This window comes from Pecten maximus, chromosome 4, assembly GCF_902652985.1.
Source record: "Pecten maximus chromosome 4, xPecMax1.1, whole genome shotgun sequence".
Taxonomy (NCBI): domain Eukaryota; kingdom Metazoa; phylum Mollusca; class Bivalvia; order Pectinida; family Pectinidae; genus Pecten; species Pecten maximus.
This window is the reverse complement of record NC_047018.1, coordinates 42791385-42896036: the sequence shown is the minus strand read 5'-3', so window position 1 is coordinate 42896036 and position 104652 is coordinate 42791385. Positions and strand designations below refer to the sequence as shown.

The window sequence follows — 104652 nt, the reverse complement described above, 5'->3', positions numbered from 1 at the left end:
TGTAAAGCTAGTCTTTTTTTTTCGCTGAACGATGTATTGAGGGAAGTAAGTAAAGTATGTTGTCCCTACAATTGTGTTTTCGTTAGATTATTATCTGATTTCCTTGAATTTGATTCAATTTTTCTCACAACCATCTCCTTTTTGTACGGGATTGCTTAAAAGTTAACCGGGATTAAAGTAACATTATCGTTAATATAGTTAGAAGTTTGACGTGTAGCACTATTAATCGGCAATAGTTCTGAACTATCACAAGAGACTTCACACAAACATACCGCAGCCTCCCAAAACATGCATACGCACGCACAACACGCATGCATGTCGCACGTACGGGAGGTCGTCCATAAAGGACATTTGCTGTTGATAGCTGTTGATAGGACATTAAACGATAATAAACCAAACCAAAATGTTGGTTATATAAACTTCATTTCTGTATCTGATTATCACGCAAGTTTACAAACTTTTTACATCTCATATGTGTTTGCTTGTTTGTTTGTTGTTTGTTGTTTGTTGTTTGTTCGTTTGTCTTCTGGGTTTGTCGCCCCGTGAACAGCCAGTGTCATTTTGAGGCGACGTCTCCGTGTTGTAGTTAGTGAATACCTCACTTAACAACATACGGGAGGCCCATTGCATGCCATCCAGAGCAATTGGGGTAAAGTTTCTTTTACTAAAGACACAAGCACAACATTCAGACCGGCCCGTTTGTCAGCTTTCCGAGAACCACAACCGACACGGGTAGTAAGCGTCGAACTACGCACCTCGAATCTTCACCTCAGGTAACGCGGCCCCCTCCTCTCGATTGTATAATTTGATTTCATGTAACAAACAAGATGGCTTGCACACTAAGCTGTATGATAAACGTGATCATTTTCAGTTTCCCAATCGTTAAATTTCCTATTTCTAGATAGTAGCATCCCTGCTTCATCTACTACTACGGTGTTTACGTCTCAGCTGATTCGATAGCAACCTGTAATTATATGTAACTAGATTTCTGTGCCAGACATTGACAACAAAACTAGCAACACAAGCTTTCGAGAGTTATAGGCTGACGAACACCATATTTTATGGTCGACAATATGATTTAACTGGAACATTTCATATTCTCTTGAGGATATTATTTTACCTAGATTATCGTGACGGGTGTAATCGATGAAGCATACGACGCTTCCCCTCATAGAACACTCAAACTGTACAAATAGAAATGGACATATTGAGGCGAAATCTATTCTATGCATGTTTTTTTGTTTTTTGTTTGTTTTCTTTTTGGGGGGGGGGGGGGTTACAGTTTTCCGATATTTTATTAGGCTTGGAGAATACCTTTAACAAAGAAATTATTTATGCAAGACGAGATATATAGTATACTTAATCGACGATACCCACCATATAAATCTAAGCTTGGGGTAATTAATAAATTTAAATTTCTCAAAATAAGAGCCGGGGTGGCATATTCAATTTCAATCATGAAAATAAATAATTTCAATCATGAAATCGACTTAATCGACGATACCCACCATATAAATCTAAGCTTGGGGTAATTAATAAATGTAACTTTCTCAAAATAAGAGCCGGGGTGGCATTTTCAATTTCAATCATGAAAATACTTGTAGATTCGTGGGTTCCATGTTCGAATCCAACGCCTGACATGTAAATGTTTTATGACACGGAAATGCTACTGAATAAAGTGTAAGTTGTATATGGATTGACAGATGTGGATACCTACAAACTAACATTATCAACCTTATATAGAGGCCAGGGGAGCCAACACAAAAACTAAATGTCTAATACTTCTTGTATTGGGGTATCCTGAGATTTGTTTTGTTTGCTGGGTTTACCACCACGTGAACAGTCTGTGTCGTTTTTAGGCGGGGTTAACTTTTCATGTAGTAGTCGGTGACTACCTCAATGAACAACATACGGGAGGCCCGTCGCATGCTATCCAGAGCAATTAGGGTAGAGTGGGTTTTATCCAAGGGCACAACCGCGACAGGACAAAGCGGTTCGTTTCTCAGCTTTCCGAGAAACACCCGACACGGGTAGGGAGAGTCGAACCACAAACCTCAGATCTTCACCTGAGGTTACGTGACCGGCGCTCTAACCGGCTTAGCTATTGCGGCTACCTTGTCGTGATAATGTGGTTATTAAACCACAAAAGAAAGCTGCAAAATGGTTGCACTGTCAGCTTAACGACCATGAATAGTACATGAGACCTATGTCACTTGCAGCTATTGTTGTAATCAAGACTATTATTAATTATGCACGATTACTTAGGCTGGCTAAGCAGCGGCACGTTCCGGGGATTGCACACATCAAACACTAAGCCCGTATATATAGCTTATAACATTGATTATTGGAAAACTACGTGCATAGTCATCAATAAATAATTGTACAGAAAGCCAGAAAATCTTATCACTGTAATATCGTTCATCAGGACTTTCAATACATTTTGTTAACATTCTAAATGTGTTGTATTGAGCAATTCCAATTAGCAAGATTGGAAACAGTAAAGAAACCTCACCTCACCAAAGTGTAAAAATGTAAAGAAACCTCACCTCACCAAAGTGTAAAAATGTAAAGAAACCTCACCTCACCAAAGTGTAAAAATGTAAAGAAACCTCACCTCACCAAAGTGTAAAAATGTAAAGAAACCTCACCTCACCAAAGTGTAAAAATGTAAAGAAACCTCACCTCACCAAAGTGTAAAAATGTAAAGAAACCTCACCTCACCAAAGTGTAAAAATGTAAAGAAACCTCACCTCACCAAAGTGTAAAAATGTAAAGAAACCTCACCTCACCAAAGTGTAAAAATGTAAAGAAACCTCACCTTACCAAAGTGTAAAAATGTAAAGAAACCTCACCTCACCAAAGTGTAAAAATGTAAAGAAACCTCACCTCACCAAAGTGTAAAAATGTAAAGAAACCTCACCTCACCAAAGTGTAAAAATGTATAAGGATCTGCTCATCATGTATCTCATAGCGCTAATGAAAGTCATTACGGTCTAAAAACAAAAAGGGTCTCGATAAAGAACATATACAATAAGACCAGGGGTTTCGGAAGAGTAAGTGTCTTCTGTTTTATCGCCCACACACACCATGCAATTCTAAGCATTGCCACATTTTCAAAAGAGGGCCATTGTGTTAACAGCGGGACACATATTAATGAGAATCGAACGCTCCAAATTTCATATTACACAGGGAAATGGCGATATCTCTCTCGAAACCTAATTCTGAGCTGAATGTACAAAAATGTTATTGAGAAGGAAATATATACAAACAATACCCACTTCATCCTGATTTATTCAATTTCAACAAGTTCTTTTAATTGACATAGAGAAAAGTCAATACGTGTAGACATCAGATATAGCATGTCTAAGTCTTCTCCTTCGGAACAACAGGTGGTGGTAAGAAATACAGACAAATATATACATGTACACATTGATATGACAGATTGATTTAAGGGGAAGTAACTCCTTGAAGTAGACTTCTTCAATGTTGTTTAAGAGAGTAACCCTTTGGCCGATTTGTTTTCATTTTCAGAATGTATTTTTATGTAGATTTTGCTTACATTTACATATCGAACGTCATCAATGAAGCAGAAGACGCTGACCCTTCCGGAGCATCATGTGTTGGGTTGTATTTAATTTCATTAACGATAATGCATTTTCAAAATGGCCGCCGACTTCTGATTGGTTGAGGCTTGTCCAGACAACTCCTACTAAAGTTCTCTTCTGAATTCAACAAAAGTTGGCATGTATAATCAGTTCAACATGTAGTTGTGTATCCCGACTTTTTTTTAATTATAATGCATTTTTCGAAATGGCCGCCGACTTCTGATTGGTTGAGGCTTGTCCAGACAACTCCTACTAAAGTACTCTTCTGATTTCAACAAAACTTGGCATGTATACTCAGTACAGCATGTAGTTGTGCATCCTGACTTTTTTTACGAGTGGTTCAGGTGTCCCGACACTTTAACACTAGCCCTCCACCTCTGGGTTGCGAGTTCGAAACCTACGTGGAGCAGTTGCCAGGTACTGACTGTAGGCCGGTGGTTTTTCTCCGGGTACTCCGGCTTTCCTCGACCTCATAAACATGACACGTCCTTAAATGACCCTGGCTGTTAATAGGACGTTAAACAAAAACAAACCAAAGTGTTGTATCCTTGAACAAGATACTTTACACTGTTTTGTTTCAGTCGACTCAGCTGTAAATGAGAGCGCATGAAGAGCAGCACGAGCAATGTTGCGTGTAAGCTGTTTGCGCCAAAATGGCAGCTCCGGCTGTGTGCTCCCTAGGGAATAACAAATGGCTGGTTGTTATAGAGACCAACCAACCATTTGTTTTCCCATAGACTTTAGTGTTAACGTTTTGGAGTATTTCATTCAAATTCTTGAATTCAATATGACAATTATGGTTTATAACAAAAGTTTAGGGTCTGATATAACACCTAATCAAAAAAAAAGTTGGGTCCTTCAGCTCAAATTTTCTCCATGGTAGCCATTTTGAAAATAGGTGAATTTCGCAGTAAAAATTCTCAAAAATCTTAAATGTTTACCTGTTTATTATTATTACCTGAACTTTTGGGGGGAAAATCAATCGGACTTACGAAATTTATATCAACATTTCTGATTGATAGTTACCTATCAGGCTACATATCTATTTTCTCACTTCATAACATACTGGCCAATCGGTGGCTGCCAGATATTTTATCCTTGGCTCAACGTTCTATACACAGGGGCTGTTTCAAAAATAAAATATATTTTTTCAATTGGTTGTTTGTTCCCTAAAGGCCCAATAACCAAGGATAATAATTTGTGAATCTCTTTGAGACCGCTATACTGCTGAAATATAGCGGTATATAAAACTCTAAATTATTATCAATAATTGTAATAGCACCATTACCAACTGATCTAAATACTTATTTATTAATTCTAATGAAAACTAACCTTTCATTCTCGTTTGCCAACATTCCAAAATTTAAATCTAACTATATTATAATTTATTATAGTTTGACGTTCTCATTTTAAAATATATATATATATAAAGAATACATACTTATGTTCACCATTAAAAGTACTGTATCATTTTAAATTACTAATATTTATGTAACATGTACATATACTGATGTTGGTTTGTTTGTTTTTGTTTAACGTCCTATTAACAGCCAGGGTCATTTAAGGACGTGCCAGGTTTTGGAGGTGGAGGAAAGCCGGAGTACCCGGAGTAAAACTAATGTCGGTATGTGTAGTACACGGGAGTACAATTAAAGAATACCGTAACTGTCTCTGAAGATCTTGATTATTACACTGTACTTAATTATGTGGACATGTCCTAATGTAATGGTAGTTTCATCATTATCAAAACATCCTCGAGTAATAAGACAGGACTACTGAAGATACATATATAAGTAAAAGTATCGCCTGTAAGGACATACATCTACAACATTTAAATACAATGTGGATTATATTTACCCCATATAACTCTAAACGTATCTCATAAAAACATTTATCCGTAAGGAAAAGAACACCAATCATCTCCGATGACTCTATATAAGCTTACACAATTTTACACTCTTAGATTTTAGCGCAATTCGAAATTCAACAGATTAATAACAATGGTGAATGCATGGGCCTAATGGAAGTATGTTCAATAGAAACTGTGGATAGAAATCACAATTAGCGTAATCATATTTCAGCTTCCAACGTGAAAAACGGTAGCGTGACTGGATGAGACACTTTGTTTGTTTGTGTGTTTGTTTGTTTGTGTGTTTGTTTGTGTGCTTGTATGTTTGTTTGTTTGTTTGTTTGTTTGCTTGTTTGTTTGTATGTTTGTTTGTTTGTTTGTTTGTTTGTTTGTTTGTTTGCTTGTTTGCTTGTATGTTTGTTTGTTTGCTTGTTTGTATGGGTTTTTTTGTTTTCTGTTTTTGTTTTGTTTTGTTTTTGTTTTTTTTTGTATGTTTGTATGTTTGTTTGTTTGTTGAGTTTATCGCCCCGTGAACAGCGCCATGTCATTTTGAGGCAGGGTCTCTTTGTAGTAGTCGGTGACTACCTCAATGAACAACAAATATGAGAGTCCCGTCAAATGCTACCAGATCAATAATGGAAAAGTGTCTTGCTCAAGGACATGACTAGACAACATAAACCGTGACTGATGGGACGCGCAGAACCACGCGGGCAAATTTTCGTGACAGGCGCTCTAACCGCCTGATCTATTAATAGAGCAAAACTCTTTCAAACATTGATAAATTGACTTGCAGTACACAATCAAATTCTTCTGGTATTGAATGATTGAGTTTATACTTAGATAATTAGGTTTTTTTATATAAAAAGGGGTCCCACTAATTGACGAACAAGTATTTTAATACCAAACTGTTTGCATTGCATAGCCTTATTTGACAATTATATTTAAACAACTGAATATAGAGTTTACGACCCATCCTGTTTAGTGTTAAACAAACAAGAACTGGGAGTGGTGGTAAAAATGATTGTAAAACATGAGTTTAAGATACGGGTCAGGAAAAAAAGAACATGGAATACTCTCTGAAAATTGTAATTAATAATAATTTTAGAGATATATAAGACAATTGGAAGTTAGAAAGACATTGCGAAATAGTTAGCGCCTTTCATGTTCAGGAATAACCGGGTTAAAGCATATTTTTAAACTATTAATTCCAGCCTAATTGTATACGATAAAGAATAGTATAATTGTAAACTTGTATATCAAACCCTATGCTTAGAATTCTATTGATAAACACGGGACATGTCCGATATTTGAGATATACATGAAATGAAAGCTAAGCAAATAAATAGAGGATATCTAACAGTGTCTTCAGTAATACAAAATATGTTTCACGAGTGGGGCTAACATTTTGATATTTTTCACGAGTGCATATCACGAGTGAAAATATCAAAATGTTAGCCACACTTGTGAAATATATTTGATATTGCTTAAGATACTTTTGGATATTCTGTTTGTTTCATTTTATAGCAAAATCTACCGGAACAGCATTAAGGTTCTCTCATTGTCGTTTGTAAGCAGTGCTTTGATTGGAGGGATATTTTTCACTAGTAAAAAAAAAAAATATTAATAAACCCATTTATTGTTTCATTATAATAAGAAATAAAATGATTCATACCAATGCCACTTGGCAAGACGTCATTACTTTTATGTTTAAAGTGAAATGGGTCTGAGGTTCAATAACTGCTAGTGAAAAACCGTCATAATTTCTTACGTGAAGGGCAGAAAGGTATAGCTCTGAAACGCACTGTGTATCTAATGTCCAAACATTGAACCAAATACGCTCAAGTGAAGATCGCTTTGGACTATGAATTCAGCAATGAATATATATCACATCCCGCTCTACAGTTGTTTCGTCCTTCGTCAGTGATGTTATGGACATAATACAGCTTATTTGTCCTGCTAGGACTCGAGAGTGATGTTAGGAACATCATACAGCTGTTTGGTCCTTCTAGGACTCGTCAGTAATGTTAGGGACATCATAAAGCTGATTTGTCCTGCTAGGACTCGTCAGTAATGTTATGGACATAATACAGCTGATTTGTCCTGCTAGGACTCGAGAGTGATGTTAGGAACATCATACAGCTGTTTGGTCCTTCTAGGACTCGTCAGTAATTTTAGGGACATCATACAGCTGATTTGTCCTGCTAGGACGGACTCGTCAGTAATGTTATGGACATAATACAGCTGATTTGTCCTGCTAGGACTCGATAGTGATGTTAGGGACATCATACAGCTGTTTGGTCCTTCATGGACTCGTCAGTGATGTTAGGGACATCATACAGCTGATTTGTACTTCTAGATCTCGTCAGTGATGATAGGGACATCATACAGCTGTTTGGTCCTTCTATGACTCGTTAGTGATGTTAGGGACATCATACAGCTGATTTGTCCTGCTAGGACTCGTCAGTAATGTTAGGGACATCATACAGCTGTTTGGTCCTTCATGGACTCGTCAGTGATGTTAGGGACATCATACAGCTGATTGGTCCTTCTATGACTCGTCAGTGATGATAGGGACATCATACAGCTGTTTGGTCCTTCTATGACTCGTCAGTGATGATAGGGACATCATACAGCTGTTTGGTCCTTCTATGACTCGTCAGTGATGATAGGGACATCATACAGCTGTTTGGTCCTTCTATGACTCGTCAGTGATGATAGGGACATCATACAGCTGTTTGGTCCTTCTATGACTCGTCAGTGATGTTAGGGACATCATACAGCTGATTTGTCATTCTAGGACTCGTCAGTAATGTTAGGGACATCATACAGCTGATTTGTTGCTAGGACTCGTCAATAAAGTGCAGCAAAGTATTTAAAACCGGTTTTCATTGATAGACAGTCTTAATGACAGAGACACCCCTACCTCGAACACTTAAAACGATGGAAATGTATACTTGTTTCTTTCTTTTGTACACCGGGTAAATTTCCAGATTAGCTCACACAAACACACAGACGAATAGCTTATTTTTTTTTTTTTTATCTTTTTTATCTTTTACATATATGCTGTCTCGGTGTCGGAAAGAATGCCTATTAAAGCACAGAAACATACTAGGAATACATTATAATGAGTTTATAGGTGCAATGCCATATCTTACATATGTTACGACAGGAAAACCCTTACGTTCCGTATCAATTCTCCGGTAAACAATTTTTTGTTATACTTACGTGCAAACTGACACAAAAGTACTGTCGTGTAATACAACTTCACTGCATTTTATATAATTATCAAGACCAACAGAATATAATGTTGTACCATACAAATATTGCAAAGTTTTATTGTTGAATTGCGAGGGCACTCCATAGAGAAATTCTTATGCGTTGAATTATGTATTAATATAAAGCAGTTGGACTATTACAGACAAGTTTTTTGGTAATATAGGGGTGACCTCTATAGACAGTTTTTTGGTCTACAGAGGTAGCCTTATATACAGATTGACCGCCATAGTTTTTTTTATTCTACAGAGGTGGCCTTTATAGAGAGGTTTTTGTTACATAGAAGTGACCTTCATAGACAGTTTTTTTGTCTACAGACGTAGACTTATAGACAGGTTTTTGTTACATAGAGGTGACCTTCATAGACAGGTTTTTTTTGTTCTACAGAGATAGCCTTTATAGATAGGTTTTGGGTTATATAGAGGTGACCTCCTTATACAGTTTTTTGGTCTACAGAGTAGCCTTATAGACAGGTTTAGATTATATAGAGGTAACCTCCATAGTTTTTTTTTTTGTTCTACAGAGGTAGCCTTTATAGAGAGGTTTTGGGTTATATAGAGGTGACCTCCTTATACAGTTTTTTGGTCTACAGTGTAGCCTTATAGACAGGTTTAGATTATATAGAGGTGACCTCCATAGATAGTTTTTGTTCTACAGAGGTAGTCTTTATAGACAGGTTTGGGTTTTATAGAGGTGACCTCCATAGACAGTTTTTGTTCTACAGAGGTAGTCTTTATAGACAGGTTTGGGTTTTATAGAGGTGACCTCCATAGACAGTTTTTGTTCTACAGAGGTAGTCTTTATAAACAGGTTTGGGTTTTATAGAGGTGACCTCCATAGACAGTTTTTGTTCTACAGAGGTAGCCTTTATAGACAGGTTTAGATTATATAGAGGTAACCTCCATAGACAGTTTTTGTTGTACAGAAATAGCCTTTATAGACAGATTTGGGTTTTATAGAGGTGACCTCCATAGGCAGTTTTTGTTTAACAGAGGTAGTCTTTATAGACAGGTTTGGGTTTTATAGAGGTGACCTCCATAGGCAGTTTTTGTTTAACAGAGGTAGTCTTTATAGACAGGTTTGGGTTTTATAGAGGTGACCTCCATAGGCAGTTTTTGTTTAACAGAGGTAGTCTTTATAGACAGGTTTAGGTTTTATATAGAAGTGACCTCAATAGACATTTTTTGTTGTATAGAGGTGGTCTTTATAGACAGGTTTTCGTTATATAAAAGTGACCTCAATAGACAGTTTTTTGTTCTACAGAGGTGGTCTTTATAGGCAGTTTATAATGAAGGTAACCCTTGTGGCAAGTTCGACTGTGATTCTTTACCAGACATTTAACATAATTGTTTCCTCTCAATAGTAAACTCATTGTTGTTTTTACCTTGGTACCTGTGTAGCTTTATACACATGATAATGTTCATTTGATTACAATAGCGGCCGGTATTGAAAAAGTTGTGCTCTCAACTGTGCAGTTATTCACTTGTTAGTTACTGTGTAGAATTTCAACCATTTTGAGGAGGTATATAATTATGTTAACGTCGCGAAATGTCGGATGTGTTGTTGTTGTTGTTATTATTGTTGTTGTTGTTGTTGTTGTTGTTGTTGTTGTTGTTGTTGTTGTTGTTGTTGTTGTTGTTCCACTGTAGAGTTTCAACGACAGCGCGACAATCTGTTGTTTAACCTCGTGAAAATCCTTACTACTTGTGAATTATCTCGAAAATCTAGAAATAAAATTATCACCAAAAATGTCAATAATTGCCGTCTGGATCTTAGATATTATTGATACAATGGAACGAGAACTACACATTTCAAACTAAGTAGGGTGTTATTTATTCAGCAAAACTCCATTCTCCTGTTTCAGGCTAAATCTCTGAGCAACGGACAAACTCATGAATACTTGACCTAGAAATACCATGACCCCAGATATACTGTTATTGGTTCATTGTCTTCATTCTCTAGTCTGGACACTGTCTGGTTTGCCCCAGAGGAAGAATCACAACACCTTTATCTTCAGGTACAATCAAATCGCCTAAATCCAGAATACTATATCGCTTCTCGTTGACCTACGATTTTTTCATTTTAGGGCCAACTCCCATGCGTCTTCCTTAGTCGATCATCTATTAGGGACCTGTTCGAATCATCGAAATATTTGACAAGATGGCACATTCCATCCGCTGATAGATACGTGTAAAGTCAGTTTGTCGTTGAAACTCCTATTGAAGAGTTTTGTATCCAGAGAATTTTTACAATTTAGCGAAAAAGATAAGCAAGAATTTTATTATGTGATCATCAAATGTAATGAGATTTTCATCAATGGGACTTGTTGTGGTTTGTGGGATGATGATAGACAACCAATACCATGACATAATGGCAACGAGTGGATGTGCTCTTTCTGAATTCCATCTACGACTCGTCTAGTATAGAATAGGATATATCCATGTCACAAAGCCGCTTAGAATTCAGTATTCATTTTGTTTTCAAGGAACTATCACTAATATTGTCCTGAATTATGACTTACTACTTCTCCCGGGCATAACCTATTCAAACGTGTCGTCTCGTGGCAATGTCAAAGATCGTAAGCACTCATGCGTACCCGGAAGTATGTGACGATATATTTTAACTGTAACATCTGCTGGACATTGTTTTACAACTGTTCATCAATATTTTTATTTTTATCTATTTGTTATACCTTTAATAACCCACAGTGTCCATTCTAACAAAGTTACACAGTACATATTAACCAAGTTTCCAGACTAGCAAGGCTCTACTCTACACATAAACCAAAGTGTCCAGACTAACAATGTTCCATTGTACATGTACACACAAACCAAAGTTTCCAGACTAACAAGGTTCTACTGTACACACAAACCAAAGTGTCCTGACTAACAAGGTTCTACTGTACACACAAACCAAAGTGTCCAGACTAACAAGGTTCTACTGTACACACAAACCAAAGTGTCCTGACTAACAAGGTTCTACTGTACACACAAACCAAAGTGTCCAGACTAACAAGGTTCTACTGTACACACAAACCAAATTGTCCAGACTAATAAGGTTCTACTGTACACCCAAGCCCAAGTGTCCAGACTAACAAGGTTCTACTGTACACCCAAACCAAAGTGTCCAGACTAACAAGGTTCTACTGTACACCCAAACCAAAGTGTCCAGACTAACAAGGTTCTACTGTACACACAAACCAAAGTGTCCAGACTAACAAGTTTCTACTGTACACCCAAGCCCAAGTGTCCAGACTAACAAGGTTCTACTGTACACCCAAACCAAAGTGTCCAGACTAACAAGGTTCTACTGTACACCCAAACCAAAGTGTCCAGACTAACAAGGTTCTACTGTACACACAAACCAAAGTGTCCAGACTAACAAGGTTCTACTGTACACAGAAACCAAAGTGCCTAGACTAAGAAGGTTCTCCTGTACATACAATCCCAAGTGTCCAGACTAACAAGGTTCTACTGTACACACATACCAAAGTGTCCAGATTAACAAGGTTCTACTGTACACACAAACAAAACTGTCCATACTAACAAGGTTCTACTATACACACAAACCAAAGTGTCCAGATTAACAAGGTTCTACTGTAAACACAAACCAAAGTGTCCAGACTAACAAGGTTCTACTCTACACACAAACCAAAGTGTCCAGACTAACAAGGTTCTACTGTAAACACAAACCAAAGTGTCCAGACTAACAAGGTTCCTCTATACACACAAGCCTAAATCCACAGACGAGCATGGTTGCACTGTACACACAAGCTGAACACACAAGCTAAAGGGTTCTGACTGTCAATGTTCTACTGTTCATGTAAACAAATGGGTCGGGACTGCCAAGATCTCACTATAAATACTAGTGTAATGAACAACAATTATACACAAAAAAATATTTCAGACAACCGAGTTTCAGTGATAAATTCAAACCTTAGCCTCAGGTCTGAGACTTGAGCCAGCCTGCCGTGGACAAGAAATATGTGTATTTCGTCATTTCTGTCAGCCTGATGGAAATACACACGTGTTTTCTTTAAAGCTAAATGTTCAATATTTACACTACATGAAAGCCGGTCGGTGTTTTCGATGTGAGTATATATACCACGGTGTGACACTATCTGTGATCATTGTGTCGATAAGAAACTGACATTCGTTTCAATTTTTAAATACACATCTATTTTTTTTTTTTTTTTTTTTCCCCCTCGCTATGGACCAATGATTGAAGTTTACCAAATTCCTGTGTTTTACACATGTTACCTGGTGAGAGGCGACTTCCTTGTTCATGTTTAATCGGTAACATTAGCCTCGGGTGAGACGGGTATATATCACTGGATCACTCTGCCTGTTCAGATCTCATGAGTGGGGTGTACCGTGGTCTACCTGTGTTTTGTTTTTCTCCGTATTGTAGGATATTTCTGCACCAGAAATCACGGTGTATTCACATCCAATCAGTGGTTACTGTATTCTGCAGACGACATGGTGTTATAAAACCCCATTTTTGTGAATATTCATTGCATATATATATATATGAAATACATACCGAATTGTGTACACTGCATACATCCATCGAATACTTACCATGGGATTTTGGAGAAGAGTATTTTGGACGCGAAATACCAAATGGCAGGAAAAAGTATTTATACTCACAGTCATAATGGTGGTTTTCGTTACAAGCATGATCAATCTGAGGCCACAGATGTTCGTGTCGCAATTGGAACCCAAGTTAACCATGCAAAACCACAGGTTGGATAAGATATTTGTCTCCATTCAACCTCAGTTGGATTTTCAATACAATGATCGTTTTTATTCGCCAGAATTCAATGAAACAAGTTATTGTTTAGACTACTCGAATCCGAGGACAAGGACAGATTTTAAAGTTGGTTTTGACAGGACAGCAAACCCACTTCACCCTATTATGTTCTTTCCACCGGAAGTTAACATCAGTGAAGTAGAAAAGAAACGGATATTACGTCTTCTTCCGGACAGTTTTCTCCACACAAAATCTCAATCTGATCGAGTTTATGAACAACTAGAACATGTACCGCGGACGTATTCAAATAATTCAAAAATAAAAGTTGTGTATATTTGGTATTTGGAACAATGGAAAAACGTCCCAACGGGTTTAGAATTCTTCAAACATTGCAAAGTTAACCGTTGTAGTTTGACCCACGACAGGAAAGCGGAGGCAACAGCGGACGCCGTGGTGTTTGCAAATTCTGGCCATCTACCACGATCGCCACCATTTCAGAAATCGTCTTCAAAACAAATCGCGATTTTAAACATTAATGAAAGCCCTGATAGATCGTGGTCAATGGAAAAATATAAAAACTATTTCAACTGGACAAACACATATCGGGTAGACTCCACCATTTACGATCCATATTTCAAAATCGGACGGGATTGTTGGAAGCCCCCAGTTATTCCAAAGCCTGGTCGAAATTACGCTGAAGGCCGGACTAAGAAGGTAGCTTGGATGGTTTCTAACTGTCACATTGTAAAGAGTGGTCGCATGGATTATGCAAAAGCTTTAGGTAAGCACGTGCAAGTGGACATCTACGGTGGCTGTGGTACATTGTCATGTCCAGCATCTAAGCATCGAGAATGTGTGGAGATGACCAGGAGAGATTACAAGTTCTACCTTTCATTTGAAAACCACAAGTGCCACGACTATTTTACGGAGAAAGTGATGAACGCCTACGAGTAAGTTAATATTACACAATTCAATATTTGATTTTCTGCAATTTATGTTATTCAAACAATTTTAACTCGTTAAATAAATTTATATGAAACATAAAAACATCGCCCAAAGCTTCTAGCCATGTCAGTTTATTGAGTTGGTTTAATAATCATGTGTGATCTTCTATGGCATTAATTATGATACAAACATCAGAATTATTTATACGATCGAGATGTACCTGGTGTCATTATCATTATTACGTCATAATTGATCCACACGATATGGTTCACATTCGCAACATATATAACACAACTCTGTATAAATAACACAACTCTGTATAAATAACACAACTCTGTATAAATAACACAACTCTGTATAGATAACATAACTCTGTATAGATAACACAACTCTGTATAAATAACACAACATATATAACACAACTCTGTATAGATAACATAACTCTGTATAGATAACATAACTCTGTTTAGATAACATAACTCTGTATAAATAACACAACATATATAACACAACTCTGTATAAATAACACAACTCTGTATAGATAACACAACTCTGTATAAATAACACAACATATATAACACAACTCTGTATAGATAACACAACATATATAACACAACTCTGTATAGATAACACAACTCTGTATAGATAACACAACTCTGTATAAATAACACAACATATATAACACAACTCTGTATATATAACACAACATATATAACACAACTCTGTATAAATAACACAACATATATAACACAACTCTGTATAAATAACACAACATATATAACACAACTCTGTATAGATAACACAACTCTGTATAAATAACACAACTCTGTATAAATAACACAACTCTGTATAAATAACACAACATATATAACACAACTCTGTATAAATAACACAACTCTGTATAGATAACACAACTCTGTATAGATAACACAACATATATTACACAACTCTGTATAGATAACACAACTCTGTATAAATAACACAACTCTGTATAAATAACACAACATATATAACACAACTCTGTATAAATAACACAACTCTGTATAGATAACACAACTCTGTATAGATAACACAACATATATTACACAACTCTGTATAGATAACACAACTCTGTATAGATAACACAACTCTGTATAGATAACATAACTCTGTATAAATAACACAACTCTGTATAGATAACATAACTCTGTATAAATAACACAACTCTGTATAGATAACATAACTCTGTATAGATAACACAACTCTGTATAAATAACACAACATATATAACACAACTCTGTATAGATAACATAACTCTGTATAGATAACACAACTCTGTATAAATAACAACATATATAACACAACTCTGTATAGATAACACAACATAAATTACACAACTCTGTATAGATAACACAGCATATATAACACAACTCTGTATAAATAACACAACATATATAACACAACTCTGTATAAATAACACAACATATATAACACAACTCTGTATAGATAACATAACTCTGTATAGATAACACAACATAGATAACACAACTCTGTATAAATAACACAACATATATAACACAACTCTGTATAGATAACATAACTCTGTATAGATAACACAACATATATAACACAACTCTGTATAGATAACATAACTCTGTATAGATAACACAACATATATAACACAACTCTGTATAAATAACACAACTCTGTATATATAACACAACTCTGTATAAATAACACAACATATATAACACAACTCTGTATAGATAACATAACTCTGTATAGATAACACAACATATATAACACAACTCTGTATAAATAACACAACTCTGTATATATAACACAACTCTGTATAAATAACACAACATATATAACACAACTCTGTATAAATAACACAACATAAATTACACAACTCTGTATATATAACACAACTCTGTATAGATAACACAACACTGTATAGATAACACAACACTGTATAGATAACACAACTCTGTATAGATAACACAACTCTGTATAGATAACACAACTCTGTATAAATAACACAACATATATAACACAACTCTGTATAGATAACACAACTCTGTATAGATAACACAACACTGTATAGATAACACAACTCTGTATAGATAACACAACTCTGTATATATAACACAACTCTGTATAGATAACACAACACTGTATAGATAACACAACACAGCATAAATCACACAGCTCTGTATAGATAACACAACATATATAACACAACTCTGTATAAATAACACAACATATATAACACAACTCTGTATAGATAACACAACTCTGCATAGATAACACAACATGTATAACACAACTCTGTATAGATAACAAAACATGTATAACACAACTCTGTATAGATAACACAACATATATAACACAACTCTGTATAGATAACACAACATATATAACACAACATAGATAACACAACTCTGTATATATAACACAACTCTGTATAGATAACACAACTCTGTATATATAACACAAATCTGTATAGATAACACAACATATATAACACAACTCTGTATAGATAATACAACTCTGTATAGATAACACAACTCTGTATAGATAACACAACTCTGTATAGATAACACAACTCTGTATATATAACACAACTCTGTATAGATAACACAACACTGTATAGATAACACAACACAACATAAATCACACAGCTCTGTATAGATAACACAACATATATAACACAACTCTGTATATATAACACAGCTTTGTATAGATAACACAACACAACATATATAACACAACTCTGTATAGATAACACAACATAAATAACACATACTCTGTATAGATAACACAACATATATAACACAAATCTGTATAAATAACACAACATATATAACACAACATATATAACACAACATATATAACACAACTCTGTATAGATAACACAACATAAATAACACATACTCTGTATAAATAACACAACATATATAACATAACTCTGTATAGATAACACAACTCTGTATAGATAACACAACATATATAACACAACTCTGTATAGATAGCACAACATAAATAACACATACTCTGTATAGATAACACAACTCTGTATAGACAACACAACATAAATAACACATACTCTGTATAGATAACACAACTCTGTATAGACAACACAACATATAACACATACTCTGTATAGATAACATAAGATGTAACACAAATCTGTATAGATAACACAACATAGATAACGCAATGTCATTATAAAAGTAAAACAACATAAATTACACAAGACAACAAAATAACTCATCATGACATGAGTATTTAACACATTACAAAGACTGTCAAACACAAAGCGCACACGAAGTGTATAATCTTGTAATCGACACTGTCCTTGGGAACGCCGAAAAACATATTGACATAAATGCGTCTGTAGATGTTTTTTTTATCTTTATCTAATCATGATGCCTACAGTTTAACGAGCTTCCCCTGTCTTTACCTGTAATCAGACAGGTATAAATCAGGTGGCGCAGTGTTTACGTACTCGCCTATCATACTGACCGGAGTTCCGGTTACCTGACCAAGCGTGACTAGGTCCGAGCGTCAATGAACCGAACAGGTGGGCTTTCTCCGGGTTTTTTTTAGTTTAAACATATTTTATTGTATCATAAATATACAAAGGGGTCGAGCACAAGTTTTCCAACTTATATAAAGCCCTTTCCCAAAACAGTGTACAATACAAATCATCTTCGCTAGCCAAGGCTTCTGATTACGTTACACTCCACGAGTGTAACGCAATCAGAAGCCTTGGCTAGCGAAGATGAATACAAATATACATAAATTGATTTTATTTTTGAAGAAGAGTAGAGATATGGTGATAAGTAGAGGGAAACGGAGGAAGAGAATTAAGAAGTCTCCTTCATTTACAATTTAATTTACAACTTTTTAAGAATAATTCAAGAAAGTTTTAAATATTCATTTTTAGACAGAGTGAGTGATCTTTCTCGACTCAGCTGACATTTGTTGACATTACACTATTCCATACTTTCAGCTGCTCAATGTTCATCACATCTCATGCCATGTTTTGCTTTCATCGTTGTCTTTCCTTTCCTTCTGATATATCCGTTTCGCAAATGCCATATGGATCGAGAAAGATCAAAGACACTGTCGTAAGTAATATATACATATATATCATTGAAGGTACTCCGGTTTCCTTCCACATTGAAATTCCTTTCATCCAGGCAATCAGGGGTTACTTATATTAGTTTAAATAACTAGTTTCGCAACCATTGTAAAATAGATAGTTTATCATTTCGTACAGGCAATATACCGAACACGGAATATGAGACCATTTTTCTTTTCCCGTATTTCTTTTTTTTTCTTTCTTTCTTTTCTTTCTTTCTTTTCTTTATACTGTATTAAACTTTTACATTTCTGAAATCACAAGCATATCACATCTTGCAACAGCAGTTTGTATATCCATATTTGCATTACTACATTATCTAATTCTCTTAACAAGAATAAATTTGATGTACAGAGAAAACATGCTATTTACAACATTTAAACAAATTAGTACACAGTGTATTGGCGGACAAATTATAAGACTTTTTAAACAAAACTTTCAAAGATTAAGATTACAATTAAACATATTATGGTTATGTCTCCAAAACTCGACATCGCCAGCCACCACTGGACTACACGTGGTTGTATAACCACTATATTTGAATCCGCATGTTAGTTTTTCACCGGAAAAAAAACGAGGGTTGGGGGGGGGGGGGGGGGGGGGTATATTCGAGACACCGGTACTTCACCCGAAGAAAACTTTAACGGCTATCTACGGTTAATGTGTGTATACACAAAGGTCATTTAAATATACATAGGTATATTTATAAGTGCTATTTTCTGTATGAAACCTTATATTAGCCTAATTTCTTATTTGAGAAAACAAACGTTTCGGGGACGAACCAACATTTCGATGACTTGGACAATAGTACAGTATATATTGCATTATGGTTACGGCTCACAGGATAACCAACATTCAGGTTTGAAATTGTAATTTAACAGTGGATTTTATAAGCTCAGTATTGTGATACTTAATTGGTGCACAACAAAGAAATTATTACCGTGGTCAGGATCATGTCCGAATGAGTGTGCCCAGCCCGTCTCTATGTCAACAGCTAATATTGGGTTCATGAACTAGTATAATTCTACACGACGATCTTATCACAAAATACAAACATGAGTAAGACATTTTTCGATGAACCCTGTAACCTATTAATCTTTTGTATTTGAAAAGGCACCATTTGAAAAAGTGACAATATATAGTATCACCTAAATGTTTGTTCTTTATGGTGGTCTCACGTTACACGATATATTGTATTTGTTGAATGTTGTGAATATGTTTCTCTATACATTGAACTTTTGTAAAGAGATTGAATGAAGAAAGTTGAAAGTTAAAGTAAAAAGGCGAGAGGGGAAGCGTCAAACTGTCACTGATTTCATTATTTTCGACGCTCAATAGCCTTACAGTTATAGAATTTTTGTGGTTTTTGTTGTTATTGATGAGCCCGTTTTACACGAAATTATACTACCATGACAGGTGATCTTGGAGTAAAATAACACGTGATGTCTGGGGAGCAGACTATATCGGTTAGGTGTTATTATAACGTTGTTTATCGATTTGAATAGACCAGTGTCTCTCCAGGCATTTTTTGTTTGTCCGTTGTCGAGATAAATTAATGGAGTGGCTTGTCGTGTGTAATTCCGGGTCCATGACGTGAAGAGCTAGTTAGAAACCGTCCCATCATTTATAGACAACGTCCTTGTATTAACACAGCTGTTACCAGGTCGCATAAACTTTAAAAATCTTAAAGAGTATCTTTGACATGATCATGAAACTTGAAAATAACACATAACTATATATATCGATTTGTTATTTCTTATTTCCAATCAATAAAGCTTAAACTGTTTTGAAACAAATATTTAATCAATATTTATCAACTTTTTAAAGTACCTCTGTTTCGATCGTGCACGAACAGTTGACAATAGCATGATACAAACTTTACAAGTCAGCGGAATCTTCGTTTGGGGATAGATCTAGTTAAAAAGTGAACTTCGTATTAAATGTACCAGAGGGAAATGTATTGGGGGGGGGGGGGGGGGGGGGGGGGGGGGTCATGATTACTTAATTTAGCATTAAATAGACTTAAATATATCTGAGAATAGTACTTTTCTAGCAAATTAAGCAAGCAGTGGAAATAATGAATGTGATTCCTCCTCCTATGAATTGCAGATTTTGTAAAGTCTAAATATCTTGATTGATGCTTTCCCAGTTGAATTCGAATATGATCTTCCAATGTGACTCGGTACGCTGTTTTTTAAAGCAAGTCCATCATGACTAGCTGAAACGGTATAGGGGACAAACTAGAACAGAACATTTCATCAAGATGAAAACTGAGTGCCACTGAATAAATAGGTTATATTGAGTACCTACCGATTAATAGCTCTGTAGCCCTTGTGACCTCTACTGAAGCGTGACGAGGGTTTACTTATATCTACTTATATCTAATATAACGCGCGAATCTGACGGTCCATACGTATTCAAATAACTGCTCAAAACATGCATTTCATTTCAGCTAACTCTTAGCACGCATAACACGTAATTGTTTTATTTTATCACTAGTAAAAATTATAATTTCATATTATAAACTATATAAAAACTATTTAATACTTGCTGGATTTTGACAGCAAATTGTCTTTACACTGCGTTTTGTAATTTTGAGGATAAAAAAGTACGTAAATAAATTATTTACATTATGTCTATGTTTCGACATACGTTAATGACTTTATATTGTATAAATAATGGAGAGTTTGCCTTCTACAAAATCAAGAAAGTGAGAGGAAATCAATTTGCAAGTCCAATTAACATAAGCAAAACAACAGACTAAATAGTATGGTATAATGTGATTTATTACATTTTTACCAGTGAAATATCAAAAATTATTCATTCTATAAAAGTGATATTTTTCACTAGTGAAGAATATCATATTTTTCACTAGTGAAAAATATCACTTTTGCTGATTTGACCAATCAAATTAATGATTAGAAAATACCAAAATAATTGACCAATCAGAAAGCCCGACATATATGTCAGCACCTGGACAGGGGAAACTACTTTTTTTGTTTACAAATTATCGCTGTAGTCCTAGTTAGCATACGGGGTAGGGTTTTCGTTGATAAAAAATGTAATAAACAGAATATCTAACAGTGTCTTCAGTAAAACCAAATATATTTCACTCGTGTGGCTAATATTTTGATATTTTTCAAAAAAAAATATCAAAATATTAGCCCCACTCGTGAAAGATATTTGGTATTACTGAAGACACTGTTAGATACCCTCTATATATTGACAGAAATTAGCAGTCACCAGATTCGGGGTTACTGAGGAACAGTTGTTGTTAAACTATATGAAACTGAAATGTCAGATAAAAAAATATTGGATAACGCTAAAGACACAAAAAGGTTTTAAAGAAATCTGATGAAAATTGACAGATATAGATAATTCCTTTGAACTAAATTATGTCTTCCGGTCGATCTTAACATATATATAAACTGAACGAACAAATAATTCTGACGACAAGCTCTGAAACAGCGGCTATGCTTCCGATGATCGGATTAAGCAGTTTCGGCCATAGTGTGGAATTAGCACACGGATTTTGAGTGATTTTAAAGTTAAAATTTGTTTTAAAGCTTTATTTTATGAACTTTATACAGTTAACTGTTGACAGTAATCCCCTGTTTATTTTTATTTTCCACAACAGCTGTTCTGTGTCCACTACATGAGACAAATATGTTGCTTTTTTATTTCGTCCCGGCGCCGTATAATCAACTAAATTCTGAAATATTTCTAATATACTGTATTTACTTCGATATTATATGACGTATTTTAAACAAACCCGAAATAGCATTTCATTGTGCCGCTTTCTTTTTTTGTTCAACAATAATTAATTTTACTAAATAAACACACCAGCAAAAACATCTTAATATGTAAACAAGAGCAACATCATATTTTTTATTTATATTATTGTTATATATATATGTATCAATTGTTCTAGAATTTATTTCATTGCACGGAAGAGAAGGTGTCGGGCGATAAGCATGTTTCAGGGTTAGATGAAGATACATGTATAAACCAATTCGTCTTCACGAAAATATTTATTTGTATATCATCGTTAAAGGGGCATTCCTTCGTTCGGACATCAGAATCTATGTCCGAACGATGATCATATGAGTGTTTCTGCCTACATGTAATGAAATAAACCCCGAAATAAACAGGAAAAGGCATATCGTATAAAAAATACATTATGTCTTTGCGGCAATTAGTGATACTTCGGGTCGAATTAAGAATGTTCAGGACTTAATACTCGAAGAACTTTGGTTTATCTTGAGAGTAAAACGGACGCATTAGTGTAAAGATTATAGCTGTTACTACTTGGAAAAAATACATCTTTTCCAGTAAGTTTAATTTTGACGACCTAAACTTTATTCAAACGAATTAATGCCCCTTTAATATTTAACTACGGTATATAATAATTGTGTCGTAATTTGACGTTTAATTGTAGACTAATAATATATAATTTTTTTGTTTTCAGCGCGGAGCTGGTACCAATAGTATTAGGAGCAAGAAAGGAAGATTATGCTCAAGTACTTCCTAAACATTCCTATATCCACATAGAAGATTTCGAATCACCAGAAAAATTAGGAGAATATCTCAACCTTCTAGACAAAAATGATACACTTTATAATGAATATTTCAAATGGAAAGAGACAGGAGATAAAATTATGGACGATTTAAATTGGTGCCGGGTCTGTACACTTTTACATGAAACGTCACTTCCTGTCATGTGGTATGAAGACATTCAAAGATGGTGGAAGCCTGACGGGGTCTGCAATGGTGCTAAAACCTGGGCATGACATTTATATTATTGATTATAAAAATAGGGAAATAGAATATTTTAAAACTTGACAATGAGTGAAAAAGGGGGATTTAATATACATTTGTCTAAAATATTGTTGCATAAATTTATCGTCATGCCGTTCAATTGCATAAACTGGGTCGATAAATTGTCATTGAGGTAGCGGAAGGTACTCTTCAAGATTGATTAATGCCTGGAGCGGTTGGCATACCCGGATGTATCCATATCTGTTCAAGTAACTAAGGTCAGTGGAGCCTTAGGCAGTACTGACTGGAGAGAAGAAATATCGAGTGTTAGGTAGAGCCGAGCTATTTTCCCGTGGGCAAGTTCGACCCAAGGCTGAATAATTGTTGCAAAAACACCAGGAAGTATGGGGTATACTATTTTACGCCTCACACGACTGAACCATTTTTCCGGATTTAGCCGAATATGAAACGAGTGTCTGTGTCGTGTGTTAGATGGTTACCAACACTCCTACCTGTAATTGTGGGTGTTTGGTTTTTAATTCTCATTTGCATTGTCTATAGAACAAATTTTTCACACAGACACATATCTTTACAAAAAAGGATTTCGGAAACGTACATTTTCGATATTGAATACGATTCAACAAAACATACTGAAAATACTATTTTTCACGTGGAACCGTGGAATTATGATTATGACTCGGACGATGAAACATTTACAACTCCATTGCCGCAAAGTGCTGTGTCAACTCCATCATCTCCGTCGACATCTAATAAAATAACAACGCAACCTTCTCCGGAAATATCAAGCACAATGCCAGTTCGGAAACTTGTGCAAACCACTAATTCCCCAGGAAGGACGTTCAAGAAAATGGTGACATCTGATTTGTTTTATTCAAAGTTCGCCGACGAATTTGATCATGATAAACCTCATGACATAATGGATCTTCTACCTGATCGGACAAACATCTTAGACATTTCAACTCCTGGTAAAGAATTCAGAAAATATAACGCCGGACGAATTGTACATCAATTAAACCACATGTCAAGCGAGTATAACTCCACCAATGTCAAGGTCATATATCTCTCTGGTAACAAAGGTTATTGGCACCATACTCCAGGAATGTCAGCGTTTGAGCAGTGTCATATAAACGCTTGTACGATAACATACGATGCAAAGCAGGGACCAAACGCTGACGCGTTGGTGTTTAGCAATCCAGGACAACTTCCACGGAAACCCCCATTTCGGAGGAAGTCTCCGAAACAAATATGGGTGATATCTATGATTGAAAGCCCAATGAATACGAAGATGCTGAAAAATTATAACGGATTGTTTAATTGGACCATGACATACCGAACGAATTCAGTGATAGAAACACCGTATTTTAAATATCAGAAATATAAAAACAGTTTTATCAAGCCAAATGCGGAGATAAATTATGCCAAAGGAAAGACTAAAAAGGTTGCATGGATGGTTTCCAACTGTATAATGTCAAGAAGTGGCAGGATAAGCTATGCTAAAAATCTTGCAAAACATATTGAAGTAGATATCTATGGCGCATGCGGAACAAAAAGTTGTCCCAAGAAAGAGGATAAAAAGTGTTTACACATGCTTGAGACTGATTACAAATTTTACCTGGCGTTCGAAAACACCAAATGTCTGGATTACGTCACAGAAAAGGCCGTTAAAGCACTAGAGTAAGTGATTTGTATACATAATAGTAACTCGAAATTAAACTTTGACCTTCGTTAGGAAATACACTACAGTTTAATTGTTATAAACAAAAGCTAGCACTATTTACGTTACATGTACTTAATATTTCATAATTACTCTATATATTTCTTATCTCGTATTTACGATAGTTTTAGTTACACCATAGTTGCAATATACTACGTAATTACCACGGTTATCTCCTAGTGAACCGTAATCATATAGTTACCACATAGATACCACAAAGTTACCACATAGTTACCACATGGTAACGACGTAGTATTACATAGTTACCACATAGTTACCACATGGTAACGACGTAGTATTACATAGTTACCACATAGTTACCACATGGTAACGACGTAGTATTACATAGTTACCACATAGTTACCACATGGTAACGACGTAGTATTATATAGTTACCACATGGTAACGACGTAGTTATAACAAAGTTACGACGTAGTTATCGCATAGTAACCACCTAGTTACGACGTAGTTATTATAGTTACCACAAAAATACGACATAGCTACCACGTTATATCGCATAGTTGCGACGTAGTTACCAAGTAATCATCCCGATGTACTGGCATATTACCCAATATTTTTGTTCTATACCTATTTATAATTTCAAATATCGTCTATGGACAAAATAACAAAATAATATAATAGCCAATAGACTAAGTAACAGTATTTCACGCTTAACGTTTAATATTCTACGTCTATTTAAGTATCATCTGTTATTTTGAATTAATATGAATTATTTTCAACGCTTTAGAAGGTGCAAGAAATTCTTGTGTGACATATTTCTCCATCCAACCTCCATTCCAACAACAATACTGAATTCCTTCATTACTTACCTTAGTGTCGGTACCAAAATGTCACCTGTAAATTATCAGCGAAATGTTCAAAGATATATTTTGTATGTATGACTACAAAAAATTCGAATTAACGTGTTTTATTGCAAGCGTCATTATGACTTTGCTGTGATAGACTATTTAAACATTTATTGATTTATTTGTTTGCTTTATAAACTTATGCAGTTTTAATTACCATGAATAACGATATTCTTTTGGGTTGTTTTTTTTCAGAAATAAGGTGATACCAGTGGTGTTAGGTGCTTCGAAGGCCACGTATCAGTCAATTCTTCCAACCGGATCTTTCATTCATGTGGAGGACTTCCGCTCTCCAGAGGAACTTGCGCAACATTTACACCGATTGGATAAAAATGATACCATGTACAATGAGTACTTCCGGTGGCGTGAGCAAGGAGAGTTCATAGAAACAAAACCATGGTGTCGCTTATGTGGACTTCTCCATGAACCTCTCCTACCGCCCGTGTGGTATGATAACATCGAAAACTGGTGGCGGCCAAAGAATGTTTGTATCGACAAATCTGATTGGACAGATAAGAAAGCGTCCTAACATTAAAGTTCGTTGATCTTGAATGTCAATGGTGTGTATCTGGGAAAGGAACACACTTGCAATTGTATCTTAATCAAACTTAATCAGAAAAAAAATTAAAAGTTAGGTTAACAGTGCGCCAGTTATAAGCTTATAAAGTTATCTTTTATTCTCGAAAATGAATAAGTATCGATCATATCATTCAATATACAATGTATTTCTTCTTCACAAATGTTGATAATATAATAACCTAAATATCGTTATTTGTAAAGATGCTTAACTCCATCGACATAATTACAGACAAAAAGAGTCAGAGAATACGTTGACAATAGAGGAATGTGTTCCGACGTCTACCAACATAACCTCGCTTAACATCTCGGACATCTTTAGCTATGCAATTTCTAATGCTGTTTTAGAATCTATCAAAGTTCTGCCTTGTCTCTGCTTTTATCAACGTCCATTAACTAAGGAAATTCCTTTAATTTTCCATGGAAAAAGCACCATTGGACTTAAGAGGATCACAAACTTCGCAATGCAATGAAAATTGTTAGTGAAGGAGTTAAGGTTATTGATGAAACTGGGTCCCATTTTTTTTTTTTTTTTTCAGTCATTTTCTTTATGATTGTGCGTTCTGTGTGAGTTTGGATTTTGTGATGTTACTGTACGTAATGAAATTATGCAAAGACAAGTGAAGAGCCTATATTTTCATAAATTAAATGCTTAATTGTTTATATTGATAGGTGTTTTGGGTGCTATTTTGCTCGTTGAAGTTGCGAAAACTTCAGTATGTATAATGTCAGTTACGTGTTGATGTGCAATAGAAGAGACAGAACGTTATGGACATACTTGATCAGGGATAAGTCATAAATCATTCCCTTAACGGTGTGATGAAATAATTGAAATTTCAGCACTTGTAGTTGTTATCAGAGTGCCAAAATCTAAATTTGGCAATATTTTGTTGGATATTTTGTCTTCGCCGAAGCCCCATCCGTGTTTGAGAAAGTATCTGCATCATTTCTGATCAATCTTGAAATATTTAATTGGGATTACTGCTATAGTTCCGATATAGGTTTGGCAGTTGGTCCTTATAAAACGACAATCTTTGGGAATACAAATGTATCGAAAATACATATGTTGTGGATGCCTTAAAACGACAATATTTGGGAATACAAATGAATCTTAAATACATACATTATATGTATGTTGTGGGTGTCTTTTATTGTTGTGTTCATTTTGAAATATTTATGCATATTTAAGGTTACCAATTCTGATCTCATTTCTTTTGTTATATTTCACTCTCTATTGTTATATGTGACAAGTTGACCAGGATTTCAGGACCAACTGGGCTCATATAGGTGTCATAATATAGTTTGTGTTGTCGTTAATTTAAAAAAGTTATAGTTTTTAATTTATACCTTTGTGAAATTTAATAAAACTCTCGATTGATATAGTTGTTGTGTGCTTCTTGTGTTTTTTTTTGTTTTTTTGTTTTTGTTTTTGTTGTTGTTGTTTGTTTTCTGAGTTTGTAACATCTGGACTTACAAATATAGAAAATTAACAAATGGCTTGTGAAATAAGCTTATTTTGAGAACCCAGAAGTTTATCTAAGTCATTATCATCCATTATCCGAAAACAATATTGAATATTATCTTAAACTTTCGATTGACACTTTTCGGAATGCAAGCCGTGGTGATAACATTATGGCATATAAAATAATTTATGCCATTCTGAGTTTTCACCTGTTCGGTTACCATGGTGATGAAAGTTCACATAGCAGACAAAAATATTTCTGTTACCAGAATTGAATTAATGTTCCCTGACATAATGACAATAACGGAGAAAGTAATATATTTACTTCTAATCAGAGTGGTACAGTACCTTTTTTAAGTTTTGATGTAGTGTGGTTTAATCATAGGACGGATATCCAAAATGGCGCTCCTCCATGAATTTTATTTCAAATCCTTCAATCAATCAACCCGTTGTGTCTGTTGTGTTCCTATTTGACTGGCAGCACTACAGATTTTTACATTGATATCTTAGTCATATGTTATGAAGCAAAACATTCCAAATACAATCATTTCGTTAAGCTAATGGTATAATATGCATTGTGAAACACTTGTATTCAAATAACATCATTGGTATAACTTTCCTATGACTGGCCGATATTGAACAAGATCCGTCTCCTAACTCTTACACCGAGGAAAACTATCAGTAAGTAGATAGATATATGTAACAAATGCATCTCTGTGAGCTTTCAAATATTTAATTCTTAAACCTTTGTACTTTCAAACAAGATGTCTATATCCTGGCTTCATCCTGACCCTTCGGGTCAGATGACCTAAAAATCAAATTCTGGAGATTATATATAAAAAAATGTTTTAAAAGCCTCAGCGCGGGAAGCCGAGAGGCTTTTATCTGTTTTTGCCCCTCTAAAACGGAAGTAACTGTATACCGGAAATCGCAGTTTTCAAGATCTCGCGGGTTTTATGAATAAAAAATGAATAAACTGATTTCAAGTGCTAAAATCGAGAGAATTGTCATACAATAGATATTTCATAATAAAAGTGAATGCGTAGTTGAATTTCTTTAGTATTTTAGTAGAAATATCTGTCGGACAGCTGGTTCGAGATTAGGTCGGAAATCGACAAGGGGTCATTGTTGCCAAGTGGAAGCACACGCTCTGCGGTAGAGAGGAGAGCGTTTGTTTTGCAACAATTTGAAAGGTACGTTCGTTTATAAGTGATTTTGGTTTTCTCATGCAACTTACATCTTTAAATAATGATATCATGGACTATTTAGGTAAGATAGAAGACTATTTGTGCTGACTTAAACGTTCATTGATAAAGTTTATTGAATGAAGTGATACTGAACCAATCATATTTATGTTTACATATACTGTTCGGGAGGCTCAGTTGCGGTAATTTTGAAATAAATTACTAGGACCTCGAATATTTAATGAAATAATAAACAGCAAGAAAGTGCGTAGAAAAATGTTCATCCAGACTCTTTGTTATTCTTTGTTAGATACAATTATTGCTTAAAATTTCTAACACTGGCAATTCTTTTTTCATTAAAAATTATCTTGTGTGCATCACAGAATATTACTACTGGAGGTAGCAGACGACACTTTCATTGTTCCAGAAATTCTTCACTGTTGTTAATGGATATCTGAATCAGGGTATATGGCTACTTGTGTATTTGCTGCTGATTCTAGAGCAAATAACTTCAATTTATATCAGCAACCAGAAGATTTAAATATTGATTTTATTATACGTAGGGGTGCATCAATTGAAGAATTGACAGCTTCCACAATATCACATTTACAAAAGTTGACTGATGTTAACTCGCATAGTATTTTTGTAAAGATTGCTGCAGGCATTAACAATTGTTTATATAAATATCCAGTTGATTCCTTTCTGGTGGAAGGTTTTTCAGTTAATTTTATTTTAGATAAATTGTATGCCTTTAAATCATCCATCAAATCTGTGTGTCCAAATGCTTTAGTAGGAATAGCTACAATCCCAACCGCAAACTTGTCATATCTGAACACAGCAAAAAAAACTTAATCTTCCTGAAGATCAGGTAACGAAAGAACAATCTTTATTGAACAACACATTAGTTATTATTAACAAGAAATTAAGATCTGTGAACTCTGAGACTCAACCTCCCCACCCTCGTGGTTGCTGGACACTTTCTTATCATAGTGACATCTTGGATCATCACTTCAAAAGGAGGAACAGAACATCAAAACCCAAGAAAGTGATTAGAACAAAATATTACAATTTGTATGATGGCATTCATGCTGTTTCTGCTATAAAACAAAAATGGTTTCAAACCCTAGTAAGTGCTTTTAAAGCAGAAATTGTGTATACTACTACTAATTCTGAATTGGAATATGAGGACATACTCTCCAGTGAATCAGAAAATGATTTTGTTGACTGTGTTAACGCTCCTGTATTGACCTACGAAGACATTTCTGACTCTGGGTCATCTGAATCATCAGCTCAGTGTGGTTTTGAAAGTTGTGTCAGTTCTATCAGCGAAGAGACATGTAGCAGTGTTTATATCCCATGGAAAAGACAAAAAATTCATTGAAATGCAGGTAAAACATCTGTATATAATGTATTGTTCACATAATTTGCTTCTTCCTTGATACATGTACATGTTCGTAGTTGGTGACCTGTGTTCGCTAACATGTACTTTGATAAACTTTATTGATATGCTTTCATTACTCATATATATATACATATATACATTGTATATATATATTGAATATTGTTGGTGACCTGTGTTCGCTAACATATGTTTTGAACATAGAAGTGTTGGCAACATTTATTGTGATTTCAGTTATTGTTCATATATATATCATGGTCTGAGCTGTCAAGGTTTACTAGCGGTTTTCAGAGTTTGAGAGTCAGTATATTTTAAGATTGCCCATATCCTTGCCCAACAATATGGATGTTTGTTATGATGATGCTGAAGCAGTGGAGTTTTTCTTTCATGAGGAAGCTTGTGACAAATTTTCAGTTTCGGAAGGTTAAGACTTTTCTACTTCACCAAAGGTGTCATTGTAAGATCATAATTATTGTTTTCAAACACATTTGGCAGACTGTACAGGACCTATATGCTACTGTGATCGTTCTGCTGATAGTGAATATTTTGGTCTCGAAGAATATTTAGATTTGAACAAGTGTGATTTGAATGATCATAGAGCAATTTCTCCCTTTGATGATACATTAGAGAAGTGTGCAAGATTTGCGCAGAACTCATTTGGAGATGATAACTGTTACTTCAGATGCTTATGTTGACAATTCGGAATTCAAGATTTCCATGCAAGTTTAGGAAGTTATGTCATTCATTGTTGAAAATGTGAACACTTTTCATAATGATATTGTTAGCAATAATGAATTGAATCAATATGTCTCTAACATGCTAAGTACAGCTGGACAAACTTCCTCGTGGGCATCTGAAATTGGAATTGAAGCTATAGATGCTACAGATCCCTATATATGTTTTGAGTAAATTTGGAAACCATGTTTGCTGTCAGAAGTTTGTTCCAAAATGTTTTCACGGATTATTGTGTTTTGGATGTAACAATTCGTATTGAGTGGCACGGTAGGTTAAAGATGAATGTTTTCTGATGACGGTCGCATATAGTGTGCGCCGTGTCAGTTTGAATAAATGTGTTTTTTAGTCGGTTGAAGTGAGATGGGGTGCCGTTTCGCTCGTGGCGTTGTTGCCAACCTTCAGCTTAACAGATTACACATACCACTGTAAAAAAAATGAAAATAACATTTTCTATGCAAGCGCCTGTGCACTGCACTTGTATCCAACTCTAAAGAAGTGTGAAACTCACAATGAAAACAGATTGAATACATTTGGTAACAAAACCACAATCTACAGGATTTCTGCTCAGCATGCATCATTCCAATCATAATAGTTTGAAGAGATCTTTTTCTATACCTGGCAATCTTATTCCTGAGGATAACAGAGAATGTGCGGGTCTATCTAAAGAAATAAGATTGTGTGTAGGAACATGTGAATAGATTATCAATTATCCAGTTATATTCATCTACAATAAATCAACGCTTCCTATAGTTGGTGTCTTGTGTTCGCCAACAATTACACATTTTATATAGATACACAAATAATTGATCAAGATGAAATTGTCAAAAGATGTTACCAAATGTATTCAATAAAGAAACCGTTAAATTGAAGTGTCAGTTTACTAAAATGTTTTCTATTACACCAGAAGTTTATTTTGTGACTTTAAACCTCTATTCAAATCGGTGTTACAAACAAGCATAAATATGGAAGTTGGTGTCTTGCTTACGCTGACTCCTTAATCAAGTGCGTCAGATGAGTGAAGAACCACATCTACTAACACCTTTTTCTATTCAGTGCTAGATATATCTTTCATGACGTTGAACCTGTTTATTTAATTGTGCATTTGATATCAAGCATTTATATCCTAGTTGGTGTCTTGTGTTCGCCAACTCCTAATATAAGTGCAGAAGATGCGTGAAGAACCACATCTACTAACACGTTTGCTATTTCAAACAAGTTTATACACAGTCTGTGTCCTGTGCTTTCCAACTGCAAAGCTAGATTTTGTGGTTTATGAATATGGTTTTTTTTCTTTCTGTAAATAGCTCAAATAGTTTCAATATAATGTGGCTTATGAAAATGTATCTCTGCGGTTTCTGTAAATAGTTTTTATGGATCATTTCTGATATAACACTTTCACGAGTAGGCCTTGCTTATGAAAATGGATTTGCACATTTGCTGTTTAGGATATATATTGTTGATAATAAAAAATTGGCTGAAGTCCATTCTGTAAATAGTTATGATGGATTATACCTTATACATTTTTTGCCAGTGGGTGTAACTATTTGGACTTGATTTCTGTATGCAAATAGTAATAGTGCCTTATGAAATGGATTTGTGCTGATAAGTGTATATATAATATTGTTTCTAGTGGAAATTTGCTTTAATCCATTCTGTATGTAGTTATGATGGATTATACCTTATAGACTTTTTGCCAGTGGGTGCAGCTATTTGGACTTGATTTCTGTATGCAAATAGTGATAGTGCCTTATAAAATGGATTTGTGCATATGCTGTTAAGGGATATGTAATACATGTATTGATAAATATTGTTGCTTATGAAAATTTGCCTTATACTAGTCCATGCTTAAATATATAGTTTTGATGGATCGTTATACATTTAGCTAGTTAAATTTTTATGATTGTAGAAATGAATTTTCATTAGTTTTAATTAAATAGATTGATTCAATGGCTTAATGGTTGTGCTGATGAAATTAGTTTGTGAGGAAAGGAGGAATTATTTATATCTACTTGTGAGAATCGCTTTCCCTGAACCACAGCAAGAATCCTTGATATTTAGTAAATGAAGGTAATACACAGTTTAGAACTTAAATACTTCTAAAGAGAGATAATTTGATGATTGACTACTTTCACTATTGATTAGTCATTTTAAAAGGATAATGAATCCAATGAGAAATTTTGTATCATTTGAAATTAATATTTTTATCTTTAAACTATAACACACTTATATGCATGCAACATTAAACATTTTAATACTTTATATTTTGCAGATTCAACAAAAAAGAAAAGTAATTAATTACAGGATGGACATGCACTTAAGGAAGTCAGAGTATACGTAGGACACTAAAATTTTGAACTGTAAATGGCAACTATCTCGTGAGATTAGTCATTAGTGAAACATAAAACAACTACATGATTTACATGTCTTTGAAGTTGTTTTTTAACGAATCTCTGCTGCCTTTTCTTGTTTTTTTTTTTTTTTTTTTTATATAAAAACAATTGGGAATAAATAGTAAAACGGTACATCGGTGTATTTCACAGAAAAAAACACACGGTTATGTTCAGCAGTAAAAAAGTGTGTGGATGGAAAATTCTGTACAAATATGTGTACGGGATCTCCATCCATAAACAACATTAAGTGCTGGATAACTATAGTGCCTCCTGTGTGAGGACAACGTTTTTAAGGAGGTGAAATCCAGGGCTCCTACCATCCTGGCCGTCATCACAGGCGTCTGCATCTGGTAATTATTTATAGAAAAAATATTAGCCCCTACTCATAATTATTTTTTCTATTTTTCTATAAATACCTTCCAAATGCAGGCACATGTGATGTCATTCAACGGAGGTAATTATTGAATATTAAAATGAAAAGAATTGCACCTTTAAAAGCTATCACACACACACACACACACACACACACACCCACACACACACACACTCACACACACACACACGTAAATCGACATATCTTTATTTATAGAAGTATCTTGTTGCATATTAGTCACCAACGATAGCGCAGAATATACAATTTGAATGTTTTATTTTAACTTCCTGTTACAAAATGGTGTTATAAATATCTTCCCGTCGTGATAAAATTGGAGCCAGCTGTAACAGATACGAGGCTCTTTCCGGTACAATAGGCACGACAAGCGTTATTACATAATAGAATGATCTGCAGTTATAATATGTCAAGCGACCATGCACATGAGCAAGCAACCAGACACTATCCCGTGAGCAATATGTTTCTTATCAATGACAACAATTGCTGGAATTGAAATCCTGATGAAAAAGTAGACTTGTAAAATTTCGTATAAAATTAACAGAATTAGCAGAAATGTATATATTTGATGTATGGAGTTTTAGGGTAGGTGTATTATTAAACTCAAAGAATGAACTGTAGCCATCATGTTTCTTCCTTCGTCCGTTAGACCCTTTATTGAAAGGTCTTGTAGCTTATTATAATTATTTATTGCTATAAATAGAAAATCAGTTTATGCACAGTATCTAGAGTTCTTCCGGGCAGAGTCTACAGATTTAGTCCAGTGTTTCCTCAAAGATAGCACTTGCATAGGATAGCTTTTCATGCTTGGATCGCAAATGTCAAGGTCAAGGTTGTTGAAAAACCTATGAACAATATCTTGATTCTGTAGTGACAGTGTAATATAAGCGCGGGGTCAGAGGCACACATATCGCATGGTCCTGTCTGGTTTACACACCTGAAAAGGCAACTTCTATATTGTTAATTACAAAAGTAGGATTATGTAAATCTACATGTTATATACAAACATGTTCACAACCAATGAAAGCTTTATACTTTATGGGCTTAGCACGCTTAAGTATCGACATGCTCAAATTTCCATAAAAGTTTATTCTTTACGGATATAACGCAATATAGGAAATATAGTTTTTGAATAAACTGGCTACACATGTATATATATATATTAAAACAGACACTCTTGTTAGTCTGTTTTTGCGTGAACTTAAAATTAGCCATGCCTCTCAAAAAGTCATATTAACGATCAGACAAATGCTAAAATAGAGGAATATCTCTCATAGGTCTATGTAAATCTATTTTAAGTGTACCTAAATTTGGTCCTTGTTCTTAAACTTCACAGTCTCGACAAAACAGATTCAAGTTACAAGCTTCTCATTGAATTTAAAACAGCAAATCACCTTCTCACGTAAAACTCATTGAAATTATTTTTTTCACAATTTACTTTCATCTCACTAGAGCGATCCGATACACACGCTAAGTTCTACCACATTATGTAATTGCTTTCGTTTTACTCGTCAGCTGTCTATATAAAACTTCCAATTTATATATAGGCCTAGGTTTCTCAAGACGACAAGATTGGTATCTCAAACATATTATATTGTATAACGTTACCAGTGAAAAGATTTAGTGGGCGTTTGGATGAATGCTACAATATTTGTATTCTTTTTCCTTCATTTGATAAATGACTAGTATAATATATAGCGAATTAGTGCATTGATTTCGTATTATACGCATTGTTATGTTAAAATACCAACTGACTGTTAATATGTGTATCTATATTTGGAAGTTGTGTTTGGTTTGTATTGTTTAACGTCCTAACAACCTCTGTAGTAATTTACGGGTGGACTCTCCTGTGTGCGAGCTGCGTGGGGTGACTGTGTGCTTTGGAGACTGTGGTATGTTCATGTTTGTCTCCTATTTAAATGCCCAATTTCCCTTGCATGTCTTTTTGCATAAACCTTAATTAGTTTGCAAGATTAAAAGGGGTCGCGACTGAGTAGCTCAGTCGATTAGAGCACAAGCCACGTAGGTTTCTGTTTCTCGGTAAGCTGAGAAGCGGGACGCGGTCTGTACTGTCGTGCTTGTGCCCTCGAGCAAGACCATAATTACTCTGGATGGCATGCGACGGGCCCAGTATATGTTGTTCGGTGAGGTAGCCACCAACTACTACAAGGAGACCCAGCCTCAAAATTACTCTGGCTGTTCACGGGGCGATAAACCAAACATACAAGATCATGCATAGCTTTTGAAATATTAATTTAGTATCTGTTGTAGCAGATTTCGAAGGATGAACCAATCTTCATCATACAGCTCTTTCGTCTTGCTAGGACTCGCCACTTCCGACCCGGGAACCAAAAGAATGGAAGTCAGGAAAATATGAAACATACCAAACATAACATCCGGGGATTCCTTCAACACATATTTTGTCATAAGAACCCTTTTTATTAATCTTTGATCTCCAATCCACTGTTTAACTAAATCAGTCAGTTTTCGCGGACTCGAGTTGAAGAATTATGTGTTTAGGAGAGGTAGACATGATAGTTTATGTCCAAATACAAAACCATGGATGAAAACGACAGGTCATCGTCTTAAGAAGTAGATTTACTGATAATATGTTTAAGTTAATATGTACTATATATGTGTATATTACTTCTTATAGGTACGAGAAATATTCCTAAATTGATTTCTATAAATGTTTTAAAATATGATGATTAAGAAATATTTATAATTTATTTGTCGGTAAAGATACTCACACCTGTTTGAAATTTAAATATGATTATAATATTAATATGCAATCGATTTTGTCAGGTGTACATGTAATTGATATCACTGCATTAGTATAAAATTTAATGAATAAAATGAGAAACATTTGAACATTTACATCTTAATTTTCTTTCAAATGGTGGAGGGAAGTATGGATTAATTCATTGTTTTATTTGATATCGTTGTGTAGTATGACTTATTTTCCTCGTTATCAGGTTTAAAAATCACGGTCAGCCCCTCTCCAGTACTATATACTGTTGGTTGTTACTAATCGGATTTTTCTTTGGTGTAAGTTTTAAAACAAGAATTATATACCAGGTTCATACGCCGACATCACACCCATACTTATTCTAATCGAATGATATTTAACTCAGTTGCGCATGAAAACAGGACCCCTCCCAAACACCCTACCTTTCATGTACCTTTCTCTCCACACGCACAACGTGCAGACCGAATTAAGGGTCGGGACAATCTAATTAATATCTAGATGGTCATTCTCTCTACGTTACATACAGTATTTCCTGTGTTAGTATACTTTACATATCGCAGTGCTATACTACTACCGAGTATATATATACATTGTACTACAATATAGTACTACTGTCAGTTGATGTCAGATGACCGTTAAGGCCCATGTGCATTTTGTTTAACATATGAGAAAGTATGAGAAAACTTTATTAAAAAAATGGTACATAATTGCAAAAGTTGTTTTATCTTAATGGATATAAATGGGGGGGGGGGGGGGGGGGGGGGGGTTGCTTTTTTTTTTTTTTGCCATTACTTACATTTTTTTCCCCTTCCCCCTTAGGGTCAAAAAACGTTTTACTTATAGGACAACACAGGATGCTTGCAGGATTAACACCGGACACGACGAATAGACAAACGGATTGAAAACGGATAACACGCACAGAACGGATGAATACAGAATACCTACAGGATACCTACAGGGGGAGGAACTGACTACCGACAACCGTAAACCCTTCCACTTCACCTGCATTACAAGTATCAACTTCTACTTCTACTTCTACTTCGCCACCTTCAACTGGAATATCATCACCACCTTTATCATGCTCTGTTTCAGTTTCAGTTTTGGTTTCCTATGCAACAGCATCAACAGCATCGACAGACACTTCTTTTGTGTCTTGCGCTTTTGCAGGAACGTTTTTTTTTTATTTTTCTACCGCGAGGCATTTTGGCGAGGCAGTCAGCACTGTAACTTTTTGACAACTGATCGCCGGAGAAATGCATATATCTTGTTTTTTTCTGCACGCGCGCGTTAATGTCCGTTAGGTGTTCGGTTTGTCCGGAATGCATCCTGTACACGTCCTGACTACACAAGAAATACTATTTTCCCAAAACAGACAAAAGCCTTACCTCGGCAAAGAAAACTTTTGACATTACAAAGTTTTCTTTACCGAGGGAATATTTTTTGGTTTTTGTTGCTGTTTTTTTTGCCATTATGTGCATTTTATTTACCTTGCGGTAAAAAAGAAATCTTGCCCATATGTACACAATGCAAAAGTTTTTTTTTTTTTTTTTAAGTAAACATTGTGTGATCCTATCATATCAATCTTACGACGGCCCATATACGCCTGGACAATATACACATAAGCAATTGATGTTTGTCCGAGGTTTCCAGAAAAATGTGGTCAAAAACCTGCATATGCAGTTGTTTTTTGCCAAGTGTCGGACACATTTCATCGTCAGATTTTGTTTTGCTTTTTGTTTATTTCGACAACGCAGTGTTGGCCCGTAACCGCCTTGGCACATTTCGAGCTTTGCTCAGGTAATTTACATACCATTTTATAACTCCCGACTGCCTGATGAAGCACAGGTGGCTCCTTGAGACAGCCCTCTTGACCTTGTAAGCTTAGGTGTAATGTGTGGGTAAAACCATAAGGTACAAAGGTTAAGGGAGGAGACATGCATATAGCCGGATGATATGAACGGATTGTTACACATATATGTAATCCTGTCTTCTGAAATCGCAATTGATATACATAATATAGAACATTAACACAGTTAACGTTTGAATTAAAATATTATTTCAGAATTTTAGTCTACATACATAAATAGTTTTGTTTGTTGTGTAAGAACAAGTTTAACAAACATTTTAGCATAAGCTATATATTCAAAATGTGGTCAAAAAGAACTATACATGTACATACATTTTGAATGTTTGTCACGCCAGAAGGGCCTTTCACAAAATAATAAAATACCGAGAAAAAAACGCGCGTCTTTTGTTCGGACTCAAAGCTCAGAAAGGTAATATATCTAATATATGGGAGGGGCGAAACAATTACAAATTGAATTCATGATCTCAATGGGCCACCTGTGCTTCATCAGGCAGTCGGGAGTTACAGTAGTTTAAACTTTCTTTTATTCAGACATTTCAAAACATGTATAGTTACACAATTGAATGTACAGAATAGGAAACAGAAACAAGTGTCTCGGACACTTATGTAAATCTATCACATTATCATAAACAGCAAATATATAGAGGATGGACAACATATTATTGGCATATAAGACCATATATTAACAATGAATAACAAAAGTTTAAGCAAGGAGAAGAAAAGGAAAATGGTGAATACTTGGTGTAGAGTTTAGATTGTTGAGACAGACAACTTGACTTTAAGTACAAAAACATGCTTTTGGAATAAATAAAATTTTATGAAAACCTGTTTGTTTTAAGTATATAATCTTGAACAGCTAAGACGATGACCTTATTTTCTTGTGGTGAAAGTGTTTGGTTCCCAAATAGTAAGATATCTGTTGTAATATTAAAAGGTAAGGAATATAAATACTGTCGTCTTATGTCGTCGTACCTGGCACATTCTAAAATGAAATGGGTAGCGTTTTCAACTTGGCCGCACAGACAAAGCGGAGATTGAACAATGTTTTTATTATATAAATAACTGTTTAGGGAACTACATTCCATTCGTAGCGTAGACGAGCATAATAAATTTGACCCTTTCGGGTTCCAAATGTGTAGTGGATAGGTATGTTCCTGCTTAACTGTTGATCGAGGTAAGATTTTAGAGCAGAAACAGACGGGTTTGATCGAACGTGAGGTGCAAGTTTATTCCATTGATCTATTGTAGAGGGTAAAAACGATTGTTTATAAAAAGCAGTTTTGCACAATATTGGAGTGACAAATGTTTGGTCCGAGTTTCTTGTATCATAGTTATGTCCCTCCGAAACTGTGTTAGGTATAAGACCATATAAATATTGAGGAGTATATTGATAGAACATTTTATGAAATTGAAGAATTTTTCGATTTTGTCTACGATCAAATAAACTAGTCCATCCTACCTCATTGAACAATTTATCAGTACTGGTTAGCTTTGTTGCGCCAGTTACTATACGTGCAGCTTCAATATTAAAATTTTCAAGTTTTTTTCCCAATTCTTTAGGAATATTTCCCCATACAATATCGGCATATTCAAGTAGTGGTCTTATAAAAGAGAAATAAATAGTTTGCAAAGTTTTTCTGTCTAGCTGAAATTTCAACGATCTCATTATATTGATTTTAGATGAAGTTTTGGCAATTAAGTAATTTACTTGATCTATCCAACGACCATCTCCTGAGAAGAACACACCCAGGTGTTTATGAGAAGATACATTATTTATAGGAGTATTGTTCATATATATAGAGGGATGGTTAATGGGATTTCTTTTTCGACTTATTAGCATAGTTTCAGTTTTTTGGGGATTGAAGTCTACAAGCCACTGACGGGACCATATATGAATTTTGTTGATATCTGACTCTAGAGTGGCATGTGCCGGGATGGGATTTTCAACTATTATGTACAGCGACGTATCATCGGCAAATAACTTAATTATAGAATTGATATCATAAACAATGTCATTTATATACACAAGAAATAGAAGAGGACCAAGGATCGAGCCCTGAGGTACCCCAGCCTTGATGGAGGCCCAATCCGATACACAATTATTTAAAATCACCTGCTGTTTCCTTCCATTGAGATAATTTTCAAACCAGTTAATTAAGCTCCCAGAAATACCAAATTTGGAAAGTTTGAAAAGGAGACCTCGATGCCAGACTCGATCGAATGCTTTACTTACGTCGCAGAAGACAACTAGAATTTCTTTGCCTACTTCTAAGGCTTTACCAACATCATCAGCTATACTAACAAGTTGGTTTATAGTTGAATCTCCAGGGGTAAACCCTGATTGACGACTAGTTGTCAGATTGTTATCACAGAAGAAGTTATGTATATATTTAAAAACACAGCGTTCAAAGACCTTACCAATAACACTCAATAAAGATATTGGACGATAATTTTTAACATCAGCACGATTTTCTTTCTTGTGAATTGGAATTACGTTCGCTTCCTTCCATTGCGATGGTATTTTTGACAGAGAAAGTGATTTGTTAAACAAGAAGGCAAGAGGAACACATAAGGCTGACGCCGTCTCTTTAAGAATTCTAGGACTAATCAAGTCGGGTCCCACGGCCTTAGAAACATCAAGGTTAACCAATAAATCTTTTACGTCATTGATTGTTAAAGTTATTTCATTAAGGTTGTTTGGTGTTATGCTGGAATTATCTTCTGGAAGAAGTGAAGCAGAATCGTCCACTGACGATTGACTAGAAAAGTAAGTATTTAACACGTTGGCTTTGTCAGCGTCATCATCATAATATCTCCCATCAAACACTACAGGAGGAATTTGATGATTTTCAGGGTCTGGTTTAATGAAATTATGATCAGCTTTCCACCATGACTTATTTCTATTATTTTCCGTTAATTTGAAAGTAAGTTTGTTGAAATACCTATCCTTCGCTTGTCTTATCATGTTAACACATTTATTACGTACACGTTTAAATTCTAACCAATCTATTTCTCTATTACTTAGTTTTGCCTTATTATGCAGTTTTTTACGTTTAGTAATTTTCTTTCTAATATCATAACACATCCACGGAAGATCTCTACTTTTAACTGTAACAGATTTATTTGGAATACAGATACTCCTTATTTCGTTAATTTTATCAGTTAACAAATTGCATGAATGATCTATATCATTAGTGTCAAGACATGGAGTCGGGAGTTATCAAATGGTATGTAAATTACCTGAGCAAAGCACGAAATGTGCCAAGGCGGTTACGGGCCAACACTGCGTTGTCGAAATAAACAAAAAGCAAAGCAAAATCTGACGATGAAATGTGTCCGACACTTGGCACAAAACAACTGCATATGCAGGTTTTTGACCACATTTTTCTGGAAACCTCGGACAAACATCAATTGCTTATGTGTATATTGTCAAGGCGTATATGGGCCGTCGTACAATCTACACTTGATGTTAAAAAATTAACCTTAACGTAAAACATTTTTTATTTACACTTCAGGTCAAATTATTTGACGTTAAGGTAAAAACTCATAATGACAAAACAGACAGTTGCCCTTAAGGTCAAATATTGTCCTCTTATGTATTTTATGCATTATTTGGAACTCTGGCAAGGAATATACATTAATCTCTGGGTCGACGCAATTGTCAGCATTATGTTAAAATATTTAAAGATGTTATTCTACATCTTAAAAAAAGAGTAAAAATTTTGATTGATTGAAAACAAGTATATAGAATGCTGTACTTCTTTATACAATTAATGCCAAAAGTACTGATTTTTCTTGAATAGGCCTGGAGTGAAAAAATAATGGCATGTCATTGCATCCTGTAGATCTTTGGTATGACTTTCGTCCGAATGTGTTAATTAGATAGGTTTTCACACCGGAGGTGCCATTTTATGTATTTTGTAACGAGTAATCAGAACAGATGAATGAGGGGAGATAACTGTAGCAGTTATTGAAGTGAAAATTTTAGAATTCCACAAAGCTTTGCAAAATAGTGCTTATCAAACCATGAACCAATTAAATTTAATTAAATTGTTTATTTATTCCCAATGACAAGTCAAAGTGAACGAATGTTAACAAACATACCGAGAACGATGACATCCGGCTCCGGTTTCCAAAAACAATTATGAATCCGTAATCCGTTTCGAAAAATACGCTTCACAGTCAATATGGCCGCAATGGATTCTAAAAACGCATTGAAGACATGGGAGTTCAGCAATAACATGGAAAGTGTCAACTCACATGACGAAATATACAGATATGACAAGCAACAACAACAGGACATTTTAACAGCAAAACCATGGGAGAAGGAGTGAGTTATTTATGTTGCACATTGACGATTTAGCACCGAGTCAAAGGGGCTCGATTTCGAGATTTTGAGCAATCGAGGGTATCGATATGCCAAACACTTTTTATACATCATACCTTCGATTTTTATAAGGTTTTAGAATGTGTATGAAATATTTTGGGTTTTAAATGTTGTGGTTATATAAATATAACTGGTGTCATACTGTTAAACTATTGTGTGAAAGAACAGGGAAAAACTCATTCCTGACAAGTGCCCCGACAGGAATCGAACCCGGGTCTCCGACGTGATAAGCCACGACTCTACCGCCCGAGCCAAAGAATCATGCTCCGTCTGTTGAATGACAGAGACTGTATTTAAAACTATGTATAAGCCACACCAACCCATTCCTTTTACACTACTCCTGTTTATCTTGAGATTTACCCAAATCTCAGCCAGAAACTCTAAATATCACCACGTGCACCGTGGGATTTTAGTTGAGTGCCAATGTGAAAGGACTGATCGAGTGCCCCGACAGGAATCAAATTGGGGTCCCCGGCATGATAAGCCACGTCTCTACCTCCTGAGCCAAAGAACTATGCTCCGTCAGCTGAGTGACAGTGACCGTATTTAACACTATTTACAAGCCACACCAACCGCTTTGCAACAAAAATCTTGAAAGGAAGCCCCTGTGGTGTTCTGTACTGTGCCGTATTTATTTTACTGTATTACAGCCTCTACTTAATGGCTAAGTAAATACATTGTCTCATACATCAGGTTAGACAAAATTTTATTCCATCCTACTTTATGAACATAGCACCTCCACTGGGGATCAAACCTGTGACCCTCGGCTTACCGGTCCACTGCACTACCGACTAAATAATTAAGCTAAAGGGAAATTCCTGTTAGCTCGAGCTCGAAAGTAGAAAGCAACTGTATCATCAGTAACCCACAGTCCTGATACTCACTTTCTATGGGCGTCTGGAGTCTGGACCATATATATATATAGGTATCAAATGATGCTGTATCGCTATGTACACAGTTTACAATCAAAACCTGCCACATATATAACCTGATGCAGGTAACTGTGGACAGTGTAAAGTGTAAGAATAATGCAATGACCAGACCAGGACATCAATCTAGGACCTACAAGTTCTACTACCTACGTACCTAGTCACAGTTCTAGTCCAGTTCCAGAAGTCTCCTTCCCTGGGTCCAGTTTTATCAAAAGGCAATTCTTAATCTTTTGATTGGTAAAAATCTCACATATTCTTTACTTCAAAATCAGAGTGTTTGTATTCATTAGAATAGGCAGGTAAGAAGATACTGACAAGTGTTAAAGTTTCATAAAATTTTGTCGAGTTAATTTTAGATTTTGTCATGATTTCAAAATTGTTGTTTACCTTTGATTAGCTAAAATTAACTTTTGAACAACTGGGCCCTGGCCCTCTGTACAGTGTCAGTCTAGATCTGTTAGAGATGCTGTGATGATGAATATATAAACCTAAGATAATTTCTATTTTCAGTCCTCACTACTTCAAACATATAAAGATCTCTGCCCTTGCCCTTCTGAAGATGGTTATGCATGCAAGGTCAGGGGGCAACCTAGAGGTCATGGGTCTTCTGTTGGGAAAGGTTGATGGTAACACTATGATTGTAATGGATAGTTTTGCTCTGCCGGTCGAGGGAACAGAGACACGAGTCAACGCCCAGGCACAGGCTTATGAATATATGGCTGCTTACACAGAGTCAGCTAAACAGGTCTGTATGCCAACTAGATCACTTTATCTCAATCTGATAATCAAGAGCTACTGCTAACTTATTAGGTTATGGTTATAGTCTATGTTTCTTACAATGTTCTTCAAAATATTGATGTTGTGTATGTATGAAGGCAAGAACAATTTTGTATTGTTAGGACAAATTATCTCCCCTCTTAGAACAAGTTATCTCCCCTCTTAGAACAAGTTATCTCCCCTCTTAGAACAAGTTATCTCCCTTTGAATAAAAGGATTTGTTACCTCTCACACATGGAGTATCCAAATGCTGTGACCACACAGCTTAAGTTCCTCCAGAGTTAATTTTGAAACTAAAGTCACTATATATTATGATAGTTCTTACGTTAATAAGGCATGAATGAAGAATGCTGTTAAAATCATACATTGCCTGCTTGCATTGGAGAAAATGATAATTCTGATATTAGGAACTCAAAATTAGATCCAAAGTCGGACACCTTTTTCAGGAACGGTATCAAACTCCATGTTTCTGAATTACTGAGATATCAGGTGATAAGTCAGAATTACTGTGTACCACATAATAAAAAAACATGCTGAAATAAAGTCTTTGACAAAAGATAAGAAAATATCTCTCAAACTTTGGTCAAAGAATATTTGTCTATCAAGGATCAGCAAAATCATATTCCACATCTTTTGACATTGATCATTTTGCACAAGGCCTTGAACTTAATACCATCATCCAAACAAAAACTTATTAATTTTACCTTATTTGACAGGTTGGAAGATTGGAGAATGCCATTGGCTGGTACCACAGTCACCCTGGATACGGATGCTGGTTGTCAGGGATAGACGTCAGTACACAGATGTTGAATCAGCAGTTCCAGGAACCGTTTGTTGCCATTGTGGTAAGTTGGGGTTACATATGAGATGTGGTTGGTTATATGGGAGCCTACTGTCTTTAAAGATTCATCATGCATGTACAGTTAAACCTGTATTAAGCGGCCACTCAAGGGACCGACAGATATTGGCTGCTTAAGACAAGTGGCTGTTTAAACCAGGTTGGCCAGAAACGGCCTGTTGCCGATTTCTTTTTTCGACAGTTTATTGAATTGATCATATTATAATGCACTCATTGATATTGATAACAATATACCAAGTACAGTGTATTTTGAAATGAAAACCAACAAAGATAAAAGTTTTGATGAATTTGATAAAAAATACCTGGTCATGTGATCATCGCGGATGTCTACTTTCGGACAAAATGGCCGCTTAATACAGGATGATACAACGACTCGGTGTAGATTTTTGTGGCCGTTGGCTGTGTTAGACAGGTGACCGCTTATGTAAGGTTCATTATAGTGTTTTCCATCAGGCGGACCACAGACTGGCCGCTTAAGGGAGGTGGCTGCTTATTCAAGGTAGCCGTTAGAGCAGGTTTGACTGTACATTGTATAAACCAGTGAGTCCTAGTCCAGTATCCATTTGACCCTTGAAAGTATGCTTTCGACTCTCCGAAATGAGATTTGACTTTTACTGACCATATTGGACTTCAAATGATGAATGAATGGCAGTGTTAACTTAAGTTTCCTTGGGTTGAAAGGGTTAAGATTGAAGGAACATGTCTATTGGACCCTTCAGATTTCTAAGAAATAGTACATTGCTAAACTTGAAGGGTCAACTGGCCTCCCAGTAGTCCTTCATACAGGGGTGACCACACATGGCACTAAGTCCTGATTCACGATATAAATCTTTCACTTCTTTTATTGGGGACTTCTTGAGATTGATGAAAAAATGTTTCACATATTATACAGAACATCAAATGTAAAGCAATGAATTATTTGTTGGTCCAACTTTGTAGTCAATAAGTATATGGGTTTTGTTAGAATGAATATTCATACCCTGCCTACACTGCTTTCCTTCAGGATATGAAACCGGTTCCATTACCAATAGTGTAGCAAGCCCGATTTGATTCACACCAGGCGATATTAATCATATTACGTCTATGATTATAGTTTTCTCGGATAAAAAACACATCAAAAGTAATGATTCTGGTGTCTTTTATCAGTATTCCATCCACAAACCTGCACATTGCATCATTCATTCGACAATAAATGGTTAAATCCAAAACAAACACAACGCACATAAAAATAAATTCAGATACTGTCATCTTTGATACAAATGTATGTGTCATGTCCTTATAAGGCAATCAAAATAAATTGATATCCTGCAAGATTTCAACAGATAAACATGCTGACACTTTCTTAAAGCTGCAATCAATCTTTGATATTTAACTGGAAGTTTAGGTAAAAACCAAGTGTATTTTCTGTTATAATAGGTGGACCCTGTAAGAACTATATCAGCCGGCAAGGTCAATATAGGAGCCTTCAGAACCTATCCTAAAGTAAGTATATAAGTATATATCCCTGAATACCAACCAGTATTCAGTAAGTATGGATGAATACCTTCCCCATTACAGATCTGATGATGTATTTTGTGAAAAAGAAGAAAAAAAATGCTCTGACTGGTTCTCTGACTTGCATTGCAATCTACGGCCCCCCCATCCTGGAAGGCCTGTCAATGTTGCAACCCCAGAAATGGTCAATAAAGTGCACCTGTACTAATTCACCTAGCTAGAAATATAGGCAATTGCTACCACTGTGACAAATTGAATTTTAATTTCCTTTTGTAATTGTACTATGTCACATATTCTAGTACATACACACAAATTATATATGAATTTTAATGTATAATTTGTGACAATGTTAAATGTGTTTCTACTAACTGAAAAAACAACCAATAAAATTTACAGGGCATCAAATTCACATTAAACTTCTCATTTTCTAAAGTTGAATTCCTACAATGAAATTAACTTAAAAGCTTCTATAACTTGAAAGAGAATGTAAGAATTATTCTGTTTCTACAAAGCATCTGAATGATAGGGAAACAATATTTCATAATAAAAATATTTTTTGCAGGGATATAAGCCTCCGGATGAAAGTCCCTCTGAATACCAGTCCATTCCATTAAACAAGATAGAAGACTTTGGTGTCCATTGTAAACAGTAAGTAGTAGCTTATAGACAGGTACTTTTCTTATCAATATTCAACATATAAGTGAAACAGCTTTGTGGATGAAGGGAGGTAACTCGAGATAAAGTGTCATAATAATAATATAACTTCTAATCCTTTATCTTTATTCTTTCAGGTACTATGCCCTAGATGTTTCCTATTTCAAGTCTGCCCTAGATAGAAAACTCCTTGAATCTCTCTGGAATAAGTACTGGGTGAATACTCTAAGCTCATCCAGTCTACTCACAGTAAGTAAAGATGCCTGGAGCTATTCCAGTAAAGTATCTTACAAACTCTATGATGTCAAACTGGGACCGCACATATAATTGATCTTATTCAAACACTAACAATAATGAACTGATTTTTCTCCAACACCCACCATGCATAGAATTTCTTTGTTTCTGGATCCAAGGCCAACCAATATGATATTATACATTTTACTGGAATAGCCCCTATTCTGCAGTGAAAAAAATAAATAATAAAAAATATTATGAATTAAGAAAAAAAAGTATCCCTTTCACCAATGAAAAAACATCTAATTTGCATAGAGATTTGATCCTTATTTACATTTATTTGCTGTTTTTCTGAACCCGTCAGAGTAACAAACAAACATAAAAAAGGCACGAGATAAATTATAATGTTATTGTGTTCAGCATTCAGAAAGTTTGGGTAGGTATGTACGTGTAGATAGGTAAGCAAAAGTTTTGTTTCACAAAATATTTTTATGTCTTTTCTTTTAGACTTGAATAGTGTCAGTATTTGTATGTATTTTATTTATCTGCCCCATAATATATATGCTATTTTTTTATTTGATTTTTTTTTTTTTAAACTTCATTTTGCTAAGAAATTCACACTAAATACAAAAATTTAAAACAGTATATGAAATAGGAAAATTTTATTGGAAACATTTTGGATGTACCGAGTACTGTATTTTATGAAGTATCACTGTCAATACTCTCAAAACAGTTTGTTTTGTCATATTTGACATTATAAGACACATCAAATTGATTATTCTTTAGTGGACAATACATTCTTTATTCCCTCACTATTATTTAAGGTTTTAAGAACTTTATAACGAAAAAATTCATTTCCAGAATGTGCTGACCCAAGACACTTATCATGTCACAGATGAATCTCAATTGATTGCGTTATTAATGAACTTATGGATTATTTTACAGAATGCAGATTACACGACTGGTCAAATTTTTGACCTAGCTGACAAGCTAGAACAGTCCGAGGTCCAGCTTGGTCGTGGAGGATTCATGCTTGGTATGGACTCGCACGAGAAAAAGTCGGAGGATAAATTAATGAAAGCAACGAAAGATGGGTATGTAGCTTAACCTCGGAGAAGGGATTCAATCAAACATGTATCAGACTGTGTATCTCAGTTCAGTTATCTCCGGTCAAATAGGATTTATATTTGTTTCCCGTTTTCTTACAAAACATTATTATGTTTTTTGTGTCTTCTCGAAATTTTCTGTGAGAATTATCCAGGAAGTCAAGTCTCCTAGTTTATAAGTATTATTGAAAATGTTAAAAACAACAACCTAGCCTTATTATAACTTTTTAATTGATAGTCAACATTTGATTAAAGTTGCATCAAATATAGGGGCATCTGCACGACCACGGTGGTTTTCTCTGGGTACTCCGTTTCCACCCACAGTAAGATCCCCTTCCATCTGGGCCAACAAGAATGATTTATATAAGTTGTTATAACTTAAATCTTTATCCTTATCATGATTTGATGAAAGCGAAAGTGCATTTCTCATGAAATGATTTTCTATTTTTTGAATAGATAGGTCATTACATAAATATTGCTTTCAATGGAAATTATTATTCTTTAGTTGACTCTAACTTTTTTCGATTTTACAGGTGTAAACCCACGATGGAGTCTATCCATGGTCTGATGTCTCAGGTGATCAAAGACAGACTTTTCAACAGGGTTCACCTCGCTAAATGATGCTGGGATTCTTTAATAGAGAATATCTGGTCAATTTATCATGTGACTATTTAGCCGAGATAAACCTGACCAAGTGGTCATGTGATAGTTTTCTGGAGTATACCAGACCAAGTTGATGGTCATGTGAAATTTTTCTGGAGTATAACTGGACAACTGGTCATGTGACAATTTTCTCGAGTTTACCTGAACATATTGTCATGTGACAGTTTTCTGGGGAATATGTCTGGCCAAGTGATCTGGTCATGTTGTCATGTGACAGTTAATTGGAGAACACCAGGCTGAATGATATGTGATTTTGTACTAAAGAAACAAAAAATGACGACATGGTCATGTGACAGTTTTCTGGAGTATACCTGGCTAAATGAGAATGTGACTGTTTACTAGAGAAAGCATTTGGCCAAACAGTCACGTGACTTTGTATTTGAATGTATGGTGATCATTTTAGGATTTAAGCAAAGCCATCATACTAATGCAGGATTGAAGCATTTAGGGTCTCACAGCACAGCTGTCAGTGCAATTTTGTCAACAGCTACAATTCAATGCTTTAAAGAATGGGACTGCAGAAAATGGGAGAGTTTGTGTTCAAATGGAGCATATTTGCCAGAGAGGAACTTTAGAGTTTAGTATGAATGATTGATGGAATCAGTATGTTAAGTGCTACTTGTAGATTATTTATACTTTCTGCCTAATGTGTATAATTCTACTGTGAAATATCACCAGAGATTTACTTATAATGTTAAAAATAACTAGTGCTGGAAGTCCAATAAATTATGTGCTATGATATTAATCGAAAAAAAATCAGTAAAATCATATTTGCATCAATCAAGTGTTCATTCTTTTATGAAAACATTGCCATAAGAAGTGCTTAAATGAAAATATATATATTTCAGCCTACTAATTATCATGTTCGAATTTCAATGGAAAATATTTCTTACCGTTACTGCTACCACAATGTTGGGTAAGTCGACCCTCTTAATGAACTTAGAACTAGAACTGTGGCCAGGATGGCTGACTGATACCCCCGCAATCTGCATGAGTCAATGGTGAATTGGAACTGTTAGAGGCTAATTAAGATAACCCAGTAATATAGTGACCAGTTGCCATAGCAACCATAATTTTGAGAAAAAGAAAGTGGCGTGCACATCTACACATGGTCCTCTATATTTGTGTGAAGTTTCATTGAAATCGGCCCTTCAGTTTAGGAGTTGTCTGTACAAACTTAAAGTTATGGTTCTTATCAGAAAACCTGTTTATAGTGACCAGTTGCCATAGCAACCATAATTTTGAGGAAAAGAAAGTGAGATGCACATCTATACATGGTCCTTTATATTTGTGTGAAGTTTCATTGAAATCGGCCCTTCGGTTTAGGAGGAGTTGTCTGGACAACCTTAAAGTTATGGTTCTTATTGGAAAACCTGTTTATAGTGACCAGTTACCATAGCAACCATAATTTTGAGAAAAAGAAAGTGGCATGCACATCTACACATGATCATTAATAGGTGTGTGAAGTTTCATTGGAATTGGCCCATCGGTTTAGGAGGAGTTCTCCGGACAAAATGTGTCTACAGACAGACGGACCGACAACCTGATTCCAGCAGTATATACACCCCCCGCCCCCCTAACTTCGTTACGGGGGTATAATAAAACACAATCAGGATCGACACAAACTCGAAAAAAAAAAAAATTAAGATGATACTGGGCTAGTGACAACCGAAAATGGAAGAGACACATGCATCAAAATGGTACAAATATTGTCATGAAAATTCATCAAACCCTGAGTAGGGGGAAAAACACATGGATAAGGATCTAAATAGTTATTCTCGACACCACATGTGGCACCTGTTTCCTGAGAAATTCGGTGAGGGCAGAATGGCATACAATGTACATGTATGTATAGTTAATTCTACCAAATATCAAAGGAAAACATGAAAGATGGAGAAATATTTGGGGAGGGGGCGGATGGAGCTCAGCAACATAATGATCATTAAAATCTGAAACTGAGAGGAAATCATTGTTTGTTGTGGTGGGGAGTTTACGACAGATGGAAGAACAACATCGAGTCATAATACTTCTATAAAATTTTGATGGGCAACTACTGGAAATATCTGTATAGAAGTCTAGATAACCACAAGTTTATGTATATGCATCATCATTATCTTACCAGTATTAATGTAACCCATATCCATCAGGAAATAACCCCAGTCTATTGACAGCAAATCTTCAAATTTGTTCACACTGTTTTTAATTCTTTTAAAGCATAGTACAATCCTTCTCACAACCGTAATCGTCATTTTTGACGGAGGTTAGTCAACCAAAGAAGAAGAAGAAGACGTACAATATTCGAGTTCGGTTTTGAAAAAAATGTTGTTTTTTTTAAACTTCCAGTTCCACGGGCCACTAGCCACTAATATAACAACCGTGATACAGAATAGTAGAATTAATGCAATTTCTGATACAATGTACTGAGTCTGCCGAATGATAGTTTTAAAGACGAACTCGTGTGTATCGACTCTTTCCCGAGTCGTTTAATTGCTGTCGAACATCTGTGAAATTGTAGCATTTTGCTTTTGAAATATATTTGTCTTCTGCACAAAAAGGCAGCCATGTTTGAAACATTTGAATTATAGCAGGATAAGTTTGAATAGACATGAATGTAAGACGTGGTAACTGAAGATATCCTAACTTCTAAAGATATGGTGATTATCTTATCATCGATATATACAACTGATTTGAAATACAAACACGTTCGTCATAATTTTCAAACTACCCTTCGTGAGAGCGAAGCTGGAATATAAGAAATAAATCTAAACAGGGACCTACGTGAATGTATAATAGCTGGTGACCGCCTTAGTCCCATTAGTATAAGACCCAATAGTCAAAAGGTCCGATAGTCCGAAGGCCCGATAGTCCGAAAATATGTAATATTGTAACGTGGATAAATGGTTATATACGTTATATGTTTAAATGGTTTCCCATTGAATATAACACGTGTATCATGAGTATGACAGAATATATATGCGAAAAAAGTGAAATTAAAAACCGAAAAAAACAACATTTGTGCTAAAAAGCGTAGGGATCAGTCGCAACGTTACGCTTCACATTTTGAATGGACTAGTCAACGCGTTTTCTGACAAAAAAAACCTTTCCAAGTGAGCATTGTATGAACAAAATTAATATTGATATTTAATCAAAATAACCACTTTTCTATCATCTCTTAGATTTGGAATGTTGCTTCGTCTAGTTGTCGAGCTACAGAAGCAGTTGTTAACATGATATTGTTAAAATTGACATCCGATCCAAATCTTTATCTGTGCAAGTTTCTTTTGAACCATTTGACAATAAGGTTAAAAAGATTCAGTAATCATTTCTAGTAATGCTAACATAAAACTATCTACATAACATGTATCAACATTATAACGTGTATTAATATTTACCTATTTTCGGACTATCGGGCATTCGGACTGTTGGGCCTTCGGACTGTTGGGCCTTCGGACTAAAGGGTATTCGGAATATAATAAGGGTGTCACCGATTAGCTATACATGACACCAAATGAGTACTTCACAAGGCCTGTATTCGGCCACCATCCCGCATGTCGGCATGTTGATATTCATAAGTCAATGACGATTCGTTTTACAATAAACTATTATGCTTTTTGACTCGAACTCCATTTAAAGATCTCTACGTTTGTAATGTTAAACCAGGGTGAAGATATTTTCTTCTTCTTCTTCTCTTCTTCTTTTCTTTTTCTTCTCTACTTCTTTTTCTTCTTCTATTTCTTATAATTCACCCGGAAAAGGGGTGGGAGAGAGAGAAAAGAAGGAAGAAAAAAAAAACATCGCGCGCTCGGCAAAAATATTTGATGAGGAAAAATTGAAAAATTGAGAGATATCTGTCGCTGTTAAAATGTACTTGATTATAATCAATCTATTGGTTCTATTGTGGATATTTTACCACGGGCACTTAGCCTCGTCTGTCAATACACCTAATTTACAATGTATAATTAACACTGGTGGATTAAGGGGGGCGTGGGCCCCCCCCCCCCCCCCCCCCCCCCCCCCTAAAATTGTATGAATCTATCGTGAAATACTAGAATGCAGGGTTTTGCATTTACGTGTTAAAATTTTCCCCGGGGGAATATCCCCGGACCCACCGTAGTTTGGTGTTGATAGAGCGTGGTGATTTACACACAGTTACAATTACAAAGTTAAAAAGCATCCAGCATTGTCATGTCATCTTTGGTAATGTACTAGTGAAAAGAGCTCAAATACAATATTAAATTTGGTCGAACCACTTTCAAAAGGATCTTCTGATATCATCAGGGATACCTAAAATGCGACTGAGGGAACTCAAAATCGGCCAAAAAATGTCATAATCTTCATGGGGATGTGCAACAATTACCCCTTATTCGATATAAGTTTTTTAAAAAAATCAATGATGGATTTCAAAATACCATACATGTATATAATGCTGGCATGAATACTTTTTTTGATGACCCAATCAAATGATGTCTAGTTTCGTATTTGAATGAAGGACTATGAAGTTTGTTTAAATGAATGGCCTTGAGCTTCTAAAATACCGCATGGGTAATATTGGAATCTTCTAATAAATAAGAAACAAAGGGATTATTATAGGTATGACCTTAGTTCAATGAGATGAAGGATATTAAAATGGATGAACTTGACCGTCTTTCAAGACCCCAAGGTTAGAATATCTTGAACTTGAAACTATACGTCAATTGCTTAGTTACTTTTAAATTTTTATGAAGGATTTTTTCTTTCCATCGCTTATTTTCAATGCCATAATCATATATTAAAACTTTGAAAAACTTGGATCCACATGATAAAATTATTCCAATTAACCAGCGTTTAAAGTCATAGGCATAAAATGTGTTTCGCTTTAATTCAAAATCGCGGAATTGGCTCGCAGTAACGATTCTAATATCCTGCTGCTCGATCGTTGGAAAAATTCCACGGACTTCCCTTAAAAAACAAGATCTTGACCCGCTTTCATGGTCGCGTGATCAAAATTTAAAAAAAAACACTGACCATTTTCTCAAGTATGCGTGAAACTTTAATTTCGTATCATCCAATATATATATAAATATAAGTATGACAGAATATAGATATTTTCACGAGTGCGAAGCACGAATGAAAATATCGAAATATTCTGTCATACGAGTGAAATATATGTTATATTAAACGGGAAACCATTCAATATCCTCTATATCATAATGATTTGCATTTTTGTCAAAAATGGAAAACTTATATTTTCACTGCTCATCGCTGCAGTGAAAATATAAGTTTTATTAGTTTGATTTTCTTTATTGCATTTTTGCCTGTGAAAAATAGAAATTTATCAAAAATTTAGCGCTTCATGTTGAATTTGCCTTTGTCCAGTTGGCATTCATCAGCCCATAACTTTCAACTGAAAGCAGTTCAATACTTATATTTACATTTGACAACAATTTTGAAGAATATGTCCAGGAATTTGGCTTCTACGATGAATGAACACATTATTATCGTCAAAGACGGAACAGCCTTTTCAACAGCCATCTTTCGTTATCGCCGACGTTACAATTATGACGTCACTATAACAATGACGTTATAATAGAGATTTGGAATTTATGGACTCGTAACCTTCAAGTGGGCTTGGTAAAGTTATATTGTGGGGCTGCAGTGTAAATGTAAATATGTTGAATTTGCCTTTGTCCAGTTGGCATTCATCAGCCCATAACTTCCAACTAAAAGCAGCTCAATGCTTATATTTACATTTGACCACGATTTTTAAAGACTATATCCAGGAATTTTGCTCCGACGATGAATGAACAAATTATTATCATCAAAGACGGAACAGCCTTTTCAACAGCCATCTTTCGTTATCACCGATGTGACAATTATGACGTCACTATATTAATGACGTCATAATAAAGATTTGGAAGTTATGGACTCATAACTTCCAAGTGAGCTTGGTAAAGTTATATAGTGGGGCTGCAGTGTAAATGTAAATATTTAAGCATTGAACGGCTTTCAGTTGGCATTCATAGTCAATATGAATGCCAACTGGACAGAGGCAAATTCCATGAAGCGCTATATTTACATTTGACCACGATTTTTAAAGACTATATACAGGAATTTTGCTCCAACTCTGTTAATTGAAAAATAGAAGACGTGCGAGCCAAATATCTACTGCATGCTCGAGGGAGCTTCCGCAATTCTCTTGGTCGTTCGATCCGTGATCCGCACTGGGAAGATTTTTTTTATTTTGCATTACAGCGCCACCTATCTGTCACCTTTAAGCCTCGGACAGAATGCAGGTGCGCATATAATATTTCAACATTTATCAATTTTTAAATTCAACGAATGATACAAAATAATGTAAATTAGGTTACTTATATGTTTTGGATTAATGATTTAAAATACAGTTACCTTAACATTAATTAACACGTCGTTTTCGATTTATTTACAGTGGTGATGCAGGAGGTCACGTGACTGATTGGAAATAATATGGCGGACGACAAGGTGGTGATACCGGACGAAATCTGCTAGAAACGACAATTTGCTTCTGTATTGATGTAATGTTGGATATTCATTGATAATGCAACAAGGCACACGGCCACAAGATATGTTTCTAACACGTGCGCTTGAGAAAATCTTGAGCGATAAAGAAATTAAGAAGGCACATCACTCTCAACTAAAACGAGCTTGTGAGGTGGCACTCGGTAAGACAATTTGTCATATGAAACGTTATACACACTTTACCGGTCTGTATGTTTACCTTACTATTAGTTCGGCAATCTGCATTTTATTTCTGAATGGCAATCCTTAGTGACGTTCATTAACTTTATTGTTGAAGCTATACAAATTCATATGCCGGCTGTGTATTTTGACAACCACACAAGCCCCTCCCACCTAGTCAGTGTTTTATTTCTGAATGGCAATCCTTAGTGACGTTCATTAACTTTATTGTTGAAGCTATACAAATTCATATGCCGGCTGTGTATTTTGACAACCACACAAGCCCCTCCCACCTAGTCAGTGTACCCCCCCCCCCCCCCCCCGTCCCCCCCATTCCTTTCTCCACTTTCTATTATTAGTATAAGTTCACAGGCCATAGCACCTACCATCCGCGCTCGCCACAATTTCATCAACTTAAAGAAATTACTTAACCTAAAATTTCCCATGCAGAACATATATATAATTAAGAAAATTGAAGTATTTTCCTGAAATCAATAATGCATTTCAGTGAAGAACTTTCAGTTATGGAATATATTGATGAAACAGGGGCCAGGTTGTGAAGCGCTGAATGTGTCAGTCTGGCCTTCTAAATATGTTTGATATGGTTTTAATGCCATGTTGTATTGTAACTGGACTGCATTCTTTATAAACTAATATTAAAATAAAAAAATGACTGAATACTCAGGAATAAACTTACCAGGTATATCTGTAAATATGGAAATCTAGATACGCTGGAGATGTTGAAAAAGATATTTTTAAATGTATATACTTTGTACAATCATTCATTACAGAGCTCCCGCTCACTTTGCTTTTATTATAAAACACACCTTTACCAGTATAATTTTATGAAAATCATTATTAAAATGCATACATGTCATACCTCCCGGTGTGAGACAAAATCTCCCTTATTTTCAAGTCATTTATTTCCTCCCGGGAGGAGAGCCCCAATTCCCATATTTTGTAATTCCCTCCGGTATTTTGGCCAACGCCATTTTTGTTTACAATCGGTAGTTTTTTCCACAAGATTTAATGAGATTTGGCTAAATTAAGCGATCACATGATCCACCAAAATTAGCACATCTGTTAGTCAATCATGATGTTTACAATGACTGTACCGTCCATGACAATATACAAAATCTGGAGTGATCATGATAAGATTTACTGCAGTCTCCTAACATGAACATCTTCAGTTCTAATGACTTCATGTATAGATACACTTGCACACTTGAAATATTTTTATATCTAAATGCATGGTCCAACATTAGGGATCCCACAGGACATTTCATGGTGATTTTTACAACTGATGTGTTCTCTCAGAGTGGATCAAGCTTTCTCATTTTAAGAAAATCCGAACTGATGAATGATTAACTTGCTTGTCTTAATCTTTAGCTACATGTAATTATAATCTACCCTTTTAAAATACTGTTATGTAATATGCATAAAGCTGTGAAACTTTTTGTGTTACATAAAAAATCAAAAAATCATTTCATATCATCAGAATCTGAATGTATACTTATTGCATTTTTTACCTTATACAACTTTTGTTGTTTGCATATACAGTATGATTAATATCCCAAATAAATATAAATATTCTTTATCACTTAGTTTATTGCTTTAAAATTGAGTAAAAATGTTGATATTCATGTCGCACACAAATCTCCCTTATTTTAGGCAAAACTCCCTTAAAATAATCATCAATCTCCCTTATTGGTCTCCTGAAAGTATGGCATGTATGAAAATGATATTTCAGATGGTATAATATAATTACTATTGATCACATGACTTATTTGTCTGCATGGGATCATGCTGGAGGACGGTACCTATTGGTCACTATATGGCAAAATGTTTCAATGTATATATATTCTATATGTACACTATAGTCTAGTACTGCCATCCACAGTTCATGACTTGTTGAAGTATGATAAACAAATAAGCAAACTTCAACTTTTCAATTCCTTGAAGATTTGTCCCGACACTTATCACTAGCCCTCCACAACTGGGTTGCGAGTTAATGAAACCTACGTGGGGCAGTTGCCAGGTACTGACCGTAGGCCAGTGGTTTTTTATCTGGGTACTCCGGCTTCCCTCCACCTCCAAAACCTGGGACCTGCTAAATGACCCTGGCTGTTAATGAAATATATAAAAGGACGTTAAACAAAAACAAACCAAACCAAACCTAGAAGATTATTCATTTATCAGAGACAATGGCAATTTTTCATGAAAATAAACCCATCCCAGATAAGTTTAAGGGGGTGGGGTCAAAGGAGATACCATTTTTCCAAACTATCCCAAAAATGCAATTTTTTTTATATATTAAGATGTACCACAACATTACCCCTTCAAAAAATTGTTATTTTTTTAAGTATGCTGTCAATTTATAAAAATCTATAAAAAGACAATATTGCAAAAATGCTGCATTTTGAGGATTTGTAGATCATCAGTTCCTACATTAACTATTGATAGACTATAAAAGCATTTTCATAAGAAGTTAAGTCATAACAGAAAAAATAAACAATGCACAATTGTTTGATATTTACTGAATTTCAAAACATTTTCTGCAAAGTGTTTATAACAATTCTAGGTGGCAGTGTATGAATTAACTTCAGAAAACCCACTTGGCCAGATAGATGACAACATACTTATGCTTGTCATGTCTGATCAGAGAATCAAACCCTTATCAATGGTTTGAGTGTTCTGTCCACTGCACCACTTGCACCTGACCAGGCCAGTCGAGCAGGGCTTTTTTCTCACTGGTTTGGGATTGGGTCTTTTTGTCTCCTTTTGAGAAGAAAATAGGTGAATTGGAATTGGGAAAGATATTTTCAGGAGTAACAGAAAATTTTGGGAATTTGGCTTTAAAATGAAATAATTCCAGTTGGGAATGGGGCCCATTAAAGCAATGATTATGTCACCCTGATTATACAGGGGCCTGTACCTTTCCATTGGGAAAATAAGGCCAAATTTTTTTAATGTCCGAAAAAATGTACTTTCATCCAAGCTTAAAAAGAATCATCAAAACTATGCTTTAATATCATTTGAATATGCATACTATAGCTATGATCGATCTATTATAACATTGGCTTGTGAAAACATTATGTGAAATGTATTTCTTCATATTTATTAACAAACAAGGAAACTTACAACTTTTGATTGGGAAAATATGAACTAAAAATTGGGAAAATACAGCAAAATTTTCTAGGGGAAGGGGCCTGTATTCGGCCCCAAATCCACCCAAAAAAAATCACTGTAACGACCCCAAAAAGCCCTCGGAAAAAGCCCTGTTAAGTGACCACCCAGAATTTGACTTTAAGTTGAGCTATATGATTCTGTGTTCTCATTAAAATCCGGTTTCCGGCAAAATCAACCTGATATTCCTTGACTTTGGATCAACTACTTTTTCAGGATATTTATATATATATATATATATAAATATAGTCTTAATTTTATACCAGCAATACATTCAACCAGCTCAAGGCATCCAGTAGACCGTTGAGGGTATGTTTTTGACTCCCCAAAATCAGATTTGACACTTGGGATGGAACATGGCTATTTGACATATGTTTTGACCCTTCAGGTCTCTCAGAAAGTGATTTGACTTCTAATATGTCTAAAAATCAAGGGTCAACTGGATGCCCTGCAGCCAATTTATAAAATCGACCATAACCATATGCCACCTGTCTGAAAACTTGAGAACATTGATGATTAATATACTTGTTCAACATAATGTGTACCGTATATATGTCTGTACTCCAAAGAGATAAATCTCATTCGTGATCATATCTGGGTCTCAAACAACACAGTAATTAATCCTTAAAAGGATTTTGACATGCACATTTATGGGATTATTCAAATTAGAAGAAACGTTATATACAATATTTGGTTTGAGCACATTTTAAAGATTTCTTAATTATATATTAGTACACATATATATATATACATGTATTATATCAATTTTAGTCTTGCTTCGACGGCGTTCCAGTGGTTGCACATTTTTTTAATGAAGTTGTGTAGAATGTTCTGATGCTCACTGCGGTTTTTATTATTAATGTAAACATGAATAATGTTATCATGGCTAGTTGTACTTCCAGAAAAAATATTGTTGTCTGATTAATTTATGATTATATATCACAATAGATATAATGCAAGAAGGATATGGCATAAACAATCTGTCAGAAAGCTTAAGGGGAGTCATTTTCACACTTAAGAGTAATGTGTCATTTTTTTAAGTAAACAGTACCTATTTACTTGAAATCAAAGTCTGTCTGCTTGGGGCTATAAAAAGTACAGTTTTTACGGTGATTACACAATGAATAACTATAGCTAGCAGTGTTTAAATTACCGGTATGTGAGGTGAAATACATTGCAAGGGTAATTTAGTCTTAAAATAAAAGAAACTTCTTCTAACAGACAAAATGCAGTCAAGCAAGATAGTCATTAGAATGTTGTGTGTGATTTTGTAAAGGATTTGTAATTTGTAAAGTGTGTGCATGTAGGCTCAGAGAAATGCAATCTGCATCTGTTATGGATAGAACCAAATTAAACACATTGGATTTTATTTAAGGCTACATTTGTCAGTTAATCTACCAACTCTGCTATCTTAGTACTATATTAGTAATGAATATAATAAAGCTAACAGTGTATATAGTTTGTATTCAACATATGACAACTATGACAGGAAATTCAAATCTTTGTCTTCAGATCAACCAGCACGTAATGCATATATATTATAATTAGTGATATGTAAATCTACATTGTGTTAATAATTAGATATATATATATGGTTTAACAAAGGAAGACAATTTTGATAATAAGATATATATGGTATAACAAAGGAAGACAATTTTATGACTTGTGCCCTGACTTGGCCTCAAACTCACAATCAACAGCACCATATCACCTAGCCAGAAATACCTGCAGCTTATACCACTGTGCCACATCCACATTCTTAAAAAAATGGTGCAGTGATGGTCAACCAGATACCCTAATATGATCATAGTGACAAATCGTCTATTAGATGATCATGATATGGGTACCTGGATCGCAATGTATAATTATACATGTACATGGATGCGAAGTGTACACATATTTCACATATTAAACGCAGTATTACTAATAACATAGTATATATTTATATACAGTGGAACTTCATTTACTCAAACTCAGGAAATTCGAAAACACCACTTAACTGGAAGTATTTTTTCAGTCTCGGCCAAATTCTCTCTTTATCATGGTAAAAAAAAACACTCGGATAATACGAAATGAAAATTTGGTCCATGCGATAATAAAAATCCTACTTGAAATGATTGAATAACTCAAAGTATATATACTCATGTATATATATATGGTGTCAGTGCATGTTTTATACTTACCTCACCTGGTACAATTTTTTATGGTTGTATAGTCACCTCTTTTACGAACATTTGATGATCGGTTATATATTTTTTTTTTAAATTCTGTTGGTTATATACTTGTGTAATTGTTGAATTTCTTTATTTTCAGAGGAACTAAAGAAAGACAGTGTTGTTCGCAAGTAAGATACCAAAAAGTTCTTTATGTTTTACTTTACACAATGTTTTATATCAATGGAATTAATTTTGTGTCCAAAGTTTACATGGAAACCTATCTGCTAGTGACTTGTACACACCAAGGTTAAACAATTGCAAGTAGCAATTGAAACTCTGAATGAAACTTAAAATATTTTCCTATTATAAGATCCTTACCTATATCTATATGGAACAAGTACTATTTTGTAAACACAATAGTTATGATTCATAATCAATTGAAAAAACAATTTTGATATATTTATTGATGCATTATTATCAAATACAACAAAATGGCCAAATTGTATAAGATTTCTGCGAGTGTTGTGTAATAATGAGTGGGGTCTTTTTTCCAGAGATGACAAATTGTCTTCTGCCCTGCCGATGCCTATACAGGCAGGCTTTGTGGAGGCAGACAAGTACTTCATGCCATTTGAGTTGGCATGCCAGTCGAAGAGTTCTCGTATCGTAAACACAGCACTTGACTGTCTCCAGGTAAAATACTTTTTCTGCCTGTTGTTTTATAGGCCAATGTGTGTCAATTTTACACCCTAATTGGGTCTTGATTATGTACAGAAATTTAATTGTTTGTATTTTTCTCTTGCAGAAGCTAATTGCATATGGGCACCTTACTGGGAACACCCCTGATAGTACAACCCCGGGGAAGCGTCTTATCGACCGAATCGTCGAGACAATATGTGGTTGCTTCCATGGACCCCAGACAGATGAAGGTGTTCAACTGCAAATCATTAAGGTATGGAGCCTCACTCTGATATTTTTGACTTGGTACTTATGCTGTAATAGACCTAGAGGGCAAACTCAACTATGACTCAAAATGTGGAAATTGGCCTATCGAAGGACAGTGAAATTGTATTTGTTGGCATATAACGACGTACATGTATTAGACAAATTATTAGTGAATTTAGCTTATTGCTGGATAAAACATAATAATGGAAAGGATTTAGTTGTTATTTATGGAGGATGTTACTGATAAAACGATATGGCTACCATGTTGTTGGTAACAATGTTTTTTTTGAATTCTTATCCGTATACCAATAAAAGGTTCTGGAATAAATATCATCTGCATGTATGCTTGACCAATAAATATTAAACGTTCATAAATTTTACAAATATCTTGTTTTCTATCTGATCTTTCGTTTAAAAAAATATTCTGTAACACGTTGTCATGGTAACAGGCTCTGTTGACGGTGGTGACATCAAACACATGCGAGATACACGAGGGGACAGTTCTCCAGACTGTACGCACCTGTTACAACATCTACCTGGCCAGTAAGAACCTCGTCAACCAGACGACAGCCAAGGCCACCCTTACACAGATGCTAAATGTTATCTTCATGAGAATGGAGAATCAAGCCGTATGTATAAACTTCTAATTTGTTTCTTTACATTGCATACAAATACTTTTCTTGTGGTATATATTTTACCACAGTGGTATAGAATATTGTTCATCTATTGGCAAACAGGGATCACCACAATTTCAAAATGATGGGTGGAGGAAAATTTTTTGACAATTTTTTCTGAACATGTACTTTTGTGGATGTCATACAGCCTCGCGGTGCGACGTTTCGAGAAACATCATCAATTATGACATTAAGAATAGAGATTTAATTATGTTGTTTGATTTAGTTCTAAATAAATATGCATTTTAATCATTTGCTCACTCTATGCCATATATATCGTGTAAATTAAAACAAAATAACAGCTTATACCATTACTTTAAAAAACTACAAACATACATTCCTCATTTAAACAATCATCAATTTATTTTCACAAAACCATTTCAATCTCAATTCCAACTCGCTGTTCTTTAATATAACATGGAATAAAACAAACTCAAATAGCATCTTATTTGTTTACTGTTATAAATATGATAAACATTCACATCAAGATCATATTGCATTGTCAAGTATTATTATAAGTTAAAACATTTCAATTATTAATTTCATAAATTGCACTATAATATTATCAGTGAACATATTAATAGCAACTATTATATCTATGATACAGCATCTACAAATCAAACTCAATGGCAACTTTTACTGGACATAATATAAGAATATATAAAGTATTTAAAGCAATGCACAAGCCACAATATAATTTCAATTAAGATATCAATTCAACACAGTCACTATAATTTTCTCCTGAAAATAGTCTTCACTATGAACAATTGAAGCCAAACACAATTCGTCTTTCCAAATGACATGAACATTCTGCTGTTGCACAGTCCCCTTCTAGAAAGAAGCAGCTCTCTTGTAGGGAACTCCCTGGGTAAACACCATCATCAGAGAGTTCAAGATCCTCTGAGAGAGCCTGTTCCTGCTGGTGGTAATAAATAAATAAATAAATAAATAAATAAATATTTTTGAAAAGCTTAATGAATCTTATTGTGGTCATTACCATATTATAACTATGAACTTCTTATTCCTACAAATTTGTAATAAGCAAAACAATTAAAACCATCAATAAATCTTTGGAAAACCCCCCCCCAAAAAAAATTAATTATATTTTAACAAATATAATCAAATTAGTACATATTCATTACAAATGTACATGTTATTTTTTAATTACATTGTATATACTTGAGGTGCTAATTAACTTATCTTTATCTAATAATAATTAAAGAAAATCAAAAACCTAGATAACACTTATCAAATAATAAATACAGAGATACATTAGGAGAGATTCTGAGATTATTTATATTATTGACCGTTTCGAGATCGTTTTTGGAAGGGAGATCACTCTAATAGTTCTTTCTAAAAATAGCATGTGACAAGAAAACCAATGCACGAAATATTCATTAGATTATTATTATCTAGCAAATCAAATATAGGCTAATTGTAAGCTTACCTTGGTCATCTTCATACACAATTAATCCATGCGCATTTCTGTAGCCGTGGCTTCCGCGATATATCAGATTTCAGTCTGTTGGCTGCAGGTTTTCTAGATCGGTTGTCGTGATCGCATGTCGTTCACATGGTGTTCCAAAAAAGGAGCTGATACTCCTCTCTTCATGGTGACATTGCCATAAAGTTTTCAAAAATGCATCCATGCTTCTCAAACATCGGCTTAGGTATTGATATTATCAGTTTGATTATCCCAGCTGAATATTAATTCTTGTGAAAAAAAAATCTTATCGGACCGTCGGTTTTTCCGATGTTAGTTAGACGATGGTAACATTTTCTCTGATGTCCCGATCGACTGAAACCATACAATCACATGTGAGATACACGAGGGGACAGTTCTCCAGACTGTACGGACCTGTTACAACATCTACCTGGCCAGTAAGAACCTCGTCAACCAGACGACAGCCAAGGCCACCCTTACACAGATGCTAAATGTTATCTTCATGAGAATGGAGAATCAAGCCGTATGTATAAACTTCTAATTTGTTTCTTTACACTGCATACAAATACTTTTCTTATGGTATATATTTTACCACAGTGGTATAGAATATTCTATCTCTTGGAAAATGGTTGATGTTAGATGTGTCTGAATCAGAGGCTATTTGAGGTGCTAGAAATATTTACTAGAATCTAACACTCATGCTCATGTAATATTGAATTCATCAAACTTGTTTGTTAATTTCTGAAGTTTAATAATAAAATGAGCAAGGTCAGACCAAACTTCCTTTTGAAATTATTAAAAGTGAATATGTTTGTTTATATGATGATTTTGTTTACATTGAAAGGTACAGGAGACAAAACAGAGAGAAAGAACAGCCAGTAAATTGTCAACCAAGAAGGATGAAGACAGAGAATCTCCTAAACCTGAAACACAACCAGAGGTAAACACTTAAAGTGTATTTAGTCTCGGATAAACCAGGCGACAAAGAGAGAAAATGCTCTTTGGTCTGGCTCACAAATTATACCCGTAGATGTAGACTACAATAAATGTTTTTCTAAAGACTTGATTTGCTATACTAATTATAGAAAAAAATTACAGTACACTGTGTCCAAGAATAAACTGCCTTGTCTATTAACAGTTAAAGCATTAATAAATTAATATATGGGAAAATCAGGCCTTTTCTACCTCTTGTTTATATACCTGACACATTTGCACTATACAATTGGTTCAAACTTCCCGTTACAGAGTGATGCAGGTGTCAGTGATATGGAGACGCCCAGGGAACAGGTGAACGGCCCTGACTCAGGTAGAAGTGCTTTTCCTGTATTGCATGTTTCATCTTAAAAGACAAATTATCATTTAAAGGGAATATTAGAATGATTTTAGGTCTGACTGTTCATGCATTGCATCTCCTAGCTGGATAAAATTTAATTTTTAGCCCACCATCATCAGATGGTCCCTGGTATTGCATTTTGGGACCAATCCGAAAACAACATGGCCAACAGACAAAATCTTAAAATCGCTAAATCTTAAATTTTATATATAGGTTCCCCTTGTTTGAAAAGTACTAGAGGGCTGTTTCTGAATTTACACAGATTAGTAAGACTAAGAGGAAGGGAAAAGTAGAGAAAAGATCAATCTGACATGGAACCTATAAAGATCATTCAATGGTGGGCGCCAAGATCCCTTTGGGATCTCTTGTTTTTTTATCAGGAAAGCAATAGTTTTGGTATGAAATAGATTGAGCGTTTGAGATTAAGTTTTTTCTGTGCTTTAACAACATTTTTATATCTTTATTCACACAGTAAAACATTTCCCCAAATCTGTATAACTATGCGTAAATTGTGAGAATAAATTTCAATATCTCACACTTGTTATAATTTCATAAGTTACATTAAATTATCGCTACTGAAAGTGTTAGTTTATGTACAATATATGTATTCATTTAGTAGATTAAAAAAATATTTATCAATATTGATATATCTAATATTAATATTTTTGATAAGATAAATTCGTATATTCTCTTCTTAACTCTTCAACCACTGATTGTTTGATAAACGTGACTTAAATGTTTTAAAACAGGAGAGAAGAAAGGGGACGAAGAACTGACAACAGAACAGGTCGTCAGTAATGTATTGGAAGATATCCTGGACCAGGTCACTCAAGGTATGAACTGAAAATTTATAAAGATAGTTAAGTCCCAAAGGCTAATATACCACAACATCACAGTGTAGAATCTAGGTCACTGTAGCCCAAGGTTAATATCATAATGTCGGAGAAGGGTTTGCAACATAGAAAGGTAATAATATCATTTTGTGAAGGAATGTATTATTTTTCAGTATTTTCTTGTAATTTCGTTAAAATTGACTGAAATCTTTTGAATTTAATACTTTAGTTTTACTGCAGTTAGTTGCTACAGAAAGGAACATCTAGTACAAAAAAATGAGGAATCGATGAAGAAGAAATTGATTTCTATTTTATTAAGACTGTATCAATTATACAGTCAAACCTGTCTATAACGACCGCCCAAGGGGAGGCAGGAAAACGGTCACTATAGACAGGTTGCCTTTATAGACAGGTCCAAATTATCACACCAACCAATTTACGTGAAACTGCCATAAATAACTTTTCATCGAACAGGGAATTCAGAAGACCAGTCAGAAGTCAAATAAATGCATAAACTTTATAAATCTGTAGGGTTTAATCTTTAATGATTTTGTGGACCCAAAGACAAAATATAACTCAAAATGGTCTTATGGATTCTTTTTTTAAAATCTTTTGTTCTGAAATAATGCTATATGTATCTATCAAGTTATCTCCCTTTCTTTCTTAAATAAAGAAAAAGAATACACAATAATTAATTAATTAATTATATTTGTGTTACTACTAATTATTTTGTGATATAGTCTAACTTCTTAAAACCAAAAGATTTTTTTTCGGAGTCAAATTGAAATCCGGATAAATGTGGCAGTTAACGACTTTTTATTAGTATTGACTAATTAAAGATGGCGGCAGTACAAACGCTAGTACCGACAGCTACGATTAAGAAAGGCATTATTGGCTTTCATGTGAGTAAATCTTGTTGACAGATATGACCAGTGTTTGTTATTGAAGTGATGTATCCTAGTTGTAATCACAAGTTTAACTGACCGTGTCAAATGAAGCCACATGTGCACAGTTGTAATGTAATACTGACACGCATGGTGGCCCGACTCCTCTCTCACCGAGCCCCAGGCCAGGGCAGCTACAGTAATTATAGACAAACAGGTGGTAGGGGTCTTTTGTTTATATAGTCTGGCCAGGGTTGTGATGGTCCTTTGTTTGTATAATCAGGCCAGGGTCGATGTGTCTGAATTTTCTGGGGATGTTATGAGGGGATAACTGCCGAGAGCAGAAGATGCCAAGATGGCGGACAGAAATCGGTCGCTATAGAAAATAAATTAGCGACCGCCGTTCCAAAATCACCGGTCGTTAGTCACATTAGACAGGTAGTCGTTATACAGAGGGTCGTTATATAGTAAAATATCACGGGGAATCTTAAAATCGGTCGTTATAGACAGGCAGTCGTTATATACAGGGGGTCGTTAGAGCAGGTTTGACTGTACTACCTTTCAATAATTAGTTTTGGAGACTTCAGTGAAGTACAGAAGTTGCTGAAAGATACTGATGTTTCCAAAGTTTCTTCATGAAAATAAAAATTATCAAATGTACATACAAAATCTTTGGTGTTCATATGATAAAATGTATTCTCCAATAAGAAATATACTCTGTATGATGACTTATATTAATCAAAATATATTTGCATGATTTTTTTTTGATTTTTTTTTTTTACAAAATGGTTTAACACATATCCATATTAACTGTTTCTTACATTTTGGTGTATTTCTTATATTTGTTTTTGTTATTTTAGAATATGCATGTGAGGTCAATGATTAGTTTTAAAAACTAAACTCATTTTTAAAGTCCTCAGACCGTACTTTGTGAAATCAAAACTGTATTGAAAATGAAAAATTTTGTTTCAATTTTATCTTAAGTTAACAAAAAAGATGAATTGCGGGGGGGGGGGCACATAGAGTTAACCATGATCCTCACCAAACTGTGTTTCAGGGAGTCAAGGAGTCAAGTGGTAGCGGGGGCATTTGATAATATCAAATGTGCATTTTTCACAAGTTCATACCATTGCAATTCATGATTACATTTTATTGGATTTATTTAAATCATTCATGTTTTTATATATTTTGGAAAGTAATGGTAAGAAACATAAGACATACTGATGTTATATGTATGCACATTCAATTTCTCATTTGATAACATTCCTTCTGTTGAGGTTTATATTTTCAAGGTCTTGCAACTTTGCAGATGTCTTTGTGGTCACCATCTTGGAATTTTGCTGGGAACTTATCTAATGATTACTCCCAATGTATACACTTTTTAACAGGTTTTGTGCCACCTGACATGTTGGGTTATCTCCCTTTCTTTGAAAAAGAAAAAGAAAAAAAGGGAGATAATTAGCTAATTCCTTGCATGCTAACAATGCAAGCATGAAATCAATACCCCACATATCCCATATTCAAAACAATTAGCATTGAACTCCCTTGGAACTGTATTTCATTCTCCATCAAAATTTCACAGTAATGCAATATTAAACCCATAGATCAGAACAAAGAGTACGGTATGTCCTCATATTCATTGTCTAAGGTTTTATCAATGATTCTTTACTTATGAGGTAAGGAGTTCCTTAACAGAATGACTGAATTTAATAAGAAAATCTTAGCTTTAAAGGAACCTTACTTAAATTTTGTAATGCTTTCCTGTGGAAAATTTTTACGTGAAAAGAGTTTCCTTAAGTTTAGGAATATTGATGAAACCGTCCTCTTGAGTATTGGATCTTAATCATATCAGTATATATTTGCCTTTTGCATTGTCATTTAATTAGTCTCATCATTGTGTCAGAGAAAGCTAGCACTTGAACATTGCTTGTTTCAGGTAAAATGATAAATATTTGGTAATGAATTGGTGAGAAAAACAATTAAAAGACATTTCTTTCAATCATATTTCATTTCTTCAAAAGGTTATGTTGCAAATCCTTATAGGAAAAATACAAAATTTGAAACTAAAAATATATGGATAAAATACATTTTGAAGATATTTTTGAAATCAAATTCAAGTTTTCAAAGTAAAATAATGTGAAGTAAGTGTTGGTCATAATACCTAGTACATAGTGCGAAGCTTAGTGAGACATGGCTTTGATGACTAGATATAGAAACGCCTGCTTGTATTAATGGTATACTCCATTGGTTCATCTGCTCAAAATCTTGACTCGTTACTGACTTTCGTTTTATCTGAAAAGTTGTCGAAAGTATAAAAACATTTTTCATCGTTTTACTTAAAAATAAATTGTTAAAACATAACAATATTAAAGAAAGATAAAATGATTATATTTTGGGAAAAAAATGTAATTAAATATGTATATGTATATAATTGTCAATACTTTGAGCAATTGGGCCATTGTAACAGATTTTATACTTCAAATATGCATATAGAGAATGATTGCTTTTATCTTTTTTCTCTTTGTTTTTTCTTTTACTTTTTGGACTTCATAGTTCAAGTTTCACCTTCTCCAGAAAGTGATGAACCCAACCCTGCTGTAAACGATTCAGTTTCCCCTCAGTCTTCCCAGAATGCAACAGAACCTTCCCAGAATGCCACCGAGTCTGCCCCCTCCTTGTCGGGGAGTAGCAAATCAGGCAGTTCTTTTGGTAATTGTGTTGTACAGATGTTGTGTTTTTAGGAATTTTTGGTGAAGGAATATATATACCAATATTTAGACAGTTAGATTTTCCAGTAATAGTCTCTCTTTATTCATTAAGAACACATTAACTGTTCATTTACAAAATGTTACTTAGTACGAGGAAATGGATTTGACCTGCATGTTTGACTCATGACAGTTCATAGTCTAATTGTTCATCAGATATCTGCAATCTTTTAAGTTTATTCAATTCGTAGCACAGTACCATAATTGTAGCATATATTTACTGGTAGTTAACTACATACAAATGATTAGATAAAGATAAGAAAAAAAATATGTTTTGGTTAATTAGACACATATACCAGAAATGAAAAAAAAAAACTATTCTTTTAAGATTTACCTCTTCCAACAAAACTTGAAATTTCTAAAATGTAAAAGAAAAAGAAAATTATTGAGTGTAAATTTTCAAGGGAAATAACCTGTGCTTTAAATCCATTCTGCACATAAAACAGCAATGTTGGTATCCAATTATGGGAATAACTTTACATGTTTAGCAGATTAACTTGCATCAGGATAGCATAAACACTGTTCAGATTTAACCAACAGTGTTAATCTGTTTAACTGACTAACTCTTTAACTGATTTACCAGTAATTGATTAACTCAAAATGGTGATTGATAATGTTATATATGTGTAATTGATAGAGTAAGTTTATCTTAAGTCTACAAACTAAGTAAGTTATACAATTTCATAATAAAATCTGGAGATTTGATATAAAACACTTAACTGATATTGTGAGTTAGGTATATATATATAAATCTGGTCAAACCCATCAAACCTATATCTATATACTGTATACCTAGAGCTTTACCTTCTCTTTAAAAAGAAAATACATAATAAGATAAGATATTTTAATTTAAGTGTAACATCCTAAACAAGTTTGACCTCACTTGGATTATGTCATTGCATGGCTTTGAATTTAATATTTATAAAGAAAAGAGAGAAAAAAAGGGGGGGGGGGGGGGGGGGGGCTAGAGCAGTTTTAGGAGATTTGAATTAAAATTAGGTCCAGGATTCTGAAGATGGGTAGTAATTAAGTTCTCATTATCAAAACCTGTAATTCAGATTTAGAAAAATGTTTAACATATGTACCTGTACTCATTCTATACTGATAGTTTGCTGTTGAATATACTAACATTTTAGTTCTAGAATTACTTTATTGACTTGAGCACTTAAAATGCATGTGATTTGGACTGCTTGAAAATACTGTTTTCTTTTGCTAATGGATTTGGAAACTTTTTAGCTATGGTATGAAGAAATTTAAAATCATTTATATCTTTACTTTTTATCTGGCGTCGGGTAGAAAAACAGTATCTTTTCTTAGCGTAGTGACAATTGAAGCATGTCAGATTTTCTTATCATGGTTAACAGGGATTATGGTATAACCAAGCCTGCCTAGACACATTGCATAATTACATTTCCTCTGTATTCATTGTTTGCGTCATGCTGAAATGTCATTATGAATAATTTGATATCAGGCCTGAACAAGCTGGATGCTGAGGATGGGGATACCCTCGAAGGCCAGGATGGGCAGGAGATGGCCCAGGGTGTATTCGCTCACATTCTACAAAAGGACGCCTTCCTTGTCTTCAGGAGTCTGTGTAAACTTAGCATGAAGCCCCTCGCTGATGGTCCACCTGACCCAAAGTTAGTACTGTATATAATGTAGGCCCTCACTGATGGTCCTCCCGACCCAAAGTTAGTACTGTATATAATGTAGGTCCTCGCCGATGGTCCACCCGACCCAAAGTTAGTACTGTATATAATGTAGGCCCTCGCCGATGGTCCACCCGACCCAAAGTTAGTACTGTATATAATGTAGGCCCTCGCCGATGGTCCACCCGACCCAAGTTAGTACTGTATATAATGTAGGCCCTCGCCGATGGTCCACCCGACCCAAAGTTAGTACTGTATATAATGTAGGCCCTCGCCGATGGTCCACCCGACCCAAAGTTAGTACTGTATATAATGTAGGCCCTCGCCGATGGTCCACCCGACCCAAGTTAGTACTGTATATAATGTAGGCCCTCGCCGATGGTCCACCCGACCCAAAGTTAGTACTGTATATAATGTAGGCCCTCGCCGATGGTCCACCCGACCCAAAGTTAGTACTGTATATAATGTAGGCCCTCGCCGATGGTCCACCCGACCCAAAGTTAGTACTGTATATAATGTAGGCCCTCGCCGATGGTCCACCCGACCCAAAGTTAGTACTGTATATAATGTAGGCCCTCGCCGATGGTCCACCCGACCCAAAGTTAGTACTGTATATAATGTAGGCCCTCGCCGATGGTCCACCCGACCCAAAGTTAGTACTGTATATAATGTAGGCCCTCGCCGATGGTCCACCCGACCCAAAGTTAGTACTGTATATAATGTAGGCCCTCGCCGATGGTCCACCCGACCCAAAGTTAGTACTGTATATAATGTAGGCCCTCGCCGATGGTCCACCCGACCCAAAGTTAGTACTGTATATAATGTAGGCCCTCGCCGATGGTCCACCCGACCCAAAGTTAGTACTGTATATAATGTAGGCCCTCGCCGATGGTCCACCCGACCCAAAGTTAGTACTGTATATAATGTAGGCCCTCGCCGATGGTCCACCCGACCCAAAGTTAGTACTGTATATAATGTAGGCCCTCGCCGATGGTCCACCCGACCCAAAGTTAGTACTGTATATAATGTAGGCCCTCGCCGATGGTCCACCCGACCCAAAGTTAGTACTGTATATAATGTAGGCCCTCGCCGATGGTCCACCCGACCCAAAGTTAGTACTGTATATAATGTAGGCCCTCGCCGATGGTCCACCCGACCCAAAGTTAGTACTGTATATAATGTAGGCCCTCGCCGATGGTCCACCCGACCCAAAGTTAGTACTGTATATAATGTAGGCCCTCACCGATGGTCCACCCGACCCAAAGTTAGTACTGTATATAATGTAGGCCCTCGCCGATGGTCCACCCGACCCAAAGTTAGTACTGTATATAATGTAGGCCCTCGCCGATGGTCCACCCGACCCAAAGTTAGTACTGTATATAATGTAGGCCCTCGCCGATGGTCCACCCGACCCAAAGTTAGTACTGTATATAATGTAGGCCCTCGCCGATGGTCCACCCGACCCAAAGTTAGTACTGTATATAATGTAGGCCCTCGCCGATGGTCCACCTGACCCAAAGTTAGTACTGTATATAATGTAGGCCCTCGCCGATGGTCCACCCGACCCAAAGTTAGTACTGTATATAATGTAGGCCCTCGCCGATGGTCCACCTGACCCAAAGTTAGTACTGTATATAATGTAGCCCCTCGCTGATGGTCCACCTGACCCAAAGTTAGTACTGTATATAATGTAGGCCCTCACTGATGGTCCACCCGACCCAAAGTTAGTACTGTATATAATGTAGGCCCTCGCTGATGGTCCACCCGACCCAAAGTTAGTACTGTATATAATGTAGCCCCTCGCCGATGGTCCACCTGACCCAAAGTTAGTACTGTATATAATGTAGGCCCTCACTGATGGTCCACCCGACCCAAAGTTAGTACTGTATATAATGTAGGCCCTCGTCGATGGTCCACCTGACCCAAAGTTAGTACTGTATATAATGTAGGTCCTCACTGATGGTCCACCCGACCCAAATTTAGTACTGTATATAATGTAGGCCCTCACTGATGGTCAACCCGACCCAAATTTAGTACTGTATATAATGTAGGCCCTCACTGATGGTCCACCTGACCCAAAGTTAGTACTGTATATAATGTAGACCCTCACTGATGGTCCACCCGACCCAAAGTTAGTACTGTATATAATGTAGGCCCTCACTGATGATCCACCCAACCAAAAGTTAGTACCATATATAGTGTAGCCCCTCCAGTCCGGATGGTCAAACTGACCCATAGTTAGTACTGTATATAACATACTTACTATGTAATTAAAATTTAGTCTCTTGAATTGCTGTTACCCGCTCCCCAAGTCTCCACCACTACCTATCTGACATTCTGCCATCCCACAGATAGTAGCCCTCACTGTGGTCCATCGATACAAAGTTAAACTTTATGAAATGTATATCGTGTATCGCCTCAAAATCGCTTCTCTTGGTTCAGAATATTCTCTCGATAACAGTACTGTATAGAACAGAAATTTTGTTTCCCATTTTGACTATGCACAACCCCATGAGGTTTCCTCAGAGTATTTTGATACATTACAGATCCCACGAGCTGCGGTCCAAGATCCTGTCTCTACGCCTCCTGTTATCCATACTTCAGAACGCTGGTCCAGTGTTTCAGACCAACGAGATGTTCATCAATGCTATTAAACAGTACTTGTGTGTAGCTCTGTCTAAGAATGGGGTCAGTTCTGTACCCGAGGTGTTCGAGCTCTCACTCGCTATATTTCTCACACTCCTGTCCAACTTCAAACAGTACCTGAAAATGCAGATCGAGGTATGTGTGCTGATTAGCCCTTTCAACCCTAAGAAACTTTAGTGGACTCTGCCATTCTTTCATAATTTGAAGTCCAATATGGTCAGTAGGGGTGAAAGAGTTAGGTATCCACTAACATAAAGGTACCGAGTATAATATATTTGAAAATTATATGATATTCAAGAGTTTGGGTAGAAGTTTTGTAAAATGTTCATTTTACAGGTATATACATATTAGAATGGAAAATGATTTTATGTTCGAGATGTTTAGTAAAATATTCTGAAAGGGTCATTCTCATAGTTTTGTTTTTCCACTGTTTGCCAGGATAGAATTGTTTTGAAAAATTGTGTTAATATTGAAAAAAAAAATAATAAGTAAAAATAATAGGCATTTCACAGAGGTATTTATTTATCAGTATTTTGAAATTCTTGAATTTTGTTTACACAGCTATGTTCATGTTTATCAGCTGCTAATCATGTTTTCTGTTTGCCTTGTGTTATGTGAGAACAAAATTTAATTGTGTCTTGTATTGTTGTACCAGGTTTTCTTCAAGGAAATTTTCCTGTCTATCCTGGAGACCCCCAGCAGTTCCTTTGATCACAAATGGATGGTGATCCAGGCACTAACCAGGATATGTGCAGGTACGCTTGTCCCAGATATGTGTATTATGTACCAGGAAATGTGCAGGTACTGTTGTCGCAGATTTGTGTATTATGTACCAGGATATGTGCAGGTACGCTTGTCCCAAAAATGTGTATTATGTACCAGGATATGTGCAGGTACTGTTGTCGCAGATTTGTGTATTATGTACCAGGATATGTGCAGGTACGCTTGTCCCAAAAATTTGTATTATGTACCAGGATATGTGCAGGTATGCTTGTCCCAGATATGTGTATTATGTACCAGGATATGTGCAGGTATGCTTGTCCCAGATATGTGTATTATGTACCAGGATATGTGCAGGTACACTTGTCCCAGATATGTGTATTATGTATGTACCAGGATATGTGCAGGTACTCTTGTCCCAGATATGTGTATTATGTACCAGGATATGTGCAGGTATGCTTGTCCCAGATATGTGTATTATGCACCAGGATATGTGCAGGTACACTTGTCCCAGATATGTGTTTTATGTAACAGGATATGTGCAGGTACACTTGTCTTAGATATGTTTATTATGTACCTGGTCTTGGTGTGATATCCATTTCACTACCCGACTTTTGATGTATACTGTAATTATTTGTATTTTCTTTGAACAGATGCCCAGTGTGTTGTGGACATCTATCTTAACTACGACTGCGACTTGACGCTGGCTAACATTTTTGAACGGCTGGTAAACGATTTATCCAAGATCGCTCAGGGCAGACATGCTCTGGCTTTAGGTAAATAGATAAAAATTACACCTCACAACAAAAAAATCGGGGTTTTAGTTTGAAATTTCTACTTTCAACATTTTGAAATTTTTACTAATGTTTGGGTTGTACATTTAGATATTATGTTACGTATAAATTATACTTCATTTTAAGATGTTCCGATTCATTCTGTGAATTGTATTCTTTGTGACTCTTATGTAATAAATTCTGGCTAGTTTATATGCGACTCATTTGTAATAAATTCTGGCTAGTTTGATAGTACATGTATCTAGGAATTATTCAAAGGTGGAATACACCAGAAAGGAAGAAAAAAATTCATGCTAATTCCAGCTGAACAGAATGAATTTTGGCAGGATTAATACTACATGTAGTAGTCTGAAATGGGTTATAATTAAATAAAAATTACTTTAAAAAGAAAACAACAACAAATGATTTATTGAGTTCGATACAAAATATTACACTTTTTGTCATTGGACAGGTGCCACGCCCAACCAGGAGAAGAGCATCCGTATCAAGGGTTTAGAATGTCTAGTGTCCATACTGAAATGTATGGTGGAATGGAGTAAAGATTTATACATCAACCCACACTCTCAGTCAAATCTAGGTGAGTCCTTTTAAGTTATTACAAGTTATGGTGAAGATCCGAGTTTTTGGGGGCCGTGGTGGCCGAGTGGTTAAGGTATCCCGACACTTTATCACTAGCCCTCCACCTCTGGGTTGCGAGTTTGAAACCTACGTGGGGCAGTTGCCAGGTACTGACCGTAGGCCGGTGGTTTTTCTCCGGGTACTCCGGCTTTCCTCCACCTCCAAATCCTGGCACGTCCTTAAATGACCCTGGCTGTTAATAGGATGTTAAACAAAAACAAACCAAACCAAACCAAGTTTGGCCATGATGGTCGAGTGGTTAAGGTGTTCCGACACTTAATCACTAGCCCTCAACTTCTAGGTTGCGAGTTTGAAACCCACGTTGGGCAGTTGCTTGGCACGGACCGTAGGTTGGTGGGTTTTCTCCGGGTACTCCGGTTTTCTTCCACCTCCAAAACCTGGCACGTCCTTAAATGACCCTGGCTGTTAAAAGGATGTTAAATAAAATAAACCAAACAAATCTGAGTTGATTTGTAGATAATTCTTCATTTCAATATAAAGTGTTTCAAGCTTAAAAAAAACTACCTTTTTCTTCCAAGAAAAAAAAATGTAATTATGTCTGTAGGAATTTTCAAATAACAATATTAAAATCCTTACAAATCCCTTTAAAAACTTTAACTTATAACTGTGAGTTACTGGCTACCACAATAGGCTTTGAAATGACACAGATAAAATCTTTTGCAGGTCAAGAAAGTAAACCATGTAATGACACGGACAATGATTCTGGAAACAGCACAATGAAAAGTTACGGCAGTGTTAATTCCATCAACTCGACAAGCAGCTCACAGGCGCCTAGTCTGTCCCTCGATAATCCAGAGGAGTTCGAAAGCATCAAACAACAGAAGGAGATTATGGAAAGCGGCATAGAAATGTAAGCTGTGAAACAGAAAATATTGAAACTGTAAAAATGTTAAAAATATATTCCCGCCGATTTACTTAAACCTGCTTCATTGTTGACGTTGTATAAACTGCTTATCATGGTAATGCATAACATCACGTCCTCAGTATAGATCTTATTAACACCAACAAATGAAAAAAAATAACAGCTTCCAGAAAATGATCACCTACCAGACAGAAAGCTACATACCAAATATAGATGGGAGTATGATAGATTTTATTTGGGATGCAATTAGTTAATTCTTAAATTTAAAAGATAAATAGAAGCTGAAACTTTTGGAGGGTGGTAATAGCTTAAAGTATGGCACTTTCGGTATTGGATATGATATACAATATTCTTTTTTCAAACGATTGTGATTACTCTTTGACAGAGATGAAGCACCAGTTAAAATGAAGATGAATTCACCTCACCCCTACCGATTTATCGGGTTGTATTAAGGATGTTCAGATATTAATTTATACACATTAAAAAAAATATTGCATTCAGAATTTTTACTTTTTCTGTTTTGTTAATAATGAATTTGATTATTTTCTAGGTTTAACAAGAAGCCGTATAAAGGTTTACACTACCTACAAGAACAGGGTATGCTGGGTACGGCACCAGATGATTTAGCAGAATTCTTCCATTCAGACGAACGTCTTGATAAGGTCTGTCACAATGTATATGGACCCAAAATATCTAACTCGGTATAAAAATATCAAAATCTTTTGAGTATAATAAGATAAAAATCATATGCCTGTCACTTCACTGATACTTTACTGTTATAAAATATGATTAAATTGTATTTTGATGTCCTTTCAATTATGTTCTGACTGACTTATTTAGGAGTAATTAAATCAAATGCAGTCCCTTCATTGTCGCATATTTTGGAGTTTAAGTAAATTTAGCTTTGGGCTCATATTTTCATCAATATGTGAGTAGGAGCATAAAAAATTTACGAACATAATCTTGTTGACATTCAAAACGTTACCTTAATGATTTTGAAAGTTTTAATTCATTAGCATCTAATTTCTCTTCTTTTTTTATATATTTTTTTCAGACCGTTGTTGGTGATTTCTTGAGTGAAAATGAAAAGTAAGTGAAAGCAGCTTTAGCATTTTAAAAATCAGAAAGAAAAAAAAAATTTATTAGATCAACGCTGTCTTAAGATGATATGAGTAATATACAGAGTTTTTTTATAGGACCAAAAATCTTTTTAATTTTCTGTTTTCTAGACTCAACAAGGAGGTGATGTATGCATACATTGATCAGATGGATTTCGTAGAGATGAATTTTGTGCCCGCACTTCGTCGGTTCCTAGAAGGATTTAGGCTACCAGGCGAGGCTCAGAAAATAGACAGACTTATGGAGAAATATGCATCTCGATATTATGAGTGCAACTCAAAGTAAGTATATGTGTGTCAAAAGAGGGTAATGGATTGATTGATCAGTCCATACTGTTAGTGAAACTTGTCAACCTAAACACATCTATAGATAATAAATTAGATGATTAGGGTATCAATCACTGGAAAATTAAGTGACCTAGTGGCACAGTGGTAACACACTTGCCTTTCATCTAGCGGCCGGGGTTCGATTCCCCGATTGGACGTGAAAAGGTATGGGTCACCTGCCCGACCATGTGGGTTTTTACCAGGTTCTTGGGTTTCCTCCATCCCTCACGCACTTCAATCTGGGCCAACAAGCGTGATTAATATATGTTGATATAACTTGTTTTGCAATTGTTCTAAAATAAATAAAGTTTTACGTTTTAACTGGGCAACCAGAGCAGTTAGTGGTGGTCAAGAGTTTATCTTTTTAACTATTGTCAACCTCTTAAAATTGTCATAGTTTGTATTTGTGTTTCTCTTGGAATAACAAAGTTATGTACTGAAAACTGTTAAGTCGCACTACAAGCAGAGTTATAGTCCTTTGATCTCTCGATTAAGAAGTCTAAGGACATAACTTGTTTACTGCTTTCCTTTAAGTTCACCAAATTTACTACACTTGGGTATCTTGGTGTGTTTTTCTGTACTGCTGAGTTTAAATAAACAATCATGGCTCTATCTTTTAAACATACAGTGAGTATGGCTTAATCTCAATACTTGATCTTGCTTGATCTTCAAACTTTTCCCAAAGATTATTGAATTAATTTGACTTAACTCATTCTGAATAAAAACAAAATCACTGCCAGAGAAACCTGAAATATAACTTTGTCTTTGACTCAGGTTTTAGGTAATAAATGGCTGGAACTCTTCCATAGAAAATGACAAAAACTTTTCAAGTGATGATTTTCAAGCAATTTACAATTTATGTTTGCATTATGAACGAAATATTGAAATCTTACCAGATAATTGTCCTTTAAATTTTAATATAATTAATTGTTCTGTTTTGCTTATTTCCACAGTACGGAAATCTTCGCCACTGCTGATGCGGCCTATGTGTTAGCCTATTCTGTGATTATGTTGACAACAGATCTCCATAGTTCCCAGGTGTGTAAACTGTTTCCTGTATCAGCCCTTCATCCCTTCCATTATCTAATTCATTCTCTCCATCTGATCCTGTCCTCAGTCTGACCATTCAATCCTTCACCCCTTACCTAAATCTTTTATTCAAAACGCCCCTATTGTTTCCTTCCACACTCCTAATTTCCCTTCACCGCCTGTCCTACCTACTATCCAATCATTGTTACACCCCATTCTTTCTTTCCTCTCTCCTTCCTTCGACCCCTGTCATCCTTCAATTCAATCTTCCCTTCTCCCCTCTCCTCACCATTGCATTATCTCAGTCTGAAAGTAAAATCCTGAACTTATCATCTTTAGCCCTGTACATATATGTAATTATCACCTGTTTTTAGCCCTGTACATATATGTAATTATCACCTGTTTTTAGCCCTGTACATATATGTAATTATCACCTGTTTTTAGCCCTGTACATATATGTAATTATCACCTGTTTTTAGCCCTGTACATATATGTAATTATCACCTATTTTTAGCCCTGTACATATATGTAATTATCACCTGTTTTTAGCCCTGTACATATATGTAATTATCACCTGTCTTTAGCCCTGTACATATATGTAATTATCACCTGTTTTTAGCCCTGTACATATATGTAATTATCACCTGTCTTTAGCCCTGTACATATATGTAATTATCACCTGTTTTTAGCCCTGTACATATATGTAATTATCACCTGTTTTTAGCCCTGTACATATATGTAATTATCACCTGTTTTAATTCTCAGGTTAAAATTAAGATGACAAAGGAACAATACATCAAGATGAACCGGGGTATTAATGACAGTAAGGATCTGCCAGAGGAATATCTTTCTGCCATTTATGACGAGATCGCCGGGAACGAGATTAAGATGAAAGTGTCTGGCTCGACCAAAGCAACATCTACAGTTCCTAGTATGTAATTTTGATTCATTTACTGCTCAGGAAATTTGATTTATAATTTTTATGACACATTTTGGTTCAAATACAATGCCAGTCTGATTACAAATATTTGCATCATATTACAGGGGCAAGTAATTATTTCTTGTGTTGAAAAATGCATCCAAATTTCATCAAAAGAATCAGTTGTTAATAAATAGAGAATATATAACAGTTCTTCAGTGAAAAATATCAAAATGTTAGCCACATGAGTGAAATACATTTGGTATTACTGATTAAGATACTGTTGGATATTCCGTTTATTACATTTTATAGTGAAATCTACTCAGGCAGATTTAAAGTTCTCCCATTTCTCCGATATTTCACTGGTGAAAATGTAACAAATTCTTGTATTGAATGACTCATTTCCAAATTTATTTTTCCTTTTAAATGTCTATTGAGTAAGTTATTATTATTCTTTTCATGCATATGAAAAATAGTTCTCAACAATTATGAATATTTGTGAAATATAAAGGATCTGATATTTTTTTATGATTGCAAATATACTGCCAATCAGTAACAGAATATCGTCTGAGCTATACCCTGACCAATGTGATGTATTAAATACATTTACAGAGGACATCACCAGCGATAAGCAGCGGCGTCTGTTGTATAACCTGGAGATGGAACAGATGGCTCACACAGCCAAGGCTCTGATGGAGAGTGTGAGTCACGTGTCGTCCAACTTCACCAGTGCCACCCACCTAGAGCATGTCCGACCTATGTTTAAGGTAAAATGGGATATTAGTCATAGAACGAACAAAATGCCAAGTCTGACGGATGTTTAAGGTTAAATGTGATATAAGTCATAGAACGGACAAAACGGCATGTCTTACAGATGTTTAAGGTAAAATGGGATAGAAGTCAGAACAGACAAAATGGCATGTCCGACCCATTCCTCAGGTGAAATGTGATATTAGTCATAGAACGGACGAAAAGGCATGTCTGACTGATGTTTAAGGTAATGTTACAGTTGATTAGCCGTAGAACAGACAGAATGGGTCCCATACCAGATAACCAGTGAGGACTAAAGGCTTCTGTCTGTATCTGTCAATCCATTAATTGGTTTAAGTTTTGTAATGGTTCACCATAATTGTTTTAGGATGTTACTTAACATACTGTACCATTAGAGGTTATTTAGGGGTCTAGCATTACTGCTGCGGCATGAAACTGAAAATATATATTTTATTTTTTTTCTGATTTTTTAACTATTTTGGACAATTTTGTTTACCAAAATCGTTATTTTTCTCTATTTACTTAAATTGTGTTGGGATGTTGCCAATCTGTTCTCTTTTGATAACATTATCATTCAGAATATCTTACTTTCTTTAAGCAATATTCTCACAATGCTTGTTTTAATAATCAATAACATTTTTAAGCATAGGCACCATGACATCAATAAAAATAAATATGTACTTGTAGTTAAATAAATGTTCTAATTATGTATTTCTATACTTTATGCATCTCTATGTGTTCTTAAAGTGGATAGGAGATATACCTGGATGTAAAACTGTAAGTGATTTTCTTGTCCTTTCTAGATGGCATGGACACCCTACTTAGCAGCGTTCAGCGTTGGTCTACAGGACTGTGATGACATCACTATAGCCAGTCTATGTCTGGACGGACTTCGGTGTGCAATTCGTATAGCATGTATATTTCATATGGAGGTAAGGCAGTTGACATGAAATTCTTTCTTGACTTTAACTTCATAGTTACTGAACATCAAAAACATAAATTTATACACTTGTTACAAAAATATGACAGGATGAAATGGTGGTTTGGTCTCTACCTGTACATCCATAAATGATGTCAGCTTCACATGTCAGACACTTACTGAATGAGTGAACATGAAAAGTTACTATTGAATTTTTCTGAAGTTTATCCCTAAATTTATGGTAAAGTATGCTGACTCCATCTTTCAGATTGAGAGAGACGCCTATGTACAGGCTCTAGCAAGATTTACTCTCCTGACCGCAGCATCTCCCCTGACAGAAATGAAGACAAAGAATATCGACACCATTAAAACACTCATATCTGTCGCTCACACAGATGGAAACTACCTTGGCCGGTCTTGGCTTGAGGTAGGCTGACCAAGAATTTTGTTTAGTGAATTTGGGAACTGCAAGATGTTTTAAAATATCTGTCTTGTATAAAGTTTATAAAATATGTCAATTGTCCTAGGGTTAAAACAGGTATGAATCAGTCGTAATCCAGTTTCAAAATTTGTGATATGTAAGACAAAAAAAAAGGAAAGAATTACAAAACATTCCATTGAAATTTGGCCAGAATTTAAGAAGTTTGAGTGAAGGTATTTTCAAATTTGTGTTTTGAAGAGTAATGATTAATGATGAACTTTCAGATTCTGCGATGTATATCACAACTAGAACTAGCACAATTAATTGGTACTGGGGTCAAACCAAGGTCAGCCCACCACCATCATAACCGAGGCAATGTGGACAGTGCAGGTCACCCGATCGAGGCATTCGACCCAGAAGGTTGGTGTTAAATTGATTTGAATGTTACAGTCAGAAAACAGATTCTTATTATTGGTAGTGGTCTATATGTAGTGAAGCATAATTTGATATTTTTTCTGTGAAAATTGTTGAATATTATCTTCAGCCTTGAAAAAGCTTTTAAAATGAATATAGTGCCTTGAAAACACAATTTTGTTCCTAGAATTGTTACTAAAGCACTTTTGTGTGTGTTTAGATATCAGTTTTATTGTTAAATGATGAAATATCAGAAAATAATTAGTTTTTGGTTGTATCTTTGAAGCAATTGAGATCCCCACAACATAATCATACATCAACAAATAAAGCTATTAGCAAATAAAACAAACATTATTTTGATGTTTGCTCAAACAAACCAGGTGAGCGATACAGGCCCTCTAGGCCTCTTGTTTGTCAATGCAATGTCAAAGCCACAGGTTTACAATTTCCTCTCCAACATTACATTTGAGTAACATTCCTGGAATTATAGCTTGAAAGACCTTGATTTAGATAAACCAACATCACTACAAGAATTGACTTTAACTCATAAACATTAAAAAAAATATTGATATACCGTATTTGACCTAATAAGGGCGCCTGCCCTAATAAGGGCGCCCTACCTTTTTTCAAGGAAATAAATCTTTGACTGAGTGTCAAAATGGTGTTCAAAAGTAATAATTCATGTGAAATATTTTGCTACTTTATGTGTTCAATTTTCTTCAGCAAATTAAGTAACTGGAACACATGTTTTCGCCACATTTTGTGTATTCCTACAGGCTACAGATGACATGTCAGTGCAAAGAGCACCCAAAAATAAACACACATACAAATAATAACTTACCATCTTTACTTGAAGATAAAGTAAAGACTTCATTCTTGTTGATAAATAACTTTTGTTCAGAACAGAAAGCTAGTAAAAGACATTGTAAATCAATTATTAGGTCAAAGAAAACGATGTCTAATATGATCTGGGAAATCACCTGTTTCTATAAATAGAACACAAAAGAGTTCCATTTGAACATAAATGGTGGAACACACGTTCTCTGGTCTAAAGATCAGCTGGCATGGTTTACAAGTTTACAGGAGTATTCAAGTGATGTTTAAGCTTAATATATGATAATGAATAGATATCTTCATCTGGAATATTTTTATGACTGAATATTTTACCGTTTCCACAACCTTGGGTATTCTGCTATAAGGTATAGTCTGTTTCATAAAACTTCAGAATAACTAATCTTAATAAGGGCGCCCCCACTGTCAATTACCCGCGCCCTGCGCCCTTATTAGGTCAAATACGGTATTTGAATTCTAAGATATTAATCAATTCAAACACATGTCACTGTAGGAAATTTTATCCTCATTATCTATCTTTGCTAACTTTGCAGTGATAGCACGGGGAGGTTTGGATTCTAAGAGACTAGCAAACCTTCAGGAACAGATGGGAGAGACAAGTTCCCAGAGTGTAGTGGTCGCAGTCGACCGAATCTTCACAGGATCTGTCCGCTTGGATGGAGACGCTGTTGGTGAGTGGATTGGCCAATCACAGCCTATGTTCTTTTTTAAGCTATTTTTATTTTGAAATCTTAAATTAATTATACATGAAATTTCTTGGAGGCTCTGCTTTCAAATGTAAAATCTTAGTCTTCTGGAAGAGTATGTACCAAGAATCACCAGAAACAGCATTAGAATAGATACATAATTTGTGTGCTGTTTTATAGATCTGTCCAATTCATCAAATGTTATATAGGAAAGAGACCCTGTGCAGTGGTCCCAGTTCATTTAAAGTTTTGTGTGCTCATTTATTAATGGTAATATGAAAGTTCTTTGGTGTACAGTCAAATTAGACTTTTGCTGAATTTTGATAGAAAACAATAATTACAGTTGTCAAGAAAAATGTTAGTGGTAAGGGATATTTTCAACTTCCTCTAAATACTTTAATATGAATATGGAATATACTGGTGTATATGTTAATGATCGTGTGTGTTTAACAATTTGTAGTGGAGTTCACACGTGCACTGTGTCACGTATCACTAGACGAGCTTGCCAACGTAAACCATCCACGTATGTTCAGCCTGACCAAGATCGTGGAGATTTCCTACTATAATATGGGGCGTATCAGGCTGCAGTGGTCTCGGATCTGGCAGGTCCTCGGTGACCACTTTAACAAGGTAGAGTATTCACCAGTCAGCTTTCATGGTATACAGCTTATTTTATGCTTCTGAAATTAGTGTCAAGAGATTTCACATACACTTGATTTCTATCCTGGAGTACCAATAAGGAAATTTGATAACATTTAATTTATGAGATATGAAAATGTATCTGAAATTGACTCAACTTCTTAACTTGGAGTGGCCCAGGAATATACAACTCTTACTTCCGCATTATGTATACATATTAGGTCATATTTCATTAATATATGAAAGAAAAAGAAAGAGAAATATGCTTTAAGTTTAAAAAAACTTTTCCGTGTCCTAGTCCCCAGCAATTTATCTTGAGAACATTAAGGGGATACTTTCACGCAATCACTGCCCAGTTAATCCTGAGCAGACAAATTTACAAGCAAACATTTAGCTTCAAATTTCATTAAGCATATGAGATACATATATACAGTCAAACCTGCTCTAACGACCCCCTGTATATAACGACTGCCTGTCTATAACGACCGGTTTTAAGATTCCCCGTGAGATTTTACTATATAACGACCCTCTGTATAGCGACTACCTGTCTAATGTGGCTAACGACCGGTGATTTCGGAACGGCGGTCGCTAATTTGTTTTCTATAGCGACCGATTTCTGTCAGCCATCTTCTGCTCTCGGCAGTCATCCCTCATAAAATCCCCGGAAAATTCAGACACATCGACTCTGGCTTGATTATACAAACAAAGGACCACCACAACCCTGGCCTGAGTATACAAACAAAAGACCCCTACCACCTGTTAGCCTATAATTACTGTAGCTGCCCTGGCCTGGGGCTCGGTAAGAGGGGAGTCGGGTCACCATGCGTGTCGGTATTACATTGCAACTGTGCACAGGTGGCTTCATTTGACACGGTCAGTTAATTTTGTGATTACAACTAGGATACATCACTTCAATAACAAACACTGGTCATATCTGTCAACAAGATTTACTCACATGAAAGCCAATAATGCCTTTCTTAATCGTAGCTGTCGGTACTAGCGTTTGTACTGCCGCCATCTTTAATTAGTCAATACTAATAAAAAGTCGTAAACTGACACAAATATCCGGATTTCAATTTGGGTCAGAAAAAAAAATATTTTGGTTTTAAGAGGTAAGACTATAACACAAAATAATTAGTAGTAACACAAATATAATTAATTTATTAATTATTGTGTATTCTTTTTCTTTATTTATGAAAGAAAGGGAGATAATTTGATAGATACATATAGCATTATTTCAGAACAAAATATTTTAAAAAAAATTATCCATAAGACCATTTTGAGTTATATTTTGTGTTTGGGTCCACAAATCGTTAAATATCAAACCCTTCAGATTTATAAAGTTTATGCATTTATTTAACTTCTGACTGGTCTTCTGAATGCCCTGTTCAATGACAATTTATTTATGGCAGGTTTAAGTAAATTGGTTGGTGCAATAATTTTGACCTGTCTATAAAGGCAACCTGTCTATAGTGACCGTTTTTCTGCCTCCCCTTGGGCGGTCGCTATAGACAGGTTTGACTGTAAATCAAAACAAAAATTAAAACTATGAAAGTTACCTCCATTTGTTTGGCCCAAAATTACAATGGCATAATCAATTTATCAATCAATATGTTGTCTGATTTGCAGGTTGGCTGTAACCCTAATGAAGACATAGTGTTTTTTGCTGTCGATTCCCTTCGCCAACTTTCTATGAAGTTTATAGAGAAAGGAGAGTTTGCCAATTTTAGATTCCAGAAAGACTTTCTCAGGCCTTTTGAACATATCATGAAGAGAAACAGGTAAGTTCATTAAAAGACATCAAAGCTTTCATCATTTTGCAGATAATGTATTTTGCTTTTAAATACGTACTGCAATTCATAACCATGTAAAACAAAAATCTTGAACTTTAAAACCATATTACCTGATTATCAATCTTAAGCTTTTGCAGCATTGTCCAGATTATATTTATTTAGTTTATATGAAGTTGTAGAGCTCAGAATTTCATATAATCTTTATTTTTCCCTAGATCTCCCACGATACGAGATATGGTTGTGAGGTGTGTTGCCCAGATGGTTAACTCACAGGCAGGAAACATTCGCTCCGGCTGGAAAAACATCTTCAGTGTCTTTCACCTCGCGGCCTCGGACCACGACGAAGGCATTGTAGAGTTAGCTTTCCAAACGACGGGCAAAATCATCTGTGAGTGAATAATCTTATATCAAATAAAAATCTTTTTAAATTCTTATATTAATTATGTGTATGCAAATAAAAATATTGTATTATATGAGAAAAAATAAACTTCAAAGAAAGGGAAAGTTTGTATTTTTTGCATTCTATTTAGTATGTTTTCTATATGATGATAATATTTAACATTTATTTTATTTTATTTTTTCTTGAATAACAAAAAGTAAATAACATTTTCTATCCCCTTAAGATAGTTATGTCTGATGATTTCTTAACTTTATTAATTTTTCATGACTACTCCACGATTTGTTTTCATATTTTACAGCTAGTATATTTGAAAAGCACTTCGCGGCTGTGATAGACTCCTTCCAAGACGCTGTGAAATGTCTGTCGGAGTTTGCGTGTAACGCAGCGTTCCCAGACACTAGTATGGAGGCAATCCGTCTCATCAGAAACTGTGCCAAATATGTCGCTGAAAAACCACACGTAAGTCTAGTGACATAATAAATGGCTGGATTTGCCTGTGCATTGGACAATAATTTTTGTCTCGCCTACGACAAAACGAGAATATGGTGTTACTTTTACGATGGCGACAGCTGAGGTCACAATATCAACATTTCACTTTTAAAGTTGCGTGTTTAAATCTGTCGCTCAAGTGCAAGAGCAACTTAATCAAAAGACGAAATTTAAATACTTTTCAAATACAACCAAACTGAATATAGATTTAAACAAACAGATTAATCTGGACTTGGGTTAACCCTAACCCTAACCCTCAAACTCGCGAATTAACTCAAGTGATGTTTCCTCTTTGAATATATTCAATGAGTATAGATTTTTGTTCCCTCTGACAATATATTAACATTATCACAATACTGCCAAATTGATATGTGGGAAATTGGAAATATGCCAACGTCAAATTAATGTTATTAAAGTATTGAGTTTTTAAATATGATTATAAGCTAGGGTAATGTATTGGACAATCAGGTTTATACTGACAGCCAAAGAGCACTCTTTACACAAACTGCTTCACGGTTGATTCAGAGTCCACTTCGGTATTCAGGCTTTACATTGATCGACCGGTTTATTGTCTTTTAGTTCAATTCTAGCTCAAAAACCTGGCACGTCCTTATTTGACCCTGGCTGTTAAACAAAACAAACCAAAACCAAACCTAACCTTAAATGACCAACAGTTCTTGCTCATTTGAAAAATTTTGGTATGAAAACACTACTTAAAGATATATATGTTAATATTGTGTTTTATAGAAATAACATTAATTAGCAAAAAAGGGAGCTGAGGTTATATATATAAGGGCAGGCAAAGCAGGGACAGTCCCGTTTATGCATTCAGAGCTCGAGGTACACTTCAGACTGTTGCCATGGTTTCCTTTCAGATGAAATTTTTAGAAATGATATATGAGTGGGAAACATGGAAATCTGAAATAGGAATTTAACAGTATGATTTATTGTTGACTTGCTTCAACAGAGTAAGGTAGTCATCACCAGAATTGTTTGAGACAGAACAGCATCAGTGTTTTTAATAGCTCTCTGATTTAAAACAGGAAAAAAATACTGATAATCGTAAGTTTGTCCACAAATAGTGAATAAGAAAAATAGAAAGAAAATTATGTAAAGTATGAAGTTTGTTTACAAATGTGATGGATGCCCAGATGAATACAAAAATGTGCTTTGATCTTGATATAGATGTTCCGTGAACATGCTGGCGACGAAATCAACGTTCCTGAAGAAGACCGGGTGTGGGTGAAGGGCTGGTTCCCTGTTCTGTTCGAGCTCTCCTGTGTTATTAATCGATGTAAATTGGACGTCCGAACCAGGTAACTTGACAGTAGAAATAGAAACTAATTAATACTTGAAAGTAATCGAATGGTAATGGCAGAAAGATAGATTTTGATGTTATGTTATCGTTTTGAGGAAATTTAAATACATAATATAATACATTTAATTTTTAGTTGTTTTTTTACCCAGAGAGACAAAACCTGAAATCAGATTATGAAAATATGTATACATAAGTACATAAATATGATGATAAATGTAACATGTCTAAGTGATATATATTTGTGATTAATACTTTTGAACAGATTTGAATTTTTTTTTTTTTTTGCAGAGGTCTGACAGTGATGTTTGAGATAATGAAGACGTACGGCGAGACATTCCAGAGTCATTGGTGGAGAGATCTGTTCCAAGTCGTCTTCCGTATCTTTGACAATATGAAGCTACCTGAGCAGCAGAATGAGGTTTGTGCAGGTGTAAGTGACGGTTAGTCCATTAGAGGTGCCTGCGTCCATAACTAACCGTCACTAATGATTTAATGTTGGCCCTGCTGCTCGTCAATCTCTTTAGCTAAACACGACATTCGTGATATTTAATTGTTAAAATGTAGCCATTACAGTCAAGACATAATCAAGATATCTCACTACAGACACAGATAATCGAGAAACAAGGCAGATTACTGAAAAATTAGCACATATATTTGAAGATAATTTATATGGCGAAAAAATTTGAAATCTATCAATACATGTATTTTAATGATGTGAAATAATAACACATTATCATACACAGCAATTTTTAAAAACAAGCAATAAAACAAAGCAGAAAATTAATTAAGATTAGTTTTAAGAATTAAATTTTAAGTTATTCCTTCTCTGTGTAATTTGAAGTTAAATTTGTTTACAAATTTTATGGATTTAACCTTTCATGACTTAAATTTATTTTAGAGATTGCATTTGGCTACATTTCCATCAAGGAATTATCAGGGATATATATGTTTTAAATTTGTCTCAGTCTTTAAAGCTGGTGTTTGGGAAATCTGGTTGTAATGGTCATTAAGTTTAATATGTTGATATTTGTGGGGTGTTTTTGTTCTATTAGAAGAAAAAATTAACATTTGAAAACTGTTTAGCTAAAGATTTTGTCAGCACAAGGGCCTAGTCATCAGTCTTTCAAAGGCAAACTTTTTTGTTTCAAGAATTTAATAGCAAATTGAGTTGATCTCTAAAGATTTGATGTAATTGTTTTAATTTGATAGTTAATCTTCATAATCTACACTATAGTTCATATTTATAATTTAGTTGTGTTGTGTTACTGTGGTTTTGTGTGTATGCATATAATAAATACATATTTACTATTTACCTGAAATTAATTTGTTTAATTACCAGGTAATATATTTGCTTTATTGAGAAAACAAATTTATTTGCAAAATAATAGTTTTCTTGTGTTACTAACCAATATGCTGTTGGAAAATGCTTCACATTAATGATTTTTCAGTGAAGTGTTGTTTGTTAATTAGGCATACCGATATGTAGGTATGTCACAATTTGTTAATGATGATAATTTTTGTCGTCTTTAAATCATATTAAGACCCATACTTGCTGCAGTTCTATAGTATACATCTATTGCCTATGCTCTCAATCTGATGTTTCCCATAAAGTCCTTTGAAATACTCAAGTTGAAGATGCATTTACCAGAACACGATTTTATAAACAATGTTGTAAGATCACCAAAACTAGGAAAGGGGAGGCAGAGATTTACAAAAAAATAGCTTTACCAATTTGACCTCTGAAAGTTCTGTATCAAGTTTTGTATCAGAAAAAAGTGTTTCCTTTTCATAAACTTATGACATCTGGAAGTCTGATTCTGAAGTTAATTTCTTTAAAATCGAATCGTTTTGCTATAAAATGACTTTGTTGATAAATTTGCTATACAATTATGCTTTCCTCTTTGACAGGATTCCCAGGTAAAAGTACGGGTAGATTGTTTATGTACGCAATCTTGGCCATTTTGCTGTTATCATTTTTTGGATGGTTTTTGCAATATTTGGTCCGGCTGCAGATAATGAAACTGATTGCTTTTATCTTTTGTTTGAAGTTATTCTTTCTTTCATAGAATGGTGGATGATCAAGTATATTTCCTGATTTTCGGCAGTTACATCCCTTCCAGAAAATTATTACCTATACTTCCCCATTCCCAGCTGTATAAAAAAAGCCAATTTACAATTTTCAAGTACATGTATTCTCATCCATAAGGTTGACTTTAATTTTGCCTTTTTTTTTCTTTTCTTTTTTTAAGCGTTACACATATTTTAAACAATTTTTGATGGTAGAACTATGGATTCCTATCGAGCGTGAATTATCTGTATTGCTAATACCAACTGGATTTTTGGAAAGTTAAAAAGTTGGGAAGGGATTGGGGTTGGATTTAGGTGGTTGGTATAAAATGATTGCTTTGCCTCTGTGCGGATGCAGATTTAAACGTGACAAGGTGTTTCAGGGAACTTGTGGATAGTAAATCATTGGCTCATGGCATTATTTCTACCCCTACCCTACCCCTACCCCAACCAACTCCATCTGTCTTACTTATGGGTATTTTCATTTATTTAAAAAAAAAATCCCCTGTAAGTCTCTAGGTATTTTTTGAACTACCGGGAAAATTTTCTGAGAAAAAAAAAAGAAAAAAAACCTCTTTAGATATATTGTTGAACTACCAGGGAAATTCTCTGGAATTGATATCAAGTCAAGGAAAGTTTAATTAATGTGAAGATGATATGCATGAAAATCATATAATTTATAGTGATATTGTATTGATGTATACCAGGTAGATACCAGATAGTTCTGAATGTGGATGTTAACACATCTGTTCACTCCCATTTCTGTAGCTTAAAAACCATATTATGATATGGACATGCTATTCAACAGCACATATCCTGGGTAGATGGTGTATTAGCTGTGTAATGGTTATGTTGCATTGGAAACAAGATGCTGTGAAAATAAGTGTTGCATGATTCAGTCTTTGTGTTAAGTGTAATGGAAATGTATTAGTCTATTATGTTCAGCGTCAGTAACAATGAGTTGAAACGTTACCTAAAACTAAACAAATCTTGCTACCCTTCAATAAAAAATTTAAAAAAACAGTATACATACTTTTTAAAATGCTTTTCCATGTCAGTAACTTGATAATCTCATTTTGAAAAAAGAAATCTAAATTTTATGTTTATAGTTCATTTCAGAGCAGTGTCAGAGTCAGAATATAACCAAACGAAATTCAGTTGGCAGACATATCAGCTGTGAATGCCATATCTCAATTTATTAACTATAATTGGTGACTTTTGATACCATTGGTAATTCATGATAAGTGGCTGTCTTTGTTTACAAGTTCGATGGTTTTCACTTGAAAGATGTTTTACCTTGGTACTCCAGCTTTGTTCCATATCAGGGGTTAAGGCCCCTGTATGCCTACATTTTTGCCATCAAAATTAATCTACGCCAGTTTCACAGGTCTAGTTTTAGAACTGAACACAAATTAATTCAGTGTTTATATATTTTGAAAAATGTATGGAGACCTAAAATAAAGCAATAATCAAAACAAAGAATTATATATAGATAAATAAATAAATAAGAATTATAGTATATAGATAAGATATAGATCAATGGGCAGAGAATGATGTGGATGAGATGTGATAGGATGTTTATCGAGCTGACATTGTGCATGTGTGTTAGGGGAGACAACTTAGCTCCTGTAACTATCACATAGTGACATGCTTGTGACATTTGTGCCTGACAGTTTAAGGACATTCCAACAGCTTTCAATTGGTGAAAATACTGGTTCATATCTTATTCCCTTTGGTATCTCAAGATGTCGTTCATTTATTGGAACCGTCAGTAGAAATAAGTGACATTGCATGGTTGTGTAACGTTGTATTGCCATGTCTAATGATGTTGCTATGAGATTGCCAGTACTTTTGTCTATTTTTGCTCCTGTTTGGGTATATTTGTTAACTGGAAAAAATCTAAATTTTGTATGAACATATGTTAATTTTTATTTAATTATATAATGTATATGTTACAATTTTGACACATCCTAAATGTAAATTTTATTTTCCTTGAAAAAGAATTGTTGTAGGAGACTTGCCTGGTATTCATTACATTGTTTGCTTTTAACTATATATTACATGTATTAAGAATGATCAGTTGTCCAGCTGTGATAAGTTGATGTTTATGTCAAGATTAGAAGTTAAAATCTCAAGATTAAATGCTTCAGTGAAGCGAGTGGTTCATGCTTCATTGTGGAAAAATTACATTTTTTATTGTTGGATTTTTTTAAGAAAAAAAAAATAATGTGATACTGTCTTAATTTTTTTATGTTAATTGCTAGAGCTTTATTTTTCAGCTTTATGAAATTAAAACTAGATGTGATTGGTCAAAATTTTAACCAATCAAAATGTGTGTAACATGTTATGATGTGGCTAGCTGTTGTATCGTTACAGAAGGCAGAGTGGATGACAACAACTTGTAACCATGCATTGTATGCAATCGTGGATGTGTTCACGCAGTACTACGAGGTCCTACATGACGTACTTCCTCTTAGAGTTGTACCAGCAGCTCCAGTGGTGTGTACGCCAGGACAACGAACAGCTCGCCCGCTCCGGTACCAACTGTCTGGAGAATCTTGTTATCTCAAACGGCGAGAAGTTCTCTTCCACAATCTGGCACAGAACTTGTACCTGTATGTTAGACATATTTAGAAATACCATTCCACTCAGGTGAGTCAACAGATAATGTGTCATTGCTCTCTCTGATCTCAATATTCTGTTCTGTTTCATCATTTTTGGGCCATATCTTGGGAAATTTATTGGATGTTTTGTTCAAATGAATTTATTGACCTATATAATAGAAAATCTGAGTAATAATCAAAATTATATATTTATTTGCATTAAATCAAGCATTCTGATGCTATTTATGACTCAAATAAGGTGTGGACTTAATACAAAACGAAATAACATTTGTTGGAATTTCTAATGAACTGCATTAAATGAAGGTAAGCTTTATTCTAGACATGGGTTTGTTGGTGTATAAACAAGAAAACCCAATCCGTCCAGATATACTTGAACAAAATTTGCTGCAATGAATGATTACTTTGTTATTTCCCAGTTTGTTGACGTGGCGACCGGAAACGCCCGACACGCCTGAGTCCCCGTCATCACTAGTAAAGCAGAACACAATTGTGGAAAATGATGTTGCATACATGGGTGATGATGGTCAGGTAACAATAGTTCTTATTGTTTTCATATGAAGAAAAAAAAAGAACTTAATTCTATATTAACATTATCAATTCCAGCTTCAAGTGAAACCATATTGCGTCCTTTTGTAAAACAATAGATAAGTACAACATGTATGTATGCTTGTAATCCTGAAATTTGTAACAGTTGTGTCATAATTTTTTTTATTGCAGGACAGCATCTCTATGGAAGGTAGCCATGACAATAGATCGCTGAAGCGTGCCGACAGTAACCACAGTGTGAATAGTTCCGTATCACAAGAGTCGAGGGAACACAAGATCCCACGTTCTAGTGAGTACACAGAAATACATTGCTAGAAACAGAGCAAGTGGCTTGTATGAAAATGATTATTTTTCGGTGGGGGGGGGGGGGGGGGTACTTCCATCAAGAACACCTGGACAGATTTATTTCGTATCCACAACATAACATCACACCATCAAGTTCTATACCTGAATTAGATTTCAGTGTTCATTGGTCACAGTTTCACGTCAAAGGTCACACTTAACCATATTCAAAGTAACAAAACTGTACAAGCTATCTCATGAACCTCGGGACGGATTTAGTTCATATTCAGATCCTAATGTATCATCATGCCATAAGTTCTTTACTTGATGTCATTGGTCAAAGTTTAAGGTCAAAGGTCACAAATATCTCATGAACCCCTGGACAGATATATTTTATTGATGAAGGGTGTAGTGGTATAATCTGTGAGCCTCACTCTGTCGTTACCATTGCAGAAGTATCCACAGATCAGAAGTTATTCCAGGGGCTGCTCATCAAATGTGTAGTACAGTTGGAACTGATACAGACCATAGACAACATTGTCTTCTTCCCCACCACAAGCAAGAAGGAAGATGCTGAGAATTTGGCAGCTGCTCAGGTAAGGGCAAACTGTATACAATTCGAGATCTGGAGAAAACTAGCATGTGGATATCGCCTTACAGGTGTTTTATAACTGCTCAGGACTAGTATTACCATACAAATCTATAATAAAATGACTGCTCACATTGATTTAGAATTCAAAAATGACAATTTTGAGGCTTTTGTAAATCTCTGAAACAACTTTCCTTGGTTGTTGCAATCAATTAGCTGCAATGGGTGTTTCAATTTCATCAGCAAGTTTTTTCAAAAAGAAAATTTGACCGTTCATATCCATTCAATTTTAGTTATCAAGCTTTACCACATGTGACATTCATCCTACATGTTGAAACCTTTTTGTTGATATAAATGTCTTGATAAAATTTTCTTTTCTGTGATAAATAATAAGTAGACTTTAAAGACAACCCTGTTTTGTAGTGACATCCAATCTTAAATAAAGCCTGTATATTGTTTATCTCTGTAGGGGGGCATGTCAGTGGGCGGGACCCCAGCACAGGAGGAGGACCAGGGCATGTACCAATACCTCAAGTCTGACCAACTGTTTCTCCTCGCCGACTGTCTGAAGGAGTCGCACAGCTTCGCCAAGGATTTCAATGCCAATCATGAACAGCGGAACACTTTGTGGAAAGCAGGATTCCGCGGCAAGGCCAAGCCTAACCTCCTTAAACAGGAGACTCAGAGTCTAGCCTGTCTATTCCGCATCCTGTTCCGCATGTACGATGATGAAGCTCGCGAGGATGCCTGGGATGACATTGAGAAACGACTTATTCAGTAAGTCTGTTAAAATGCCTCGGATTATCTCTTTTTATGATTTAAACATATTTTAATTATCCAAAATGAGAAATGGATGAGAGACAAGTTCTTACAACTTACTTCTGCAGCCCCCTTCATAAAGGAGTGATTTAATAAGATTAGAAGAGAATATGAACCTATAATTTGAAGATAAACCTGTTATCTAGATTCGCTATCCATTTAGGAAAAACATGAATAAATCATTTCATAGAGATTTTCTTAATATCTAATAGTTTGTCATTTTAATATCACACTGTTTCCATGGTAACCTACAGGACATGCCAGGAGGCATTAGACTATTTCCTGTCGCTTCAATCGGACAGCCATCGTGAGGCCTGGAGTAGTCTTCTTATCCTTATTCTTACCCGCCTCCTCAAGATGTCCGACAAAAGGGTAAGATACCTTCTCTCTATTGACTCAAATATAGAATTATTGTTATGTTTTCTGCTTTTGCTCAAAGTATGGGTGATTTTGTCAAATACATTTGGAACTAAATATTTCAGCTATTATTTTGAAATGATGGATAATTAAAATGTTAAGTGATAATTTATGTCCAAAATTAGGATCTGTTTTCAAAAATAGTTCATCTGTTTTTACCTCTAATAAACCTGTGAATGTTTTCCAGAGTTAAACAGTTTGGTAGTTTTAATATCATGTGCCAAAACCATTTTCTATTTCAGTTCAAGGTCCATGCCCAAGCTTACTACCCGTCCATCTGTGAAGTGCTAATGTTTGATCTGAAGCTAGAAATGAGGTCTATCTTACGCAAATTCCTGCTGCGGATGGGCCCTGTATTCAGCATAACCTCAAGCTAGTGATAACCAGCAGCCTCCACCATACATCAGCAAGGATAGAACCAGAGTAGTCCTATATTGAATGTCAATATACCTGTAAGGGTCATTGTACAGAATACCTGTAAATGTCGTTATACTGGATACCTGTAAATGTCATTATACTGGATACCTGTAAATGTCGTTATACTGGATACCTGTAAATGTCGTTATACAGGATACCTGTAAATGTCGTTATACAGGATACCTGTAAATTTCGTTATACAGGATACCTGTAAATGTCGTTATACAGGATACCTGTAAATGTCGTTAAACAGGATACCAGTAAATGTCGTTATACAGGATACCTGTAAATGTCGTTATACAGGATACCTGTAAAGGTCGTTATACAGGATACCTGTAAATGTCGTTATACAGGATACCTGTAAAGGTCGTTATACAGGATACCTGTAAAGGTCATTATACAGGATACCTGGTAAAGGGCACTATTTTTAAGGGGATCTATTTTTCGCTTTATTCAATTATAAACTGAATGCAGAAAATAGGAGCCTGTTTCATAATTTCCGCAAAGATATACAGTCTGTTAGCTTCAAACTTTCAGTAAATTGCAGGAATTGGAAGGAAAACGACATTTTCAGTACACAATGGTATTCAGTCCTTGAGATGTAACTTTAATTCATGAAGTTGCAACTCAAAATCTTAAAGAACTTTTTATATTTGAAGTACCAGACATATTTGCAGTATAAGTGTGTATACCATGAAATGGTTAGAAGTTGTGTTGAGTGTGGTGCGACATTATTTATTTGATACAATGTGAGTGACCATTTAAATCCAGTAATAACTCTGAATTCTCGACTGATCTACTAAAAAGTGGTGACAGAGCTGTGGTCACTGGAAGCATTTCAGGAGGAATTTTGTCAAGATTTTGCAGGTCTGCAGCTTTGTAATGACCTGTTCAATTTTTCTTCCCTAGTTTTTAAGTGTGGCAATGCAATGTCTCTAATGATGGACAAAATGCACAAAAATGCAGTTAATTTAGGAGGGACACATATTTACCTAAAGCTAGCTTATGAAATTACCATTGTAAAATGTTGACCTGATCAGTGGTGTGATATGTGAGACATGATGAAAAGGCAGTGTATTGGTTCTGTGACTTATATTTACTGCTCTCATCACTATAATGTTATTGCTGGTGGGGAATTTTTGGGGATTTGCTAATCATTTAATCCTTTATTTAATTATTAGCCGCCAAAATTGTATGAAGCATTAAAACATGTTATAATATACATAGTTCCTTATTCCAAAACCCAATATACCTACCTCAGTATGGCCTGAGAGATAGGTTGTTGTGTTTTGTTTTTTTTTTGGGGGGGGGGGGGGGGGGATAGAGTGTAATGGAGAAGATAATTCTTTTGATTTTAATATATATTGGGTTTCAGGATTCTGAGAAATATATGTTTATCCATACAATTCTGATGGCTATTTATTTTACATCCTAAAGGCACTAAAGACATTAACATGTTAGGGATGACTAGATGTGCATAAATACTGTATGTATGAAATGTCTGTAAGTGTTACATGTTTAAATGCAGGAAAACTTGTACAATATTTGATATTTATGGAAGATATTTAAAGACATGTATGAGAGTTTGACAGGTGACATGCAAAAGAATTGTCTTTTTCCTGCAATGGCCATTTCGCTTGATATTTGTTGTATGCATTTTTTTATTCCATGATACACTGACGTTTAACCCGGTCCATATTAACATTCCCCCAGCAGCAACACATTGCCAGTAATTTCTGTAACACATGACACACCAATGAATCTCGTGATGAACCAGACAGGATTTGATTGTAAATATTCTGATTGTCAATTGAAATCCTGTGTACAACTGCCTTAATTTTTCCAGTAAATCTTGGGAATTATCCATATGCAGACAGCTAGTATTTATGAGTTTAAGAAATTTTAAAGTCGTACTTTGTGTTTCTGGCAGTTTTAGGTGTAAAGAGGCTTAAACCTCAATATTGGTTAACAATACTTGATAAATGAATTAAGTTGATTAATATTAACAAAAAATTCTCATTGTACTGTATTTAATCCCCCATAAAACAAAACGTTTTATTAGTAGGTTGTGGAAGTCCTGGTGCCTGTTTGTGTGGACAAATGTTAATAAAGGCCTTGGAAGTCTTTGTCAAGGCTCGTCTAAAAACAACTTAAAATCACCAGGTCCATCCTTATTTCATAAAATTTACAAGCTATTGTGGTCCAGCCGTAAACAGACCTGTACACATTGTGATATTTCAGTACAAAATGAAATATTTGTGTATATAACTAATCCGAAATTCTTCTAATATTCTTTTTACCCGTATATTCTTATATATCGCTGTCCATTGTCTATGTTATGAAAATAGGTTTCTAGAGTATTTGAATGTTAAGTTACCCTGCCTTTATATATTCCATTTGAATATGAAGTGATGTATAAAGTAAAATTTTTATTCAATTTTGTATCCTTTTTAACTTCTAGTCTAGTGGTTTGGTTTTGCCAACACGACATCATTTGTGATACTGTTTTATAAACAAAAACAAGTGAAAATTACACTTAATATTCATTTTCTTCCAACTGACCGAAATATTTGTCTAAATGAAGAAAAGCATGATTTCCCAGTATGATTCGTCACCCTAACTGACTAGTGCCTACGGCATTTGATGTGGGGGTGTTTAACGAGATGTCTCAGAATTCGGAAATATTTGTCTAAATGAAGAAAAGCTCGTTTCCCAATATAATTTAGCACCCTAGCTGTGTTTAATAGGATAGCTCAGAACTTTTCTGTTTCTGTTGATATCAGCTCTATATTGTTTATACCAATCTTTAACACGAGAAGAAGTGTGATCGTACATTCCTTCACAATATTGATATTTATATGTATTTCATTTGTAGATATTGTGCATTATCTTCATAACAATAGGTTATTGATTTGGCGTACAATGGCATAGATACAGCCTTGCAGCATCTTGAAATACTGTTCTGACTTATTCTGGGAATGCAAATTTTAGAAAATACCGTAAATAATCGGGTATAGTGCGCACTCGCGTATAGTGCGCAGGTATGTTTTTGAGGTTCATTTTCAAAAAAAAAAAAAAAAATTAAATGAGCAATTTTTTTTTTCAATATTCAACTGCGCGGTAGATGAATTCTAAAGCAAAAGATGATAGGAATTTGTAACTTATGAAAGCTTATTTACCACATCGTAGTTTTTCTTCATATTTGAATCAGAATTTATCAAATGTTATTGTTTATCGAATAGTCAATGGTCTGATATCAGAAAATGGTCTTGGTAAACTAAGCATGTGCATAATTATGAAAACCCAAAGTGCAATATATTACAGTTGAATGTTGAGATGCTAACTGCTAGCAAATGAGATACACTTATTTAATTACTAGCTTTGTTTGGCTGTTTCTATATCCACAGGGACTTGACACAAATTCCCTAACGACAATCTATATATTATATACATTTGTATTATATGATATATATCTATGTACCCTAGTTAGTAATTTGTGCCAAGTCCCTGTGCTTCTATTATGGCTCTATTGACTCATTAATTTGCTGCAACAATACGTGCTTAGAACAAAAAATTGTTCAACATCATTCAATGGAATTTTTCATCAGTCTCATTGTCTAGTATTCATTTATTATTTGTAATTGTTGTATTTCTGTTTGGCACGCCTGTTCGATTATTGTTTTAAGCTCAAGATACATATATTTGAGTAAATGTTGTATCAAGTTTGAAAGTTATCGTAAAACTGTGAAGATATATTTAAAACCTTATCATAATTGTAAGTCCTATTTAATCCTTAGTGAAATATGAATGTTATTTATACAAAATCTCCTGTATATATTGTAAATGTTTAAATGTTAACCTCTCCGTTACCTGTTTGTATTGGTAAGGACCAGATCATATCCTGTCCTCTGTCACTACGGACGAGCGGTGTTACCGAGGTTTCAGTTTTGCTTACCACGGGACATTCCAGTATCGAGTGCTGGGATTGTGTGAGTGTGTATATAATATTATACTTTATAAAAGTGGGGAAGACTAATTTTTTTATGTTTTATAATCAAACTGGTGTAAATATTGGATTTATTATCAGACAATTTTAGTCGAAACTTGAAACAAAAATGTTTCGAAATTATCACAATTCAATCTCTGTCTCTTTTGCTGTCCTGGTTCAATTATTAATTGTCTATACTATAAAGTATGCTAGTGTTTGAGTTGTCTATGGCATGCTTCACACTAAAATACAATACATGTATTTCTGAATCTTGTGCTTTTACATTTTAACAATTTAACACAGATTAACTGTGTGTATAATGTTTTTAGACTTGTGAATAAGGGTTAGAGGGTAAATTCTACTATTTCTTTGAAAGTTGAAAATTTGTGAAAATATTTACAACTGTGAAAATGGGAGATTATGTTTAAAGCTATTAAGATATAGTTACCTGGTACAAAATTTCATTTATACCACTAAAAACCAATACATGTAGTTACTGTAGTAGTATTAGTTTTAGCAAAATTGTATTTTTGTGGTTTCTATTAACCATGAAATCCGCAAATGTTTGTACACCAGAAATATTCCATGTTTTACAATGACTTTAATATTACAGTAAATAAGTTCTAAAAGACAAATATTTGGTATTGGATACTGTGAAAGTGTAAAAAGTTCATGTGAGGATTCTATTTTATTAACACTAACAATAACACGATCTCAATTTTTTTTCATCATTGGTATTTGTTAACATAATTCTCATTTATTTCTAAGTCATTTGAAATGTTGTAAATGGGATAAAGATGTGCCTACCTGTGATGAAGTCAAAATCAGACAGGAAATCACGAGTTTGGTAAACCTTCAGTCACACTAATATGTAATAAGAATTTTATTTTATTTCTGTTACTAAAATTCCATCACTTTTATTTTTATTTTTATTCACTTGTTGCAGCCTGTTCCTCCGTAATCAACTCAGTTTAAGGAAAAAAATGAAAGGGAAAATAATTTCTTGATCAAAAATTTCCAGCTCGCGCCAAGATTTTGCAATGGAGAAAGCCATACAAAGTCAATATTGTATTTGCTGGAGGTTCCAGTCCAAACTTAAAGTATGAGACAAATATGGGCGTGCTTCAGATATTGTATTCATTGTGCCTGTAGATCAATAATTGCTTGATATTGAGAGAGGAATTCAAGTTCATACTACAAAATGACAAGATTTGTGATACTGTATGGAAATGTCTACCACATGTTGTACAATGTAATATAATTTAAATGTTATATGGCAATGTATACATTGTATGATGATCAATGTATAAAATATAATGATTGTATGTGAGAATGTTGGATGGTGTGTTATAACACTGTCATGGCAAATGTACAGACAACATGTGATATTAAGCTATAATCTGTGAAAATAAGGGAATATTTTAATAAACAGATAAAATCACGGAAGTGTTCAACTTATTAATGAAAAAACACCTTTATAAAACTGTCCAGTATAGCTGTGCAGTTATCTGTACTTTAAATTGAGCTCAGAACAGACTGGTCGGTTCCTGGGTGGATCCCCACAAAGTTTGGGAAAAGAAATAACCTTACCCATATTCAAGGTCACAGTGGTCAAATTTGTTAAAACACTCAAATTTAAACAAACAAAACAAAAAAAAATGGCCTGGAATTATGACGTATATAGCTCATAGGCTCTGTTAAGCTAATGCAACAAAGTTGGAGAAAATGAATTGCATGTACCTTGATCCATAGTTAAGGTCACAGAGGTCAATTTTTGTTCAAACCCTCAAATACTGACTTCTGATCAACTAAAATCTAGAATCAAGGTGTTTGGCTGGTAGATTCCTTGGGTGATGCTTAACAAAATTTGCATGAATTAATTACCTTGAACCATATTCAAGGTCACAGAGGTCCAATTTGGTAACACCTATAAATGACTTCTGGTTAGCTGAAATTACAGGTCTGTAAAAGGAAATTTAGGTTTAGGGAGGACCATTTCATAGTGATCTCTGTTAGTATTGTTTTGCATATGAACCTTTTTACACATATGGCTGGGTAGAGATAAATACATACTGACAGTTTATACTTATAGTTCGATATAAATGCATAGTGACAATTTATATCCAGTATATCAAGTTGATCTGACAAGCCTACCAACTCGGTCTGGTATAATGCTGTCAAATATGGTCCTGCCTGTATGTCGTCTGCTATATTTATTAGACTTCCGGTTTAAACATCTTTTCGATACAAAAATACCAAGTGTCATAGAGTTGGGCAAGTAGCATCCTAGGATGAAGTTTTTAGCCCACCATCATCAGATGGTGGGCTATTCAAATCGCCCTGCGTCCGTGGTCCGTGGTCCGTCCGTCCGTCCGTCCCTCCGTCCGTCCGTAAACAATTCTTGTTATCGCTAATCCTCAGAAAGTACTGAAGGGATCTTTCTCAAATTTCATATGTGGGTTTCCCTTGGTGCCTAGTTATGCATATTGCATTTTGCGACCAATCGGAAAACAACATGGCCGACAGGCAGCCATCTTGGATTTTGATAATTAAAGTTTGTTATCGCTATTTCTGAGAAAGTACTGAAGGGATCTTTCTCAAATTTCATATGTAGGTTCCCCTTGGTGCCTAGTTATGCATATTGCATTTTGAGACCAATCGGAAAACAACATGGCCGACAGGCAGCCATCTTGGATTTTGATAATTGAAGTTTGTTATCGCTATTTCTGAGAAAGTACTGAATGGATCTTTCTCAAATTTCATATGTAGGTTCCCCTTGGTGCCTAGTTATGCATATTGCATTTTGAGACCAATCGG

The 104652-nt window shown here is 35.0% G+C and overlaps 4 protein-coding genes across 4 annotated transcripts; all 4 read left to right on the top strand.

The window, feature by feature from the left end:
* The first annotated feature begins 12922 nt into the window (after positions 1-12922).
* LOC117326152 (glycoprotein 3-alpha-L-fucosyltransferase A-like) lies at positions 12923-23649 on the top strand. The gene is made up of 2 exons (XM_033882784.1): positions 12923-14429; positions 23022-23649. Exons 1-2 carry the CDS (start codon positions 13309-13311, stop codon positions 23341-23343), a joined length of 1443 nt encoding a protein of 480 aa, XP_033738675.1. The 5' UTR covers positions 12923-13308; the 3' UTR covers positions 23344-23649.
* A 5-nt stretch (positions 23650-23654) lies between these two features.
* On the top strand, positions 23655-27155 carry LOC117326151 (glycoprotein 3-alpha-L-fucosyltransferase A-like). The gene is made up of 2 exons (XM_033882782.1): positions 23655-25006; positions 26108-27155. Exons 1-2 carry the CDS (start codon positions 23775-23777, stop codon positions 26439-26441), a joined length of 1566 nt encoding a protein of 521 aa, XP_033738673.1. The 5' UTR covers positions 23655-23774; the 3' UTR covers positions 26442-27155.
* A 15652-nt stretch (positions 27156-42807) lies between these two features.
* On the top strand, positions 42808-50548 carry LOC117326150 (COP9 signalosome complex subunit 5). The gene is made up of 8 exons (XM_033882781.1): positions 42808-42992; positions 44492-44726; positions 45475-45603; positions 47034-47099; positions 47674-47759; positions 47903-48014; positions 48945-49093; positions 49639-50548. The coding sequence occupies exons 1-8, from the start codon at positions 42850-42852 to the stop codon at positions 49724-49726; spliced, it is 1008 nt and encodes a 335-aa protein (XP_033738672.1). The 5' UTR covers positions 42808-42849; the 3' UTR covers positions 49727-50548.
* Positions 50549-56213: 5665 nt separating this feature from the next.
* LOC117326149 (brefeldin A-inhibited guanine nucleotide-exchange protein 1-like) lies at positions 56214-103277 on the top strand. Its single transcript, XM_033882780.1, is given in 39 exon segments — positions 56214-56445; positions 61961-61991; positions 62358-62496; positions 62609-62755; positions 63198-63377; positions 65711-65806; positions 66112-66172; positions 66949-67032; positions 70470-70625; positions 72153-72321; positions 74877-75111; positions 75632-75731; positions 76350-76472; positions 76942-77067; positions 77793-77979; positions 78542-78653; positions 79046-79080; positions 79221-79391; positions 80390-80474; positions 81231-81396; positions 81997-82151; positions 82959-83087; positions 83343-83501; positions 83780-83915; positions 85295-85432; positions 85908-86077; positions 87716-87867; positions 88095-88267; positions 88578-88738; positions 89954-90084; positions 90375-90504; positions 94530-94622; positions 94624-94805; positions 95194-95305; positions 95495-95612; positions 96059-96201; positions 96664-96971; positions 97268-97385; positions 97673-103277. Coding segments are annotated over 39 exon segments (5370 nt in total). The 5' UTR covers positions 56214-56321; the 3' UTR covers positions 97808-103277.
* Positions 103278-104652: the final 1375 nt, after the last annotated feature.

Bases quoted from the DNA above. Each gene is read 5' to 3' on its own strand.
- LOC117326151 (XM_033882782.1), top strand. From the start codon at position 23,775: ATGAAACGAGTGTCTGTGTCGTGTGTTAGATGGTTACCAACACTCCTA. The intron at 25,007-26,107 runs GTAAGTGATTTG...GTTTTTTTTCAG, and splicing joins AAGGCCGTTAAAGCACTAGA to AAATAAGGTGATACCAGTGG.
- LOC117326152 (XM_033882784.1), top strand. From the start codon at position 13,309: ATGGGATTTTGGAGAAGAGTATTTTGGACGCGAAATACCAAATGGCAG. The intron at 14,430-23,021 runs GTAAGTTAATAT...TTTTGTTTTCAG, and splicing joins AAAGTGATGAACGCCTACGA to CGCGGAGCTGGTACCAATAG.
- LOC117326150 (XM_033882781.1), top strand. From the start codon at position 42,850: ATGGCCGCAATGGATTCTAAAAACGCATTGAAGACATGGGAGTTCAGC. The intron at 44,727-45,474 runs GTCTGTATGCCA...CTTATTTGACAG, and splicing joins ACACAGAGTCAGCTAAACAG to GTTGGAAGATTGGAGAATGC. The intron at 49,094-49,638 runs GTATGTAGCTTA...TCGATTTTACAG, and splicing joins ATGAAAGCAACGAAAGATGG to GTGTAAACCCACGATGGAGT.